Source organism: Hyla sarda, chromosome 4 (assembly GCF_029499605.1).
Source record: "Hyla sarda isolate aHylSar1 chromosome 4, aHylSar1.hap1, whole genome shotgun sequence".
In the NCBI taxonomy this organism is placed as follows: Eukaryota; Metazoa; Chordata; class Amphibia; order Anura; family Hylidae; genus Hyla; species Hyla sarda.
In genome coordinates, this window is record NC_079192.1 from 206,400,257 (window position 1) to 206,544,435 (window position 144,179).

The 144,179-nt window shown below is 43.3% G+C and overlaps 1 protein-coding gene across 4 annotated transcripts; it reads right to left on the minus strand.

Moving 5' to 3' along the window:
* Positions 1 to 3,913: 3,913 nt before the first annotated feature.
* Positions 3,914 to 96,530, minus strand: FAM107B (family with sequence similarity 107 member B). Of its 4 annotated transcripts, none has more exons than XM_056573372.1 (4): positions 96,511 to 96,530; positions 12,535 to 12,718; positions 12,127 to 12,277; positions 3,914 to 10,615 (listed from the first exon to the last, which is right to left on the minus strand). In XM_056573372.1, exons 2-4 carry the CDS (start codon positions 12,660 to 12,662, stop codon positions 10,499 to 10,501), a joined length of 396 nt encoding a protein of 131 aa, XP_056429347.1. In that variant the 5' UTR covers positions 12,663 to 12,718; positions 96,511 to 96,530; the 3' UTR covers positions 3,914 to 10,498. The 4 variants fall into 4 exon arrangements, with proteins under 4 accessions (XP_056429347.1, XP_056429344.1, XP_056429345.1 ...); XM_056573369.1 differs by lacking the exon at positions 96,511 to 96,530 and adding an exon at positions 54,352 to 54,490; XM_056573370.1 differs by lacking the exon at positions 96,511 to 96,530 and adding an exon at positions 37,805 to 37,930.
* Between the last annotated feature and the right edge of the window lie 47,649 nt (positions 96,531 to 144,179).

Genomic DNA, 144,179 nt, shown 5'->3' on the forward strand with positions numbered 1-144,179 from the left:
GTAACCAATTAGAGAATGACTGCATATTATACCTTTATATTTATAACACACTGTTTACAGGTAGTTTCTGAAGACATCTTTAAAATATATCCTAGAGGTCCCAAACCAGGAGCGCAGTTTCTGATTTTTGATTATCTGTCAAAGCTGAATGTGGCTAAAAAGAGGTGAAAAGGTTCTGTACCTCTGTTACGTTTTATCTTCACCACAAGATGGCAGTATTGTACTAGGATTATTAATCTACAGACTATGTATTATGCAGTGTTTCCCAGATGGAGACATTTTATCAAATTGCTCCTCATCACATTCATACATTTTTGATATATATTTTTTTTTTTGCGCTGGTAATCGATTTAGTTTACAGAGATTTAGTGCCACTGGGTATAGCTTTCAGTGGAGTAAAATCTGGACGTAAACAACAATGTTTCTGGTCATGGAGAGCTAACAAGGGTGAAGAAAACTAAGGTGGAGATTTATTTAGTAAAAGGCACCAGAATTGACAAATGAAAAAATATTTTAAAAAAATACTGTTTTCTTTTGTAAGGAAGTTTTTTGTAAGGCAGTTTGTTCAATAAATATTATTTACCACAAAAATGATTCCCCTAATTGTCTTTTGTACTGTCATGCATGTCGGGACTAGTCCCATTATGTCATCTTCCTCCATCTTTTAATATTCAGATTATCTGGTATCAGGCTTAGTTTTGAGAAATTGTTTGCTCATGCCAAGTTGTTAATATGCCTGGTGATGCCTTGAGTCTATAAAGGTAAGTACTGGCCTTAGATGCAGGATATAGTGGTTAGATAAGTCTCTGCTGTTTACACTTGTCCGGTTTGATTTTGTGTGTTACATTTATTTTTAGTGGTTTTCTGGTCCAGTAGTTCTGCGCTTTCTTCAGTAAGTGTTTTACAGTTGTATGCTTGTGGTTGTATTTAATCTGAGCCTTCCAGCAAAAATTACTATTTCCTAAAGGACTATTACTTCCATCAGTCATTGACCACTATGGCTAGTTTTGTTTGCTTCTGGCATTTGATGGGAGCCTGTGTGATTTCCTTATGTGATTGCTGATGGGTCTCACTATTGTGCTCATCTAGAAGTCCTGGGGTTTCTGAGTACTGGGAGCCATTGTTAGAGCTTTATGGGGGCTGCCATCTTGCCTGAATGGTCAGGGTAGGGTCATACGTAGAGTATATACAGTTTATTTTACCCTGCACAGTGGGAAATATGCTGCGTATTATCCTAAGCGCAGACATATAGAGATGCCTGGCAGCAACCTTGTGTGCAGTGAGGTTTGAAAACAGCCCCGCATGTCACAGTCACGTCAGCACGTTGGCCCTGCCTACAAACCTCACTCCAACACAAGGCTGCTGGCAGTAAGTAGCCCTGGGTGTCTGCTCATAGGAAAATAAGCAAATATTTCCTACCTTGCAGAGGATTTTGCGCAGTGTGAAATACGCTACGTGGCCCCTATTTGTAAACAGTATTTAGAGATGTGCAATACAGCAAGCTGCACGAACACAGACACAATACACAGGAGCTGTCCCATTGACATGAATGGGAAAGGTCACTGGACATACTTTGTGACCTTTGAAGAGGTGGAGTTTCATCTATTGTCTATTCTATGGGTGTCACCTTTTGCTGAAATGCTGTACAGATCACTTACCAGCTTGCCTCCTCCTTATCATTACAGATAGAACAGGAAATCTCAGCTTAGTTTTAGATAGTAAAATGGCAAATAAAAAAAAATGTATATGATCAACATAAAAACTTGATTTAAACAACAGGTCATTTTCTAATGACACATTCCCTTTAAAATCATATTACAAATTTACATTTCAAGTTGTCCAAATATGAGATATCCAGAACTCCAGGCATAGCTGAAACACAGCGGACCTCATTTACTAAGGCTTTTCCATGTAGATTTGTAGGGTTTTTGTGTTGCATGTGTCATGCACAAGAATTTGCAACAAACAAACCTTACTCTCCACTTTACTCAGAAAACCAGAAAAAGGAGTGTGTTCAACATTTTTGAAAAAAATAAAATAAAAAATTTACTAATGTTCCCACATAAAATGTGGTGGATTTGAGATCTGAAAATATCAGTGCACCTCCAATTTGTTATAAAATGCACCAAAATATTACAGACTTTGATGCATTTTTTTTTGACAATTTTATTATGTGTTTTAAACACTTTCTATTGCTCATATCACAAAGGGGAGTGGCTTAAAATGCGCTAAAAGTTAGATGTAGACTTTCTTTTGTGAAAAGTAAGCCAACCTCTACATAATATAGAGAAAAAATGGTATTCTCAGCTCACCACCCCTAGGACAGCATTCAGATTGATGTGTAGATATTCAGCAGGTCTGTAGATATCGGGAGCACGGAGGCAGCGGGCCGTATTCCGTATATGCACCGAGAGATGAAGAGAGGAAGGATCCAGCTCACCGATGAGTAATTAAAACTTAACTTTTACTGTTCCGGATTAAAACATGAAAATGAAAAAAGAGTGCGTTTAAAGCAAGTCGCCGACGCGTTTCGGACTCTACATGAGTCCTTAGTCATAATATACCGTATATACTCGTGTATAAACCAAGTTTTTCAGCACGATTTTTCGTGCTGAAAACGCCCCCCTCGGCCTATACTCGAGTGAACAAAATCATCATCATCCAGACCCACCCTTTTGTTTTCTACTCCCCTCCCTTCGGTGGAAAGGAAGGGTGAGCTGGTCCGGGCCGTCCATATTCGACTACCTATGCTGCAGGGACCGTACGGTGGGGAGGGTTAGTTGTTCCAGGCTGTCCATCTTCACCGGGAGGCCCTCTTTCTGCTCCGGACTGGCCCCGGACTAGTGACGTTGCCTTGACGATGAAGCGCAGGGACGTCACTGCGCGTCGTCATCAAGGCAACGTCACTAGTCTGGGGCCGGCCCGGTGAAGATGGACAGCCCGGAACGACTAACCCTCCCCACCGGACGGTCCCTGCAGCATAGGTGGTTGAATATGGACGGCCCGGACCAACTCACCCTTCCTTCCCACCGAGAAACTGGGGAGGGGAGTAGAAAACAAAAGGAGGATCTGGATGATGACGAAGGCCCGGCAGTAGTTTTCAACCTGCGGACCTCCAGATGTTTCAAAACTACAACTCCCAGCATGCCATGGTATGCTGCGAGTTGTAGTTTTGCAACATCTGGAGGTCCGCAGGTTGAAGACCACTGAGAAGGGATTGACAGGCGGTGATGATGACGGGGGAGTGTTAATGACGGGGGGGGGGATGATGTATTTCCCACCCTAGGCTTATAGTTGAGTCAATAACTTTTTTTTTTTTTTTCCTGGGTTTTTGGGGTGAAATTAGGGGCCTCTGCTTATATTCGGGACGGCTTATACTCGAGTATATACGGTAATATGTTGTATCAATTAATGTATAAACTGCTCTATGTACAATTTCATAACCTTAGAAGATCAGCAGTGTTGGATTTTTTTGTTGGATACAATAGCAAACAGTAAGTTACTTTTTCTTTATTAATTAAAGGCCCTTCTACATGCGCCTATCATTGGGAACAAGCATTCCTTTTTACATTTATTTACACAATAAAAGGGCCTTTAGTTGTTACCAACTTACCGTTCCCTATTGTATTGTAATATGTAATAGTAATTACATAATCGTCCCCTCAGCCAATCCCAGACGTGGGTCAGCACTGTGGCCATGGATTGGCTGAGAAGGCATTTTCTGTGTGTTGAGACAAGGAAAAGTGAGTGGAGATCAGTTGAAACAGCAGCAGCAGGATATCGGTGAAGTGAATGCATTCTTTTTATTTTTTTTTATTTTAAACCAGTCTTTACTTTTTTTTCTCCTGCTGAACAACCCCTTTAAATATACAAAAGACTAAAGAATTAAATACAGGAAACAAAAAAATGCATAGCACAGCATGTATGTAACTTTATTAAGCATAGATTTGGTTCTGAGATTTACAACCCTCATTTCATAACAATAAATCAATTATATTACAGCAAATATAAAATAGTAAAATGGAAAAACAAAATAGACTCCCTTTATATAAACGAGTAGAGTAGAAGATTCTTAGAATGCAATGGAAAATAGCTCACTATTCAAAAGGAAGAGGCATATACATATGCAAAAATGCAACCCAAAATAAAAAGAACACATTCGCCTCATGTCTGTGAATAAAAAAAATTGTTCAAAAACTGACCTGCTACCGTGGAAGTTCCACTTACGGTAAGGATTTACCAAAAAGAGATGTAACATAATATTCATTAGTAAATTAGTACTTTAAACCAAGAAACATGGGTCGAGCTATAGTAGCTAGTTCCCCTGAGACAGAAAACTTTATTTCAAAAGAAACATTTTTTTAATTTTTTTTTATTATTTTGTAAAAATAAAATCAATGAGTTTAAAACAATAAAATTATGGAGACAGGATGTGGTAAGATATTGATCCATGGCCATTAAAATGGTGGCACTGTTTTGTCTTACATATGGTAAAATAGAGAATCGTCAGAGCCCTAGTCAAATCCTTGGGTCATGTTTTGCCCCCTTAGGTCTGTGCACTAGGAGTAACATAGGAACAATTTTGCACAGAGTAGTTCTTTTAAATAGTTCTTAAATCATAATAAGGGTGCATTCCCACCTGGCATATTTTGCTGCGCATTTTCCTACCCATCGACTTCAATGGGAAAATAAAATATGCAGCAGCAAATACGCAGCAAAATACGCCAGGTGGGAACGTACCCAAAAACTGGATCTCCACCTCTATTTTCTAATAGTCTGATTAATAGATTATTGAAAAGAATGTGGTTTTATTACTGCATGGATAAATTGGTACATATCAATCTTATGGCCCTTGTACACATTAGGGAAAAGTCAGCTGAACCCATCAACTTCATAAGGACTAGTAGACTTCTACTATGTATGTAGCCTCCCGATAGAGGATACTGGGGAGAAAAGGATCGGGCATGCTGGATTTCAACTGCCTGACTCCTTACGTTCTTGGGGAGATAAGATGGGGTAAGATGAGTCTGGCAGCAGCTTACCTCCCCTATAAACGATCATGTGTATATGGTAAGTAGGAGAGATAGCTGTCAACCAAAAAACATTCAGTCGACAGCTACTGAAAGTGTATGGCCTCATGATATGTCATTTCAGACATATGCTGAAGACAGACTAGTTGCTTAAATCGTTTGCTTCTACAATTATAGTTAATGTATTCTATTAACACGAGCACATAGAAATTGCACCAGTTCTCCATGGTATTATTTTAACAACCTCAGTATTGAAAACTTTTTGTGCTTAACATGCTAATACATATACTTTTACTAAAACGTAGAAACCCTTTTAATGGGCACTGTGCTGAGAGAATAGAAGGCAGAATAGAAACCTGGCAGCAATTACACAATCCCAGCCTATGTATTCCGTTTTAATACATCAATTTACATAGGAAAAGTCTTGAAGTGGTAAAAGGCTCCTATAACATTTTCTCCTTTATATTTATGCCAAATATTGGTTGCATTTTTTTGGCTTAAACTTCGGGATACTTCTGTGGTGCAGATCAATTACAGATTACTAGATACCAAATGTTTAAAGTTTAGTTAATGCACATTTTGTGCCAAATAATGGGCATAAATTAAAGAAGTGTTTAGCAAACAGTGTGTCGCCACTTGTTGCCAAACTAGAACTCCCAGCATGTCCAGACAGCCAACGGCTGTTTGCGAAATACTGAGTTAAACAATATTCTGCCTCTACTAGGGGACCTTAGGTACTTTGAATACTGTTTAAGCATTGAACTCCATAATAACATAGTATGATGTAAACTCCTAATCTCTCATCGTAGTGACAGAATTTTATCATTTAAGAGGGGTATTCCAGGGAAAAACATAATGTAAAAACCAAAAAACACAGTTCTAGACACGTTTATCCCTATAATACCACCTAAATTCACTGGCAAACAAAACCCTGTATGTTCATACCTACTACATATGCTGCACATATTCTGGTAGTAAGTCAATGATAAAATCTGCAGCAGAAAATCCACAGCATATATATAGTGCGTGTGAAAAATACCCTAAGGGTAGGGTTATACCTGCAGTCACATGAGCGAGCTTCCTGCTGCGGTTGGATAGCTTTGTGTCTGCTCGTAGCGGTGGATTTCCCACTGTGTATTTGCTATGAGCAGACACTGTGTTTACAGTGGAAAATCCACTGCTACGAGCGGCCACACAGAGTTACCCGGCAGTGTCAGGGAGCTCACTCTTCTGACTGCTTCAGCACATCTGCAACGTGAAATACGCTGTGGATGCGCTTCGTGTGTCCCTACCCTAAAGGTTTATTGAAAAATACATCAGACCAGAATTATGGACCTACAGACACCATGGTGTTAGAAGGTAGACATTCACTTTAAAAGTATAATTCCACAAGAGTTTGACATCTTTACATAAGATCATTTAAGTATTTCCAGAAACTGTACCATCATCTCTAAGGATACAGGAGAAAAACAAATAAAGATATTCAGTCTTAGATCTAAACGTCCATAATAATTCACAGCTTTGCTTCCCTTTAGGAGTTTAAACATAAGATCTTAATAAAAAATAAAAATAAAAAAGCTCAAGAGTTAAGAATTCCAGTACACCATATGATGATATGTTGGACCATATCACTCATGACGTAGGGTACATTCACAATTGGTTGGATAAACAGACTTCATTTTAAGCCTAAGATTCCCTGCAAGGTATAATAAGGGGTAGGGAACATTCTACAGACACACAGCACTACCTCCTAATAACAAATACAGACCTCAGCAAACATACAAGAGAGGCAATGAAAAGAAGTCAAAGAATAAAGTATAAAATAAAAAGCAAATCTACAAAATAGAAAACTATTTCCTATGACCGTCCTCCAAATATCCAAATGGCACAGCAAGTAATGTGAAAATGTAGACTGCCTCTCTGAAATAAAGATGGACAATATACTTCCAAAATCTATGGCACATGAAGAGATGCGACGTTGGCTGCCCACTTCCCTATAAAAGCACATTATATGTAGATACCAGCAGCAAAACCAACCTTGTTCAAGTTTGCTAGGATTAAGTAAATAGGTAAAGATCCGAGCTACACTATGCTAAACATATATGGAGCCCCACAAAGAAAACAAGAAAACAAACAAACCTGATAGCGGCCATCCAAAATAACACGAATACAGCTAAATACATTGTATAAAAGGAAGGGGTATCAATGAAACAGATACAAGCCACAGATCACACAATGCGCAGTTCACTGGTGTTAAGATTTAAAGCTAGATACAAACAGCTGAGAAGGTCTTATCAACCCACATTGGCCCCTGTCAGTATATGGTGAGCCGCAAGAGTTCTGGCCATTCAGAATATCAGCAAGGCAGAAATGATTGTCTGTTCAAGGAAAGAAATGAATACCCAGAATGCATAGACATAGTAAGAATAGCAAATTGCCTTCAGATCGTTATTGGAAATCCAAAAAGATTAAAAGGGGTACTCCGGCGGAAACCCCCTTTTTTTTATATATTATTATAAATCAACTGGTGCCAGAAAGTTAAAACAGATTTGTAATCCTTCCAGTACTTATAGCTGCTGAATACTACAGGGGAAATGACCACAGTGCTCTTTGCTGACCTCTGCTGTCCATTTTAGGAACTGTCCAGAGCAGCATATGTTTGCTACGGGGATTTTCTCCTACTCTGGACAGTTCTTAAAATGGACAGAGGTGTCAGCAGAGAGCACTGTGTTCCAAAAAGAAAAAACATTTCCTCTGTAGTATTCAGCAGGTAATAAGTACCGGAAGGATTAAGATTTTTTTTTTTATAGAAGTAATTTACAAATCTGTTTAACTTTCTGGCACCAGCTGATTAAAAAAAAAAGTTTTCCACCCCTTCAAATGCTGCTGCGGACGGACAAACCAGTTTTTTGGTCCAAATTACATTCACATTTACGTAGGAGGATTTGTCAAACTTGTAGTTAGGTTACAATGCGACATTCCACAACTAGATGATGGAACAAAATGAGGAGAATGCTCCAGCTATTGTCATAAGTACATTTTGAAACAAAAAATGTGTTGCATCACTAAAAAATTCCCTGAAATGTAGTCTATTCCCCATGCTCAGTTTACACTGGAGATAAATGGGCATTTTGGGGAGATAAAATTATTGCTGAATAAATCCTATGTAAAAGGCTGCTTAAGAGGGTAACATACTAGTTACATAAGTGTATCTGTATCCACGCCATGGCAGCTCTGTAGTCCTATCATTTTCTTTTCCACGCAATCCCCGCAGCTCTGAAGTTTGGCTCTTTGAGGGTCAACATGACATATCCCCTCAGCTCAGGGGGCTCAGCTTGAGTAGGTAGGCTGCAATGAGGCCCCGGAACTAATCGTATGCGTTTCTTTCCCTACCATTCCGCAGAGCTGCAAGAATGGTAGGGAAAGAAACAGAACTACATTCATGGGTGAGGGATACACTAGGAATGGAATACATTTTTTTTAATTTTTTTATATTATTCACTTAAGCAACTTTTGACATGAAATTTACTAGGCAATAATTTTATTTCCCCAGAATACCCCTTTAAAGTTTGTTTCCATCTGGATTCTGTTGCAGGTAGTGTAGTGTGGGCTGCTATGCTATTCTACCTGACAGACCACAGAAACTGGAGAGTCTCTTCAAAAACAGAATCACCAGTCCAGGTTATGTGCAGTATTACAGCTCAGTTCCATTAAGGCGATTTGAAATCTTATACCACACACAACATGATGACAGATGTGGTACTGTTTTTGAAGAAATTAGCTCTTTCTATTCCTGGATAACCCCTTTAAAGGGCCATATTACACAAGTCGATTATTGCCTAAAAAAAAATATCCCCCTGTGTAATAGGGCCAGCAAATGCTCATTTTGATCAGTCAAAAAAATCATCAGTACAAACAATCCAGAGATCATTTGTATGCCCTTCCCCGCCTGATGCTCGAGCCATATGAAGGCTCTGTAAATGAGCACCGATCTACAAGATCCGCACTTATCTACTGTTTGGGGCGAGGCAATGAAATAGGGTCCCAAGTCAATAAGATCCATTACATAACAAATTCAACAAGGTTCCTTTAAAAAAGAAACCATGAAGCCAGTGTGACCAGGGCCCAACACAGCTCTTGCCTTTAAAAGGATCAGCTGAGAGGGTTTGATAGTAAAAGGCTTGCGCACATATTCTCTTTCTAACCTGAACTACGCGCATATGTTTTACATAGCCTGAAACAAACCCCACAAACTAACCACTAAGTGATAAAACCTGGTTGCATAAACTAATCCAAGTAGAGGAGGATGGCACCAGGATCAGGTGTGCCGTGCACGAAGATCAGGTAGATCCAATGGTAGAAAGAAAGAATCCCGGCACTGGCGTCTTAGATGCAGGTAAAGGTTTATTTACACATATGCACATTACAACGATTGAGAAAGGCTATTATTGCCGAAACGCGTCTTGTAACATTCATATGTGTAAATAAACCTTTACCTGCATCGAAGACGCCAGTGCCGGGATTCTTTCTTTTCATAAACTAAGACTGAGGTCAATTCTTTACAAATATGTTGTCTAGGGCAGCAGTCCACAACCCAGTCCTCGAGGCACACCAACATTCCAGGTTTTTCAGTAAATCCACAGGAATAGAACAGGAAAACCTTCTAATCCTGGACTGTTGGTAGGCCTTGAGGACTGGGTTTGGGACCTCTGATCTAAGTTCATAAAACAGAAAAGGTGCGGAAATAAAAACCTGGTGTTATAGAATGGCAGATAAATATTGCAAAGTTCAGCAGTACCATCATTTGGCCAACTAAAAAGGCATTTCTTAAAAACAGAAAAATCAAGAAAACGTGTGAAAAAAATAAAGTTTATTAAAAAAAATCACGAGGTCTTTTTTTCTTCAATGTAATGTTCAGAAGGTGAAAACGCGTCTCTCTATACACTGTAACATTAGTCATTCCCATTAACTTCAATCCTAATATATGAAACCAGTGTAGCAGATCTACCTCAATCTTATGAACACTTAAGGGTATGGGTGGGTAAAGGTGCAGGGATTTGTAACCTTATACCAGATTGCGCTCTGGTCTTTTTCTTAGCATAAAAAAATACATTTTAATTCAAGACAGTAAAATAACACATAACCCTGCAAAAAAGTAGCTTAAAAACATAAATGATGCAAAGCGTTCAGAGAACAGACCTATGTAAGGAGCTCTTTGCACGTCTAAACAAACCATTAATTTAACAGCTTTTTGAATTTAAAAAGGTCACTTTGTCAGCCGACAGCGCTGTATCCACGCTCTGCAATCAATAGTCTTTAGCAGTTATTGGAAGGTATTTCTGCTGTGTTGGGTCCCGAAAAATGTCAAGAATCAGAGTTCACTTTAAGAATATCAATTAAGGCAAGCCTCCGACAAAAACAGCCATCTTTAGTCCTGTAAAAACGCATTTCCCTTCAGGTCCCTGTATCTAAGAACTGTTGGCGCTGGAGACTTCTTGATTCATTTTACGAAGGTTTCCTTTCACTTTGAGAAACTCTGGCTTGTTTTCTTGTTCTTCCCCATTTTTTTGCTTTTCCATTTCCATCTGTGAGGAAAATTAAAAGATAAGAAATATTAGCATTCTAGCATCTGCAAACAAAAGATTATTTTAGGTAATCTGTCAAAGGTAGAAGGAGCAAGAAAACTGATCAGCATTTTTGTTCATGCAGATTAAGTATGGACCAGCACTACACTCCTGGTCAAATGGATCACATGGTTCAATCTTGGAACCAGCACATGTAAAGTATGCAAAAGTCCAACACAGTAGAATCCAAGTCCGGCACTGCTGCTAATTCTCACGTCCACTGGCTAGATGGGAACGGCTACACCTACGGGACATTGTATTCAATGACAGCACAGTACAGCGGGTAGATACAGAGGAGTGACCTCGCAGCAACAGACTGTTTCCTGCGCCCCAGGGGCGCAGGAAACAGTCTGTTGCTGCGAGGTCACTCCTCTGTATCTACCTGCTGTACTATGCTGTGCTGTCATTGCACAGGCACTGATTTACATTTGGATTTTCATTAATGTGGATGTTTTACACTTGCAGGATTACACTATTTACTATGTGGCTAGTCTGATCAGGAAAGTTCTGACCAACTTTTTCTTGGTTGGAATTTACACCCATATATCCACATGATGTGTGTGTGAATTAAATAATAAATAAGCCGGGTCCAGAGAACACGCCCCTTTTTTGGGCCGACCACAATCTCTTTGCCATGCCGCTTTTTCGGGTTTGTGGGTTCATTGCGGCGCATTGCCCCCAATTTTAGTGCGGACAGAATTTGTTGCGCTATGCACCACATTTTTGCTCCTACCCTGACAAAGGCAGGTCAGGTTCACAACAGTAAATAAGGGCCACAGTGTAACGACTAGTTTCTATTGTGGTGGAGCAGCACCAAAACTGAACACTAAGGGCTCAATCACATAACGGAAATTCAAGGCAGAATCCGCAATCCTAAATTACAGTTGATCACTAAAAGTTCCAACAGCGGGGAACTTTGCGATAAGTTTAATGCCATGGAAACCATCTAAAAAGTAAGGAACCCCTTTAAACTTAAAAGGGGTTATCCAGGAAAAAAGTTTTTAGTTTTTTTTTATATATATATCAACTGGCTCCAGAAAGTTAAACAGATTTGTAAATTACTTATATTATTTTTTTTAATCCTTTCAGTACTTATGAGCTTCTGAAGTTGAGTTGATCTTTTCCGTCTAAGTGCTCTCTGATGACATGTGTCTCGGGAACCGCCCAGTTTAGAAGAAAATCCCCATAGCAAACCTCTTCTAAACCGGGCAGTTCCCGAGACACGTGTCCTCAGAGAGCACTTAGACAGAAAAGGACAACTCAACTTCAGAAGCTCATAAGTACTGAAGGGATTGAGATTTTTTAATAGAAGTAATTTACAAATCTGTTTAACTTTCTGGAGCCAGTTAATATATATAAAAAAAATGATTTTTCCTGGATAACCCCTTTAACAGTTTGCTTACAATACGGCCAATAACCATAGCAACTTACTTTACCTGCAGTTGACCAAGGAACATTAATGCAATTCTTACCTCTTCCAATTTCTGATGCCGCTTCTGTAGTTCTACCTCAAAGTCTGTCTTTTTTTGTTCAGCTTCTGCCTTTTGCTGTTTGATAACTTGATCTCTTTTTCTTTTCTCCATCACTTTTTGCAGCTCAGGTTTGTTCTGTGGCGAGAGACCTCTAGAAATACATAAAACCGTATGAATAAGTACTATTAACTAACAAAGACGGTGCCATATTTAGTAACACGTTCTCTTTGGAGTTCTGCAGCCCCTGGTCTCTAGGGTTTATGTGCAAAATCCAAGTTCCATTGTAGTCCCTAATTTTAATGATAAATCCACAACCATGTCTATACATTGTATTTTTGTTGCTCCAAAACTGAAATTATGTGGATTTAGAGGGAATTTGAGGCATACCATCCATATTTCAGTCTTTACCTTTTCTGGTTCATTATTAATTCTCGGTGAAGATCCTGGTGGTTTCGGGACCCCTTCACAGGATTTACTAATTTATGGGGCTTTATTAGCTCTGGATTATCTGACTCAATGTAGTCTGGCTCAGCCATGATGCTTTTCACAATAGAGTACGTGTCTCCAAACTCCGAATGTGTCAGGTCGTGGCCTAAAAAAAAAACAAAAAAACAAAAGCATAGCCACATTAGACATTATTTGGGGAAAACAGTAGACAGCAAAAAAAAAAAAAAAAAGTTTTATTATTTCTCCTTTAACAATGTGACCCTTGACCGCCGGTCTGCCAGGGATAATAGTCCAACAATAGTTTTTTCATGAATATACCTTCTCTAGTAAAATGTAAAACACTTACAATAAAGAATTAACTCACAACAGGTGTTGGTCGACAACAGGTTAAAGTGAGTGTCCTTTCAGCCTTATACCTTTACCATGCAAGTAAATACAAACAATGGCCTATTATGTATACCGTATATACTCGAGTATAAGCAGAGTTTTTCAGCACGATTTTCCGTGCTGAAAACGCCACCCTCGGCTTATACTCGAGTGAACTCTCCGCCTGTCAATCCCTTCTCAGTGGTCTTCAACCTGTGGACCTCCAGATGTTGCAAAACTACAACTCCCAGCATGCCCGGACAGCCATCGGCTGTCCGGGCATGCTGGGAGTTGTAGTTTTGAAACATCTGGAGGTTCGCAGGTTGAAGACCACTGCCGGGCCTTCGTCATCATCCAGACCCCCCTTTAGTTTTCTACACAACTCCCCTCGGTGGGAAGGAAGGGTGAGCTGGTCCGGGCCATCTATGCTGCAGGGACCGTCCGGTGGGGAGGTTTAGTCGTTCCGCGCTGTCCATCTTCACCGGGGAGGCCCTCTTCTCTACTCCGGGCCCGGCCCTGGACTAGTGACGTTGCCTTGACGACGACGACGCACAGGGACTAACCCTCCCCACCGGACGGTCCCTGCAGCATAGATGGCCCGGACCAGCTCACCCTTCCTTCCCACCGAGGGGAGGTGAGTAGAAAACTAAAGGGGGGGGGGGGTCTGGATGATGACGAAGGCCCGGCAGTGGTCTTTTACCTTTTCTGGGTCATTATTAATTCTCGGTGAAGATCTTGGTGGTTTCGATGGCTATCCGGGCATGCTGGGAGTTGTAGTTTTGCAACATCTGGAGGTCCGCAGGTTGAGGACCACTGATTGAAGGGATTGACAGGCGGTGATGATGAAGGGGGAGGGGGGATGATGACGGGGTTCTGGATGATGACAGGGAGATGATGACCGGGGTATTAATGACTGGGGTCTGGATGATGAAATGGGGGGGGGGGGGATGATGTATTTCCCACCCTAGGCTTTTGGTCGAGTCAATAACTTTTACTGGGTTTTTGGGGTGAAATTAGGGGCCTCGGCTGATATTCGGGTCTGCTTATACTCTAGTATATACGGTAACTCATATTTAGGTGATACCCTACGTAGTGTGTCGGAGAAGTGGTTTGGATCAGGTTTCTCACCCTTGAACCACACCCTGAGATCACTATGCAATGTGTGGAGATTGTTGAAGCAGAAGTGAGGTTCCAAAGTGGGGATTGCTGTGACCTGTAGTACTACAATGCAGAATGTTATTGAGAGAATAAGTGTGTATGCACACACATGTGCTATATAAACTTCTTATAGACAGAGGGAGCCCTTTAATGTCAGTCTTGAATATTGTGCAGGGCATAAGGACATTATATATCACCGGTGAAGGTACCTGCCCGTCCTTTTTAATATATTGGCATAATGCCCTCAGTTGACATGTCTGACTGGCTTGAGTCTGAGTCCCTTTCATCACAGTAACTTCCTAGTTATACAATGTGTGTTTGGCTCCACACTGACTTATACAATTGCTGATGCTGTTGGTATCATGCTAAGGGAATCGTCCCCAACAACATTGGGATAAGAGTGACTCCATCCAGCTATTCATCATCTGAGTATTCTATGAAATTATATCTATTTTATGTATTTTAACACTGCAATTATGTTTTAATTTTACAACAATATAATATAATTAATGTATATGGATTCTATTTAATATCTTTGGATTTATGTACTGGAAAGTATTAACATGAATTACACAGCTTAAAAAAAAAATTAATTGATTAATTTCCCCCATAGTGAAAAATGAGTGCGGCCTGTGCATACATACATTTCTGCTAAGTCTCCTCTGCCACATCATCCCAGAAATTCCCTTTCCATTTAATAGTTTACAGGTGCTCCCCTTTGTACATAAAATAGGAACCCCCTTGATGCTTATATACATCACCACAGAGTATGCTTACAATGCTCTGGTCTATAGTACTCTGGGTACTCTAGTATAGCATTCTGGGTAACAGCATAGACATTTTTGTAAGCTACGATCCTTAGGTTACTTTCACACTGCCATTGTGACCCGCACGTAAGGCTCTTTTTTTGGGGTCTTTAACGGCCGTTATCTGGACGGGTCACAATGGGCACCGCTGGATCCTATTGATTATAATGGGGTCCATTGTTTTAGAGGAGTATAGCAGGAGAAAAAGATGGTGCATGCACTAATTTTTCTCCCGCTATACTCCCATCGTGTTACAACGGCCGGTGTACTGCCAGGATATAATGACAGAGTGAAAGTAGCCTTACAGTGATGGAATGTGGACGCTGGACGCCTGAATTGCTGCTCGGGACCCAGTTACTTATTAAACAGCCCAAGTACATGTCACCTTTTAAAGAATACAGCTTTCACCTTGACAGTTTCATTATTGCACAATAAGAAAGACGACCATGATATCAGTTATCCGAATCATCCAAGAAAAACATCGTATCATATATTCCAATAATAAAAAGGGGCCAAAGATATCTAATTGGGAAGCTCAAGGGGGATTTAAGGAAAGATTTAACTGGAGCACAGGAGAAGTTAGATCAGTGGGTAACCATATGATCACACATTGAGCTCCTAAAAGTACAGTACAGTACAGTATAGAATCCTGCTGGCTGTATGGTCAGAACAATGATACAGCTTTACACATAGTAACAATTTATTTTTTTATTTATTAAAACATGGAGGAGGAGAGTAAAAGAAGAGAGAATCCTAAAAAGATGTTGCAAAACTACAACTCTCAGCATGCCAGGGCAGCCAGTCCACAGTTTGGAGAGCACTGAACTAGGGTATTGCTTCTTTTTTTTCTAGGGTCGTCTGAGAAACAAATCAGATCGTGTAGGAAACTCCTCCACTGTCCTTGCACCGTTTTGACATGCTGGAAGAGGCTTTTTCTTTCCGAGGTAACCCTTTCCTTAGAATTCTACCTTGTCCTGTTATTATTACTATAAAACGTATAACTTATGAACAAACTGAAAAGCTAGCAGTAGACATTTTCCTTGACAAAGGGGCTTGGTTCAATGATTATTACTGTATCCAGCCATGTAGAAACACATTCTCGTGACAAGGGACATGGTAACGCCCAGTTGTCAAATAGCCCTGGGCTACTTTCTACATTACTACTGACAGAATTAACAGGTGAGAGCTGCAGTCCACAGTGTTGTACACCCCTCAATGAATGGCAGTGTACTGTAGCTCTATAGTTAAATCAGTTTGTTGTGTCACGTCTCTACATAGGGCAGTCGTCATTCGTACATTTCCAAGAGAATTAACAGAGCAATGTCCCAATTCATTGGGCAGGAGTTTATCATTGGTGCAGATTTCTGTGCAATACGCAAGTGTGTGACTTCCCAGATGCTGTGCTAATTGTATTTTGTTGCACATGAGATTTCCTTATTTGCACAAATGAGAGAAGGCCCTTTGGTAGTGTAAAAAACAATATGAAAAACACACATTCATTCCTATTCCAGCTGGTCACTGGAGTACATTTACACACAAATGATTTTTTGCTGATAAGCGATACATTTAGCGAACTAACCAGTGCGACTGCTAACCACGCCCCCTGGAAGCGCACAACAAGAAAAAATAAGATGCCAGTGCAGACAACATTAAACAGCTCAAAATTAGCACAAATCAATATGCAAAATAAAAACACTGCGCGTGCTATATTGAAGGTGCAAGCCAGTTGATAAATGTCCCACTAATGGGGAAGATTTATCAAGCTGTCTTATATTTAGATTCTCTTTGTTCTCCATAGCAACCAATCACAGCTCAGCTTTCATTTTACCAGAGCAATAAGTAAAATGAAAGTTGAGCTGTGATTGGTTGCTATGGGCAACAAAGAGAATCTTGCTATAAGACAGCTTGATACATCTTCCCCACAGTTCTAAGTAAAGATGCTCCAGAATTGTTATCTCACAAGCAAGACGTGTCGCCATCACCACCGTAAAGTTTCCTGCAGAGACCATGGTCATAAATAAATTCCGGGTCCAGGTGCTGCCACTTCCTGGGACCATCCGCATGCCTCCCAAGTATCCCACCCGCTTCTCTCCCCCTGCCGGTCCTTAATCCAACCACCGCCGCTGCCCCATTGCCTTCCCCATCCTCTGTTTTATAATTACCTGTTCCCGGGGTCTGCGCTACTTCTGGCTCCGGCGGCGTCCAGAGCTGTCACTGTGTGCACTGACAGTGATGTTGCATTAAGGACGTCACTCGTCATTGCGCAGCGCACAGCGTAACGCAGGACGCCACAGGAGCCAGAAGTAGCGCGGGCCACGGGAACAGGTAATTATAATACCGGGGATGGGGGAGGCAATGGGGCAGTGCGGTGCGGTGCATTATCGGATTATCGGCAAGGTAATTGCCGATACCGATAACGTCCAAAATCGTGAATATCGTCCGATAATATAGGTCGGTCCCTAGTGTATATATTGTTATGTGCCTTAAAATACTGTTGTCATGTGTTGTAACCAAGGAAGGTACCAGTGACCATGTGACCTATAGATTGACCTATGGGACCCCTCCGGAGTCTCCCCCATAAAAATCCTGGGAGGAGCGAGTTCAGTCTCTTGTGCAGTTCCCTACTGAGTGCAGCGTGGTCAAGTTCTGAGAGAGAGTGTCTGGTGTCCTGAGGAGGCCTGAAGCCTACCATGCAGCCACACTTACACAAATCCACTACCCCACAGGTGAATGTCAAAACCTGGTAAGCTACAAACGAGGTGAAGTCTGAAGTCAGCCTAGTCAAGATCAGTCTGTATCAAGTCAGAGTGAGCCTGCAGCAAATTGTCCAAATCCACTATAAGTCCCAGCGAGCCCTAGAGTGTCTGAAGTCACTGGTCACCTCCTTGGGCCTAACTGAGCTGTCAAGACTATTACAACTGTCTACCTTAGTAAAGCTGCCGTTGTTCCGTAACTTGACATCGGAGTCATTATTTTCCCCGTACCTATCCCAGGATCCAGCGGTATACCTTCGGGTGGTACAGAGGTTAAACCACACCCTGGAGTCACGAACACAATGTCATCTGCCCCTAAGGTAACAACATCTGCCCTCATCACACCCTCACCAGTGACAACTAGCACACACATATGGCAGAAATGTCATCATAGCAGCAGCAGATTTTTTCCAGTCTATGAATAATGTCTGTACAGGATACAAACCGGGACATTCAGCTCATACAATGGCAGACAGGGAAGCTAAAGGCCACAAGCAGACAGGAGGAGAAATCTGTAGAAGGGCGAGGGGCAGGAGGCTATCCTTTCTTTCCAGGCCCATGGCAGGCTGCCCATTGACCCACCAGAAGTCTGCCCAGTAGGTGCAGGTTCCCATTCCAAGCAACATGTTTATGCGGAATTTGAGTCAAATGACTTGATGCAACCACACTACAGCATTTTGTCCAACAGCTTAGGCCTGGTTCAAATTGCCGTTGGATTACACGTTTTGGAGTCCCCTCAGCAATTCAGTCAGAACCGGAGTTTCGCAGAGAGAAAAAAAATAGTGCACGCATTATTTTTTTTCTCTCTGCTAAACTACCGGATCCCCTACAGACCCCATTCAGAACAAGTGAATGAGGTCCGTCGGGATCCAGCAGTGTCTGTTGTGTTCCGAACCTGAACTGGATGGAAGACAACGTCAATATGAACCTAGCCTTAACATCACTGCTATACAGAATGAAAGTGTCGGGGTGTTAGAGTTGCCCTCATGTCCAGGTATTAGAATAATGCGATTTGTCACCTCGTCATCTTTTGAATACACAGAATGAGCATTGTACATTATGATGCTGGTCTTCTAGAAGCTTTAGTGCTTGTCTCAATGATCTATAGTGTGCTTTACTGAAAGATACAACTCATCATCCAATAAACTGGGGGTCTCCGAAATGAGATGTGGACTGCTCATGTACAGACAGGCATGTGTTTTCTGACAGGGAGTGCTATTGAAAAGTTTAATAGTTGGATTTTTACTTTCTGAAAACAAAGGAAAATCTAGACAGGAGGCTAGCTCATTGCAATGAATCAGTGATATGGAATGCTCATGGGCAATAGTAACACTTTGGAGCATTCTTCAGCCAACAGTGAGCCAGAAGGGAAGTTACACAATGACTAGGGAGAGGCTCCTCCAATTACTACAGGCAAATCAATTACAATAGTGATGACAGGGAGTGCGCAAAACAAAGGAAATTCAATGAAGAAAATAAATAACAAAAAGTACTGAGATCTTTTAAACTAAAAGTAAATAAATAAATTAAGCAGTCAATAACCAGACGTTGGCAATTATACAATAGGAAGTGATAATGCTATAATAGCTCAGGGAAAGGCCGCACAGAAACTTTGCTAAAAGAGCATTCTGCGACCACAGGAGAGCACCGGGCATTGTCTTGTAAGAGGTTTTCTAAACAGCACCAAGGTATCAGTGAGGAGTCTCATCAGTAGAAGTCACTGGGACACCCACCGATCATGGGAAGGGGGTCTAATGTCCTCCGCTTGAATGAATTTGTTAGATGTGTTTGCTGCTTCTCCATTCAACCCCATGACCCTGTTGATGATGGTGGAGTACAGCTATAGTAGTTAGGCCAATAAAGCTGAAGGGAGCAGCAGCATTAATCGCTGACCACTGCTTCATGCACGCGGCGAACACAGAATTCTAGATCCCATAATCCTAGAGGTGCCATTAGTCAGACCCCTCCACCAATCAGAAACATGCTGTGTATAGGCAATACGTAGTGCTAGGGCAGAGTCACACGGGGTGCATAGGCAGCGTATTTCACGCTCATAGAAATCTGCCGCTATGAGTGGACACACAGAGCTACCCAGCCGCAGCCGGAAGCCTGCACTGCAGTCTCTCTCTGCTTGCTGTCGGCACATCCGCAGCGGGAGATACACTACAGATGCGGCCCATATGACCCCACCCTTAGTTTAAATATGCTAACATAAGAAAAATTTATAAAGCCAGTAAGTGTGGCCTTAGGCTTAAAGTGTAACTTTCATTTCAGAAAAGTTTTGACTTGTCAGAGATAGGTAAAATGTTTTTTTTTTTTTGTGAGTGAGGAACTGGGTGCTGAGGCCCCCACCAATTGTTAGAACCAGCGAGGAGAAGCATGTGGCTGAGCTCATACAGATTTTCTATGGAGATAGCAAGCAGAAGCAACAACCAGCCGCATGCTTCTTCCTGCAATTTCACAAACATTTGTGACTTTTTCAACTGTACACCAGGTTTGCTGTAAATATGTTATGATTGTTTGGATTTTCAAAGTAAAATGTGTTAGAAATCTGGCTGCGCTCCCAAAAAATTTACATGAAGTGTACATTAAAGTTTGTTAAGGTTTTTGCTAATTTTGTGAAAGGAGCAAGCCTAAGTTGGTTAAAAATAAAGTGCTGAAATTATTAAATATGATGTAGGTTATTTTTGGTGCAAAATTATTTGTGGGAGGGGAAAAAAAATGAATGTACCCAGCAATATCACAGGAAGAGGAAACTCTTCTACAGTAACCAAGATGTTACCAAACAGATCAGTGTCCTAACTGAAAAAAGGAAATTGTAACCACAATGTGTTATATCTGTTAAAACAGCATAACAACTTCCCCATGAACTAGTACAGTTCAGGTATAGACACAGTATGAGAATGATAAACTCAATAATGGGGAAACTAGATAACACAATGTGGCTCTTTTTACACTACATTTTTTGCAGTGTCTGTCAGAGGCAATTTCACCATATAGCTACATGACCTCCATCGTGCACTGACTCCCATGATAAAGAGAATCCTGCATGCTATGAAGTAGAATTTGTTTTTAATGAAATATGTTGGTATGTGCAAATCCACCCAACACTTAAATGGAAACTCTGATGGACACTCTTTTGGCCTTCAGTGAGTGGTTGGGGTCTATGGATAAGCCTTACCAGTATAAAACAAGACAGTTTCGGTATATACAGCCATGGGAAAATGAAAAATTGTATATCCTCCTCCTATTCTATGGGGAGAATTTATCTAGCAGTGTACAAAATGTGAACACTTTGCACCAACCTCACTTCCACAACGATTTGTGACTTGTCTGTGTTTTTATGCTACTCTTACCATTTTATTGCTGGGCAGGATTAGTTAAGGGGGGCATGCCTCCTTTGGCCAGACATATTTACCATCAGCCAAAAGGATAGGGGATAAGAGGTTTGATGGCGGGGATCCCACAGCTGGGGACCCGCTGGGATCTCTGGGCCAGCAGCCACAACATCCGGAACATGGAATCTTTGAGCTTCTATGTTTGCAACCTCAAGCCACGCCCCCTCCATTCATATCTATGGGAGGGGGAATGACCGCTAGTACTTGGCCGACACACCTCCTCCCATAGACATGAATGGAGGGGGCGTGGCAGCTGTAGTTGCCAGTCATCTGGCATGGAGCGGATTTCGCTCTGTGAACCAGGCTGGAGATCGCGAGGGTCCTCAGCAGGGGGACCCCCGCAATCAGACATCTTATCCCCTATCCTTTGGATAAGGGCTACAATGTTTTTCATTGGAGTACATCTTAAAGGTCCTGGAATACTCTTTTTATACCCTTACTCTCTTCTTTCTATTATGAAATGTGATTTAATGTTGACTTAATCAAAATACCATCTTTATTCCAATATTTAATACTATTATTATAACTATACTTTCCATATTATTTTGCAGCTCTTCTTGTAACATGCCCTGTTTGTACACAAATAATATTTAGACAATCGGGGGGGAAAAAAAACGAAGTAAAGAAAATGAAATGTGTATTTTATTTGATGGATGTGTAAAATATTGCTTGCATATCCTTGTTGCTGCATATTTCTATATGTATGCATCCAAAGTGGAAAAACAAACAGCCAAACATTATGGTTGAAAATAAGAGAGTGTTGTAAAGCATGCAGATAGCAAAAAGTACAAAAGAAGTGCAAACCACTAGCGGGTGGAGAGGAAATAGGCAGGCTCTTCAGACATTCCACGGCATGAGATTTCTAACATACACAGGATAATACTGTTCATTACGATGTGTCATAAATAGCTTTATCTTGTATTGTTGTGGCCATTTCCAGTCCCTTGGCTCCGACTGTTGCAGCCACTCCCTGCAATACACACCCAGTTCAGTCATCCACTCCCGCAGTCTATAGAGGACCACTTGTACAGCATCATCTGGCTCTGTCGGCATAAGACACACATATATATCTGTTGCACAGAATGAGAAGAGACATAATCTCATAGGGGATAATTTATAATGTGCGACTTTTTCAGCTTGCACGCTTCGCTTTAATATCAGTTTTAAATTTCCACAAAATGTATCAATTATTGCGAGATGTATAACTAATCTGTGCATTTTAGTATACTGATTAATTGGAAATGAGTTATGCAAACATTAAGACTTTAAAAAAAGTTTTAGCATAAAATGTATGGCGAACCCCCAAAAATTTTTTAGAGAGGAAATTTTAATGAAAACCACAATTTTGCACATTTTGGAGGGTTTTGTTTTCACACTGTACCATTTACGGTAAAAATTACACGTGTTCTTTATTCTGTGGGTCAATATGATTAAAATGATACCCATGGCTAGATACTTTAATATTTTTGTGCCGCTTAAAAAAAATCTAAAATTTTTTGTACAAAATCAGTAATCTAAAATCGCCCTATTTTGACCACCTATAACTTTTTTATTTTTCCATATATAGGGCGGTATGAGGGCTCATTTTTTTGCCCCGTCATCTGTACTTTTTATCGATACCACATTTGCATATATAAAACTTTAATTTTTTTTCTTATAAAATGTGCCAAAAAAGCAGCATTTTTTGACTTTTTTTTTTTTTACGTTTACGCCGTTCACCGTACGGGATCATTAACATTATATTTTGATAGTTTGGACATTTACGCACGCGGCGATACCAAATATGTTTATTTTTTTTTAAATTGCGCTTTTTGGGGGTAAATTGGGAAAAACTGACAATTTTTCACTTTTTTTTACTTTTTATTTTTCCATATTTTTTTAAAATTTTTTTTTATTTTTTTTTACACTTTTTATGTCCCTATAGGGGACCATCTATAGCAATCAAATCAAATTTGATTGCTAATACTGTTCAGTGCTATGCATAGGACATAGCACTGATCAGTATTATGGTCTGGTCTGCTCCATTTCAGACCAGAGCAGGAGACGCCGGGAGACAGACGGAGGCAGGTAAGGGGACCTCCGTCCGCCATTACAGATAATTGGATCCCCGCAGCATCGCTGCGGGCAATCAGATCATCTAGTTTATCATGCGCTTTTCCGCAGATGCCGTGATCTGTACTGATCACAGCATCTGAGGGTTAATGGCGAACATCCGCGTGATCGCGGATGTCGGCCATTACCAGCGGGTCCCCGGCTGCTATCAGCAGCCGGAATCTGCCGTGTATGACGCAAGTACCGCCAAACCAGGACGTACATTTACGTCCGTGGTCGTTAATGGGTTAAAACATGCATTGCAGCGGATTCCCTTTAAAAGGTGTTATCCAGTGGGAGAAGGGGTTCGTTTTTTTTTTTTGTTTTTACAACTTTTCTCCACTTAAAAAGGGGTACAGTACTCCACTGGAAAACATGTTTTAATCAACTGGTGTCAGAACGTTAAACAGGTTTGTAAATTACTTCTATTTAAAAATTTTAATCCTTTCAATACTTATCAGCTGCTGTATACTACAGAGGTTCTTTTCTTTTTGAATGTCCTTTCTGTCTGACCAGAGTACTCTCTGCTGACACCTCTGTCCATGTCAGGAACTGTCCAGGGTAGCAGCAAATCCCCATAGAAAACCTATCCTGCTCCAGACAGTTCCTAAAATGGACAGAGGTGTCAGCAGAGAGCACTGTGGTCAGACAAAGGAAATTCAAAAAGAAAAAGAACTTCCTCTGTAGTATACAGCAGCTGATAAGTACTGAAAGGATTAAGATTTTTTAACAGAAGTGATTTACAAACCTGTTTAACTTTCTGGCACCAGTTGATTTAAAAAAAAAAAAAAGTTTTCCCAGGGGAGTTCCCCTTTAACAGCGTATAAAAACAAACTTTTACTTACCTCCAGTGGTGGCTCCGGTGTCCAGCTGTGCTCCTTTTCCTCTCATAAAAATTGTGACACCTAGGCTCAGAGTGACGCCCGGGCTCAGAGTGTCACACTGCTGCTTAGCAAATTACTGGCCGAGGTGGGACATAGCTGTAGCAAGTAATTGGCTAAACAGCAGCATAAAACTCTGGGCCCCGACGTCACTCTGGGCCTAGGAGTCACAATTTCTGACAGGAAGAGGACCGTAGCGGGACACCAGAGGCACTGCAGGTAAGTTAAACTTTGCTTTTTTATACGCTGTTAAGTTGTCAAAGTTGTTAAAAAGCAAACAAACATCATGCTGGATAACCCCTTTTCAACCACAACCCTTTTTAGGCCAAAGTCAAAAACAGAAAAAATTGAGCAGATTACACCAGAAAAACAGGCACATAAAACCGCAGGTTTAACTCATCTCAAATGCCAAAATGTTTGTCTAGGTCTTAAAGGACAACTGCAGCTTAATATACACTTATCCCCTATCTACAAGATAGGGGATAAGTGTTTGATCGCGGGGGGTCCGACCGCTGGGACCTCCCACGATCTCCTGTACGGGGCCGCGGCTGTGCCGCGGTCTCCCGTGCAGAGGGCGTGCCTGCCGCAGCATGACGTTGCGGCCGTCACGCCTCCTCCATGCATCTCTATGGGAGAGCGTTCGTGCCTCCCAGGCTCCCCCATAGAACTGTATGGGGACGAGACGTGACGTCACCGTCGACCTCTAGGTCGACGCTACGCGCCTTAGCGCTCACTATGAGCGCTAATGGCGGCGCCCTGTTAGGGAGATCTCGGGGGGTCCCAGCGATCAAACCCTTATCCCCTATCTTGTAGATAGTGTATATTGCACTGCAGTTGTCCTTTAAATCTTTACGGTTGGTAATAAAAAAAAAATGTTGTACATGTCATCCAGATAGATTAAGTATAAATTGTATTGGGTCTTAGTCCAGCATAGACTAATGCATTAAACAAGTCAGATTTGACTGACAGCTGGAGAGTGATGTGCACCCTCTACTGGGTTGTAAATTAGGATCAGGACTGAGACGCAATCTAAACTTTTGAGGTGTCCGGACGATATATCAAGTTTTTTGAATAACAGGAATGCTATAGAGGAAAAAAAAAAAACTTGTTGCAGACTATATTCAAATAACAATATTAACCCATTGAATCCCCACTACAGGGTGGCAATTGTTTTGTGGCATCCAACCAGAGCAGCCATTCAGAACAGTTCATAAGTTGTACGTTGTATAATGGAATAGGCATTACTGAGATATTCTTGGAATCAGTTGTCCAGGCTTTTGGATCCCCTATAGTGGCATCTTCTATACCCTAGTTTCTGTGGTTGCCATTAGTTTGTATTGTTCATAAGCCTGTAGGACATAAAAAGGGACTTTATCTGGGAACTTATACTAAATGTGCTGGAAACCATTTACACCTCAGACTATAACTAGTTAGTTTATGTAACCAAAATTGCCTACTGTGTCTATTATGTGCCTTTAGTAGCATGCTTTCTCTCAGATCTACTCCCTATAGATATCTGAGTTCAACTTTCTACAAATGTGCAATAAGTGTAATTGTTAACATATCTACCGACAATTGTACTAGGGTTGCTGACACATCATTTTTGGTGGATGCAGACATCCAGACTGTCCCAGTATACAAAATAGCAGGAAGATCTGAGGTTGGACTTTAAGTCTCAAGCTGTTTCCTACTCTGTCCTCTGCCCCTTTATAGAACGCATCTGAAAATACCATTGTCTCTCTCCATCCATGTGTATTCATGGGAGGATGAAATGTATGTGTGACCAATCCCAAGGCACCCATTACCCAACCCTACTCATACAAAAACAATTTGTTCTGAAACGGACCAAGTCAACAAGTACTCTGAGAAAAAACTACTCTCAAATATGATCCAAAACTCTAGCGACAGCATTTCATGGTTCACAGCTAATGTGCCATTTCCCTATGATTCTGGACTCTACTACTTTATCAAAGGTTAGATGTAAACCCTATAAGATAGATCATATACAAATGATACACTATACAATTCCTAATCTACAAGTGTAGGTTCTCTAAATCATGAGATAGATTTCCTAAAGTTTAAATTAAGGCTACACTAGAAAATATAAAATAAAGGGATACTCATATGGCAGCAGAACATTCAGACTGCAAAATATCTTTGATCTTTACAGACCCGGTATACTCCAATTGCCAAAGACTGTAGTTTAGGTCTATGCAGACCACATGGAAGACAGCTTCTACACTAGAGGAACTGACCTCCTACCCCATCCGACTTGAAAAGTTAGTTCAGATCCAAAGTCTCCAGAAGCCACTTGGATCGTATGCCAACAATGTGTGTACCACACGGGTGGGTTTACTATTTCCATGATTTACACACTTTATAAGGATAGTATACAGAAAATACAGCACATACTCAAATATTACATTCACTTCTATACAATTAGTATTTATCAATGACTTATTGGTTTTACTTGGCCCTTATAGATGCTTGGAATCCATCATTTTAATATGTTGCACAAATACTGTGCCTGGTTAATATTTTCTGCACTAGAAAAAAAGATCTAGACTAGACCTAAAAAATACAGTGCTACTATATCTAGTTATGATTTACAGCAATCGGAAAGTCCTGAACGGACAATTTCCCAAGGTCAGGGAAAATCAATATAGTGACATGATATAGAGACACCAGCCTCCTGCCAACAACTCAAATGAATAAGCGGTGTCAAGAATAATTAATACTGTGGCATAATAAGGACAAGAAGATGTAAAGAACAAGCGTAACTATCACCACAACAGCTGATATCCTCCATGTCTGAACTGATATGCCGTGTGGATACACATGCAATCTACATTATAGGCACACAGAGTTTAATACTACTAACTAGGGATCGACCGATATCGTTTTTTTTAGGGCCGATACCGATAATCGGTGGAGGTTAGGGCCGATAGCCGATAACTTATACCGATATTCCGGTATAAGTTATCGGCTATTTATCCCCCCGCGACACCGCTGCAGATCATTGATTTAAAGCGGGCGCTTTAAATCAATGAACTGCAGTGGCTTTTGCGGTGCCATAGACCGCCGCCGCCACCCGCCCTGCCTGTCCGGGGGTCCTGAGTCCTATCACCGCCACCCCCCACCATTGCACGGCTCCCCCTACCGCCGCACCGCTTCTCACCCCCCACCGCACCGCCCCAGCCCCATTGACTCCCCCATCCACGGTTTTATAATTACCTGTTCCCGGGGCCCGGGGTCCACTCTACATCTGGCTCCGGTGGCGTCCTCCTGAGCTGTCACTGTGCGCACTGACAGTGACGTCGCGTCACGTCACTCGTCATTACACACAGCGTAACGCAGGACGCAGCAGGAGCCAGAAGTAGCGTGGACCTCGAGCCCCGGGAACAGGTAATTATAAAACCGGGGATGGGGGAGGCAATGGGGCCGGGGTGGTGCGGTGGGTGGGGGGGGGGGCGGTCGCCGTGCGGTGGGGGCAGTGCGGCATTATCGGCAAGTTAATTGCCGATTCCGATAATGCCCAAAATTGTGATTATCGGCCGATAATATCGGCCAAACCGATGATCGTTCGATCCCTACTACTAACGGCATTATATTGCTTTAATTAACACTTTGTGTTATGATACTTAATGTTATTGGCTCTACAGCTGCGTGGATTAGTACAGCAGCATTCATTATTCCATATGCCAAATAAACAAAAAACACTCAAACCGAAGCCAAAATGACACTCGCCATTATGACGGCCTTCACTGCCTCAAGTGCCAGAATCAGAATGCACGGATCATGCAGTAGATCTCCACAGGGCGCAGCTATGAAAGTCAAGCCTGTCAATCAATCAAGGAGTTTTGTGGTGGTGTGGCCAGGGAAGGGCTGGATGTAAGTGGGAAGGTGTTCTGGCCCATGGCACTACAGGGCTTTGGGAACGCCTCCTTGACATTGCAGATGATATTATAAACAGAAATATTTTCGAGTTATACAGCACGACCATAAAAATAAAAAATGGAGTAGGATGGGTCCTACCATTGATGCCTACACAACACTCAGCATTCAGGAATGTGTTTAACAGCTAACAAATTTACCTGAAACATTTCGTGGAAAGAATTCAAAGTACCTGGATGAAGCACATGCAAACATAAGGAGAACCTGCAATTCCAAGAGCCACCACTCAACACATCACACCAGGGGAATTTATAATCCCCAGCACAAAGTGGCAAAATGACAATTTTTTCCACAAGCCTCATCTTTGCAAGAAAATAATGAAAAATATTACAATCTTTGAACCAAGATCAGTATTTTAGAAATAACCATTCGTGAAGCATTTTATATGAATGCAAAAACACCACAATTTCAAAAAAATTCTGCTTGCTCAGGTCCTAATTCTTATCCAGTCTAGTTTTACTGAAGTTACTTCCAATGGAGTAAATATTATCAAGGCTTGTTAACCTAAACTACAACTTCTACGTCTAAGAGCTAGAAATATGCCCAAATCAATAGTCACTCCTTAGCAGCGCTCAGCAGAAGTCAATACTGAGAAAATGACAGCTTATAGTCATTAGAAGTCTTTGCAGTCATTCCTAAGGGCATGGCCATGAATTGTATCATACAGTCATCTGTGAAAAATGTAAAAGAAAAAGTTTTCATGTTTTCGATTATGAGTTTTCTATAGACAACTGGCTACAGCAGGAATTTCCATGCCATATACTAAGAGGCTAATACAAGGGACAAGTAAAAAACAATCAAAATGACCAAAACCTGATCAGTTCAATAAAAGTTCAGACGAATTTTAACAAGCAAAAAACACTGCAGATTTAAATCCAGCCAACTCCTATGATCAATATCCTTCCCGTCTGTCACCGGGAAGCATTTCAAGGCAAATGGAAAAAGTTAGTCATGTCACAGAAATCTCGAAGACTCTGCTAAACTCTTACTCACAAAACTTACAGGAAACACTTTTGTAGATGAATCTCCTCTGAGTTATTTCAATTGTCGAACTTCAGAAGTTCAAGTGTATAAACTTCCCTTCATCTCTGCTGGTTATCGATTAATGATGTCACTGCAAAAGAGGTCTGTTAAGAATATCCCGAGTTCCCACATAAACATTAGCTATGCAGACCGCACACAATTCCTCCAGACACTTCAATTAGTTCCAGACACTGAACAGGATGGACAATGCGCTCTATGAAGAGCTTCAACATCGGAAATCTGGAGAACTCTCATATCGGGATGTATGGCACCAGCTTTGGAAATACCATTGTAGTTATCAGCTGTAGAGCCAACAACACTTCAAAGTTCAAGCGACAAACACATTCATCCCTTCCTAGGCTTAAATTTCATTCCCAGAAATATGCTGAAAGGGGTACTCTGCTGCTCAGCATTTGGAACAAACTGTTCCGAACGCTGTCATGCCCCCTCCCATAGACATGCATTGAGGGGGCGGGGCATGATGTCATAAGGGTGTGGGGCTATGACGTCAGAGAACCCTTTAACTAGATTAACCAGACAAGCAGCATATTGGCAATATATAACATCACTTGCCAACATATAACGTATATTCTTATTACTCTCCAGAATCTAGTGCTTATAACCTGTAATATTATTACACCGTTATTGAGTTCACCATGATCACTTCCTTTGGCAGGAGAGTTCCATAGTCTCACTGGAAAATGAAGCATTAAAAGGGTTATCTGCTGTTTTGCAAAAATGACTATCCTGCTAGAAAAAAAAAACTTCACCTAGCCCCCTGCAGCTCCTGTTTGCCTCCGTCCCATCCCAATGCAGGACCTTCAGGCTCAGCCAGTTACTGCAGCTGTGTCCTATCTCAGCCAGTGATTGGTTGAATGGGCAGGTCCTGCTCCAAGACCTGGTCTCAGAAGCAGGCAGAAGATTGGGGAATCGAACAGAGCCAAATGGGAGCTGTAGGGGACCAGAAGGATATTATTTTTTGAACAATGCTGGATAACCTCTTTACAATCAAGGATTTGTCTGCGTAATGTACAGAGGACATCCTTCATCCACAGCCCAAGCATTAGTTCGTGTGCTGCTGCACTATAGCCTGTCAGTTGCATCATACAAATCTTGTAGGGGAGAACACCCTGCTAAACATGCCACCAATAGTTTTCTAATCCTTCTAGAGGCATTCAGTGGCAGTCTAGAGGCATTCAGTGGCAGTCTAGAGGCATCCTTCTAGAGACATTCAGTGGCAGTCTAGAGGCATCCTTCTAGAGACATTCAGTGGCAGTCTAGAGGCATCCTTCTAGAGGCATTCAGTGGCAGTCTAGAGGCATCCTTCTAGAGGCATTCAGTGGCAGTCTAGAGGCATCCTTCTAGAGGCATTCAGTGGCAGTCTAGAGGCATCCTTCTAGAGGCATTCAGTGGCAGTCTAGAGGCATCCTTCTAGAGGCATTCAGTGGCAGTCTAGAGGCATCCTTCTAGAGACATTCAGTGGTACAGTATGGGCCCTTACATTTCTATATAAACCATATTATGGTTCCATACAACTCAGAGGTTACATAGGCCTTTAATACAGCAGTCTGAGGCCTAATAGAGAGCAGTCTCAGCAGTGAAACCTTACTTGTGTTACACATATGTATTGATACTATGTCCAGCTCACCTCCCCTGTGTTCCTTGCACAGATACAGCACAGCATACAGCATAGGAGCCACAATGTAACAAAAGGATAGGCGATGATCCAGCAATTCAGAAGAACATATGGCTTTATTGAATGTTTTCAGATAAAATCTTGCATCAACTTTACATCACAAATGCCATCTTGACACGTTTCGAGCGCATCTTCTGAATTGCTGGACACGTTTCGAGCGCATCTTCTGAATTGCTGGATCATCGCCTATCCTTCTGTTACAACTATGTACCTAAATGAAAGAGGGATTTGCATAAAAGCTGATAAGGTCTTGTCATTATCATGCTCAGCCCATACATTTGTGGTATATGTCGAAATGTCTGCAAAAAGGTGAGCCAACATATACCGCAGTGTAATCCCAACAAGCCCATTGAGTTTAAAGCACTGAATTTAAGTAATAGTGATTGCGTACATTCAGGAGATAGACTGAACATAATCACTACTAAATGAAATTCAATCCATGAAACCAAATTTTTAGAGGCCTTTGCAAAAATGAAAGTAGTAATGTGATTGGTTGCTATGAGTAACTGGTCACCTTTTGATAAATCTCCCCCTAATAAGCCCATTATCTATTGGCATATACTTTGGAGACATTCCAACTTACTGTACACCCAATATAAATGGCCAGAATGATGTGTACAAGCCCTTTTTGTAATATTTGTTACACAAAAATATATATCTCGACAAGGCATTTATAATCCACAACCATGCCTGCTACAGACAAGTGCTCCTCTAAGTGCTCTCGAAATAGAATGCCAGAGGGGTTTGCTATATTGATTGTTTTCAACAGCTTTTTGTCTTTTCCATTTTCTTGTATCTTGTGGCTGTGTCAATGGTGTAATCTACATGCACACTTTATTAAAGGTCCAGGCCGGCCATATAATTGCATCTAGGGCAAACAATTGATAAAACATACAGTGCATATGGTAAATGATAATAAACGCACATCTCCAACTATAGAAGGAAATACATTACAGAAGTTGAAAGACTACATAGGACCTCCTTATATAGCGATCCTTGTCACAGGATTTGTTCTCCGCAAGGCAACTCCTTTCTATATGTCCTACTATAGTATACAGGTATCATAGAGGGGCCCCTTGCTTGGCAGCCTCCTATGAGCACCAACGGTAAGTACCTGAAGGAGTGACACTTGCAGTAGAGGAAGAAGCGCAACTATGTAATATATTGTCACCCAATTATTTCAATTTGTGTTTTGTTTTTTTTCTCCCCTGCAGTAACACGCATAGCTTTCTTTCTAGGACAAGCCCTTCAGGATCTAAAGACCTCTTCCTGCTCCAGTATCATGACAAAATGGCATCCACAAAGACAAGGTTTGTCAAGTGTGAGGTAAAAGAACTCAAGTGGCCAGCACACAGCACTATCCTCAACACTAATGAACAAACCAGGGTTAAAACAGAATGATGTCAGTGACAAAGACCTTTTCATTCAACACTTTGTGGGAAGACCTGTGTGAAGTTGGCACTCCATGTTCACAAAAGCTGAATATGAATGCAGCACTGTTTGTGCCGCAGAAATGAGCGTTTGTGCCGGTTCAGTTCCTGAGTTATTGCGCGTTAGATTTTTATGAAGCCCCGCCCACTTTCCACCCCATGAAGTCAAAATTAAAAAACAAATACACCATTTGTTTGTACTGCGTTTGTGCTACAAAAATGAACGTTTGCGCCGCTTTGGTTTCCGAGATATTGTGCGCTTGATTTTCTGAAAAATCCCGCCCACTTTCCACCCCATGTTGTTAAATTTCAAAAACAAATACACCATTCATTAGTGCTGCGTTTGTGCCGCAGAAATGAGCATTTGTGCCGGTTCGGTTCCAGAGTTATTGCGCGTTAGATTTTTATGAAACCCCGCCCACTTTCCACCCCATGAAGTCAAAATTCCAAAACAAATACACCATTTGTTTGTGCTGCGTTTGTGCCGCAAAAATGAACGTTTGCGCCAGTTTGGTTTCCGAGATATTGTGCGCTTGATTTGCTGAAACCCCGCCCACTTTCCACCCCATGAAGTCAAAATTCCAAAACAAATACACCATTTGTTTGTGCTGCAAAAATGAACGTTTGTGCTGCTTCGGTTTCTGAGATATTGTGCACTCCACATGTGGGAACCCCGCCCACTTTCCACCCCATTTTGTCAAAATGTAAAAACAAATACACCATTCGTTAGTGCTGCGTTTGTGCTGGTTTGTGCCGCAGAAATGAGCGTTTGTGCCGGTTCGGTTCCAGAGATATTGCGTGTTAGATTTTATGAAGCCCCGCCCACTTTTCACCCCATGAAGTCAAGATTCTAAAACAAATACACCATTCGTTTGTGCTGCATAAATGAGCGTTTGCGCCGCTTTGGTTTCTGAGATCAGAGAAGTTAATTTAGCATTATGGGATTAACGTAGCAATATATGATTTATTACGATGTACACAGTTAATACTACATATTACTACAGAGGTGGAAATGTCTGTATGTGCGTCTGTATGATGTCATAGGAATGTCAGAGATGTCATAGGGACGTCATAGGGACGTCATAGGGACGTCATAGGGACGTCATAGGGACGAGCATTCTGTAAATGCAACGCGTTTTGCTGCGCATGCGCAGCGAAACACGTTGAAGAAGCTGCGCATGCGCAGCAAAACGCTTTGCATTTAATAAATCCCTTGATTTTATCCTGCTCCCTGACGGTTCCTTTCTGCACCGGACAAACTCCTGATTCTACGGTCTTTCACCCCCATTCAACAGCTGAGAGTGTCAACTAATGCTGCTCAGCCAATAACCTCCATTGTGTATAATAAAATGTACACAGAGTGGACATTAGCAATTACAGAATGCTCGTCCCTATGACATCCCTATGACATCTCTGACACTATGACATCCCTGACACTATGACATCCCTATGACGTCCCTATGGCATCTCTATGACATCCCTATGGCATCTCTATGACATCTGCACATACAGACATTTCCACCTCTGTAGTAATATGTAGTAATAACTGTGTGTATATCATAATAAATCATATATTGCTATGTTAATCCCATAATGCTAAATTTATTTCTCTGATCTCAGAGACCAAAGCGGCGCAAACGCTCATTTTTGCAGCACAAACAAGTTGTATATTTGTTTTTGAATTTTGACTACATGGGGTGGAAAGTGGGCGGGGTTTCAGCAAATCAAGTGCACAATATCTCGGAAACCAAACTGGCGCAAACGTTCATTTTTGCGGCACAAACAAATGGTGTATTTGTTTTGGAATTTTGACTTCATGGGGTGGAAAGTGGGCGGGGTTTCAGAAAAATCTAACGCGCAATAACTCAGGAACCGAACCGGCACAAATGCTCATTTCTGCGGCACAAACGCAGCAATAACGAATGGTGTATTTGTTTTTGAAATTTAACAACATGGGGTGGAAAGTGGGCGGGGTTTCAGCAAACCAAGCGCACAATATCTCGGAAACCAAAGGGGCGCAAACGTTCATTTTTGCAGCACAAACAAATGGTGTACTTGTTTTTTAATTTTGACTTCATGGGGTGGAAAGTGGGCGGGGCTTCATAAAAATCTAATGCGCAATAACTCAGGAACCGAACCAGCACAAATGCTCATTTCTGCGGCACAAACGCACCAATAACGAATGGTGTATTTGTTTTTGAAATTTAACATGGGGTGGAAAGTGGGTGGGGTTTCAGCAAATTAAGCGCACAATATCTCGGAAACCAAAGCGACGCAAAGGTTCATTTTTGCAGCACAAACAAATGGTGTATTTGTTTTTGAATTTTGACTTCATGGGGTGGAAAGTGGGCGGGGTTTCAGAAAATCAAGCGCACAATATCTCGGAAACCAAAGCGTCGCAAACGCTCATTTTTGCAGCACAAACAAATGGTGTATTTGTTTTTGAATTTTGACTTCATGGGGTGGAAAGTGGGTGGGGCTTCATAAAAATCTAACGCGCAATAACTCAGGAACCGAACCGGCACAAACGCTCATTTCTGAGGCACAAACCAGCACAAACGCAGCACAAACGAATGGTGCATTCATATTCAGCTTTTGCGAACATGGGGTGCCAACTTCACACAGGTTGTGGGAAGCCTTCACTGAAGAGTTAAAGGGGTACTCCTGTGGAAAACAATTTTTATTTTCATGTCAACTGGCTCCCAAAAGTTAAACAGATTTGTAAATTACTTCTATTAAAAATGTTTAATCCTTTTTCAATACTGCTGTATGCTCCACAGGAAGTTGAGAAGTTATTTTCATTCTGACCATAGTGCCCTCTGCTGACACCTCTGTCCATGTCAGGTATGCTATGGGAATTTGCTCCTACTCTGGACAGTTCGAGACACAGACAAAGGTGTCAGCAGAGAGCACTGTGGTCAGACAGAAAAGAACAACTCAACTTCCTCTGCAGCATACATCAGCTGATGAGTACTGGAAGGATTAAGATTTTTTTTTTTAACAGAAGTCATTTACAAATCTGTTTAAATTTCTGGAGCCATGACATGAAAAAAATTGTTTTCTACAAGAGTGCCACTTTAAGGCTGGTATATCCCCTTAGAAAACCTTAACGCCTATGGTGTTGTAATGGCATGTCCCACAAGCTTAAACACACATGATGAGCAGGTGCCTACATACATTTGGTCATATACTCTGTTGAAACATCTGAAATAAATGAATTCAGCCAACATGAAACTAACCTGAGACCCCCAGTATGGCGCCTGAATCTACCTGTGCAAACAAAGTTCAAACTTTGTTGTTCATAGTCATAGGCAACTTTGAAAACCAAGGCAAAACTGAATATTAACAGAACATCTATATAGGAGGTGTAGAGGTAACGTTACACCTGAGCCTTGGCGCCTGAGAATGCCCCTCTTCCACATAAGACATCGGAATTTTAAGTGGCACAAAAAAGAACCTGATACAAAGATTGTATTAGGCCCCAGGAGCTTCATGTTCATGGAAATATAACTCTAAATCAATATGCATTTTTAAAGTAGCATTACTTTCCATTTTCTATAAATGATATGATGCTCACCAATCCTTTATGGATATCCAATGGACAGAAAATCCAAATACACAGGCATGCGAGGTCAGCAAACCCCCCTGATGGATAGTTTTACATTACATTAAGACCTACTTTCTATTTTTACTACAATTTCTAAATAGAAAGGTTATCTTCTTTCATCCGAGCAATCCTTTACCGTAGTTGAGTGTATCGATTGTAAGTCATAAGCCTTACCTAGTACTGTACTCTCCGAAAATATAAATATTATACATTCAGTAGGTATCAACATGACAAACCAAAACTAAATGACTCCATAAAAGAAACATTCTGATTTACATGACGTTCACACACATAGGTCTTCGGACTTGTAAATAACCCAAATTACAATAGTTATAGTAGGGCTGGGCGGTATGACCAAATGTGTGTATCACGGTATTTTTTCAACTTTCGGAGGTTCCACGGTATATAAACGGTATTTCCTCCGCCTTCTCCCCCCCCCCCCCAAATTATCAGCGCTGCTCTGTTCTGCCCCCCCCCCCCCCAATTAATTATCAGCCCAGCGCTGTCCCCATCGGGGTAAATACTCACATGTCACCCGTTAAAGTTTATTTTGTTTATTTTTTGCAGCCCCGGCATAGGGATACCACACAGTATAGAGTAGTGGTCTTCAACCTGCCGACCTCCAGATGTTGCAAAACTACAACTCCCAGCATGCATGCTGAGAGTTGTAGTTTTGCAACATCTGGAGGTCAGCAGGTTGAAGACCACTGGTATAGAGTGTCAGCGCCGGCAACAAACATGAGGAAGAGGAGGGCAGCGCATGCGGGTGACATGTGAGTATTTACCCCGATGGGGACAGCGCTAGGCTGATAATTGGGGCGGGCAGAACAGCGCTCGCAGGTGACGTGATTAGTTCCCCGATGTGGGGACAGCGCAGCGCTGGGCTAATTCATTCATTCCCGATGGGGAGGGGCCAAACCGGTATTGCAGTATGGGTTAAAATTCATATTGTGCAGCACAAAAATGTGGGTATTCGGTATGAACCGGTATACCACCCAGCCCCAAGTTATAGTCACGCTATATCAGTGGTCTCCAACCTGCGGACCTCCAGATGTTGCAAAACTATAACTCCCAGCATGCCCGGACAGCCGTTGGCTGTCCGGGCATGCTGGGAGTTGTAGTTTTGCAACATCTGGAGGTTTGCAAGTTGAAGACCACTGTGCTATATTATGTATATGGTCATCTGCATATCACGGAAGGTTAATGTGACCTTGGCAATGCTTTTTTTTTTTTTTAATCACCTGGTGCCAGAAAGTTAAAGAGATTTGTAAATCACTTCTATAAAAAAAATTCTTAATCCTTCCAGTACTTTTTAGGGGCTGTATGCTAAAGAGAAATCCAAAAAAGAAATGCGTTTCCTCTGATGTCATGACCACAGTGCTCTCTGCTGACCTCTGCTGTCCATTTTAGGAACTGTCCAGAGAAGCATACGTTTGCTATGGGGGATTTTCTCCTGCTCTGGACAGTTCCTAAAATGGACAGCAGAGGTCAGCAGAGAGCACTGTGGTCGTGACATCAGAGGAAATGCATTTCTTTTTTGGATTTCTCTTTAGTATACAGCCCCTAAAAAGTACTGGAAGGATTAAGATTTTTTTAATAGAAGTAACTTACAAATCTGTTTAACTTTCTGGCACCAGTTGATTAAATTAAAAAAAGTTTTCCACGGAAGTACCCCTTTAAAGTGTGTCATCTAAAATTCAGTCCAGGACCATCTAAAAGAGAAAGACCATGACAACGAAAAAGATCTATGTAGTTATTCATTTAAATATATACAATATGATATTTACACAGTATGAAGTGAACTGCTGCTCAAGCAACACTTGCTCTTTAACATTTGGCAAGCCTTCTGTTTATATATAAATATCACAAGGTTGTCTTTTGAGGCTGGGTACACAGCCGCACTGTACATTACGTTTTTCGGTTCTATCATAGGAGCAACACCCGGCAGCAGTACCCAGCGAACCCTACTGACTTAAAATGGGGTCTGTTAAAGGAGTACTACGGCGTGCACTTTTTTCCTTTTATCCCGTCCGGGCTGCAAAATAAAAGAAAACACACTTTCTCTTACCTGCCCACGAGCCCCCGTAGCTCCGGTACAGGTGTTCGGTCCCCGGGCTGTATTCTTCTTACTTCCTGTTAGCCCGGCACGTCACACGGAGCTTCAGCCTATCACCGGCCGCAGTGATGTCCCGCCTCCGCTGGTGATAGGCTGAAGCTCCGTGTGACGTGCCGGGCTAACAGGAAGTAAGAAGAATACAGCCCGGGGACCGAACACCTGTACCGGAGTGTACCGGAGCTCCGGGGGCTCGTTGGCAGGTAAGAGAAAGTGTGTTTTCTTTTATTTTGCAGCCCATAGTACTCCTTTAATTTGTGTTGTAGCATCTGTTCTTTTCGTTGCTGTATGACATAGGGGGAGATTTATCAAAACCTGCCCAGAGGAAAAGATGCTGAGTTGCCCATAGCAACCAATCAGCTCGCTTCTTTCATTTTTCAGAGGCCTTGTCAAAAATGAAAGAAGCTATCTGATTGGTTGCTATGGGCAACTCAGCATCTTTTCCTCTGGGCAGGTTTTGATAAATCTCCCCCATAATAATCCGCAGTGGAGGATGTAATAGACAACGCACATGTGAACATATCCTGACCCGCACACAGTGCAAGCAAACGTCAAAAGAAACTTGTCAAGCAAGGACATGAGGGTTGTCACAAAAGTAATAAAACCCTAAACTGTGTTCAGGAAGATGATGACATTCTAGAAGCCTTCACTCAAGTCAAAGCAAAAGTGAAAGAAAACTATTCTGTGTACAGCTGTGCAATTTACCACGGGTATCACAAAAGAACGCAGACAGCAGATTGTTCACCCATTTACCATCCAAAATGCTTTTCACTCTGTCCAACTATGCTCAGAATGGCATGCTTGGGATCAGCATTAAACAAGGCCTCCGGTCAGGCTGGCGGCCAGGCACGGGTAGCATTTTCCAGTTTATATTACTAAAGGCAAATGCGAGAAATACACTGAAAGGGTTTAAATACAATAAACCCAAGTATAACAAAATAAACATGCCTGACCAAAAATCTATGGGAATCTCACCTAGGACAATTTGAAAGGACAACAAATTCCAATACTGTATAACACACACAGGTGGAGATTTTACTGCCGGATGTCCACAATTTGGAGACAACTGCTGTGGAGCAGGTACAGGTTGTATTGCATTATATATTATAGCTTTGGGGAATTATGTATTTATATTTAATTAAGACCTATGATTGTTGGGCCATAAGGGTTAGTGAAATATAGACTATTGATACAGGTGCCCTGGGAGGGGTTCCAGGGATTCCCCCGGATGTGGAATGGCCAATTTGGACCTTTTTAAATGTTTTTAATGTGTTTGTCTAAATAAGTAATGTTTTTTGGAACTATGCAATAAAGATTGGTATGTTTTTTTCATATAATTGGGTGTGCACTTTTTGGTGTATTCTTTTCTTTTGTTCAGCTTTCATATCTTAACGACCACTGATAAAATGAAAGCTGACCAGTGATTGGTTGTTACGGGAAATTCAGTGTTTTGGTTTTAGGATCTGTTCATCAAGAACAAAAGGCGGCGGCTGCTGCTGCTGCTACTACAGGGCAGGTTGTTGTTAATGGACGGTGGATAGTTACAGCCTTGTGGAAAGTAATAAACATACAAAATTACAAAAAATTTTAACCCTACAAATAATGAAACAAAAGGAAAGAGGAGCCTGTAAATAAGAGCATACAGTTATTGACCTCTTAAACCACAGTTCTCAACGTCAGAGCCTAGAAAGCTTTTCCCTACATATTTCTAGCAAACCAACGGTATATATTACAATGATCAGAGTCCAAACTGGGGAACATTTTTTTTAATAATAATTTTACTCCGCACAGTGTTAGGTTTCAGCTTTTGTGATCCCCACGGTGGCAAACAATCACTTCCAGAATGCCAAAGAAGAGTGAAGACATGGTCTACCCTACCGAAGAACATTGTTTGGTCAATAAAGGTGGCTAGCCTTCTCTGGCATACTGCTGTCAAGTGATGCAAGTATTCTACGTTTTATCTGTTGGGTTCAGACTCCCCATTACTGATGGCCACTGATTCTATAGTTAGCAAATATAAAACCTGGCCTCATGTTCAGCTCTATTTGGATTTGTTCGATGCTGGGCAATGTAGAAAGAATCTCCAACAACATGGAAAACATCAACAAGCGTGTTAATCGTAAGTCTATAGTGTTACATTCAGTGGATGATCAATGATTGTATTATATTCCAGATGAGCTGTAGGTTTTATTGCCTCCATATCCTTTAGAAGTATTTTTCTGTTAATGAATGTCAGGTATATATGCTTAAAAGGGGTACTCTGTCGAAAAACAGGGTCCCCAGCAGCAGGATCTCCAGCACGGCACCCCAGTCATCTGTGCAGGGAGCGAACTCCGCTCCGTGTCGGATGACTGGCGACTACAGCTGCGACGCCCCTCCATTCATATCCATTGGAGGAGACGTGACGGCTACGTTCTAGCCGTCACACCCTCTTCCATAGACATGAATGGAGGGGCGTGGTATGAAATCATGAACGCGGAAGCTCCAAGCTTCTGTGTTCCGGACGCCACTACTGGCCCGGAGATCGCAGGGACCCCTGCGATCAGATATCTTATCCCCTATCCATTGGAGTACTCCTTTAACAGAACTGAGCTGTGCTGTAATGCATACTGTCAGCTAGTCTGCTTTCAGATGGTTTCTAATTACGCAAGAGCTGAGAAAAAAAAAAGGTTAAAATAGCAAAAATGAAATAAAAACTATCAAAATTAGGAGAAAGTTAAAGATGGAGCTATACTGTAAGAACATAACAGTTCCCACCAGCCTAATGCTTCTATTATATTCACTCTCTGTCTTACTTAAGAAACCTGGACAACTTTACATAGCGATGCACATTTTGAGAAACTATTCCCAATATCTACTAATATATTCTTTGTGATAGAGGGTAAGCCATTTTAGGGGTCCCCTAACTCCCAAGCTTCGTGTTGGAAAGTAAGTATTTCTGGGAGCCTAAGAACAATTGTCTATTGAAGCTTATTAAGAACATTCACTGTTTTATTACTTCCTACAGGCGGTGTTTGTTTTCTGGCTTATCAGTTTGTATAATAGTAACAGAAGGATACTGTAATTCATTAATCTGCTTTTTGGCCTCCACTGTCTGTACAGGACTGAAATAGAAGCTAAACACATTTGGGCGACACAGAATTCATCATACATTGTAGTGCTCGGGATGAGTGATGCGGGAACCTTTATACACTGGGCTTTCAAAAATGCTAATCCTTCCAGCGATTGTAGCATCGACCACACAGGATTACACAATTCTAGAACTTCTCTCTGTGGGTCTTGGTTACCTATTAAAATTCGGGCAGCACAAAAGTTAACAATTACCCAATGTAACACAGAACAATACAGGGGTCATTTACCAGATACAGGATACATAAGAAATTAAAGGGGATTTACTGTTTTGTTATTATAATTGGGAAAGGAGTTTTAAAACTGGCACAAAGAAAAACTGGAGTAGCTGTCCATATTCCAAAACAATGGTGTATTTTTATTTTCCAATAGGGCCTCTAAAAATGAAAACTGGAATTCGACAAGTTCCCACAAGCAACAACTCCATATCGGTTACCTATGGGATACAGTGGCACTATGATTGGTAGCATTATTGTGTGCTCTGTGATTGGTTGTGTCATTTTTAGATTAAAGGGTTTTACTATGCCACATAATTGTGTTGTATGGGCTCTGACTAGGTTAAAAAAGTGAAAAAATAAAATAAATGATACTCACCTGCCCTAATCCCCCTGCTGCATGCGCCCAGGCAATCTTAGCTGAACAGCAGTTCCTGTTTTCATATCGGAATACGAGTAGCGTCTGCGCAGCCTATAACTGGCCATAGTGGTGACTCACCCTGACCAAGTAAGCATATGGCGCTGCTCTGCCAGGAGCGGGAACTAATGTGGCATCAGGGCAGGTATCTTTTTATTTCCATTGTTATTCCCCAGCCAGAGCCCATACTTCACAATTATGCAGTGTGGGACAATCCCTTAAATTAAAATGGTTATACAGGATTAAGGTAGTCATTTTTTAATCCTCCACAATCCTTTTAAACCCAAATGTTATATGAAGTAAGTACCTGATCGGGTGCAGGCACAGCAGATCAGAGCGCCCATGGCTACAGGCAGACACTGCAGTATTTGTTTCCAGTACGCCAGCATCACTTCTTTCCAAAAGCAAAACTTTTATAATGTTAGTCAACATTTTAGGCTTATGTGAAGTTTCCACTGTAGTGTTGGCATTTTGGACCCCGAACAAGCAACAGCCTGGAAATGCAATTTCTCACTTCGAGGGCCGGCTTAGATTTTATGAAAGAATAGGAACCTCGTAACAAATTTCCATATACTGACTGTACATATTATTTTTTACAATCTACTAAGCAGACTACAGCAACCTTTGACTTAGGCTGATTCTACACTACCAGTAGAAGTGTCTAGACATGCTGAAACATATAGGGAGAGATTTATCAAAACCTACGTAGAGGAATAGTGGTGCCGGTCCAATCAGATCGCTTCTTTCATTTTTAAAGAGGCCTGTGAAAAATGAAAAGTGATCTGACTGGTTGCCATGGGCAACTCCACCACTCTTCCTCTACACAGGTTTTGATAAATCTCCCCCAATAGTTCTCTAGCATCGTTGCCCAAAACATGCTAAATACAGCGCCATGCTATTGCCTGTGTGACTACAGACATGCTGTAAGGTAGCAATGAGACTATGTGCAAAAAGTGCCAAGGAATCACTTCCATCATATAATTACACTGCACAATACCAATACATTCTCTTACCTTCTGATTTACTAACTTTAACAGTCACAAATTATTATTAATATTTTTTTTAGGCACTGGAATGTTTTTTTCATAGGATTTGTTGCAGCAGATGTTGTCTATAGTCAAATATAAAACTCACTTTACATAAATTGTTGTGTTTTGGTTAGTGATGGTGTTGTGGAAATCTTTGGGTCAGAGTATAAAAAAAAAAAAAAAAAAAAAAAAAATGTAATATATATCCAGATGTTGCCAAACTCTAAATCCCAACATGCCTGGACAGCTGTTTGCAACATCTGGAGGTCCACAATTTGGAGACCACTGGGTGGGAACATATGGATGCTATTTAGCTGGACCCTAAAGATGTTCTCTGATTTAATTAAACTACAGCCTGCTATGTGTAAAATAATAGAAAAAAAACATACTCACCCTTCCTGGTCCAGCACCATTACTCCAGTACTACACGATGTCTGTGTTTACTTCTCCTGAGGACGCGCTCTCCCAATGATGTTCTGTACACACTGACACCAAATCACTGAGCCTGCAGTGGGTCATCAGGGGAAGGAAAAAGGGTGGACCAGAGCCCTGGTGCTGCACTATTTTATTATTTCACACAGGAAGGCGAATTAATTTAAAAAATCCCTTTAACGTGGCACTGTGGTTCTCAAAAAGTTCCCATAAGTGACAAACAATGCAGAGAAACATTTTTGCATAATGGTGAATGATAGATACTGTTATGGCGTTTGTCATAATAATTTTAAACATTGCAAACCCAGCTAAAATCTGAGGTGCCAGGAGATCCACAGTGATCAGCTGATCGATGAGCCAGCTCCATTCTGAAAAATGTACATACAGTCCATATACTGTACATACAGTAGACATTTTCCCTGGAACTCTAGTTTAGTGACATCTGCCATGACAAGAATACAAGGCGCAGTTTAGCATTGTAGGTAAGGAAGAATGTACAGCCCATCCCTGACCAAAACCACTAATGGAATGTATATTGTTTACTTACTACTAATATGACGTTAATAGGAAAAAAACATGAATAAGCAAACACACACCTACCCATTGTACTAAGGCCAAGTTCATAGCACTACATAAACTACTCAAGGAGTTTCAACCAATGTCACAGCTGCTAAAGTGTTAAAAGTCTTTAGAAAACCTGGCTAGAGACACAGTATTATGTAACGTAAGGTAGAATTAGTGACAATGGAGAGGACACTGGCTTGTAAGGCAGGTTCCACAACTGAACAATTATGTCTCTACTGTACGGCATCAGGAGGGGATTGATATTTGTTACAATGTACTTTCTTACATCACTGTAAGGAGAAATTCAACCACTTTTTATGCTGGACCCCTCCAGAAGCCATGGGCTGTGGTGGACTTTAGTCATCCATGTATTAAATGGATATCCATTAAAGCGGACCACAGATAAGCATTGGTCAAACCTCCCAGCTAATGTGTAGAACTGCCTCCCAACTACCCCTGACAGATGAGGTTGGGGGATGGGGAAAGCGGAATTTCAAGTGCCTGACCCTTTTGTTCTTGAGGAGATAAACTGCAACCAGAAGTGTCTGACAGCGGCGTACCTGTTGAGAATCCATGAACCTGAACCAAGTGTTTATGCGTACAGGGTAGGGCTGGGTGGTATACCGCTTCATACCGAATACCAACATTTCTGTGCTGCACGATATGAATTTTTCCCCATACTGCAATATCGGTTTGGCCCCTCCCCCTCGGGGTTGAATGAATTATCAGCCCAGCGCTGCTGCACTGTCCCCACATCGGGGAACTAATCATATGTGACCCACGAGCGCTGTTCTGCCCCCCCCTCCCCCCCAATAATTATAGTGCTGCGCTGTCCCCATCGGGGTACTACTCACATATGTCACCAACAAGCTCTGCCCTCCTCGTCCTCCTGTTTGTTGCGGCCGCCGGCGCTGACACTCTATACCAGTGGTCTTCAACCTCCAGATGTTGCAAAACTACTACTCCCAGCATGCCCGGACAGCCAACGGCATGCTGGGAGTTGTAGTTTTGCAACATCTGGAGGTCCGCAGATTGAAGACCACTGCTCTATACTGTATCCCTATGCCCAGGCTGCAAAAGGTAAAAAAAATAAACTTTAACTCACCTTCCCCGTTGGTCCGGACCTGCTTCCTAGGGAATGGAAAGTCGGAAAGCCGTCAGCCTATCACTGGCCGCAGCGATGTTCCGCCTTGGCCGGCGATAGGTTGAGCCCACTGTCATGTAAGAAGCCGGCTTCTTACATGACAGTAGGCTCAGCCTATCACCGGCCGAGGTGGAACATCACTGCGGCCGGTGATAGGCTGACGGCTGTCCAGCGTTCACGTCCCCAGGAAGAGCGTAAGGCCAACATAGGAACACGCATTAAAGTTTATTTTTGTTTACCTTTTGCAGCCCGGGCATAGGGATACAGTATAGTGTTAGCGCTAGTGGCCGCAACAAACAGGAGGATGAGGAGGGCAGCGCTTGCGGGTGATATGTGAGTATTTACCCCGATGGGGACAGCGCAGCGCTAATAATTATACTGTGGATCCGCCATAAGTTACAAAAATACCGTTGGATTTGTGTGTTCTTTTAGCGTCAGTTGCGGCAAAATTTGCGCAAAAATAAAAAAGCATGCAGTTCTTAAATTTATGACCACTGCATCCGCCACTTTAAAAAATGGTCTAGCAACACCAAAAGTTCAAACTTACTGATTTTAGAACTTAGAAAAAACGCAAATAGCGCAAAAAAAAAACAAAACTGCAATGTGCAAAACGTAGACCATAAAAAGCACAAGAACACAATGATAAATAACCCCCATTGTATTCATATCTCACTATAGCCACAGGATTATTCTGTAGGACTGATTTCTGATGATGCTTTCAAAAGGCTGGGTTAACTTCATGTTTTTGCCATACTGTTTTCAATCAGTTTTTCTAAAGAAAACCGTATGGCAAAAAAACGGATGGAACAGTATGGGAAAAAGTAAACCGCATGCGTTTTTAAACTGTATACTGTTTTTAAAAGTGCATACGGTTCCGTCCGTTTTTATAAAAAAAATAAAAAACATACGTTTTTGATGATTTTGTCCATTTTTAATGGGAGGGGTCTTGGGTGGGGACTTTAGGATGCAAATGCTCATGTGCAAAGTAAAAACCGTATACGGTTGCAGTACGGTTTTTAAACTGAAGACAAAAACGTGGTCAACCATGGTTTTGACTCCGGTTTAAAAACCGTACTGCAACCGCACAAGTTTTTTTTTTTTTTTTTTTTTTTTTTTTTTTTTTTTTTTTTTAACATGGACGTCAATGGGAAACGCACCTGTATACAGTTCCATATGGGAAACCGTATACGGTTTTTACTTTGCACATGCGCATTTGCATCTTAAAGTCCCCACCCAACACCCCTCCCATTAAAAATGGACAACATTTTTAAAAAAAGTGTTTTTATTTTATTTTTTTATAAAAACGGACGGAACTGTATGCACTTTTAAAAACAGTATACAGTTTAAAAACGCATATGGTTTATTTTTTCCATACGGTTTTCTTTAGAAAAACTGATTGAAAACAGTATGGCAAAAACGTGATGTGAACCCAGCCTTAGGCGGGCCTGCTATGCCACTAGTAGTATATGTATATGCACACAGTAATACAAGTAGTCAATCTGCGTCCTTACATAGAAGACTAGCAAAAAGCGTAGGTGTTCATAAATATAAGATTTTTTTGCACCATAGAAATATGTGAAACTCCAAGCCAAAAAATCTTTTAGGGGGAAATTTCTGATTGTTGGCTTTGGTAAGCAAGTTCTAAAGTAACTTTTTTTTGCTTTAGTTTTGTTTATGTGCTACATATTTATAATACTAACACAGGGAGTAGGGCTGGGCGGTATGAGCAAAAACGTGTATCACTGTATTTTTTTAAGTGATGGAGGTTTCACGGTATTTAACAGTATTCCCCCCCCCATGTGACCTGGGTGCCGCTTCTCTCCAAACACACCCCCCCCCTCACAATTATCAGCTGCGCTGTCCCCACATCATGTCACCCGAGTGAGCTCCTCTGCTCATCCTCTTATGAGTTGCGGGCCGCAGGCGCTAGAAATCTGTACTACAAATAAAGTTTCCCAGGCTGCGAAAATAAACAAAATAATCTTTAACCTGCCTACGTCCCCCCGTTGCTCTGCTACCGTCTTCACTGTCCTGCGCTGTGGTCCTCTTGCAGTTTCCTTGGGACGGGAAAGTCACCGAGCCAGCCTATCATCGGCCGGGGCAGGACATCGCTGCGGCCGGTGATAGGCTGAGTGCACTGTCATGTATGCTCCTTACATGACAGTGGGCTCAGCCTATAAGCGGCCGAGGCGGGACATCTCTGCAGCCAGTGATAGGCTAACGGCTCTGTGACGTTCCCATCCCAAGGACCGCAGCAGAGGGACCATGTCGGAAGGTAAGTTAAAGTTTGTTTTGTTTATTTTTGCAGCGTTATTTGTAGTACAGATTTCAAGCACCAGCGGGCCGCAAATCGGATGAGGATGAGGAGAGGAGCGCACGCGGGTGACATGATGTGGGAACAGATTATCTGCGCTGATAATTCAGGGGGAGGGGGTGGGTAAACAGAATAGCGCTCGCGGGTCAAATATGATTAGTTCCCCGATGTGGGGACAGCGCGCTGCGACGGATAATTCACTCATTCGAGAAAGGGAGCTGTGACTCCCGAAACACGTCTTGCATTAAGTTTTTTATTTTCTTTGATTTCTTTATGCTGTAAAAAATAAATTATTTACTTTATACCCTATACCCACGACTTGGGGTTACTTCCTTGGGAGCACCACCGCAGTTTTTTCCTGCTCTTCTGCCCTCTCAGTAGAAAGGCTGTGGATTTATTGGATGTTTTTTTTATCAATAATGGTTTTGGCTAGATCATTTTTGTTGTTTGTCTAGTTCCTTTTTTTTTTTGGGCGGTGTTGCGCCAAATATATCATATTGTCACAATCGACCATGATAAATGTCACGCAGATCAGCACAACCACATCCAGATCAGAGGAGCTTGTTTGTCTGCGTATTTGGTTTTATTTGTTTTAGTCTTAATTTTAAGGCAAATTTATGTCTAAAAGAAGGTCTGCAAAGAGAGTCTCCCTTACATTTGAGTAAAGGATTACCTAGCTGCAAGCCAGGAAAAAAAATAACTTTTTTCACCTTTCACTTTTTATTTTGTTATCACTTTGTTGGATATTCTTTTTATACTTAGGCACATGAGATTGTGAGATGTCGGCCATCACGAACAATCTTATTGTTTCTTACATCTTTAAAATTCCTTTTTTGTACCTTAAAAAATATATTTGTTTGTTTCATATGGACAACTGCTTTACTTTTCCTTTGCACGTTTTTTTTCTTTAATTTTTAACTTTTTATGTCTTTAACCCCTTCCCGCTATGGGACGTATGCATACATCCAAGCACCCAACATGTTCGCACGCTGGGATGTATGCATATGTCCTCGCGATCTCCTGCTATGCCGCGCGCAGCTCAGGAGATCGCCGGTGGGACCCGGCTGTCAATCAAAGCCTGGGACCCGCCGCAGCTGCTGGGACAGCAATCGCGCTAGTGTCAGCAGCATTAAACCCATAGATGCCATAATCAATCCTGATCACGGCATCTATGGTCTTGACAGTGGGAGGGAGCTGTTCACCAACGGTGGCGCCACGATACAATCGTGGGTCGCCGTTGTTCTGCCTGCTACGGAAGTCTGTGAGATCCAGCCAGAGGCAAGCAGCTGATCAGGTCATACTGTGCTGCAGTACAAAATGTATTGCAGCATAGTATAACCTGTAAAAAGTGAAACATTTTTATAAAAAAGGTTCTTCAATAAAAGTATGAAGTGTAAAAAAATAAAATAAAAAATTGCCCCTTTCCCAATAAAAGCCCTGTATTATCATCAAAAAACAAAACACAAATCATATACATAATAGGTATTCAAACTAGGAAGAGTAGAGGAGGCACCGGTGTTGCAGTTTCATAAAGTTTAATCCATCAGGTCAGTGATACAACCGTGGCATTTCTTTGTGTTTAGGTGTTGAACCCAATTTACACTACCACTCCCCGCCAGCAAAAGGTACGCGGCAGTGCCGTACTCATTATTACCCTACTTATGGACATAATAGGTATTGCCACGTCTATCATGATGTGTACTATAAAGTTATAATGTAAATTATCCTGCATGCTGAACGCCATAAACAAACAAAAAAGCGCAAAATTCACCAATTTTGGTACAAATAGCGGAATAAAAAAATATCAAAAGGTAGCATGTATCGCAAAAATGATACCAATAAAAATTACAGCTTGTCCCGCAAAAAAAAATTATAAATAAATAAAAGGCCTCACTCAATGGCTTTGGACAAAAAAATAAATAAATAAATAAATAAATAAAAGGTTATGGCTGTCGGAAAATGATAACACAAAAAGGGGAAAAAAAAGAACATAAAAAGCTATATAAAATAGGTATCGCTGTAACCGTACCCACCCACAGAATAGATACAAAGTAACTTTTACCGCACAGTGAACACCATTAAAAAAAAATACAAAATAAAAAAAACGCCAGAAATGTTTCAGTTTTTCCCCAATATTTTGGAGTTTTTCACAAAAAAAATGCTTCATGTGTCAACAAAAATGAACCACTTAAAATATAAAGTAAAATATGTCACGAAAGTGTAGTAGTAATCTTTTTTAGACCTGGTCAGGAGATGGTCTAGATTTGGGGGGGTTTTTTGCGTCAGTTGCGGCAAAATTTGCACAAAAATAAAAAACACGCAGTTCATAAATTTGTGACCACTGCATCCGTCACTTTAAAAAATGGTCTAGCAACAACAAAAGCTCAAATTGACGGATTTTAGAACTTTAAAAAAAAAGGGAAATAGCGCAAAAAAAACTGCAATGCGCAAAACGTACACCATAAAAAGCACAAGAACACAATGATAAATAACCCCCATTGTATTCATATCTCACTATAGCCACAGGATACACAGGATTATTCTGTAGGACTGATTTCTGAAGATGCTTCCATAGATACTAAGGCGGGCCTGCTATGCTGTGTCACCAGTAGGGTTCTATTGTGGCAAACACCACATGCATGCAGTTATTTCTTCAGATGTCAGGATGGTAATGACTGGCATCAATTGGCAGACTGAACAGAATGTTATAAAGGAAGAGTTACTAATGGTAAAACATAGTACATAGCTCCCCTCCAATAAATCACATCATATAAAAAGGCCACTGGCAGTACATTGGTTAGCTTTACAAGCAAAAGCCAGAAGAGGAATTAGGGCAGCAATTTTTGGGGAATATATCCTATTGCAATTATGGAGGTAAATGTAGCGACTTCGATAGTCAATTGCGATATAATATATGGCTTACACCCCCCCTTCCCCATGTGATGTTCATCCCCTTAATATGGTGCTGGGACGTGTGGAAAACATTAAAGAAAAAACCTGATGCCTACCAGGCCGCATTCCCTATTAGTCTGTCACAGATCCCGGTCACCTCTGGCCAGTCCCATCCAGGTGTCTTCTGTGCTTCCTGCAGCTGGTTACAGCACTGTCCCACTCAACCAATCACTGGCCGAGACAGAACAAGTGATTGGCTCAGCGGGAAGGTCCTGCAACCAGCTGCTTGTCTCTGAAGAAGGAAGCACAGAAAAGACACTGGGAAGGAGGAGGTAAGTATCAGTTTTTTTTTTTTTTTTTTAATGAACTGGAGCAAGAAAGTAACACAGATTTGTAAATTACTTCTATTAAAAAATCTTTACCCTTCCTGTACTTTTTAGCAGCTGTATGGTGCAGAGGAAATTCTTTTCATTTTTAATTTCTTTCATGTCTGACCACAGTGCTCTCTGCTGACACCTCTGCCCATAGCAGCATAGGTTTGCTATGGGAATTTTTTTGCTGCTCTGGACAGTTCCTGACACGGGCATCAGGTCTCAGCAGAGAGCACTGTGGACAAGACAAAAAAGAAATTAAAAAAGAAAATAATTTCCTCTGTAACATGCAGCTGCTAAAAAGTACTGGAAGGGTAAAGATCATTCAGCAGGCATCCTAGCACATCGCCGAGGGGGGTCCTAAGACCCCCCCCCCCCCCCATGTCGGCGATCACAGGAAATCGCATGTCAATTCAGACATGCGATTTTCTGCTATTCCGGGCTGATCGGGTCTCTGGTGACCCGATCGCCCGGAAAACAGGGATGATCGAAGCTGTCAGTGACAGCCCCGATCATCCTAAGGGATAGGAGAGAGGTTGCAGTGCTGCAGCCTCCTCCTATCCCCTGCCCTGCCATTAGTCAGCCAATGAGTGGTGACCATGGAACCCCCCCGCTCTGCCCACCCCTGGATGTCGCGCAGAATGGGAGGGAGGGGGGGGGGGGGAAGAGATGGCGTCCGGTACCTGCAAAGAAGATGTCGTGGGGACATCAGCGGAGATCAGCGGCACAGGTAGGAAGGCGACGGGGTGGAGCATGAAGTGAGGTGGCAGTAAAGCGATCTTTACTGCTGCATTCCTAGTGGTTGCCAAACTGCAACTCCCAGCATGCCCAGACAGCCCAAATCTGTCTGGGCATGCTGGGAGTTGTAGTTTTGCAATATCTGGAGGGTCACAGTTTGGAGACCACTATTACAGTGGTGCCCAAACGGTAGCCCTCCAGATGTTGCAAAATTACAACTCTCAACATGCCTAGACTGCCCAGGCAGTAACATCTGTCCCTTCAGATTTTGCAATTTTCATGAAAATTTAGAAAATTGCTGCTATACTTTGAAGCCCTCAAATTTTTTCAAAAAGTTAAAATATGTCCATTTTATGATGCCAACATACAGTGGACATATTGTATTAGTGAATCAATATAAAATGTATTTGGAATATCAATTTTCCTTACAAGTAGAGAGTTTCAAAGTTAGAAAAATGCTATATTTTTCAAAATTTTCATGAAATTTGGGGATTTTTGACCAAGAAAGGATGCAAGTAACAACGAAAATTTACCACTAACAAAGTAGAATATGTCACGAAAAAACATTCTCAGAATCAGTATAATCGGTAAAAGCATCCCAGAGTTATTAATGCTTAAAGTGACGGTGGTCAGAATTGCAAAAAAGGGCTGAGTCCTTAAGGTGAAAATGAGCTGCGTCCTTAAGGGGTTTATACAAAGTTTTATGTAAACGTTTACGTGTTTTGTAAACAAACTTGTACAACCGATACTGGTCAACAAGCAGCAAATGAAACTGGAGGTCCTAGAATGAGCAGGCTCTCTCTAAATACATCAAATTTATTCTATGATCAATTTTAGTTGGCATTCTATTATATTTTCCTATAGACAGGTCATAAATGTGTGAACTGTAAGGCTAGGTTCAGACTACGGAATTTCCGACAGAAGTTCAGTCGTAAAATTTCTGTCCGAAATTCCACTTGCTAAAATGTATAGTGTAGTAAATAGGTTTCCGTTCACAAATTCACACTTCGGAATTTGTGAAGCGGAAGATCCGCTTAGAAATTTCTGCCTTAAGAATGGTGTTGCTCTTTCTTCAGGCGGAAATCCACGCGGAACACATTGCAGTCTATTGGAGACTGCAGTGTCCGCGTGGTCCTAGCGCCGACTGATTCAGCCGGCGCTGGCCGCACTCAGAATCTCTGGGCGGAAATTTTCTGCCTGGAGATTCCGTAGTCTGAACCTAGCCTAAGGGTCAGACCCCTGGCACCTCCACAGCCGCATTATAGGGGCCGCGTTGCTCCTTCTGATCACACACTGACAGCTTAAAGGGGTATTCCAGGGAAAAACTTTTTTTATATATATATCAACTGGTTCCAGAAAGTTAAACAGATTTGTAAATTACTTCTATTAAAAAATCTTAATCCTTTCAGTACTTATGAGCTTCTGAAGTTAAGGTTGCTCTTTTCTGTCTAAGTAATCTCTGATGACACAAGTCTTGGGAAACGCCCAGTTTAGAAGCAAATTCCCATAGCAAACCTCTTCTAAACTGGGCGTTTCCCGAGACACGTGTCATCAGAGATTACATAGACAGAAAAGAGCAACCTAAACTTCAGAAGCTCATAAGTACTGAAAGGACTAAGATTTTTTAATAGAAGTAATTTACAAATCTGTTTAACTTTCTGGAACCAGTTGATATATATATAAAAAAATTTTTTCCTGGAATACCCCTTTAAGCCAGCACATTGGGATTGCTATATGACTGGCCTGGTAAAAAAAACTGTGGGTGGAGAAGAAAAAAAACGCTTTACGGGAAACCCATAGATTTTTTTTTTTTGCATACAAAATTTTGTGGTTGACAAGTAGCACTGTTTGGGGAACTTTCTTAGTAAGATGCACATTTCTGATGAAATCATTCGAGACCTTACATTGAAGGCTTCTTTGACACTACAAAATTCTCCGTTTTTAAACCTCCGTACGAAATTCCTTCTGCGAATCAGCTGAAAACATCAGTGACAAAATCCTATACGGCCGTAAGAAAATCCCATTATAGTCTCTGGGATTTTTCTAATAGCCGTTTTAACCCGTTATTAATAACGGACGTTATTTTGTGACGGAAGATAGTAACGGGAGAAATAGTTCATTAACTATTTCTTCCGTCACAAAATAACGGCCGCTATTAATAACGGGTTAAAATGGCTATTAGAAAAATCCCAGAGACTATAATGGGATCTTCTAACGGCCGTATAGGATTTTGTCACTGACGTTTTCAGCTGATTCGCAGAAGGAACGTCGTACGGAGGTTTAAAAACGGAGAGTTTTGTAGTGCGGAGGGGGCCTTACAGGAAAAGCGTACAGAAAATAACAAGACGCCTCGTGGTACGACACAATAGCAGCAACTGGTTGAGCTGTCATGTTCTGCCTGACAGTCACGAGTCTGCAGCATGGGGATGTCAGGGCAGCATGGGGATGTCAGGGCACAGGGCTGACATCGCCTTCGGCTTCGGCATCGCCTTCGGCTGTCCGGGCATGCTGGGAGTTGTAGTCTTGCAACAGCTGGAGGCACACTGGTTGGAAAACGCTGTTCTAGCACATTTATTCTATAATAGAAACAAAAGCAGTGGATCCTGAGTCTCGCCAATTGATCCAAATTTTGGAGACCAGATCCCATCACTTAAAGGAGCAATCCTTGTGTCTTGTTCATTGCCCCCTCCTTGGCTCCAGGCATGGCTGCCCATACCATGAATTGTCTTCTGCTTTATCAGATCTCAGGGCTCCCATCATTGCCTTTCCAGCTAGTTTGGGCTGATTCCCCCCCCCTGGGATGATGCAGAGGTGATCAGATGGCAGTGCCCCTCCCTCCCCCTGATAAGATCATTGTTTACACAGCACAAAGTTTCCTTGCATCACACAGTACCGCACGATTCCCTCTCCAATGTGTCCTCACACCTCTGTACACTAGATAACACTGGCCCACCACCATATGGTGAAGCATGCTTCCTGTGTAATCACATGCAGATGTAGCAGGGCTGAGTTTGTCATCTGGTTAGATCAGGGTGTTCTGCAGCTATTATCTGCCCCACTATACACATAATGCAGCAATATAGAGACAGAGAAGTTCAGCTCCGGAGGCATAAAGTGCAGCATGTCTGTAGGAACTCCCTCGTCATCATGACAATGTCCCCCTCCCTCCCCGATCGCATCAGTCTCACAATCAATCACTGATCCACTAGATCGATTGTCCCAGGCACAGATCTCAGGCTCCGATCACACACACATACCTCCCGTCCAGCTAACGCCCTGGGTCTCAGGATGGCTGGGAGGATGCTGTCACGCCGAGCTCCCCGGCAGCCCTGATGGAGCAGCTTCCCCCGGACACTTCTCTGCCCAGCTCCTTCACAATAACCTCCCGCAGCACAGAGCAACTCCAAGAGGAGAGTCCGCGACCCCGCCCCCGGCCACGCCCCTCTAGTCTCCAGGCCACGCCCCTCCGGTCAGCACTCTGTCTCCCTCAGCAGCGCCCAGGCTGTTGTCATTTCCCTCTCATCCGGCTGGAGAGGAGTGCGGTGCAGCAGACCTGCTCCCATACTGTGGAAAACACTATTTTCCATATCCATTAGGTATGAACTACCTAGGTCGGCGTTTCCCAACCAGGGTGCCTCCTGCTGTTGCAAAACTACAGCTCCCAGCATGCCCGGACAGCCAACAGAGACCAGTGCAAAGCAGCAGACATGCGTTTTTTCATATGCAGTTGTATGCCCACCTACCACTATACTGTGGAAAACACTTATGTCTAGATATATCAAATCTAGATTACCTAGGTCAGTGTTTCCCAACCAGAGTGCCTCCAGCTGTTGCATAACTACAATTCCTAGCATACCCTGAGAGCCAATGGAGATGAGTGCAGTGCAGCAGACCTGCGTTTTTTCACATGTCTGTTCTCCCCTACTCCCATTCTGTGGAAAACAGTTATTTCTAGATATATAAAATCTGGACTACCTAGGTCAGTTTTTCCCAACCAGGCTGCCTCCAGCTATTTTAAAACTACAACTCCCAGCATGCCCCAACGGAGATCAGTACAGTGCAGCAGACCTGCCTTTTTTTTCACATGCGTCTGTGTGCCCACCTACTCCCATACTGTGGGAAAAAACTGTTATTTTCCATATATATGTTAAGTATGAACAACCTAGGTGGATTTTCTCCAACCCAACCAGGGTTCCTCCAGCTGTTGCAAAACCTCAACTTCCAGTATACCCTGACAGCCAACGGAGATCAGTACAGTGCAGCAGACCTGCGTTTTTTCACATGCATCTGTGTGCCCACCTACCCCTATACTGTGGAAAACACTGTTATTTTCCAGATAGATTAAACCTGAACTATCTTGGTCGATGTTTCCCAACCAGGCTTCCTTAAGCTGTTGCATAACCACTAGAGATGAGCGAAGTTACAGTACAGTGGTCCCCCGACATACGATCATTTCAACATACGATGGCCTCTCAGAGGCCATTGCATGTTGAAGGCAGCATCAACATACGATGCTTTTGTATGTCAGGGCCATCGCATAAACGGCTATCCGGCAGCGCAGACTGCTTCAGCTGCCCCCGGATAGCCGTTTACGGAGCCCCGAGGACAGGTAGGAGACCATAACCGGACCACACGGGGCACCGTAAATGGCTATCCGGTGGCAGCTGAAACAGGGTGCCTCCAGCTGTTGCAAAACTACAATTCCTAACATGTCCTGAGAGCTCACGGAGATGAGTGCAGTGCAGCAGACCTGCGTTTTTTCACATGCGGCTATGTTCCCACCTACTCCCATACTGTGGAAACACTGTTAGGCTAAGTTTCTAGTTGTTTTTTTATTTATTTTTTTGTTTGGGGGGGGAATGCCAAGAAAAATGCCAATTTGCCACATTTTCGGCCAAGAAACGCTGTGGCCAGATGTTAGCTGTAAATCATTGAGAAATCGCAAAAATCTTATCGACTTGGCATTTTTCACTTTAGCGTTTTTTTAAATCCTTTTGGCATTTTTTCACTCTTTTTTGGCGGTTTTCAGCTCCTTGACGGTTTTCCAAAATCGCAGCATGTTGAGCCACTGTGGCGTTTTTCTCCCATAGAAGTCTATGGGAGTAGAGAAACGCCATGTGGGTTTTAACTTTGGCGATTTTTCAGGTGTTTTTTATTCTCTTTTGGACTTTAGCAATCCAAAGAAGTGATGGAGATACCGTTTTTAATAAAATTTCATAGGGTACCATTAAAAAAAAAATAATAAAAAAGATACAGTAGTGATGGAAAAAATTGTATTTGACGAAATGTATATTTTTTATAACAAAATATTTTTGTTCCATGATGGGAGTAGTAGTACCTGGGTACAGATCGCCCCGGGTTCCGTTGCGATCCTTCTGTATACCGTATATACTAAAGTATAAGCAGAGTTTTTAAGCACGATTTTTCGTGCTGAAAACACCCCCCTCGGCTTATATTCGAGTGAACTCTCCGCCCTCAATGGTCTTCAACCTGCGGACCTCCAGATGTTTCAAAACTACAACTCCCAGCAAGCCCGGGCAGCCATCGGCTGTCCGGGCTTGCTGGGAGTTGTAGTTTTGAAACCTCTGGAGGTCCGCAGGTTGAAGACCACTGCGGCCTTCGACATCATCCAGCCCCCCCCCCCCCCCCCCTCTCACCCCCTTTAGTTTTGTACTCACCTCCGCTCGGCGGGACGTTAGGGTGCGCTGGTTCCGTGCTGCAGGACTGCCCGGTGGGGAGGTCCTCCGTTGGGATAGTGGTTCCGGGCTGCCATCTTCACCGGGGGGGCCTCTTCTCCGCGCTTCGTGCCCGGCCCGGAATAGTCACGTCTTCTTGACGACGACTCAGAGGGATGTTCATTACCAACGTCCCTCTGCGTCGTCGTCAAGGCAACGCCTCTATTCCGGGCCCGAAGCGCGGAGAAGAGGTCCCCCAGTGAAGATGGCAGCCCGGAACCACTATCCCAACGGACGACCTCCCCACCGGACAGTCCTGTACACCGGAGTACAAAACTAAAGGGGGTGAGAGGGGGGGGGCTGGATGATGTCGAAGGCCGCAGTGGTCTTCAACCTGCGGACCTCCAGAGGTTTCAAAACTACAACTCCCAGCAAGCCCGGACAGCCGATGGCTGCCCGGGCTTGCTGGGAGTTGTAGTTTTGAAACATCTGGAGGTCCGCAGGTTGAAGACCACTGTATCAGACATTGACAAGCAGTTATGATGAAGGGGGGGGGGGGCTGATGACATGTGATGATGACAAGGGGATGATGAAGGGGGGGGGTGTGGGATTATGACAAGGGGATGATGAAGGGGGGGGGTGGGATTATGACAAGGGGATGATGAAGAGGGGGGGTGTGGGATTATTACAAGGGGATGATGAAGGGGGGGTGTGGGATGATGACAGGGGGATGATGAAGGGGGGGGGTGGGATGATGACAGGGGGATGATGACAAGGGGATGATGACAAGGGGATGATAAAGGGGGGGTGTGGGATGATGACAAGGGGATGATGACAGCCTGTGATGATGAAGGGGGGATGATGACAGGCGGTGATGATGACAGGCGGTGATGATGAAGGGGGGATGATGATGAGGGTGTTAATGACAGGGGTCTGGATGATGACAGGGGGGATGATGTATTTCCCACCCTAGGCTTATACTCGAGTCAATAACTTTTCCTGGGACTTTGGGGTGAAATTAGGGGCCTCGGCTTATATTCGGGTCGGCTTATACTCGAGTATATACGGTAATGTATAGATGCGGCCAGTCGCTCTTCTATGGTCCCCTGCACTGATGTATATATACACCTATTCATATTTCCCGAAGAGAGCTGTGATTGGCCAGATGGTTCCAGCCAATCACAACTCTGTGGAAAATGTAAATATTTGTATATAAACGTCAGTGCAGGGGACCATAGGAGAGCGGGCGGCCGCATCTATACATTATACAGGAGGATCACAGCGGGTGTCAGGAGAGACTTTCGCTGTGATCTTTCCTTAACTGCAGGTACTACAACTCCACATGGAACAGAGCGTGCTCCATGATGGGAGTAGTAGTACCTGCAGTTAAGGAAAGATCACAGCGGTAATCACTCCTGACACCCGATGCAATTCTATCTATTGCAGAGATGCGGAGCGGCTCTTTACAGTGCTCGCTCACATCTCTGCACTATACTCCGGCCAGTGATATGAAGAGAACATCACTCATTCATATTCTCCGCCCAGAGTTGTGATTGGCTGCCACCATCCGGCCAATCCCCACTCTGGGCGGAAAATATGAACGAATAATGTTCTATTTACATCACTGGCAGGAGTATAGTGCAGAGATGTGAGCGAGCGCTGTATAGAGCTGCTCCGCATCTCTGCTATATAATGGACGATCGCATAGGGCGATGTGTCTATTAGTACAGTCTGTTCCATGCTGGGAGTAGTAGTACTACCTGATGGAAAAAAAAAAGTGAAACACGCACACTTTATTTAAAATGAATTTAAATTTCGTTATAAAAAATATAAATTTAATTAAATAAATTTTTTCTATCACAACAAATTTTGGGTACCAAAAAAAAAAATAAAAATACGCCAAAGGGGCCAAAAATGCAATTTCCGCACAAATGAAAAAACGCCAGATGCAGGAAATTGCACTGCCGTTTTTTCAGGCATCTTTTCTTGCGTTTTTTTTTTTTTTTCAAACCAAAAAACGCAGGACAAAAAACCAAGTTGAAACTTAGCCTAACTGTCCATATGTAGTAAACCTGAACTACCTAGGTCAGTGTTTTCCAACCAAGGTGCCTCCAGCTGTAGCAAAAGGCCAACGGCTGTCCGGGCATGCTGGGAGTTGTAGTTTTGCAATAGCTGGAGGCACCTTGGTTAGGAAACACCGACCTAGGTAGTTCAGATTTTATATATCTGACAGAACAACCAGTTGCTGCTATAGTGTCGTACGATGATTTTCTTGTGAAATTTAAGGTCACAGGTGATTTCACTCAAATGTGCATGTTACTAAAATAGTTTGCTACTTGTCAACCATAACGTTTTGCAAAAGAGAATTTGTAGAAGTTGATGGAGTTCCTGTAAAGGGTTTTCCCCACGGTTTTTACAAGGCCAGTCATACAGCAAGCTGGGGTTGGGAAACACTGACCCAGCTGCATTCCCTGAGATCCCCGTATTTGGTTTACCTCCACTAATGTCTTATAAGCGTGTCCCCAATTTGAGGGACAAACTGGTCAAGGCCAATTGTTCCATTAAGATCCCTTCCGGACAACGGTATCTGACAGTTAAGAGCAAGGGATGTTTTCCCTGCTGTCACTGCATTAATTGCTCTAAAATGATTAAGGGACCCTCCTTCACACATCCAGGTACTGGTAAAGTGTATAATATCAAACATTATTTGACTTGTCAACAACATTGACTGAGGTACAGATGCTGGCACTGGTAAATATCGTAGTTAGTGGACAATAGGGTACTAGACTGATGCAGCGGTGGAACGGCAACTCCTGCAGTGATAGACTTCACCTGGTGCACAACCCATGCATAGAGATACGGCAATCTCAACATAGCAAAAGAAGGAAACACGAGGGCACTCACAGTACTTCGTTCACAGCAGGCTTCTTTATTCAGGTAGTGGTTGAACACATGTTCTGGCGGGGCGCCAGGAGCGAGCGTGTGGGACAATAGCTATTTCGTGGCGGGATCGGCACGAAATAGCTATCGTCCCACACGCTCGCTCCTGGCGTCCCGCCAGAACATGTGTTCAACCGCTACCTGAATAAAGAAGCCTGCTGTGAACGAAGTACCGTGAGTGCCCTCGTGTTTCCTTCTTTTACATTATTTGACTTGTACTTCTAGTTTTGATGTGTATATTCTTATTTGTCCGTGAAATCTGCCATATGTGGGCGAGACTACCAGTGAATTTTGTGTGTGGTTCAATTAACACCGCTACACGATACGCAAGGGCAGACTCGACCTTCCAGTACAAACACTTCATTGAGTGTGGTCACACTGAACGTGATCTGAGATTTGCAATTATCGATCATATACCGCCACCAAAAAGAGGCGGAGATCGCATTGCAGCTCTACATCGGTTTGAACTGCAGTGGATTTTCGAACTCCAGACACTCAAACCTCATGGTCTTAATGTTGAATTTCCTATTATGAATATTGCTTAAACTCTTGTATCTAGTCACATGCCAGACTCTGTAGATTGTCCATTCAGTTGTGCGAGATTTATGTTGTGTACTGTTAATATATTCACTATATTTTTTATGAGACGGTAAGACGGACCCCACATGAATTTTCATATCTTTATACTCGCTCAACTTTCACTGAGGATCAGCCGGAATTTTTGAGAAGTCTGTGCTCCATATTGTTGGGCATGGCATTTGGCAAATATTGTATTTATCAATTTCCCCCTCTTTTTTCTTTGGTTAAAGTTGCATGCAATTTAATGTGTGGGCATTTTTATGCACAGATTTCATCCAGCAGGTCACCATTGGCAACGGGTTGCTGTGAATGCTCCTGTGACACCTTTGCCTGGGGCACCCATTTATGGGCTGGTTGGTGCGCTCTAGTGGTCTCGCCCGGTGGGTATTACTACTGAGCCACCAGCCTGCTGTTCCCTGGGACATCTATCCCTAGGTTACGGCTACATATCCCTAGGGGGTTCCAGATAACTGTGTCTCTGGTGTGTATGTATTTTGTTATTCATGACCCACATATGTCACTGTTCATTTTTCCTGCTAAGCACTCATACTAATAATTCCTTTATGCCTGCAAAGGGTTTTAGCTGCCAGAACTATACAGAACCACCAGTGACCCCATTTTGGAAACTACACCTCCTAAAGTTCACACAATAAAGGAAAGAAATGGAGCAACACACCTGGATAACTTGCTGGTTAAGATTTATTCTTATTTCATAACCGACAGGTTACATCATCCCGACACCCCTACACCAAGCAGAGCTGGAGCGGCAGGAGCTAAACACCTGGACACAAAGGCATTTAGCTACTGCCGTTCCAGCTCTGCTTGGTGTAGGGGTGTCGGGATAGTGTAACCTGTCGGTTATAAAATAAGAATAAATCTTCACCAAGGAACCAAATATGGCCTAAGCGGGGGTATTTCCAAACACGTGCTGAGTAGCTAAATAAAATATAGGGTGCGTTTCTTTCAATATCAGAAGTGATGTACAAAAAATATGTCCCACAAATGATGCATTTGTGAAAAAAAGCATATTTAGAATTTTTAACACAGACTTTGTAATAATTCCTGCCCAAAAAACTATGGTTAAAATACTCACTGTACCCCCTAGAGAATGCCTTGAGGGGTCTAGTTTTTAAAATGGGGTCATTTGGTGGGGGGGGGGGGGGGGCTTCCTATATTCTATCACCTTCAAATTTTTGCAAACCTTGCATAGCACATAAAAGATGCACTTTTCACTTTTTTAAAATTTCAAGTTAAATTGTTAGGCTTCTAATTCATTTAAAATGTTAATTAAAAACAAAAGAAATGCTTTCAAAATAAATATGTAGACACAACAAACATGTAACAATTACACACCCTATGGTACAAAAACCTAAAAAGGAAATGTATATGTAAGGGGGTGCCCATGAATTAGCTACCCATAAATAATTAGGTGCCGTGCCTCATAAGAAGGTAAAGACAGTATGGCTATAAGAGTACCGTATATACTCGAGTATAAGCCGACCCGAGTATAAGCCGAGACCCCTAATTTCAACCCAAAATCCCAGGAAAAGTTATTGACTCGAGTATAAGCCTAGGGTGGGAAATACATCATCCCCCCCCTGTCATCATCCAGACCCGTCATTAACATCCTCATCATCATCACCGCCTGTCATCATCCAGACCCTCATCATCATCACCTGTCATCATCCCCTTGTCATCATCCCACACATCCCCCCTTCATCATCCCCTTGTCATCATCCCAACCCCCCTTCATCATCCCCTTGTCATCATCCCACACCCCCCCCTTCAACATCCCCTTGTCATCATCCCCACCCCCCTTCATCATCCCACACCTCCCCTTCATCATCCTCTTGTCATCATCCCACACCCCCCCCCTTCATCATCCTCTTCTCATCATCCGCCCTCAGTGGTCTTCAACCTGCGGACCTCCAGAGGTTTCAAAACTACAACTCCCAGCAAGCCCGGGCAGCCATCGGGTGTCCGGGCTTGCTGGGAGTTGTAGTTTTGAAACCTCCGGAGGTCCGCAAGTTGAAGACCACTGTGGCCTTCGACATCATCCAGCCCCCTCTCACCCCCCTTTAGTTCTGTACAGTACTCACCTCCGCTCGGCGCTGGTCCGGTGCTGCAGGGCTGTCCGGAGAGGAGGTGGTCCGGTGGGATAGTGGTTCCGGGCTGCTATCTTCACCGGGGGCGCCTCTTCTCCGCGCTTCCGGACGGAATAGAGGCGTTGCCTTGACAATGACGCAGAAGTACGTTGGCAATGAACGTACCTCTGCGTCGTTGTCAAGGCAACGTGACTATTCTGGGGCCGGGCCCGAAGCGCTTAGAAGAGGCCTCCCCGGTGAAGATAGCAGCCCGGAACCACTATCCCACCGGACCACCTCCTCTCCGGACAGTCCTGCAGCACCGGACCAGCGCCGAGCGGAGGTGAGTACTGTACAGAACTAAAGGGGGGTGAGAGGGGGCTGGATGATGTCGAAGGCCACAGTGGTCTTCAACCTGCGGACCTCCGGAGGTTTCAAAACTACAACTCCCAGCAAGCCCGGACAGCCGATGGCTGCCCGGGCTTGCTGGGAGTTGTAGTTTTGAAACCTCTGGAGGTCCGCAGGTTGAAGACCACTGCGGGTGGAGAGTTCACTCGAGTATAAGCCGAGGGGGGTGTTTTCAGCACGAAAAATCGTGCTGAAAAACTCGGCTTATACTCGAGTATGTACGGTAACCCAATTATGTGTAAAAAAAAAAACTATATATTATATAGACTCCAATTAATGATATACACAAAGAAAAACTGAGCTATTCACACAAAATTATATGCAAAAATAGACCAGCTTTATTGATACATAGTGTGACATACAATAAAATTATTAAAACAAGGAGGAATGCAACAACAAAAAGACGGCAGCCTGGGACAAAAATATATATATATATATATATATATATATATATATATATGCATGTGCTAAACAATTAATGGAAGACAGTGTGGGTGGTATAGGCATGAAAATAGGAATGTATGGTGAAAAGACTGTATTAAATCTAAGGGGCTATGCAGTCTGTATATTTTGCACATAAACTAATAAAGTGCAATACTGTAAGATGACTAAGACAGTTACGCATGTGCAACAAAATGACACACTGAATTTGTAAAGGCCGAAGCACAGTGCAATTGCAGATCGAGTGCTCGACTGCTAAAGTGCAATAAGCCACTTAAAAATTGATAGTAAATACCAACCATGCTGAAGTCTGAGAGCCAAAAGTCCCAGGATGCCGCCACCCCAACACATGTTTCAGTGTTTCAGCTTATTGCACTTTAGCAGTCGAGCACTCGATCTGCAATTGCACTTTGCTTCAGCCTTTACAAATTCAGTGTGTAATTTTGTTGCACATGCGTAATTGACTTAGTCATCTTACAGTATTGCACTTTATTAGTTTATGTGCATATTGACTGCATAGCCCCTTAGATTTGATAGTCTTTTCACCATACATTCCTATTTTCATATCCACACCACCCACACTGTCTTCCATTAATTGTTTAGCACATGCACATATATACATATATATATATATAGATATAGATATATCCCAGGCTGCCATCTTTTTGTTGTTGCATTCCTCCTTGTTTTAAAAACTTTATTGTATGTCACAATATGTATCAATAAAGCTTGTCAATTTTTGCATATCATTTTGTGTGAATAGCTCAGTTTTTCTTTGAGTTTATAGCTTTCAAAATAAAGTAGACATCTGAAAGTATAAGTTTCATAAACTATTTGGTCAGAAAGCATAAATATATGCAACCTACTAGTGTTAAAATATCAAAAAATATATATATATTTTTTAAACTTTCAGGATTTTTTGCATTGTAAGAAATAATGTACAAATGATATCAGCTTACTTTTACTATGTACATGAAGGACAACTTGTGACAAAAAAAACTTTGTCAGAATTATGGTGATTGGCTAGACGTTACCAGAGTTATTCTCTAATAAAGTCAGACATCCCCGATTTGAAAAAACAGGCCTGGTCTTTCAGGGGCGTACAGGTTTACTTGTATTGGTCCTTAACCCCTTAAGGACGCAGCCCATTTTTGCAAATCTGACATTCTGATCAATGTCACTTTATGCATTAATGACTGCTTTTACCTTTCATTCTGATTCTGACACAGTTTTTTCGTGACATATTCTACTTTAACATAGTGGTAAATTTTGGTCATTACTTGCATCCTTTCTTGGTGAAAAATCCTAAAATTTCATGAAAATTTAGAAAATTTGGCATTTTTCTAACTTTGAAACTCTCTGCTTAAATGGAAAATGAATATTGCTAATAAATTATATATTGATTCACAAATACAATATGTCTACTTTATGTTGACATCATAAAGTTCACATGTTTTTACTTTTTGAAGACATTACAGGGCTTCAAAGTAGAGCAGCAATTTTCAAAATTTGCACGAAAATTTCAAAATCTGAATTTTTCAGGGACCAGTTAAGTTTGATGTGGATTTGAGGTGCCTTTCTGTGAGAAATACCCTATAAATGACCACATTATAGAAACTACACCCCTTAAAGTATTCAAAATTACATTCAGTAAGTTTGGTAACCTTTTAGGTGTTTCGCAAGAATAGCAGCAAAGTAGAGGAGAAAAATCTAAATCTGTATTTAGTACACTAACATGTTCTTGTAGTCCCATTTTTTTCATTTTTAAAATGGGTATAAGGAGAAAAAGACCCCCAAAATTTGTAGCTCAATTTCTCTTGAGTATGGAAATATCTCATATGTTGACAGAAAGTGCTCTGCGGGCTCACAACATGGCTCAAGAGGGGAAGAGCAACTGTGGGATTTTTTTAAAATAAATTTAGCTGTCATGGTTTTTGGGGGCCATCTTGCATTTAGGAAGCCACCATGGTGCCAGAACCGCGAAAAAAAACAAACACATGGCATACTATTTTGGAAACTACACCCCTCAAGGAACATATCAAGGGGTATAGTGAGCCTGAACAGCTCACAGGTGTTTGACGACTTTGCGTCGAAGTTGGACGTGAAAATGGAAAATGTGATTTAGCAAAAGGCCCCCAAAATTTGTAGTGCAATTTTGCCTGAAAAAGAAAATAACCCATATGTGGATGTAAAGTGCTCTGTGGACGCACTGCAATGCTCAAAATAGAAGGAGCACCATTGGGCTTTTGGAGTGAAAAGTTTGTTGGAATTGAAGTCGGGGGCCATGTGCATTTACAAAGCCCCCATTGTGCAAGAACAGCAGTAACCCCACACATGTGACACCATATTATAAACTACACCTCTCAAGGAACGTAACAAGGGTTAAAGAGAGTACTTACACCTCACATGTTTTTTGAACAGTGGGCCGTAAGAGTAAATTAATTGATTTTTAAAACTGAATTGCTGGTATTAACCAAAATGTTTTTAGTTTCACAAGTAGTAAGAGAAAAAAAGCTCCACAAAATTTGTAGCCCAATTTCTCCAAAATAAGGAAATACCCCATATAAGGCGGTAAAGAATTATGCGGGTGTAAAACAGGGCTTAGGAGTGAGACAGCACTGATTAGATTTGAGGCCTAAAGTGGTGCTTTGCACTGCAATGGTTGAGGTTCTGACATAAAATCTAAAAAAAAAATCACAATTTTGAAACTACACCCCTCAAGGAAGGTAACAAGTGGTAAAGTGAGTATTTACGCCTCACAGGTTTTTTGAAAAGTGGGCCATAAATTGAAAAATTTTATTTATTTACACAAAAATGCTCGGGTTACCCAATTTTTTTTACATTTTCACACAAGGGGTAATTGGAGAAATTTGATTACAAATTTTGGAGGGCTTTTTCTCCTGACTATGGAAATACATCCACATATGGGGTAACGTGTTGGATGGGTGCACAACAAGGCTTAGAAATCATAGAGGTCTTTTTGCATTTGTGGCCTATGGCATATCAGTAGCTGACGGTACATACATTCAGAGGAAAATACAAAAATGAAACACCCACATGTGACACCATTACAGAAAGTAACCACCCTGAGGAATGGATATAGGGGTAAAGAGGACATTTTGAACGCACGGGTGTTTCCTTAATTCATTGTCCAGGAATGGATGAAGGGTAGTGTTAGGGACCGACCATGGGACAGGTAAAGTGAGCCCTAAACTGACCCTAAAACCATCTCTCCCTGCCTGCTTGCCCATCCACCCTAAACGGTGAATCTACAACTGGGCGCCGGTCCCTCCCTGAACTAAAGTGCTGGGGCCTAATAGAAACACACACTAATAAATAGTCGGTCACCAACCAGAAAACTAACAGGAGCATACAACCCTATAGTATATAAGTTCAGAGGGCACAGATCAGAGAGTAGAACAGAGGACACAATCAGCGGTCGTGAACAGAGGTCACCATAGATCTGTGGACATGAACAGAGGACTCTATAGATCAGCGGCCATGAACAGAAGACTCAAAGATAAGTGATCATGAACAGAACTCAAAAGATCTGAATAAAGAACTAAATAACAAATAGAGTTCAAAACACCAGACAGGAAAACGGATAAGTCAACAGACTATAGGAACAGACAGGAATATAGCAAAATTCCCCAGAACGTCCAATAGACACAAAGTCCCACTGGACCAGAAACAGGGATCAATAGCTAAACAGGAATTATTGCAATTCCCCAGATAACCTCCAGTAGAAACAGGAATGTCTTGATACTAGAACACAATCTCCCACAGTCCACCTTGGAGCACGGAGATATCTTGTACTCATTTTCAATTCCCCTGATTCCCCATGGACAGGTAACAGGGATATCTAGATACACAGGATATAATTATAGAACACACAGAGTCAACAGCATTGGGGGTTTGCAGTTGCCTCAAATGTGCAGCGCTCTCTCCCCACCTGAACGGGGTGTGCATTTGAGGTAACAGAATAGGGATGGCCACACACATCACATTCCCAGAATGATGATTCAGAGCATAGGGTTTGGGGTGGGCATCATTTTTACTTTCGGCTATACTCTGGGAATATAATTGGCATATCAGTATTAAAATTTCAATGTTCATACCCCCCCCCCCCCCCCCCCCGTCCCCCATAGTACACTTCATCCATTCCTGGAAAATAAATTTAGGGAACACCCGTCTGTTCCAAATCTCTACTTCACCCCTTTGTAATAGGCTCACACTTGGGTGTTCCTTTCTTGTATTTTCCTCTAAATGTATGTAACTGTTAGGTCCGTAAGAAACATCGGCCTCAAATGCGAAGAGTTCTCGCTCATGTGGGATTTTTTTAAAATAAATTTAGCTGTCATGGTTTTTGGGGGCCATCTTGCATTTAGGAAGCCACCATGGTGCCAGAACCGCAAAAACAAACAAACACATGGCATACTATTTTGGAAACTACACCCCTCAAGGAACATATCAAGGGGTATAGTGAGCCTGAACAGCTCACAGGTGTTTGACAACTTTGCGTCGAAGTTGGACGTGAAAATGGAAAATGTGATTTAGCAAAAGGCCCCCAAAATTTGTAGTGCAATTTTGCCTGAAAAAGAAAATAACCCATATGTGGATGTAAAGTGCTCTGTGGACGCACTGCAATGCTCAAAATAGAAGGAGCACCATTGGGCTTTTGGAGTGAAAAGTTTGTTGGAATTGAAGTCGGGGGCCATGTGCATTTACAAAGCCCCCATTGTGCAAGAACAGCAGTAACCCCACACATGTGACACCATATTATAAACTACACCTCTCAAGGAACGTAACAAGGGTTAAAGAGAGTACTTACACCTCACATGTTTTTTGAACAGTGGGCCGTAAAAGTAAATTAATTGATTTTTAAAACTGAATTGCTGGTATTAACCAAAATGTTTTTAGTTTCACAAGTAGTAAGAGAAAAAAAGCTCCACAAAATTTGTAGCCCAACTTCTCCAAAATAAGGAAATACCCCATATAAGGCGGTAAAGAATTATGCGGGTGTAAAACAGGGCTTAGGAGTGAGACAGCACTGATTAGATTTGAGGCCTAAAGTGGTGCTTTGCACTGCAATGGTTGAGGTTCTGACATAAAATCTAAAAAAAAATCACAATTTTGAAACTACACCCCTCAAGGAAGGTAACAAGTGGTAAAGTGAGTATTTACGCCTCACAGGTTTTTTGAAAAGTGGGCCATAAATTGAAAAATTTTATTTATTTACACAAAAATGCTCGGGTTACCCAATTTTTTTTACATTTTCACACAAGGGGTAATTGGAGAAATTTGATTACAAATTTTGGAGGGCTTTTTCTCCTGACTATGGAAATACATCCACATATGGCGTAACGTGTTGGATGGGTGCACAACAAGGCTTAGAAATCATAGAGGTCTTTTTGCATTTGTGGCCTATGGCATATCAGTAGCTGACGGTACATACATTCAGAGGAAAATACAAAAATGAGACACCCACATGTGACACCATTACAGAAAGTAACCACCCTGAGGAATGGATATAGGGGTAAAGAGGACATTTTGAACGCACGGGTGTTTCCTTAATTCATTGTCCAGGAATGGATGAAGGGTAGTGTTAGGGACCGACCATGGGACAGGTAAAGTGAGCCCTAAACTGACCCTAAAACCATCTCTCCCTGCCTGCTTGCCCATCCACCCTAAACGGTGAATCTACAACTGGGCGCCGGTCCCTCCCTGAACTAAAGTGCTGGGGCCTAATAAAAACACACACTAATAAATAGTCGGTCACCAACCAGAAAACTAACAGGAGCATACAACTCTATAGTATATAAGTTCAGAGGGCACAGATCAGAGAGTAGAACAGAGGACACAATCAGCGGTCGTGAACAGAGGTCACCATAGATCTGTGGACATGAACAGAGGACTCTATAGATCAGCGGCCATGAACAGAAGACTCAAAGATAAGTGATCATGAACAGAACTCAAAAGATCTGAATAAAGAACTAAATAACAAATAGAGTACAAAACACCAGACAGGAAAACGGATAAGGCAACAGACTATAGGAACAGACAGGAATATAGCAAAATTCCCCAGAACGTCCAATAGACACAAAGTCCCACTGGACCAGAAACAGGGATCAATAGCTAAACAGGAATTATTGCAATTCCCCAGATAACCTCCAGTAGAAACAGGAATGTCTTGATACTAGAACACAATCTCCCACAGTCCACCTTGGAGCACGGAGATATCTTGTACTCATTTTCAATTCCCCTGATTCCCCATGGACAGGTAACAGGGATATCTAGATACACAGGATATAATTATAGAACACAGTACACACTGAACAAGACAGGAATCGCAATCCCCCAGATAACCTCCAGTAGAAACAGGAATGTCTTGATACTAGAACACAATCTCCCAGAGTCCACCTTGGAGCACGGAGATATCTTGTACTAATTCTCAATTCCCCAGATTCTCGATGGAGCAGAAACAGGGATGCCTAACATAGGACACTGTTCACACTGGACACACAAACTGGACACCCCACTCCACTATAGGAATAGCCATTAATAATAATAATTCCAAATAGACTACTGACCAGCAGCACACACACCGCAGTTTGGTCAGGATGCTGGCCCAGTAGGAAAACAGAAATATAAAACACAGAACTTCACATAAACGGATACAAGAGAATACACAGTGTGAACAGACATCACAGAAAGGATATACAAATCCTAAAACTGACTAAATAAACAGCTTAAAATCTACTGCTAAAACATGGCAAAAACCAGAAAATACAAAGTGCATGCTAAAACAGATATAATAGATTAAAAGCTCAAATCAACCAGCCTCCATTAGCTGCATGGCAGAATATAATGATGTAATCACCAGCACAGAGTCTATGCTGGGCTGACTATAAATAGACACACCCGAAAGGCTATTGGCTAACAGAGGCCTGGGCTGAAAAGGCCAGAAACATTTAACAGTTCCCTGTCCAGGAAACAAAACTGTTCACACACAGCAAAACCATAGGCTGTGTGTGAACACAGACCAATATAGACATGACAGGTAGCTTTTGTAAACTGCAATTTTCAACCTATGCTCTGCTTCATCATTCTTGGAACAACTAACGTGACTCCTAATTGTCGCCTGGAAATATGACAGAGCTCATGAGCGAGAACTCTTCGCATTTGAGGCCGATGTTTCTTACGGACCTAACAGTTACATACATTCAGAGGAAAATACAAGAAAGGAACACCCAAGTGTGAGCCTATTACAAAGGGGTGAAGTAGAGATTTGGAACAGACGGGTGTTCCCTAAATGTATTTTCCAGGAATGGATGAAGTGTACTATGGGGGACGGGGGGGGGGGGGGGGGGTATGAACATTGAAATTTTAATACTGATATGCCAATTATATTCCCAGAGTATAGCCGAAAGTAAAAATGATGCCTACCCCAAACCCTATGCTCTGAATCATCATTCTGGGAATGTGATGTGTGTGGCCATCCCTATTCTGTTACCTCAAATGCACACCCCGTTCAGGTGGGGAGAGAGCGCTGCGCATTTGAGGCAACTGCAAACCCCCAATGCTGTTGACTCTGTGTCCCATGACCCTTTTTTTGGGGGGGGGGGGGGGGAATATTGGGGGTATTGGCAAAGAGCTCTTTTTTCAGGGGGGGGGATGTTTTGGTTTTAAATTTGGAAGAGAATGTACTCTGGACTGGTACATTGAGTCGAATTCTGGCGAATGAAAATCAGGTGAAAGGATAAAAAATTTAGAACTCCATGGAAGTGTGATACTCCCTGAAGCAGTTTTTAATGCAGAGGCCCAGATGTCCTTCCAAATCCCCCTCTTGCGACACACTGCAATTTTTCTGGAATTGTTCCTCACCTGGAAAGTGTTGGCCGGGGACGATCCAGGGGCCCACAGTTCCAGAGGTGCTCTGACCCGCTCTTTGGCGGTCACCAAAGATGAGGGCCTTTAGAACTTCCTCTTGAAACTGCAGGTATATCCCTGTGTTGCCAGCGTACTGGGACAGTACAAAAAAGTTATACATGTCAACCTGTACCATGTAGACCACAACATTTTTGTACCATACCCGTGTTTTCCACATGGCATTATATGGCTTGAGGACTTTATCAGAAAGATCAACTCCCCCCATATACCAATTGTAGTCAAGAATACAATCGGGCTTGAGGACAGGTCCCACGGTACCTCGCACAGGGACAGGGGTGCTGCCGTTCCCATGAATTGTGGTGAGCATAAGGACATCCCTCTTGTCTTAATACCTGACCAGCAACAGGTTTTCATGGGTAAGGGCACGGGACTCACCCCAGGGGATAGGAATTTGGAGGGGATAGGAAGGAAGGCCTCCGATTCTTCCAGACTGTCCCAAAAGCGAGCAAGGATCTGGCGGCAAGGTATGTGAAGAGAGGGATACTAGTATAAAAGTTATCCACTTAAAGGTGGTAAGCTTTATCTAGCAATGAGTGCAAAAGGCCCCAAACGATTTTCCCGCTAACACCCAGAGTGGGGGGACATTCTGGGGGTTCAATACAGGAATCTCGTTCCTCATACACCATAAACTTGCAAGTGTACCCTGAGGTACTCTCGCCAAATTTATACATCTTCACACCATGCCGCGCTCGCTTGGTTGGGATATATTGCCGGAAGCTCAGTCTCCCCTTAAAACTGATGAGAGACTCATCAATAGCGACCTACCTTCCAGAGACATAGGCCTCCCAAAATTTGGGGGGGGGGGGACATGCCGCATTATAAGCATAATACAAACATTTCCGAATGGCCTTCAACCAGGGACATGCCATGGCCATATTGTAGAGCGGAGTCTGGTAAAGGACATCCCCACTCCAATATTGCCTGACACTTGGTTTTATGACCTGGCCCATATGCAGCATGAGGCCCCAAAATGTCCTCATTTCAGCTGCATCGACTGGGAACCAGCCACTGGGCCTAGCCAAAAGTGAGCCCGAGTTTGCGGCGACGAACTGTTGGGCGTACAGGTAAGTCTGCTCAACCATCAGATTGACAAAGTCGTCACTGAAAAAAAAACTTAAGTAGTCCATTTCAGTGAACCCTACGGTCTCAATCTTGATTCCTGAGTCGCCAACAAACTCAGGAATCACGGGCTCGTGGTCCGCTGGCTCAGTCCAGACAAGTTCTCTGGTACGGGGAACCAGTGAACTTGGCTGTGGGGCTTGACTAGTATGAGCGCCAGGGGGACTCATACTAGCATGGGGCACAGAGTCAGGAGCAAAGGAGGTTTGTGGTCCCGCATGGTGGCGTCTCCACTGCCTTGGTTGCTCATCATCAGTACTAGAAATAAGGAAGTTGGGGTCTTACTTGTCTCCTGTGGCACTTTCAGTGTCGGAGGCAAGTATGGCATATGCCTTCTCTGCTGAAAACGCCATGTGGGCCATTTCCCTATGTGTGGAGAAAATTTTATTAGTGTATGTGCTGTGTGTGGAGTGGTGTGAGACTAACCTAACTAACTAATCCTGCCCCAACAGAAAAATATATAAACTAAAAAAAAAGAAAAAAATTTACTTCTAGCACAAAAAAAGCCCTGCGCACAAAAAAAGCCCTGCGCCCAAAAAAAGTGTGTACCTAATCAGTGGTGTGCGCACTGATTAGTGCTTGGTGGCGGCAGGGGGCGCAGAAGTCAGTGGGTTCCGGTCACTCAGCCCCACACAAAATACCCGAAAAATAAAATAAAAAATGCTTAACCCCGAAAAAATGCACCCGCCTGACAGCAGGCCGCACACAGAGGTACGATCCAGCCACACAGTACAGGCCTGCTACTGGTGGCACGGACCGCCTAATAAAAAATTTAAAAGCCTCTATAACCCAAAAAAGTGCCTTCACCACCAAAAAACGCTGATCGGTACTACGGGACTGATCAACGGCGGTCGGGCTTTAGCTAATGGTGGTGGACCGCTCTTTTAAAGCTAAGAGGGCCCGGCCACACGTTTTGCAAAAAAAGAAAAAAGGTCTGTGCCAAAGAAAGAAAAACGCTGGCAGCAGACCGCAGGCGGCCAGGGTCTCGCACCTGCGGACACCTACAGATGGTACACTGAAAAAAAAAAAGAAAATCTTTCTTTTTAACTCCTAACCTGTCCCAACCTAATCTATACTGTCCCTAGGTGCTTTCTGTGCAAAGGGGGCACTTTTTTCACCATGAGGGTGGAGATGGTAGCATGCAGCTCCGACCTGCACACAAGATCTCACAAGCAACGTGCTCCTTCACCTCCTTCCCCATACTTCTGTTATTGGTGCGGTCAATACGACCGCCCAATCACAGCTGTACTGAGGGGTGGCAGCACTGCCACCTCCCAGTACTGTATGGATGATGATTGGTGGTGTATGTTACACCACCGATCATCATCCTTATCCGGGTCATGGGGTCACACGTGACCCACATGACATGGCATCGCCGCAGATTGACGGTTTCTATTTACCAGTGAAACTCAGGACCCCCTCCGGCGATGAGCTGGGATGCCTGCTGAATGATTTCAGCAGGCATCCCGGTCTGGTCCCCACTCTGCAAGCGGGGGGGGGAACCGGAATTGCCAAAAATCACCGGTCTGAATTGACATGCGGGGGTCTTAGGACCCCCCTCGGCAATGTGCCGGGATGCCTGCTGAATGATTTCAGCAGGCATCCCGGTCTGGTTCCCGACCGGTTAGCGGCGAGGACCGGAATTCCCATGGGCGTACCTGTACACCCTACATCCTTAAGGACTCAGGATGCAGGACGTATACATACGTCCTGAAAAGGTTAAGGTGTTAAACAGCATGTTTATGTTGTGGAAATGCTGTGGTTTAGTTGTGGATTTTGTCCATTGACAACAATGGGAAAATGTTAATTCACAATAAGGGCAGGGTAACACGTGTCAAGATTTGCTGTGTATTTTCTGCAGCTGATTTTGCTAATCATTGACCACAATGGGTAGGAAAATACATAGCAGCAAATATGCAGAAATAAACGGCGCTAAATCTACCCTAAATCTGCCTTGTGGATTTTGCTGTCCTGCTCTGGACACTTCCTGAGGTGGAAGCAGAGAGCAATGTGGCCAGACTGGAAAGAATACACAACTTCCTCTGTAGTATACAGCAGTTGATAAGTACTGAAATATAAGTAATTTAAAAATCTGCTTAACTTTCTGGCATAAGTTGATTTGAAAAAATATTTTTCTCTGGAGTACCCCTTTAAACTGGTATCCCCATTTCTAAAGTAGCATTGCTATGCTGTGCCTGTAAACAGTATGAGCAATAACAAAGCTGCACTATGTGTTCGCTAATCCCATGCTTTCTCTCTGTAGATGTGTCATCCGGTGATAGAGGGAGAGAGAATCGGGTACACCATCGGGTAAACCTGTTTACAAATAGAAAGAGAGCAACACGAACAGCCAAGTGTGTACGCAGTGTATAGCAGAAGCAGGCAGCCCCTGGTATTCTCTCTCTATCTCTGAACAGTTCAATGTTCTATGTCTCTAGCATCAGGTACGGCATGGGGTAAACCTATTTAGACAAAGAACACAGGGAACAGTCAGGCACATACTGCCACTTTTCTACTACCCGCACACAGCTAACTGTATACAGGCACAGCATAGCAACCAGTTGAGTTGAAGTCTGTCCAAACGCTGCAAGTCCCAGTAAACTTCAAGGTCCCCTCTGTGTTAATGGCCACCTCTCTAGGATCCTGGCCTAGCTGTAAAGACTATTACCATCTGTCTACCTCAGTAAAGCTACCGTTAACCCTAACCTGGTCTTGGACTATTATTCCTGGCACATTCTAAAAAGTGATGTATACTTGACAAATAACTTATCAAAGGGCACCTACTCTGAAAAATCTGTTGGCCCCTAGTCAAATCAGACAGCATAGAGAGACCAAGAAGAATTTGGCTCTACCAGGAGGACGTTATCGATGCAATACTAAAATATGCTTATGCTGTGATGAAATCCATCATAAATTGACAAATTCCTTTGTAAACAAACAGGAGAAATTTTTATGATTAAACAAAGGCTCACATGCCAATCATCCTATGTCATCTACATGATAGAATGTAAATGTGGACTCCAATATGTGGGCAGGACCACAAAACCATTACACTGCCGGATGAACAAGCACAGACAGAACATCAAAAAGAAATGTCTCCTACATGGAGTCTCCCGGCATTGTACTGTACTCCATTCACTTGAAATAAATCCAATCAAAATTGTTACGCCTAGCGCTCCGGGTCCCCGCTCCTCCCCGGAGCGCTCACGGCGCCTTTCTCCCTGCAGCTCCCCGGTCAGCGCTGACCGGGAGCACTGCCCTGTCATGGCCGTTGGGGATGCGATTCGCACAGCGGGACGCGCCCGCTCGCGAATCGCATCCCAGGTCACTTACCCGTTCCCGTCTCCTGCGGTCATGTGCTGGCGCGCGCGGCTCGCTCTCTAGGGCGCGCGCGCGCCAGCTCCCTGAGACTTAAAGGGCCAGTGCACCAATGATTGGTGCCTGGCCCCAATTAGCTTAATTGGTTCCCATCTGTTTCCTGGCTATATCTAGTCTCCTCCCTTGCACTTCCTTGCCGGATCTTGTTGCCCTTGAGCCTAGTGAAAGCGTTTTTGTGTGTTTATACCCTGTGTACCAGAACTTTGCTATCTCCCCTGACTACGAACCTTGCCGCCTGCCCCCGACCTTCTGCTACGTCCGACTTTGCTTCTGCCTACTCCCTTGTACCTTGCCTATCTTCAGCAGCCAGAGAGGTGAGCCGTTGCTAGTGGATACGACCTGGTCACTACCGCCGCAGCAAGACCATCCCGCTTTGCGGCGGGCTCTGGTGAAAACCTGTAGTGTCTTAGAACCGGTCCACTAGCACGGTCCTCGCTATCCCTCTCTGGCACAGAGGATCCACTACCTGCCAGCCGGCATCGTGACAGTAGATCCGGCCATGGATCCCGCTGAAGTTCCTCTGCCTGTTGTCGCCGACCTCCCCACACTGGTCGCCCAGCAAGCCCGACAGATTGCCCAACAAGATCACCAGCTGTCGTACTTGACCACCATGACTCAGCAACTCCAGTCGCAGCTACAGCAGATTCAGTCTCAGCTACAGCAGCAGCAACCATCTCCTCCGCCAGCTCCTGCACCTCTTCCGCAGCGAGTGGCCACTCCTAGCCTCCGCCTGTCTTTGCCGGACAAATTTAATGGGGACTCTAAGTTTTGCCGTGGCTTTCTTTCCCAATGTTCCCTGCATCTGGAGATGATGTCGGATCAGTTTCCTACTGAAAGGTCTAAGGTGGCTTTCGTAGTCAGCCTTCTGTCTGGAAAAGCCCTGTCATGGGCCACACCGCTCTGGGACCGCGATGACCCCGTCACTGCCTCTGTACACTCCTTCTTCTCGGAAATTCGAAGTGTCTTTGAGGAACCTGCCCGAGCCTCTTCTGCTGAGACTGCCCTGCTGAACCTGGTCCAGGGTAATTCCTCCGTTGGCGAGTACGCCATACAATTCCGTACTCTTGCTTCTGAACTATCCTGGAATAATGAGGCTCTCTGCGCGACCTTTAAAAAAGGCCTATCCAGCAACATTAAGGATGTTCTGGCCGCACGAGAGACTCCTGCTAACCTGCATGAACTCATTCATCTAGCCACTCGCATTGACATGCGTTTTTCTGAGAGGCATCAAGAGCTCCGCCAGGAAAAGGACTTAGATCTCTGGACACCTCTCCCACAGTCTCCACTGCAATCTGCGCCTAGGCCTCCCGCCGAGGAGGCCATGCAAGTGGATCGGTCTCGCCTGACCCTGGAAGAGAGGAATCGCCGTAAGGAAGAGAATCTTTGTCTGTACTGTGCCAGTACTGAACATTTTTTGGTGGATTGCCCAATCCGTCCTCCACGTCTGGGAAACGCACGCTCGCACTCAGCTCTCGTGGGTGTGGCGTCTCTTGATGCCAAGTCGGCTTCTCCACGTCTCACGGTACCTGTTCGGATTTCCACTTCAGCCAGCTCTCCCCTCTCAGCCGTGGCCTGTCTGGACTCTGGAGCTTCTGGGAATTTTATTCGGGAGTCCTTTGTGAATAAATTCCATATTCCGGTGACCCGTCTTGTCAAGCCACTCCACATTTCCGCGGTCAACGGAGCCAGGTTGGACTGTACCATACGTTTCCGCACGGAGCCCCTTCTTATGAGCATCGGATCTCATCACGAGAGGATTGAACTTTTGGTCCTCCCCAATTTCACCTCGGAAATTCTCCTTGGACTTCCCTGGCTTCAACTTCATTCCCCAACCCTGGATTGGTCCACTGGGGAGATCAAGAGTTGGGGGTCCTCTTGTGCCAAGAACTGTCTAAAACCGGTTCCCAGTAACCCTTGCCGTAACTCTGTGGTTCCTCCTGTATCCGGTCCCCCTAAGGTCATTAAGGACTCTGCCTGCCACAGGAAATGCCCCTCCCCCCCTCCCAGTTCCATCAGGCAAGCTTCTGTGTCCCCTCATGGCCCTCGTCCTGGTGTCACACTGCCCCGTGCCAGGTCTCGCCCTCTGCCCTCTCTCCCCATTCCTACTCCTGCGGTTCTGCCTGCCGTTGAGGAATCCCTCCATCCTTTCCCGGTGTCCTCATCCCAGGGGAGGCAGTTACCCGATAAAGAGAAGGGGAGACCTAAGGGGGGGGGTACTGTTACGCCTAGCGCTCCGGGTCCCCGCTCCTCCCCGGAGCGCTCACGGCGCCTTTCTCCCTGCAGCTCCCCGGTCAGCGCTGACCGGGAGCACTGCCCTGTCATGGCCGTTGGGGATGCGATTCGCACAGCGGGACGCGCCCGCTCGCGAATCGCATCCCAGGTCACTTACCCGTTCCCGTCTCCTGCGGTCATGTGCTGGCGCGCGCGGCTCCGCTCTCTAGGGCGCGCGCGCGCCAGCTCCCTGAGACTTAAAGGGCCAGTGCACCAATGATTGGTGCCTGGCCCAATTAGCTTAATTGGTTCCCATCTGTTTCCTGGCTATATCTAGTCTCCTCCCTTGCACTTCCTTGCCGGATCTTGTTGCCCTTGAGCCTAGTGAAAGCGTTTTTGTGTGTTTATACCCTGTGTACCAGAACTTTGCTATCTCCCCTGACTACGAACCTTGCCGCCTGCCCCCGACCTTCTGCTACGTCCGACTTTGCTTCTGCCTACTCCCTTGTACCTCGCCTATCTTCAGCAGCCAGAGAGGTGAGCCGTTGCTAGTGGATACGACCTGGTCACTACCGCCGCAGCAAGACCATCCCGCTTTGCGGCGGGCTCTGGTGAAAACCTGTAGTGTCTTAGAACCGGTCCACTAGCACGGTCCTCGCTATCCCTCTCTGGCACAGAGGATCCACTACCTGCCAGCCGGCATCGTGACAAAAATCATCCCCATTGAACAAATAAAAGAAAACATTTCTAACTGTTTTAAAACCTTGAAGAAATGTGAAGTTTACTGGATTTAAAAATTATCCACAATTGTCCCCCGAGGTCTAAATGAAGTCACCGAAACCATAATATGAATAGAAGTCCACTTACCATTTACAAAAGTTCCAGGATACACTGAAGGTGGAGACAGTATGCTCCGCACATGAACAGAAAGAGAAAAAAACGGGTAGCACTTACTAACCAAGGCGCATGCGCGAATAGAATTGTCCGTACATTAGAAATAACCATAAGTGTACCAACAAATTCTGCTCACCATGTTTTGGGAAATTTGTATATTAACCCCAGCATCATTGTTCCAGGTATTTTCTGCAAGAAATGTAAGTGTATCTATAAATTATAATTTACCATTCCACAATCTGGTTGAACCGGAAGTGAATAGATTTGTGTTTTAAATTACCGCACTTACCTTTGTATTGTGTATGTGTGCCTGACGAAGAATCCAAGTGGGTTTGAATGTTAAGTTGCACAATTTAATAAATGTTTGAGCTTTTGTACCACGATTGCTCTACCAATTCTTTCTGAGGAATGGTGCTGAATTATCCACGATTTTTCTGGATCATCATTCCATGATCCGTCCAAACGATTGAAGATTATCATACCACTGGCCTGAAAGGCATCAGGTAACACCTGGAAGCTGCCACCTCTCCACCTCACAGTATCGCCAACAACCAAGCTAGTCTACAGGCAAACAAAGGTTTTGTGCTCTAAGCACAACACCATCTGGTAAGCGGGGTTGCTCAATATTTTGGGGGGTCCCTGAACTCTAACCCATTGCACTAGGAGTGCCCATTTTTTCTTTTTCTTTATTTCTCATGTGACTGCTGATGTTCTATAAGTTATTGGCATTTGCCAATGCACTTGTTAGTGTAAGAAACTTGTTGTCATGAACCTTGTTGTTAGAGGAGTATGCAAAGGTGAACCATGTGACATATTCAGCCAATGGGATCTCTCTAAATTGCTCCCCTTATATAGTGAGAGAAGGGTGGAGTCTGTCTGTGAGGTGATTCTGAAGGAGGCCTGAGGCCATGTCCAGCAACCACGAGTCTACTACCAGTTAACCCCAGTACCCAGGTGAAAGTAAAAGCCTTGCGGTAAGCACTACAGTACAGGAATCAATTCAAGTCAAGTTAGCCAAGTCCAAGTAATTACAGTCTAGCTTGGGCTTCATACAAGTCAAGTCAGTCATGTACAGCACAATTAACTATAAGTCCCAGCAAGCTTATAAGCTTCCCAAAGTTCACCCTGCATCTCCTTCATGCTAATCTGAGCTGTAACGGATTGTACCATCTTTCCAAACTCAGTAAAGCATACCAGTTATCCATAACCTTGAGTCGGAGTGATTAGCTGCCCCGTGCCTGGTACAGGAGAAGCTGGTCTACCTCGGGTGGCGTCTAGGTGAACCACGCCCTGGTGTCACGAAAAGGTTAATTACACACATTACCCTCACCCGACACCACATTGACATTCACCCTTTGTACACAGCTAACACTAAGTTCACAGGACTACAACCACCATCATAATATGGATGCTGATGTGGTAGCCCTTGGGGGGTATTGGTAGTTAAGGGGTTAATGTTAACCCTATAGTTCGTGACGCCAGGCTGAGGGCTAGTATGCTGAGATGATTCTCCGGCCTATCGCCGCCCTTCCCAGTAACGATAAGTGTATAAGAATAAAGACTGAATCTGATTGGTCCGAACATCTGTCATTCACTGTTACACAGTGTGAAGGGATTGACTACGTCACAAGGACCTGCTAAGGTCCTCAAGCAGAAATACCTTAGAGTTCTCCTAACCACATGACCCGCAGGTCCTGCTACGCTATGGACAGGTAATTAACTATATATGTAGGCATGGTTATAATATTTACATGCTTCCTAAGTAACTATGAGTGCAATAACGATCTGGACGAGAGGTGACCAGGGGTGAACTGGACAATGGGGACCCCGACGTCCTAGGGACTCTGGCTAAGGACACACACACACGCAGGTACCAGATAGGATACGGTACCGGGACACCACACTGAGTTCTATTCTCAAATACTCACTGCAAACTACTAGTAAAAGCATGTGCATTTATTGATGGCAACAGCTGAATCTTCAGTCCTCGATCTCAGTCTTCGAGCTCAGCTGAGGAGCTATAAGTATATGCAGCCCATCCTCAAATATGTATATATGGATGTGGTCCAAGAGATCTTAAGCCAGATCAATACTAATTGCCAAAACATTAAAGCTCAGGCCCAGAGCAGATGAAAAAATCCCATACAAAATAATTCAGCATGCTGCGCTATTTTACCCATTAAAAAATCAGAGCCCCAAGTTAACAGGGTCTGTCGGGCACCATCAGTATTATGTAATGCAGTGTTTTCCAAACAGTGTCTCTCCAGCTGTTGCAAAACTACAACTCCCAGCATGCTGTTTTGCAACAGCTGGAGGCGCCTTGGTTGGGAAACACTGACCTTGGAAGTCCAGATTTAATATATATGGAAAATAACAGTGTTTGGGTGGGAACACACTACATGCTGGCCCCCGTTAATCATATCTGTTGGCAACCCACCAAAAACGGGATGCCAACGTATACTGTTAACGGGAGCAGGGCACCCCATACACTTCTGCTGCCGAACTCCATTCGGAACATATGCACTATTTTAAAGGGGTACTCCATCCCTAGACGTCTTATCCCCTATCCAAATGTCTTATCGTGATGTCACGGCCCTGCCCCCTTGCTGTCATGCCCTGCCCCCTCAATGCAAGAGGGGGCATGGTGGCCACTCCCATAGACTTGCATTGAGGGGGTGGGACATAACATCATGAGGGGGTGGGGCTGTGACATCACAATACTTCGGCCCCTGTAACACCCATCATCAGGCACTAAGCGAAGTTTGCTCTGTGCAGCAGATGACAGGGGGTGCTGCAGGAGAGATTGCAGGGGTTCCAAGTGGCGAGACCACCATAATCAGACATCTTATCCCCTATCCAAATGGAGAGGGGATAAGATGTCTAGGGATGGAGTACCCCTTTAAGCACACTAATGACAGGGGCTGTTGCGCTTTTGAAATAGCGCACACGTCCCGAAAGGAGTGACTAGGTGACTCCTTTCGGCCATAGAATTGAATGGTGTCTGCTAACAGTATATGTCAGCATCCTGTCGGATGCCGATGGATACGAATAACGGGGGCCAAAACGTAGTGTATTCCTACCCTTTTCCACATTTATCAGAGCTTGCAGGATTAGAAATAGGAGTGGGTGGGTACATAGACACATGTAAAGAAACGCTGCTCTGCTGCATTGCACTGATCTCCGTTGGCTCTCCGGGCATGCTGGGAGTTGTAGTTTTGCAACAGCTGGAGACAAACTGTTTGCAAAACACTTATATAACAGATCCAGCACCACCATTTTTTTTCCAGTGTTTTGCTTCTATGACAAGAAAAATAGAAACAACACTGACATAAACTAAGCCTTACAATGCATTTGCTATCAGTTATCATGTGCCTTATTTAGGATACATACACAATAGCTTGGTTAAGATGTTTATATACTGACTGTCCAACACAATCCGCAGACAATAAATACCCAGTCATAGACCAGATTTATTCGGGATCAGAGGCTAATGGGTTTATTCATTGCATCTATGGACCCCATAAAGGACTAAAGGGGGTTACTTGGCTTTACACATAAAAACCTTGACAGTCTGTGAAGCACTTATTAGAATGTAAATGCACGGCACCATGCAGAACTCTATCTGTTTTTGCAACAGTACAAAAGACAACAGAGACGCTAGAGGGATGCTACATAAACTAGAGGTTATGGTCTATACATTTTCAGAGCTTTGCATATTTACGGAACAACAGAACCAGAATTTTCCTTTAAAAATGTAGAAATGCTGTGGAGGGGTTTCCACAGTCCAGTCCATGTTTGGCATGGTCAGGTATACAGAGTAGCCTGTGAGCTCCTCAGTTTCTACCATTCTGTCAGTACAAATCAAGTCACTGACAAAACGAAACCTGCAATTTCATTAACATTGATGGCTTCAAGCATCGGATGACCTACGGTGATGGGAATGTCATAGATGACAAGTATTGACCACAGGCCACAGGGCTGGGACCTCTCAAATGTTCAGCTATACATTATCTATACCATTGTCAGTACCTGGAGAATATTTTGCCAGGTATTACATTGCTGGATAAACAGTGACTGGAAGAGGAGCCACATGTATGGATAAGATTACTTACAATATATGTATGCGCTATTATTAGAAAAAAAGCTTTTCATATTAATATAGCGGTCTTGAATTTATGACATTGTCAGTACTGTATTACTTTGTTTTGAGCACATGGAAGAAGATTTGTTATGTCAGATGTAAATTAGTCTTGCACATCATGCACATAGAGTTACTTGTATGGTCTGGAATGTATCAGATTATATTATACTGTAGGCAATACACGACCTAACATTGAACCATGCACTGAGAGAAAATAATTGTAAATACTATGGGGGAGATTTATTAAAGGAGTACTCCAGAATGGAAAAATTGTCCTCCATACTGCCGGCAGTAAGAAAAGAAAGAGATACATACCTTCCTTTGCTCCCCTGGTGCCTCTGGCAACCCACTCCGGTCTCCGCCTCGATCTTCTTCCTGGTTGCCGATGGTCAGCGAGTCATACTGCGCTCAGCCAATCACCGGCCGCAGCGAAGTCCCGACTCGGCCGGCAATCGGCAACCAGGAAGAAGATCGCGGCGGAGACCAGAGTGGGTTACCAGAGGCATCGGGGAAGGGAAGGAAGGTATGTATCTCTTTATTTTTTTTACTGCCAGCAGTATGGAGGACAATTTTCCCATCCCGCAGTACTCCTTTAAAACCTGCGCAGAGGAAAATGGACCAGTTGCCCATAGCAACATATCAGATTGTTTCTTTTATTTTTCAGAGGTCTTTTTAAAAATAAAAGTAATGCAAACTGATTATACCATTTTCTAGTGATAAGTCATTAATGGGGCAGGTTTACTAAAATGGTGAAATTCTTATACTGTGAAATCTGACTGTCTAAGTTTTATAAAAGTGATCCAGGCTGTTTAAAAAGTCTGGTGTATCACTAGACATTTTGAGGCAGATTTATCAAAACCTGTGTAAAGGAAGAGTTGTGCAGTTGCCCATAGCAACCAGATTGCTTCTTTAATTTTTAAAGCCCTGTCAAAAATGAAAGAAGCAATCTGATTGGTTGCTATGGGCAACTGCACCACTCTTCCTCCACACAGTTTTTGATAAATCTCCCCCTTTTTATTTAACCTTACACCACCTATTAGTCGGCATAATGTGTGCCAGAATCTTGTGCCACTTTTCAGTGAAGCCATGTCCCCCTTACCAGGTCGTGCAGAAAAAGCGTATAATATACATAATTAATGTTGCTGCAAATTGTGCTAAAATTCTGGCACATTTGCAAAAGAAAATCTGCATCAATGAATTTAGTGAGAGAAGCAATGTTGGCCTAGCTATTAAAGTCCTCTTGTGATTTTCTTATATTGTCATTTCCAGACCACATCAATAGGCATCATTAACAATGCAATAAATCCAAGTGCTTGAGCATCAACGGAAATAAAATGTGCAGTTAATACTCATGCTGTCATTTTGTAATGTTATCAAAATTATCCATGTTACCAATGTATCAAAGATTTAGCAACAAAATATTAGTGACTATATATATATGTATATATATATATATATATATATATATATATATATATATATGTGTGAGTTAACCTATCCCAGTTATGCCTATTGTTTTAAATGGAGTGTTATAGATGGGAGGGGGGGGGGGGGGGTTCTCGACATTGCATTGAGGCCCAGGAACTATAAGTTACGTCTCTGATTATCAGATTGAGATGAATCAATTGGATCACTACTATTTCGTAAGCAGCCTGCTCCTCAATCGCAAATGATCAATATACAGCCCTATAGGTGCCATCTGCAGTCATATTCTATGGTTATGTTAATTTAGTAGAACTATAGATCACCACAGCTTTTAACTTCCCAGAAGAGATCTGGCCAATGTAAATTATTTTGAATTATCGATCCTGCGATAGTGCCAAGTTACAATTAAAGGAAGTGTACTGAAAATAAAATGACTCAGCTGCAATGTCTTCAGACAGACTATTATGTATTTCTGTATTTTCTGTATTTAGTAGCTAGATTTTCAATTAAACATCTGACTTCAGTAATATTTCAGTTATATCTGTTGACTCCCCTATAAACATTCATGAACCACACACTTATTTATAAGAGGTAAGTTAAATAAAATCATTACACTGCCAGACCCCTCTGATAATGGGACAAATGGTGTAGGAATAAATGATAGGGGTATGTTGATACCTGCCAGGGTATTGTAAATGATGTTTCCCTGAGGTATCACATCGAATTAGTGGTCCAGTGATCAGCTGATCTTTATAGGTCCAGCTTTGCTTACCCCAGGATATCAGCTGCTTCTAGGCACACTGGCCCAGATCCATCATTCTGCCTCATACAAAAAGTGTTCATTTTTAACGTAAATTTGTTTTCCCTTAGTCCTAACAGCAGCACAAGTGGGGTGTTCTGCCCCTGTGAAGCTGGCAGGATGGTGGAATTTTTCATTCCGCCCAAGTAATTAACTTTTAATTCCCCCCCCCCCCCTATAAAAGGCCTCCTCCCCTAGGCCATATTGCTTAATAACAAGTAAAATAAACAAACATTATGGGCGGGAAATTTGTGTGCTGCTGTTAGGACTAGGGGAAAACAAATTTACGTAAAAAATTAACGCTTCCCTTACGTCCTAACCAGCAGCACAAGTGGGGGCTTAGCAAGTAACAACACAAATAGCGAAGGACTATGGAAGAGTGGCACTTAGGATAGATTGCCCAAAGGCAAACTCTTCCGAACATTTGGCATTAACCCTGTAATAACTTATAAAGGTATTATGCGTGCCCCAGGAGGCAGCAGCACAAATTTGTTCTATAGGAACAGCTATTCTTTCGGCAAAAGAAGTAGAGACTGCCCTAGTGGAATGGGCAGTGACTAAGGCAGGAGGAGCTAACGCCTGGGCTACAAAAGCCTCCTGGATTGCCTCTTTAATCCAAATACTCAGAGAAGGCTTTAAGACCTTTCTTCTTCCCTGAAAAAGAAACAAGATCTTCTAAAATCTCCAGTTCTTGAAATATAAATTCTGAGGATTCTTGAAATGTCTAAAGTATGATCTGCAACTTCCTCGGGAGAGGATGGATTAGGACACAGAACTGGTAGGGATATGGCCTGATTGATGTTGGAGAAAGTTGGTACCTTAGGAACAAAGGTAGGTAAACATCTCAACAGGACTCTGTCCTGGAGAAAAAGGGTATAAGGTTCAAAAGCCAAAAGGACCTGAAGCTCACCAATTCTCTTGGCTGAGGTTATGGCCAATAAGAAGGTGACTTTAAAGGGAAAAATACCTAAAGTCGACTTTTTCCAGAGTTTCAAAAGGGGGAGAGCATAACCCCTTAAGAATGGTAGACAAATCCCATTAGGGATTGGGAATAGGTATGAGAACACTAGGCTTAAGTCTTACAGCTCCCCTGAGGAATCTTCTGATTAGGGGTTCTTGCGACAAAGATCTGCCTAAGGAGGCAGAGAGTGCTGAAACCTGAACCTTTAAAGTGGATGGGCTAAGACCCTTGTCAAGGCCATCCTGAAGAAAACGTAGTAGTGCAGAAAGAGGAGGATCTGAGGTTACTACCTCTTTTGTAGCACACCATTGAAGGAAAATCTGATTTATCCTGGAATAAACCTTGTTTGTTGACTCTGCTCTAGAGTGTGCAATGGTTCTCATGAACTCCGCAGGAAGCCCACTACCTAGTAGGGTCCTGTCAATCTCCAGGCTGTCAGATTGAGTCTCCTCAGATCTAGGCAGGAGCCTGTGTTGTGAGACACAAGGTTCTGCATGGGGGGAAGCCTCCAATAACACCCTTGACTAATCCTCATGAGCTGGGTGAACAAGGATCTCTTTGGCCAGTATGGTATGATGGAAATCACTGAGGTCTGGTCTTGTCTGACTTTCATCAATGCCTTCGGTATCATGGAAAGTGGAGGGAATATTTAAGCCAGCCTGAACTTCCATGGAATGGACAGAGCATCTATCGCCACAGGATTGTCCTCCTTGTAAAGAGATCTATCTCTGGCACACCCTACCTTAGAGTTATTTTCTTGAAGATATTGTCATTCAGGGACCAATTGCCTTGGACTGGAAGGCTGTAACTTAGACGATCTGCTACTATGTTGAGATCTCCTTTGATGTTGACTGCTGAAAGGTGGGTTAGATTGGTCTCTGCCCAACAGAGAATTAGTCCAGTCTCCTTGAGGAGCACTTGAGACATCATGCCACCCTGTCTGTTGATGTAAGACACCACAGTGGTGTTGTCTGATCAAACTCTTATTGCTTTCCCTAGAATAAGGGGTGCGAAGTGGTGGAGAGCTAGACAAACTGCTCTCATCTTTCTCATGTTGAAGGAGAGAAGTCTCTCCTGAGGGGTCCAAGTACCTTGAACAGGATTCTTGTACAGATGGGCTCCCCAGCCCAGAAGGGAGGTGTCCGTAGTCAATGTGATCCAACGAGGTTGAATCAAGGGCTTCCCATCTGTCAGATTCGTCCACCATCTGAGAGATACACGGACCTCGACCGACAGGGTGCACTTTTTGTCCAACCCCTTGGGGTTGAGGTTCCAGACAGCCAATACTTGATTTTGAAGCAGTTGAAGATACCATAGGGCCCAATGAACTGCCTCTGCAGACGCTGACATATGCCCCAACATCTTTATCAGGGTTCTGATGGAGACCTTGCGAGGAATCATCAGAAACTCGATGGCTCTTACGACCCATTCTCTTCTCTCCGGAGTTAGAGACCAAGTCATCTGAGAGGAGTTGAGAACAAAGCCCAGGAACTTCCTGGAGGTGGAAGGGATGATTTCAGACTTTTCCCAATTTATAATCCAGCCCAAGCGCTGGAGAAAATCTAGAGCCATATGAAGATGAGACTGTAGAACATCTAGAGTAGCGGCATCTAGAAGCCAGTCATCTAGGTAAGGAATGAGCTCTAGACCTTTTAGTCTGAGGGTGGAGACCACCGGAGCCATCACCTTTGTAAAGGTGTGGGGAGCAGAAGTAATGCCGAAGGGCCAAACAGCAAACTGGAGGTGCCTTACCATACCTTTTATGGTGACAGCAACCCTCAAGAACTTCCTTTGAGCAGGGAATATAGGGACATGAAGGCAGGCATCCTTCAAGTCAATGGTAACCATAAGATCTTGAGGGTCCAGGATTCTGATGACTTAACGAATGGTTTCAATTCTGAACCATGTTTTCTTTATGAACCGGTTTAGAAAGCGAAGATCTGTGATCATGCGCCAGTCGCCCGATGGTTTTCAGCACTAGGAAAATTGGGGAATACACCCCTGATCCTCTTTGATCGGGGGGGGGGGGGGGACTTCCTCCAAAGCGGGCTTTCCTATATACTGGAGGACAATTTTGGAAGTAATTTTGTTAAAACAAATTTCCTTGGAGGAGGGGAGATGAAATCTATTTTGTACCCCAACTGAATAACGTCCAGAACCCAAGGATCCTGGATTTCTTGCATCCAGGTTGACAGGAACAAACTTAAACAACCTCCGACCAGAGGGAGATTGGTAGATAACTTCTATACCTGGTGCTGGACCTTAGAGGAGAGTCATACCTCGGCTTTACGGTCTTTGCCATGACAGCGTAATCCACCACGCTTCTGATTGGACTGGCGTCTTTGGGATCTGGAAGGGCACTGGTACTCCCACCCCCCCCCCCCCCCTAGCTCTACCTTTGCCACGAAAGGACTGTACAGGTAGACAATTACCCTTCTTGTCGGCAAAACCCTCCATGATACAGTCAAACTCAGACCCAAAGAGCCAATTAGGATCAAAGGGCATTCAGCACAGATTAAATTTAGAAGTGTTATCCGCAACCCAGGGGCGTAACCATAAGGGGCGCCTGCTTGCAGAGGAGAGACCCATGGACTTGGCGGCAAGCTTAAGATGTTGTTGGGCGGATTGACACAAGAAGTACACCCCGAGGAGCAGGGTCTTGAAGCTTTCTAGGATATCCTCCCTAGCAACATTGTTTTCAATCTCAGACTGGATCCGGAGAACACGCTCCTTAACGAAGCTTGCAACCTCACTTAACGCTACGGCTACCGAGGCAGACGCTGAGGCCACAGAATAGTTGCACCTTAACAGGGAGTCCACCTTTCTATCAAGGGGGTCCTGGAGATTGCTGCCATCGTCAGCAGGAACTAAGACTCTCTTGGACAACCAGGAATCCAATTCAGCTTCAGACAGTGTGTACATCAACTTGAATCTCCGGGAAGAACTGCAGGCTTGTCCGGATGCTTCCACTCGGCCTTCATTAGTTTCCTAAGTATGTTATCCACTTTGAAAACCCAAGGTCCTCTAGAGGTGGATGTTGAGGCTTCCCCCTGATCAACATCCTGATCCCCTGATCAGATGGATCTAAGTAATCTCTGCGTCATTTCCACAGGAAAAAGAGGCTGAAAGATTACTTCTTCCACAGATTGCTCTGACTGATCTCCCACGGACATGGCGGAGTCTTCAACAACAGAAGGAGGACTGGACGAGGTTCTAGGCCTCTTGGTGGAAAGGAAATTCTTGACCTCGTTAATAGAGTTTCCCATGAATTCCTTCATCCAGACGAACATGTCATGGACCGTAGGCTCAGCCGGATTAGCAGGTGGAGGACATTCAGGACACCTATTGAATTCATAAGCGACAGGAAGCAGAGTACCGCAATCAGAGCAAGTCAGATGGCGTCTTTTAGAGGCGGACTTGCGACTTCCAGAATATGGATCGACGGAGGAGTAGACATTGTTCTGGAATTAAACAATAGGTTAGGATGAACTTAAACTGGGATAGTTGCAGCGCAACAGAAGAAAAAACTACTTATGAAAATAGATAGCGCTCTTTGCAGAAAACAGAAAATAGCAGGATACCACATTTAGTGTGTATGACTGGCTAGCTAGGCAGCAAGAGGCCTAATAGAGGCCAATAACCCCTATTTATAGGGGAAAGTGTGCCAATTTTTAAATAGGCTCCGCCCCCCGGAAGTGACCTAACTGGTCAGAGTTCAAAGTCTGAAAAAACTATTAAAACATAATGATTTATATATATATATATATATATATATATGTATATATATATATATATATATATATATATATATATATATGCCCCTTCCTATGTGAAGGAAGGGGCAGATACTACTAAATAAAATTTAAAATTTGCGCAAACGGGCGCTAAAGAAGAAAAATGCAGGACCAGAAGTCGTCAGATGACATACTTCTGGTCCGTGGCTCCGCACACAAAGCGGAAGCCAGACGCAAGAGAAGACGCTATGGCTCTGTCGCCCGGACGCAGAGCAGGTAAAGGCGGAACCGCCCAACACTAGGAGTAAGATAACTAAACTAAGCGGCGACCTAGTGCCGCACTGAGAGTGCCGACCCCGACACCAGCACGGCAACCCAAGCTGCCAGAGTCAGAGTCCCCAGTCCCACAGCCCAAACAGGCAGCGCGAGACACAGAGTCCCTGCAAAGCAGCAAAGCTGCAGAAAATATATAGAAATGAGAAAGAAAAAAAAATACAGAAGGGGGGGGGGGGGAAATGATTCCACGCAGGCTCTGATAAGAACCAGAGCCTGCACCGTCCTGCTGTCCGCACAGGACAGAAAAAAAAACAATATGGCCTAGGGGAGGAGGCCTTTTATAGGGGGGGGGGGCAATTAATAGTTAATTACCTGGGCGTAATTAAAAGTTCTACCATCCTACCAGCTTCACAGGGGCAGAACACCCCACTTGTGCTGCTGGTTAGGACGTAAGGGAACTGTCTGTTTTGCCCATAACTACCAATCACAGCTCAGCTTTCATATCTTAAAAAGCTCTGGTAAAATGAAAGCTTAGCTGCGATTGGTTGTTTTGGGCAAAACCAGACAGTTTGGTATCAGGTTGACTGATAAATGTGTGACACTATGGCGGTGCAGGGAAAATGTTGCATAGCATTGTCCATATACATAAATGCTTATCCTAGTAATAGATTAACTCACTGGGTACACTTGAACAAGGGCCCTCCTCTATGATAGCCATTTCCTTAATAGGGCACATGGATAGGAGTTGTCACTTTGTGGCAAAGTAGAGCAAGAAGTAACAATGTGACACCATTCTTTTAGTTTAGGACTTTTTTTATGCCTTTAATTGGGGCTAATGTTTGGAATAAATAGCCCCAGGTTTTATATCTTGGACCTCCATTAAGGACACGGCACGGCACGAGACATAGTCTGACATGGTTGCCATTGGGGTTGGTTGCATCAGATTTGCTGTGTTTTTCGATCTGGCACACCCACATCAGATGATCGCTGGACATATGTGAATGTGGCCTAACAATAGTATCACGAAGAAAGCTAAAATGATCTTTATAACACAAAAGAGCAATGTTTAGTTTATAGGTAGAAATAAACTCAATAAAAATGTGGTTGCATATTGACCTCACAAATTAAAGAACATACTATAAGGCTAAACTTCTCATGTAAACCATCAACTAAAACTGCTGTTATATGATGGGGTAATGAACTAACAGTAGCAAGGTTACGTTATGTCATGTTATGAAGCAAAAGTAAATAGTGCAGGGTAAACTGTAAAGTACAGCAAGATGCTGTGTAAATTTACTATGTGAAAGTCATGTTTCCCTACCACACACCCAATGCCAAGCACATGCGTGCAACAAGATAAAACAAGTTGTAAATTCTTCTTTTGTAGCTTATTGCTCTTTCAGAAAAATGTTGTCCTGCTGACTTGTTACACAGTGTTCCACCTACATACTGTATAGCATTTCTTCATGATATTAAGATTTAAATGTGTTTACAAAGTTGATGCACACTTATTGCTGACATATCAGCTGCACTTTTGGTGAGCGAGCAAAACATATTTTATATTCCTGACCTCTTTCATTCCTTTTAACTTAAAGGGTTATTTTGGTGCTCCAGGGGTACTCTGGTGTTCAGAACACTCGGAGCCGGAGGCTGTGATCGTGACATCACGACCACGCCCCCTCATAATGTCACGCCACACTTCCTCCCTTCATGTCTATGGGAGGGGGCATGTCGTCCGACACGCCCCCTCCCATAGACATGAATGGATGGGGCGTGGCCATGATGTCTCGAGCACTACCGTAGTAACCCGACATTTGTTTTGAATGCCGGATGCTGCCGGAGATCGCTAGGTGCCCCAGCAGTGGGACCACCATGATCAGACATCTTATCACCTATCCTTTGGATAGGGGATAAGATGTCTAACAGTGGAGTACCCCTTTAAAGGGGGGGTCACATCTGGACATCTCCTTTTCTGAATTTGGACTGACTAGGAGTCTACCACAGGTCTTCAGCTGAAACCTATGGCCATAAGACAGTTTTTTTTTTCATGGAAAGCCACAAAATGTTAACCTTACAAGCTCAGCAGCGCCACACACGCCTGTCTTATCACCTGTCATACAGCACTAAGCACTTGTCTATGCGGAACCCATTGGTCATGCTCCCTCCTCTTAGGACACATGCTTGATACAACACAGGAGCTTACTTGCACTATATACAGGCAATCGTCTATAAAATCAAGTCTGATTTCCTAATATGGGTATTTTGGGGTTGTAATCGTGACCTCATACTGAACACTGAAACCACTTTCTGGAACATAGCTTTAGTTACTGCAGGTTCTCTCTAGGAGAATTGTAAATTTATAGAAAGCAGCATTTATACATCTGGTTATTTGTCCACTCTGTAAGTGACTCATCTATGCTTGGAAAGATTCCAGCAAAATTTGTGCTATTTTACCGTAATTGTGCAATTGTATCATATTTACTGTCATTTTAAAATAGCCTACAAAAGCCTAAATGCAGAAACAAATGTGTGAAAAATGAAGTAAGGATTCTGATGCACCATGGACACTGCAGAACTTCTGTGGTGGAAATTCAAACTACCGACTCTGCTGAAAGAATGAACGAGATCATTCTTTTGATGGATCATCTCAGATATGCATTGCATTGCCGTCAATGGTGACGGTGCATGTCAAAGCGGTCCTAGCGCCAACTGAATCAGTCAGCACTGGAATGTTTATGGGATGTACACCCTAAATTTCTCTGGGCAGACATGCTTTATTGTGAATGCACCCCCATTTTCTAATAATAGCCTATGATGTGCTATAGAAGGCAAAAAACTAAACAAAAAATGAAGTTTTAGGTAGATCATAAAGTTTGCACAATTGTCCTATCACTACAGAACTTTAGTATATTGGGGGAATGAATAAAAGTGTGAAAAGTGTTTTGTGAACACGTATTATTTCATCTTTTCACAATTCACTGTTATATGAAACTCTGTCACATTTTTCAAAAATGAGGAATCTGCTTGTTAGAAACTCATTATCTTACATATTTCCATTGAGATATGTAAGCAGCTCTAGGCAACATATAATTTGGGCCTATACACCATTTAATAATAAATGCCTTTTTCATAAATAGTTAGTTATTTTTGGTGACATCATTCATTCTAAACTGCAAAAGACACCTAAATATGGGTTACAGCAATACTAATGGTTATTTTCACATACTGTATCTTCTTATTAATATATTTCTTGATTACTACTTGTGAGTCCATGTGAAGTGGAGGCCTCTATTAATCCACAATGTAGGCTCTGGTCACCTAAAGTTGTTATTTCAGGCATTGATTTAGTATATATATATATATATATATATATATATATACTGTATAATGTGTAATAATCATTACTGGAGCATTTAGTCCTGGTTTATATTGGTTGTATACTAAACAGTATACATTAGCACACCATTAGAGATCTGCACCACTGAGCAGATTTAGCAAGCACATGTACCGTATTTTTCGCCCTATAGGACGCACCGGCGTATAAGACGCACCCTATTTTTAGGTGCAAAATCTAAAAAATTTAAGATTTTGAACCCAATAGTGGTCTTCAACCTGCGGACCTCCAGATGTTGTAAAACTACAACTCCCAGCATGCCCGGACAGCCGTTGGCTGTCTGGGCATGCTGGGAGTTGTAGTTTTGCAACATCTGGAGGTCCGCAGATTGAAGACCACTGCATAGGAGGTAATACTCACGTGTCCCTGCCGCTCCGGACCCGTCACCGCTGCCCTGGATGTCGCTCCATCGCTGTCGCCGTGTCCCCTTCGCTCTGGAACGTCTCTGCTGCCGGCCGGGTATCCTCACTCTCCGTCGCCGTCCTCACGTCGTTACGAACGCCCACGCACGTACGCGACGACGTGATGGCGAGGAAGGAGAGCGCCGGCCATACAGGGGATCCCTGAACGGAGAAGACACCGAGGAGGCAGGTAAGGTCCCCCCCTCGGTGTCCTGTAAGCACTAACCCGGCTGTTCAGTTGGGCTGTTTGGGACCGCCGCGGTGAAATCGCGGCGGTCCTGAACAGCCCGACTGAACAGCCGGTTAATGTCACTTTCCCTTCAGACGCGGCAGTCAGCTTTGATCGCCGCGTCTGAAGGGTTAATACAGGGCATCACCGTGATTGGTGATGTCCTGTATTAGCCGCGGGTCCCGGCCGTTGATGGCCGCAGGGACCGCCGCGATAGGGGTGTATTCGCCGTATAAGACGCACCGACTTTTTCCCCCCAAGAAAAAGTGCGCCTTATAAGGAGAAAAATACGGTATTTTAAGGCCACATTGGGGGAAATTTATCAAGAGTGGTTTAGGTGAACGTCTATTTACCCCATTAATTTGTGTCATGGAAACTGTGTAACTGCACCAAATTTATAACATTGTGCAGCGCATGTGATAAATCTGGTGCAGATCACATTTCTTACTTTAGAACCCCACTTTGTATGGTACCCCTCGGTGACTTTTGGTGCAGCTTTTTATCCCGTGCTACAAAATAATGCTGTTTGCGGTTAGTTTTGAAAGCTAAGTCAGGGCTGGTATAGATTTATGCCTAAGTTTGCATAGTTGCGACGAAAGATGCGCCAAACTGAAAAGTCGCACCTCATAAATTCCTGACCACTGCATGATATCAACTTAAATTACAATTTGGTATGTTCTTTTTGAAAAACTTTCTAGAGCAAAAGTCGCAATGAAAAGTCTCTAAACAGCATCTGAGACAAACTGTGCGACATATGTAACCACAAAACCAGGGTAAAACCAATGATACATTTTCCCCATTGAGTATAATGGAGGAACATTTTTTGAGAAATTATTTTTGGGACTACCAACCTCTTAAAACTTTATATGTTTTGTAGCCTAAGCTGAAGCTGTTGAAAATACTGTAAAACGTAGACATATAAATATGACTTTGTAACCAGACGGTTACACAAACTTCCCTGTCTTGTGTCACTTCCCCTTTAAATTTAACACATTCAGCTTGAGCTTTTTTGGTTGATGTATAGACCTCGAAGAAGATCCCTCAAAACAGAGGACTATGTAAATGTAAAGACATTAAAAACATTAAAAAAGCAATGTTATAAAATGTTGCTTCTGTTTGAAGATCTAAAAGTAGAGTATCAAAAATAAAGAAAAGTTGTGTGCTGTTACTAAATGCTATGAAAATGTACTTTGAACCCTATACCACATCTCTGAATGAATAATCTTCTGATGATTGTAATTAGAGATGAGCGAACTTACAGTAAATTCGATTCATCACGAACTTCTCGGCTCGGCAGTTGATAACTTTTCCTGCACAAATTAGTTCAGCCTTCAGGTGCTCCAGTAGACTGGAAAAGGTGGATACAGTCCTAGGAAAGAGTCTCCTAGGACTGTATCCACCTTTTCCAGCCCACCGGAGCACCGGAAAGCTGAACTAATTTATGCAGGTAAAGTCATCAACTGCCGAGCCGAGAAGTTCGTGACAAATCGAATTTACTGTAAGTTCGCTCATCTCTAATTGTAATAAACAAAATTGGGATATCACACACAGCGATTCTGTCCGTGACACTGGTGGTAGGCACAGGTACAACAGTCTAACATAAAGGTTCCATATGACAGTAGCCTAGAGCTCAGCTTCCTGGACCCCTGTGAGTAGGACTTAAAGGGGTACTCCGGTGCTTAACATCTTATCCCCTATCAAAAGGACTTGCATTGAGGGTATGGGGCGTGATGTCACGAGGGGCGGAGCCGTGACATCACGATACTCCATCTATCTCCAATTCCCACTCAGGCTTACGCCCTCCTGGGACTAATTTCCCAAACTCGGGAACCCTAAATTTAAAATGTAACTTTTATTCAACCAATTTAAAAAGTAATTTGTGAGAAAAACAAAATTAATGTGGGTTAAAACCACAGGCATTGGTTCAGTATCGGGTTTAATTCATCATATTCCCGTTTAATTCAGGAGTGATCCCCCTATTTCTGAGGTATTCTCTGCTTTATAGGGTTACTTTTCCTTTTATTCCGCTCTCTTTATTGTTTACACTGTCCCAATGTTGCTGTTAAAAGTACATTGACACCCCCCGATGTTTCGATACTCACGATAGTCACGGTACTCCGTCCCCTGCACCCCCCGTCATCAGCCACAGAGCGATCCTCACTCTGTGCAGCTGAAAAAACGGGGGTGCTGCAGGAGAGATCACAGGGGTACCCAGCGGCAGGATCCCCACGATCTAACATCTTATCCCTATCCTTATGATAGGGGATAAGATGTTTAGCGCCAGAGTACCCCTTTAAAGTAAATCTGTCGGTATATATTTATGAAATGAGCTGGAGGCACCGTCTGATAGGTGACAGGACGGTGATATCAAACATACCTTTGTTAGTATTGATGGTTTAGCCACAATTTATAAAGTGATGATTTTCTCCCTGGGCTCTACTTTCAAAGAAGTAGGATTTGGAGACAGGGCTTGGCTGGCACCCTGCACTTCAATTAACAAGACATTGGGCTTGAGGGGGACACAGAAGGCCAGCAAAGCATATGGCCCCACCTCCTTGACACCAAAATCTGTGTGAATATACCTTTACAGCTTTTTCAAAATGAAGCCATACCCCTGTTGTATGAGGCCAGAATGTTGTGTAGCAGTTGCTTTTGAAGCTGACATAAACAAGATCTTGTACACCAAGGGGGAGATTTATCAAAACCTGTGCAGAGGAAGAGTGGTGCAGTTGCCCATAGCAACCAATCAGATTGCTTCTTTCATTTTCCACAGGCCTCTTTAGAGGCCTGTGGAAAATGAAAGAAGCAATCTGATTGGTTGCTATGGGCAACTGCACCACTCTTCCTCTGCACAGGTTTTGATAAATCTCCCCCCCCAAGAAGCTAAATTTGTGGAATTATGGAATTCACAGGATCAATAAACATGTAAATGATATGTAAATGATAAATAATGAAAGCAAAATATTTGAAATAGTTACGTTTACTTAGTATTGAGTATGAACACCAAACGCAGAAATACAAGCACTTCAATGACGTTGTCTGAGGAATGTTCTGCAGTGTTCAAATGCACTTGGGCAGGAAAATCATCAAGATTCGCTGCTGACAGCACCCTACCCTTTGATATTGCCAACCAATGACATCTTTGATGTGCTCAATAGAAGACAAGTCTAGAGACATTCTGGCCTCATACAACAGGGGTATGGCTTCAAAAAGCTGTAAAGGTATATTCACACAGATTTTGGTGTCAAGGAGGTGGGGCCATATGCTTTGCTGGCCTTCTGGACAAGCCATAGGGTTATGCAAATCAAGAAAGCAGCAGGTGTCATTTAAAGGGGTACTCCCTAGCGGTATTCCCGAGCGTGACTCAGGGTTAATTTTCGCTGCTAGAAGCGGTAACCCCGAGTCACGCTCGGGGTAGAATTGCAGAGTTGCTGTGCGGGCTGCACAGTATATCGCAAAAGCAATCGAATCGCGATTTTTGCTTTTTGCGATATAGCGATGCAGAAAATATGTGATTATCTGCTCGGGTCGTCTCCCGTAGCGGGGGCCGGCCAGAGCAGGTAAAGACATATACTAAAAGTCAGTGTTTCTCAACTAGGGGGCCTCCAGATGTTGCAAAACTACAACTCTCAGCATGCCCGGACAGCCAAAGGCTGTCCGGGCATGCTGAGAGCAGTAGTTTCACAACAGCTGGAGGCCCCCTGGTAGAAAAACACTGAGCTAAGTGTAAAAGTAAAAAGGAGGAAAATAAAAAAAACTTTTGCTCCCCTAATCCCGGTCCCTGCAGATGTCGTTCCCCTCCGTGCGCTCTGGTCCCTGCTCTCTTCACTATTCATCTTACAGGACCTTTCCCTTTTCAGCCAATCACAGGCCGCAGTGGTGTAAAGCCTGTGATTGGCTGAAGGGGAAAGGGCTTGTTCTGCAGCAAATACACTAGGTTTGAAATCTGCCCAGCAAATCTAGTGTATACTGCTGCAGAACAAGGGGGGATGAATGTGACAGAGGGGAGAATGTAACAAGGGGGGGGGGATGTGACAAGGGGGGGAACATGACATAGGGGGGAATGTGACAGAGGGGGGAATGTGACAAGGGGGGGTGATGTGACAGGGGGGAGGGGAATGTGACATGAAGGGGGGGATGTGACAAGGGGGGAGGAATGTGACAAGGGGGGGATGTGACAGGGGGGGGGAGTGGTATGTAACATGGAGGGGGGAGAATGTAACAAGGGGGGGGAGAATGTAACAAGGGGGGGTGACAGGGGGGGGAGAATGTAACAAGGGGGGGAGAATGTAACAAGGGGGGGATGTGACAGGGGGGGATGAATGTGACAGAGGGGGAGAATGTAACAAGGGGGGGGGATGAATGTGACAGGGGGGGATGAAAGTGACAGGGGGGGAAGAATGTGACAGGGGGGAAGAATGTGACAAGGGGGGGGGATGTGACAAGGGGGGGGATGTGACAAGGGGGGGGGATGTGACAAGGGGGGGGGGAATGTGACAAGGAGGGGGAGAATGTGACAAGGAGGGGGAGAATGTGATATGGGGGGGGGGGGGGAATGTGACAAGGGAGGGGGAATGTGACGGGGGGAGATGTGGAATTTCAATGCAAAAAATTCTACCTCTTTTGGTACAAATTTCCAGACAGAATCATACCGCCAGGGAGGTTAATTAGTTCTATTTAAAAATCTTAATCCTTCCAGTACTTATCAGCTGCTGTATAATACAGAGGAAGTTTATTTATTTTTGAATTTATTTTCTGTCTGATCACAGTGCTCTCTGCTGATACCTCTGTCCATGTCAGGAACTGTCCAGAGCAGAAACTATTCCCCATAGCAAACCTCTCCTGCTCTGGACAGTTCCTGACATGGACAGAGGTGTCAGCAGAGAGCACCGTGGACAGACAGAAAATAAATTCAAAAAGAAATAAACTTCCTCTGTATTATACAGCAGCTGGTAAGTACTGGAAGGATTACGATTTTTAAATAGAACTAATTTAAAAAAAATAAATAATGTTTTCCACCGGAGTACCCCATTAAATGACACCTGCTGCTTTCTTGATTTGCATAACCCTATGGCTTGTCCTTCTTTGGGTTGCAGTTTCAATCGTGAGGAGTATATGTATGCCTAACCTTCAAGTCATCATAAGGAGCTCAGAAATTTTAGATTCTAGCTAACCAAGAAACACAAAATAAATGTCACCTTCAATTGATCAAGTTTTGTAAAAGTTCCTAGGAATCTACAAGAAGACGAGGGTATTAACAATAGACCAAGTGTATGTCTATTTACATGTGCACAAAGAATAGTTGAATGTTAATTTTAGATAGAACCATTTGCATAAATTTTCCACATTTCGCACATGAGGTTATGTATTTTATATGCCCAAATGATTATTTAGGTCACGAGACAGGCACAATCTCCATATCCAATAAAGAGCAATTTGTAACTAGAAGAAGCATCAGATACAGTATGCTGGAAAGTATGAATGACCTCCCTTATGGCTCCAGATGTGTTTTTGGCAGCAATTTTTATTTCGGGTCATTTACATGCATTTTGCTGGTATTTTTTCAAGTCCAATAATGAAAACACCAGAAAAAATAATATGCATTTGAGGGAAATAAAAAAGGTAAAGGCCCATAAAATGATATGAAACAGTACAAACATATACTGTTCTACATATATTGTCCCGGATTTACTAAGAGTGGAATGGAGTTTTCTTTGTGGGTTTTAATTCCCTACAAGTATTTTTCCATTGTATTTACTAAGGTTTCCCTACATTTTGCACTTTTCCCTACATTTTGCCTTTTATTTTTTTAACAACTGCTATAAGCTGTGGGGTTTTCCAGAGCCCGAATCCTTTTTGTGAAAACTAGGGATGAGCGAATCGAATCTGACGAATCCAAATTCATTACGAATTTCCGGAAAAATTTGATTTGCAACGAATGCGAATATCGCCACAATTCGATCGCTACATTAAACTCCATTTAGTGCGGTCCAGGCTCCAGGGCATCTAAAATGGCATATCCACATGTGAGGATATGGGGGCAAGGAATCCTGGGAAGGCAGGAACAAGGGTCGGCAGGATGACCCTGAATCACATGCAGCATGCAGACTATCAGCAGCAAGCCACCCCTGTGATGTCCCAACCCTATATAATCAGGAGCCATCTTGCGGCCAGTCACATCAGCGTTCTATTGCAGAGAGAGAGAGAGAGAGAGAGAGAGAGAGGGACAGACAGCGCTGTGTGTTGCACAGAAAAGCATTTTAACAGCAGCGATTACCCTCCCAATCACATCAGCGTTCTATTACAGATAGAGAAGGACAGAGAGCAGTGTGTTGCACATAAAAGCATTTTTACAGCAGTGATTCACCTCAAGCCCAAATCCAGCCTAGAAGCACTGATAGGGAAGGGAGTGAGATTGAGAGAGAGAAAGTGCAATTTTGGGTGTAGTAGTACACAGTGACTGTGTGCTGCAGCACTGGTGTGTACTGCTGGTGTTGTACACAAATACAGTTTTAAGCATACTGGAGTGCATTGCCCTCCACTCATAAGTGCATACCACATACGTACCTCGAAGTGGTGTACTATTTTGTTCCTGTTAAAAGTCTTAAGGACCTAGATACTGTGAAAGGCCAGCCAAAAGTGTTGTAGACAAGTATCTTATGCTGCGGGTTCAGCCCCACTATTTAGTGAGGACAACCTACTAGACAGTTACAGGAGGACAGCCCCATCACCTGTAAGTGATGTTCAGCAGAGACCTCGTGCTAGGGCCGGTGCAAGACATTGCCCCTCAACCAATTTATTTAAAGTTTTATTCTTTTCTTAACCCTTAAATATACGTCCGTGGCCGGCTCCCGCGATATAACGCGGGGTCATTCGGTGACCGCGTGTCATATAGGGTCGGTCCCGGCATGTAATTGAAGCCGGGACCCGGGACTAATAGCTCGCGGCAGTGATTGCGGTGCCGCGTGCTATTAACCTTTTAGACGCGGCATTCAAAGTTGAACGCCGCGTCTAAAACAAAAGTAAAAGCTTCCCGGCTGCTCAGTGGGGCTGATCAGGACCACCGCAGTGAAACTGCGATGTCCCGATCAGCTAGAACGCGAGCGGAGGTTGCCTTACCTTCCTCTGGCACGTCCGATAGGCGATTGATTGCTCCAAGCCTGAGATTCGGGCTTGAGCAATCGATCGCCGATAGCACTGATCAATGCAAACGCTGCTGGCAATCAGTGTATGCAATGTTATAGCATATATAAGCACTCATGTGCTATATATATATAAGTACTCATGGATTTTTTTTTTTTTTTTTTTGCTTTCAAGGTGTAGCATAGACTATCAACAGAAATAATGTAGAGGTTCTTGTGTATGTCTTGTGCTTACATGTTTTAGCTGAAGTGGCAGGCATAAGATTGCAAACATACTGATTGCTAATGCACAACTGAAAAGATTTCCTAATGCTCCCTACATTTCCCATGAATCCTATGGCTGTGCAGAGAGAGGGGTGGTGTTTTATCACTGTACCTCTGCTGCTGGTTCTGGGGGTCACCAAGGTGAACTGCTTAGGCTTTTACGTAGGTTTAGGTCAGATTCCATTATTTGCAGTTTTGATGCATTTTTTTTTTCAAAGTGTGTTTTTAGAAAAGTATTGTCATGAAGGGTAAGTGACTTAACCTATAATCACAATTGACATGTTAGTTATATAAAGATTTGCAGTATTTAAGCTGTGTGCACACATTTCTACAGTGATTTGCACATTACGAAGTATAGGTGCAAAATTGAAAGCGTTATGATTTTTAGAAGGGGAGAGGAAAAAACAAAAGTGCAAAAATGAAAATTGGCCTGGTCCTTAAAGTTAAAATGGGCTTGGTCCCCAAGGGTTTAAACATGTACAGGCAGATGTATTAATAGTGTTAGGTTTACTTAGTATTTTATGCAAAACACCATACATTTCATGCATTTTTTTTTTTTTCAAACTTTTTTCTTCCCTGTGTAAAATATTATGGGAAAACGTCTGAAAAAAAAGCCATGTCAAGAGTATGCTGAGTTTTAAAATAAATGCTATAGACAAAAATGTGGCTGTTACGCCGAGCGCTCCGGGTTCCCGGTCCTCCCCGGAGCGCTCGCAGCGTTCTCCTGTTCGCAGCGCCCCGGTCAGACCCGCTGACCGGGAGCGCTGCGATAATGTCCCTAGCCGTGATGCGATCCGCGATGCGGGACGCGCCTGCTCGCGATTCGCATCCCGGCCCGCTTACCAGACTCGTTCCCCGTCTGTGCTGTCCCGGGAAAGAGACTCAAAAATCCCTCATACAGGCCTCATCCCGGATGAAGAAGCATGCTGACAAAAAAAGAAGAACTCCTCCTGTCTTTGTTCCTGGAGACAAAGTGTGGCTCTCCGCCAAGTATATCCGCTTCCGTGTCCCCAGTTATAAACTGGGATCACGTTATCTTGGACCCTTTAAAATCAAGTGCCAAATCAATCCTGTCTCCTACAAACTCCTTCTTCCCCCTTCTCTCCGTATTCCTAACGCTTTTCATGTCTCTCTCCTTAAACCGCTTATCCGTAACCGCTTCTCTCCCAAGGTTGTTGCTCCTACTCCTGTCTCCGGGTCCTCAGATGTCTTCTCGGTTAAAGAAATTCTCGCATCTAAGACGGTCAGAGGTAAAAAAAAAATTCTTGTAGATTGGGAGAATTGCGGCCCTGAGGAGAGCTCATGGGAACCTGAGGATAACATTCTCGACAAGGACCTAATTCACAAATTTTCAGGTTCCAAAAAGAGGGGGAGACCCAAGGGGGGGGGGGGGGTACTGTTATGCCGAGCGCTCAGGGTTCCCGCTCCTCCCCGGAGCGCTCGCAGCGTTCTCCTGTTCGCAGCGCCCCGGTCAGACCCGCTGATCGGGAGCGCTGCGATAATGTCCCTAGCCGTGATGCGATCTGCGATGCGGGACGCGCCCGCTCGCGATTCGCATCCCGGCCCGCTTACCAGACTCGTTCCCCGTCTGTGCTGTCCCGGCGCGCGGCCCCGCTCCCTAGGGCGCGCGCGCGCCGGCTCTCTAAGATTTAAAGGGCCAGTGCACCAATGATTGGTGCCTGGCCCAATCAGTCTGATTAGCTTCCACCTGTGCACCTGTCTATATAACCTCACTTCCCCTTCCCTTCCTGGCCGGATCTTGTTGCCATTGTGCCAGTGAAAGCGTTCCTTGTGTATCCCAAGCCAGTGTTGCCCCTGACTACGATCCTTGCTGCCTGCCCTGACCTTCTGCTACGTCCGACCTTGCTCTTGCCTAATCCCTTGTACCACGCCTATCTCAGCAGTCAGAGAGGTTGAGCCGTTGCCGGTGGATACGACCTGGTTGCTACCGCCGCTGCAAGACCATCCCACTTTGCGGCGGGCTCTGGTGAATACCAGTAGCAACTTAGAACCGGTCCGCCGGCACGGTCCACGCCAATCCCTCTCTGACACAGAGGATCCACCTCCAGCCTGCCGAATCCTGACAGTGGCATTGTTCTTCAGAATTATTTATGTGAAGCCTCCCTAAAACTTAGCTTAAAGGGGTTCTCCGCTGCCCTGCCTTTCGGAGCTCCGCTTGCAGCGTCCGGAAGTTTATTACTCCAAACGCTGTGTGCGGGCTTCCGTGTTCGCGGCCGCCCCCTCGTGACGTCATGCCCGCCCCCTCGTACCGTCACGCCCGCCCCCTCAACGAAAGTCTATGGGACGGGGGCGTGACTGCTGTCACGCCCCCTTTTTTTTGCGTTTTCTGCTTATTGCTTTATTTCTGAGCATTTTACCATGCTTCCAACATAACATGAACACCGATCATTGTATACGTCTAGGCTCTCATAGAAATACTAATTTACTATGTTGGTTTTAAGTAAATGTCGCAATGGAATGTTCTATCTCTAATAGGCTTCCTCAGATGCCAAGCCTTAGGCCTCATTTACCATTGTGTGATGTTCGCATTACATATGCTTTTAATGGGCATCATGATAAATAACCCCATTAATATTTTAACACAGGGTTTCTGCTATTTGGGGAACATGGGTTCAGCGAGGAAAAATCCCTGGAATGAAGTTCATTTTCCAGACAGTGTCCACGCTTGTTCTGGCAGGCAATGTGTCACAGCTGTGCAGCATAGGAAGACTAGTCCCTCTTGTCTTTAGAACATTTGCCAGAACAGATGACTAATTGATACAAGACCTCATGTGCGGCAGTTGTGGGACCCGGCCACAGCACAGATATCAGCGCTGGATGAATTTTACATTAGAGAATCTTGGGTTATTAATAGGAAAAGAACAGAGGAGAAGAAGGGAAGATTACATCTCCATGGTATTCAATTAGATTAGCACATAGCCACCATTATGGGTAATCATTTAAGCCTTGGCACTGGAGACAGCAACACCAATATAGAAAGTGTAATATTTCTCTGCTCCGCACATTAGACTTCAGCTTAAATCACAAAATGCATAAGTGCTGGCTCAAGGTCAAAGAGACCGAGACAATTGCCATAGAAGTCTGGGGTGTACTAACGGAAGTAACCTGCATATTACTTTCATCATTCTTTAATAATATAATGTAAATTGCACCATATATTCAGCTATATTTACCCTTTTTATTGTTACAGTTGTGCCCTGTTTTATTATGGGTTCTATGTAAACATTACAATATTATGCTTTAAAAATGTGAGGGGGGAAATGTAGCACAAAGCACAATATAAGCAGCGAATGTAAATACAGTATTAATGTGTCATTAAAATAAATAAAAAAAGGCATTCAGGTTCTTTAGAAATTCTATGGGCCAGTTCTGCAAAGAAGAGTTAAAAGGGAGAACAAGCGCTTAGCTGAGCATTTCTCCCCGTTAGTTTTCGCATCTCTACTATCATCGTATATTATTTTTATAATGACAGTAACAGTTTACATTTTGATTAGCAGGTGTTACATTTGTAGAGGTAACAGAGGTGATCAACAAAATATGACCAGGCTTTCTGAAATGAGAAATATATATGTATGTATATGTAGATCAATATATATAGGTTTATGCACATATATACACCTATATACCCAGTACACAAATATGGCCATAAAAAGGAGGTAAAAAAAAGTGTATAAAGTTATTATTTATTTACTTGAAATCTAACTTAGGAGGGCTACAGTGGGGCATGATGCTCTTCGGCTATATTAATATGGTGCAATGTCCGCACGGAAAATCTCTGTACGGACATTCCACTGACAGCGGAGCACTGGCAGAACATGTGTGCTATCAGCAGCCAGGGACCTGCCGGTAAAGGCGGACATCAACGATCGCGCTGATGTCCGTCATTAATCCCTCAGATGCCACGATCAATACAGATAACGGCATCTGCTGCAATGCAGTGTTTTAAATGGCTGTGGAAAGGCAGTGGGGATCAGATCAGCCAAGATGGCAGACAGATGGCAGTCCGCCATCTTGGCTGATCTGATCCACACAGCCTGTTGGTGAAAAAGCCTCTCCCCCAATAAATGTGAAAAAGCCCCTCCCCTCCAATAAAAATTTAAATCTACCCTTTTCCCGTTTTACTCTTAAAAGTGTAAAAAAAAAAATAAAACATATTTGGTATCACCGAGTGCATATATGTCCATATGTCAAAATATAATGCAAATTATCCTGTACGGTGAACGGCATAAATGTAAAAAAAGAAACTTCAAAATTGCTGCATTTTACATCACATTTAAAAAAAAGTTTTTTGAAAAATGCGATAAAATATTCACGTATATGCAAAAGTGGTAAAAAAAAAAAGAACAGATCACGGCGCAAAAAATAAGCCCTCATACAGCCATGGTCAAAATAGGGCAATTTTAAACATACTTATTTTGTGAAAGACGTTTGAGTTTTTTAAAAACCAGAACAATAAAAGAAAATATGCAAATATGAGTATCATTTTAATCATATTGACCCACAGAATAAAGTAAATATGTCATTTGTACCGTAAAGTGTACAGCGTGAAAACAAAACCCTCCAAAATTTGCTTAATTTCGATTATTTTCTTTTCAAGTTCCTCACACACACATAATATTTTTTTGGGGTTTGCCATACAATTTGTGGTAAAACGAGTGACATCATTACAAAGTACAATTGATCACGCAAAAAAAAAGCCCTTATATGGTTCTGTGGATGATAATATAAAATATTTATGGTGAGGAGGAAAAAATTAAAATGCAAAAATAAAATTGGCTGTGTCCTTGAGGCCAAAATGGACTGTGTTCTTAAGGGGTTAAAGCTTGACCAGAGGCATAGCTGTTTGGGGGCATAATTTGTAGTCATATAAAAATAACTGGACAATAAAGTAGCAGTTTCCTTAACCTTATGTCATGTCACTGTATGAAGGTTACAATGTAGTGATTGAAAAATGTTTACACATGGATTTGTTCTAATATTTGAGTAATGATTGTCCATCACATGAGCATCACACGGCCCCCACTGGCTTGCCTTCTTCTCCCAGTGACCTACACAATCTAATCTACATGATATAGAAGAAAACATGGTTTACCAGACCAGGTCACCTTCTTCCATTATTTTATGTTCCAGATCTGATGCTCACATGGCCATTGTAGGAACTTTCAACAGTGGATTAGGGTTAGCATGGTCTCCAATGGTCTCCAATGGATTGGGCTTAGCTGCAATGTGCTGTGTAAGTGGCTGCACAGCTATATACACAACAAGTTGTGATACTTTATGTTCTGACACCTTTCATTTATAGCCAGTTTTACCATTTTCAGAAATTTGCCTCAGTAGCTTCACTGGAGTTGAGATCAGATTGGCTAGTCTTCATTTCCAACATGCATCAAAGAGCCTTGGGCACCAATTACTCTGCTTCCAGTTTATGGGCTGTTCTTCCATAAACTACTCCTGGTAGGTACTTCACTGTATACTTTGGCACCCCACCAGATCTGCCATTTTGGAGATACGCTGCCCCAGTTATCTTGTCATTCTTGGCCCTTTTCTAAGTTGCTCAGATCCTTCCTTACAACCCATTGCAAAACGGTGTACTTGCTGTCTAATATATCCTACATTTTAAAATCTATACCGACTTATAGCTGTAGTGCAACGTGTAGATTTCAGTTTTTGGCACATGGGCAGCCAAAGGTGCACCAAAAGCATTTGGAATAGTTTGTCTGTTAATACATTTGGTGCTTCGTACACTAGAAATTATACCAAACCCCAGGGCCGTAGCCCGGGGTGAAACAACCCCTAATAAACATCCCCTAAAATATAACTTATTGATTACACGTGGATTGTCCATCACATGAGCATCACACGGCCCCCACTGGCTTGCCTTCTTCTCCCAGTGACCTACACAATCTAATCTACATGATATAGAAGAAAACATGGTTTACCAGACCAGGTCACCTTCTTCCATTATTTTATGTTCCAGATCTGATGCTCACATGGCCATTGTAGGAACTTTCAACAGTGGATTAGGGTTAGCATGGTCTCCAATGGTCTCCAATGGATTGGGCTTAGCTGCAATGTGCTGTGTAAGTGGCTGCACAGCTATATACACAACAAGTTGTGATACTTTATGTTCTGACACCTTTCATTTATAGCCAGTTTTACCATTTTCAGAAATTTGCCTCAGTAGCTTCACTGGAGTTGAGATCAGATTGGCTAGTCTTCATTTCCAACATGCATCAAAGAGCCTTGGGCACCAATTACTCTGCTTCCAGTTTATGGGCTGTTCTTCCATAAACTACTCCTGGTAGGTACTTCACTGTATACTTTGGCACCCCACCAGATCTGCCATTTTGGAGATACGCTGCCCCAGTTATCTTGTCATTCTTGGCCCTTTTCTAAGTTGCTCAGATCCTTCCTTACAACCCATTGCAAAACGGTGTACTTGCTGTCTAATATATCCTACATTTTAAAATCTATACCGACTTATAGCTGTAGTGCAACGTGTAGATTTCAGTTTTTGGCACATGGGCAGCCAAAGGTGCACCAAAAGCATTTGGAATAGTTTGTCTGTTAATACATTTGGTGCTTCGTACACTAGAAATTATACCAAACCCCAGGGCCGTAGCCCGGGGTGAAACAACCCCTAATAAACATCCCCTAAAATATAACTTATTGATTACACGTGGATTGTAGAAAACTCCCTAGCAACGTTGAAATGACCTCGATGGTGGAGACAGTATCAAATATTTTTGGTGTACAGGAATGTCCCTATCAGCACTTAGAAAGTACACCGCATTGCAGTATACCGTAATGATCTCTACCACTGAGTTACTTTAAGGCTACGTTTATACTTTAGTTTTATTTATTTATTTTTTTATTTTTTTAAACGCCAAGAAAATTGACAATTCTGCCGCATGGCGTTTTTTCGGCCAAAAAACGTTGCGGCCAGATGTTAGCTGTAAATCAATGAGAAATCGCTAAATTCTTTTTCCACATGGCGTTTTTTAGTTTGGCTTTTTTTAATCCTTTTCGCGTTTTTTTTCACTCTTTTTTGGCGTTTTTCAGCCAAACACACACTGTTCCATGATGGGAGTAGTAGTACCTTTACTAATACACAGATCGCCCAGGGTTCTGTTGCGATCCTCCAGTATAATGTATAGATGCGGCCGGCTGCTCTTCTATGGTCCCCTGCACTGCCATATATATACACCTATTCATATTTCTCGAAGAGAGCTGTGATTGGCCAGATGGTTCCAGCCAATTACAACTCTCTGTGAGAAATATGAATATGTGCATATATAGGTCAGTGCAGGGGACCACAGAAGAGCGGCCAGCCACATCAATACATACAGGAGGATCACAGCGGGTGTCAGGAGTGACATCCACTGTGCAGAGCGTGCCCCATGATGGGAGTAGTAGTACCTGCAGTTAAGGAAAGATCACAGCAGGTATCACTACTGACATCCGCTGTGATCAGGGGCGGACAAATGTGCAGCATGTTCAGGGCACTACACATGGGCCCTCAGGCACTGGCCAAGGGCCCCCTTGAGAGAGAGGTGCAGCTGGTGAGGATCCAGGACAGTTGTCCCGATACCCACTCAGACAAGTGCTATTTTTTTTCTTTTTACAATCCCTGTGCTGCTCCTGCTCCGGTATCATTAGGGAGACAGGCAGTAGCGCAGGGATGAAGGTATCTGATTCATGGCTCCGCCCCCAGCTCAGGAAGAGGACAGAGGCGGATTGCTGACAGGCCTCCCAGGAGCACAGCGGCTGTGAGGGGAAGTTATATCCCCTGTCGTGCCTCTCTTCTCACTAGCAGTATAACCTGGGGCTGGGGGGTAGCAGCCCAGTGGGGTCACTTCTCCTGCTCCGGTGTCCACACGTCACCTACAGGTCACATTACAAGAACAATTTTGGGGAAAAATTGCGGCAAAAATGGTGCGGATTTTACAGCGATTTAGAAAAATCGTGGTAAAACTGCGCCATTTGTGCCGCAATTTTTCAAATAATTGTTCTTGTAATGTGACCTGTAGGTGACCTGTGGCCCCCTGGGAAAGTGACCCCACTGGGGCCACAACATGTGGACACACTGCTTGTTTATTTATCATTAATCCATTAAGGCAGTGTTTCCCAACCAGGGAGCCTCCAGCTGTTGCAAAACTACAACTTCCGGACAGCTAAAGACTGTCCGGGCATGCTGGGAGTTGTAGTTTTGCAACAACTGGAGGCACACTGGTTGGTAAACACTGAGATAGATAGATTGACTGGGCTTAGATCAGTGTTTTCCTACCATGGGGCCTTCAGCTGTTGCAAAACTACAGTCCAGGCATGCTGGGAGTTGTAGTTTTGCAACAGCTGGAGACACCCTGGTTGGAAAACACTATCTATCTACCTATTGATCTATCCATCCCGCAGGGTGCCTCCAGCTGTTGCAAAACTACAACTCCCAGCATACCTCAACAGCCAAAGGCCCAGGAGTTGTAGTTTTTTAGTTTTGCAACATCTGGAGGCACCCTGGTTGGTAAAAAAAAATATCCATGTCCTATCTATCATCTATCTATCTATCTACTGTATCTATCTTATATCTATCTATCTCTATCTATCATCTATCTATCCATCTAATATCTTTCTATCTATCTATCTATCTCATATCCATCTTATGTCCATCTCATATCTATCTATCTATCTATCTCACATCTATCTATCTATCTATCTATCTATCTCATATCTATCTATCCATCCATCTCATATCTATCTATCTATCTCTCTATCTCATATCTATCTATCTTTCTATCTATATCCATCTCATATCTATCTATCTATCTATCTATCTATCTCATATCCATCTCATATCTATCTGTCTATCTATCTCATATCTATCTATCTATCTTTCTATCTATCTATATCCATCTCATATCTATTTATCTATCTAATATCTATCCATCTATCTCATATCTTTCTCATATCTATCTATCTTATATCTATCTATCTTATTTCTATCAATCTGATATCTATCACATATCTATCTATCTCATATCTAGCTATCTATATATCTATCTCATATCTATCTATCTCATATCTATCTCATATCTATCTATCTATCTCATATCTATCTCATATCTATCTATCTCATATCTATCTATCTATCTATCTCATATCTCATATTTATCTCCTACCTGAACAATTCATGTATGGGGGGGCCCAGGCACGTTCTTTCCACTGGGGCCCTATGCTGTCTGTGTCCGCCCCTGGCTGTGATCGTCCTATCTATTGCAGAGATGTGGAGAGGCTCTATACAGCCCTCACATCTCTGCTCTGTACTCCGGCCAGTGATGTGAATAGAACATCACTCATTCATATTTACCTCAGAGCTGTGATTGGCTGCAACCATCCGGCCAATCACCACTCTGGGTGGAAAATATGAATGAGTGATGTTCTATTCACATCACTGGCCGGAGTATAGTGCAGAGATGTGAGGGCTGTATAGAGCCGCCCCGCATCTCTGCTATATTATGGACGATCGCATCGGGTGTCAGCACTGACACCCGGGGCGATATGTCTATTAGTTCAGGTACTACTACTCCCATCATGGAACAGTCTGTTCCATGCTGGGAGTAGTAGTACTACCTAAAAAATGTCAAAAAAGAGAGGAAAAAAAGTGAAACACACACACACTTTATTAAAAATTATATTAAAAGTTATATAAAATATAAATTTCATTAAATACATTTTTTTCCATTACTACTGCATCCTTTTTTTTTTTTTTTTGGTACCCAACAAATTTGGGTTCCACAGAAAAAAAAACGCCAAAGGGGACAGAAATGCAATTTCCACACAAATGAAAAATCGCCAGACGCAGGAAAGTGCACTGGCGTTTTTTACGGCATTTTTTCTTGCGTTTTTTTTCAAACAAAAAAAACGCAGGACAAAAAACCAAGTAGAAACTTAGCCTAAAAGATGTCTGTCATGCCTTCCCCATGGGTGTACTTCCCCATCACGGTATACTGCAGTGCCATGTACTTTAAGTGCTGATAACAGGGAAGTTCTTATACACCAAAAATATTTGATACGTCTCTACCACCGAGGTCATTGTAACGTTGCTAGGAAGTTCATTTTACATTCTACTTGTAATCAGTAAAAGTTATATTTTAGGGGGAAAAAAAGTAAAAAGTATGTTAACTCTTCCACTCAAGGGCTGATCCTGCAGGACTTCTACTACTGGGAATGGCGCTCATTCTGTGGAAAAAGTGCGGGACCTCAGTTCCCATGCCTTCCTGCAGGACTTGTGCCCTGGTTGTTTCACTCCGGGCCACGGCCCTGGGGTTTGGTATAATTTCAGTTAGGGGCCCCTAGTTACCCTTTGGGTTATTTTGTTTTGGTTTGTACACTAGAATCAGTTGTAGTGTTCTATTTGTATTGATTTCCTTTACCATGCAGTGTGGTCAGAATACGATATATTTCTGCGTGATGGTAAAATGCCTTTACTGTAGTTATTTTATAGTTAAAGAGTGATCTCTGTGCTATGTCTTTTCCAAGGATGGACAGCAGATTGTGAAGCCATCCTTCCCCTCTCATCCGCATCCCTTCCCCACGCTGCAGTTGCTGGCAGACTCAATGTCCTGTCATAGCAACAGATGGCGATTCTTGGCACGGGTCCCTTCAATCCCATCTCTGGTCTTCGAGCCTTCTCTGCTACTATGACATCACCCGGGGAAAGGATAATCTGACTGGTCTGCACCAGATCAAGAATCGCAATCACAGTGACTAATGCTAACTAAGGCTCCACTTAGTCACCGCGTAGTGTGCGCTCTCTGAAGACATGTACTTGACTTGTTATCTGGGATGACGCCAATATCTCTCGGCTGATCAGCCCAATAAGCTGGGACTGAGGATCCACGTTTTCCTGTTATAATCATTTGTTCTCAATAACTGCTTCTCCACACCTTTGGGGCTCATTCACACTACAGAATCTCCGCATGCAGATTTTTATGGCATGGGAAGCGGGCGCCGGCAGAACAAGTTGTTCACTGGGCACTCGACTTGTTCTGCCAGGGCTAGGACCGCCTAGAAATGCCTAGTTTCCATAGACGGCAATGCAGAGTCTGGGAACCGGAATTTATGTGACGGCACATCCGCCATGGAATTCCTCCATACCCATTGAATTCAATGGTAGCAAAATCCGCTGCAGAATTTCTGCAGCAAATACGCTGGTAATCCATCCATGTGAACGTACCCTTAGGATGCGTCTTTTCAGTCTAGAGTAGTCTAGAAATGTGGACCTCCAGATGTTGCAAAACTTTAACTCCCAGCATGCTGAAAGTTGTAGCTAACAGTGGTCTACTACACTGGCAACTTCAGAAGAGAGATTTACTCTACATCTCATTGTATTGACGACTTTAACCCCTTCAGGACGGAGCCCATTTTGGCCTTAAGGACCGGGGCGTTTTTTGCACATCTGACCACTGTCACTTTAAACATTAATAACTCTGGAATGCTTTTAGTTATCATTCTGATTCCGAGATTGTTTTTTCGTGACATATTCTACTTTAACATAGTGGTAAAATTTTGTCGATACTTGCATCCTTTCTTGGTGAAAAATCCGTAAATTTGATGAAAAATTTGAAAATTTAGCATTTTTCTAACTTTGAAGCTCTCTGCTTGTAAGGAAAATGGATATTACGAATACATTTTTTTTTGTTCACATATACAATATGTCTACTTTATGTTTGCATCATAAAATTGACGTGTTTTTACTTTTGGAAGACACCAGAGGGCTTCAACGGTCAGCAGCAATTTTCCGATTTTTCACAAAATTTTCAAACTCAGTATTTTTCAGGGACCAGTTCAGGTTTGAAGTGGATTTGAAGGGTCTTCATATTAGAAATACCCCATAAATGACCACATTACAAAAACTACACCCCCCAAAGTATTCAAAATGACATTCAGTCAGCGTTTTAACCCTTTAGGTGTTTCACACGAATAGCAGCAAAGTGAAGGAGAAAATTCACAATCTTCATTTTTTACACTCACATGTTCTTGTAGACCCAATTTTTTAATTTTTACAAGGGGTAAAAGGACAAAATTTTTACTTGTATTTGTAGCCCAATTTCTCTCGAGTAAGCACATGCCTCATATGTCTATGTAAAGTGTTCGGCGGGCGCAGTAGAGGGCTCAGAAGGGAAGGAGCGACAAGGTGATTTTGGAGAGTACGTTTTTCTGAAATGGTTTTTGGGGGGCATGTTACATTTAGGAAGCCCTTATGGTGCCAGAACAGCAAAAAAAAAACACATGGCATACCATTTTGGAAACTAGACCCCTCGGGGAATGTAACATGTGATAAAGTGAACCTTAATACCCCACAGGTGTTTCACGACTTTTGCAAATGTAAAAAAAAAAAAAAAAAATTTTACCTAAAATGCTTGTTTTCCCAAAAAATTTTTATTTTTAAAAAGGGTAATAGCAGAAAATACCCCTATAAATTTGAAGCCCAATTTCTCCCGATTCAGAAAACACCCCATATGGGGGTGAAAAGTGCTCTGCTGGCGCACTACAGGTCTCAGAAGAGAAGGAGTCACATTTGGCTTTTTGAACGCAATTTTTTCTCTGGGGGCATGCCGCATTTAGGAAGCCCCTATGGTGCCAGGATAGCAAAAAAAAAAAAACACATGGCATACCATTTTGGAAACTAGACCCCTCGGGGAACGTAACAAGGGGTTAAGTGAACCTTTATACCCCACAGGTGTTTCACGACTTTTGCATATGTAAAAAAAAATTTTTTTTTACCTAAAATGCTTGTTTTCCCAAAAATTTTACATTTTTAAAAAGGGTAAAAGCAGAAAATACCCCCAAAAATTTGTAACACAATTTCTCCCGAGTACGGCGATACCCCATATGTGACCCTAAACTGTTGCCTTGAAATACGACAGGGCTCCAAAGTGAGAGTGCCATGCGCATTTGAGGCCTAAATTAGGGACTTGCATAGGGGTGGACATAGGGGTATTCTACGCCAGTGATTCCCAAACAGGGTGCCTCCAGCTGTTGCAAAACTCCCAGCATGCCTGGACAGTCAACGGCTGTCCGACAATACTGGGAGTTGTTTTGCAACAGCTGGAGGCTCCGTTCTGGAAACAGTGGCGTACCAGACGTTTTTCATTTTTATTGGGGAGGGGAGGGGGGCTGTGTAGGGGTATGTGTATATGTAGTGTTTTTTACTTTTTATTTTATTTTTTGTGGTAGTGTAGTGTAGTGTTTTTAGGGTACAGTCGCACGGGCGGGGGTTCACAGTAGTTTCTCGCTGGCAATTTGAGCTGCAGCAGAAAGTTTGCGGCAGCTCAAATTTGCAGCCAGATACTTACTGTAATCCTCTGCCCATGTGAGTGTACCCTGTACGTTCACATTGGGGGGGACATCCAGCTGTTGCATAACTACAACTCCCAGCATGCCCGTTGGCTGTCGGTGACTGCTGAGAGTTGCAGTTTTGCAACAACTGTAGGCACACTGGTTATGTATCACTGAGTTTGTGACCTAACTCAGTGTTTCACAACCAGTGTGCCTCCAGCTGTTGCAAAACTACAACTCCCAGCATGTACGGTGCATGGTGTACGGTGACTGCTGAGAGTTGTAGTTTGCAACAGCTGGAGGCACACCGGTCGTGAAACACTGAGTTAGGTAAAAAAAAACTCTGAGTTTCACAACCAGTGTGCCTTCAGCTGTTGCAAAACTACAACTCTCAGCAGTCACCGACAGCCAACGGGCATGCTGGGAGTTGTAGTTATGCAACCAGCAGATGCACCACTACAACTCCCAGCATGCACTTTAGCTGTTTGTGCAAGCTGGGAGTTGTAGTTAGACAACAGCTGAAGGTACACTTTTCCATAGAAAGAATGTGCCTCCAGCTGTTGCAAAACCATAAGTCCCAGCATGCCCATAAGGGAATGCTGGGAGTTGTGGTGGTCTGCCTCCTGCTGTTGCATAACTACAGCTCCCAGCATGCCCTTTTTGCATGCTGGGAGCTGTTGCTAAGCAACAGCAGGAGGCTGTCACTCACCTCCAACGATCCAGACGCTGCAGGTCAGTCCCGCCGCCGCAGCTGCTCCTGGGGCCCCGATCCCAACAGGGGCACCGGGGATCGGGGTCCCCAGCACCCGGGGTGCACGTCCCGCACCCGCTCACGTCCTCCAGAAGAGGGGCGGAGCGGGTGCGGGAGTGACACCCGCAGCAGGCGCCCTGATTGGTCGGCCGGTAATCCGGCCGACGAATCAGGGCGATCGTGAGGTGGCACCAGTGCCACCTCACCCCTGCAGGCTCTGGCTGTTCGGGGCCGTCAGAGACGGCCCCGAACAGCCCGTAATTCCGGGTCATCGGGTCACTGGAGACCCGATTGACCCGGAATCGCCGCAGATCGCTGGACTGAATTGTCCAGCGATCTGCGGCGATCGCCGACATAGGGGGGCATAATGACCCCCCTGGGCGATATGCCGGGATGCCTGCTGAACGATTTCAGCAGGCATCCGGCTCCGGTCCCCAACCGGCTAGCGGTGGGGGCCGGAATTCCCACGGGCGTATGGATACGCCCTCGGTCCTTAAGGACTCGGGATTCAGGGCGTATCCATACGCCCTATGTCCTGAAGAGGTTAAAGGGGTACTCCGTTGGAAAACACATTTTTTTAAATCAACTGGTGCTACAAAGTTAAACAGATTTGTAAATTACTTGTATTTAAAACGCTTAATCCTTCCAGTACTTATAGTTATTATCTTTCTGTTATGTACAGTTATTTTCTGTCTGACCACAGTGCTCTCTGCTGCCATCTCTGTCCATGTCAGGAACTGTCCAGAGCAGGAGAGGTTTGCTATGGGGATTTGATTGTACTCTGGACAGTTCCTGACATGGACAGAGGTGTCAGCAAAGAGCACTGTGGTCAGACAGAAAAGAATTCCAGAAAGAAATACAATCTCTTCTGTAGTATAAGCAGCTCATAAGTACTGGAAGGATTAATATTTTTAAATAGAAGTCATTTACAAATCGGTTTAACTTTCTGGCACCAGTTGATTAAAAAAAAAAAAAAATAATCACCGGAGTACCTCTAAGAAAATGATATAACTAAATACCACTGTCCGGAGAGAGAGAACACTCTGTTCCCTGCCCTGCCACCCAGAGCATCTCCTACAATGCAGATGGAGTGAATAACTCTGCCTGCATCATTCTGCCTTGGTCAGACCTGACCAAAAGAGGTTGGAGCAGCTATGCAATGCAGGGGCCGGGACAGGTGAGTATTATTAGGGGGGACTTCTGCCAGTGCATGATGGGAGTTGTAGTTTGCAACAGCTGGAGAGTCACAGGTTTGGAAACAATGTTCAAAAGCACAGTGATGCAGTTAAGAGGGCACATTTGCACATTATTAGGGGGTATAGTTTCACAGTTTATTATGAGGCATGGTGGCACAGTTCATTAGGGGGCATAGCAGCACAGTTCATTATAGGAGTCGTGACAGTTCATTAAAAGGGACAATAGCACTGTTTTACAGGGGACAGTGGCACAGGTTATTAGGGAGCATTGGCACCATTTATTAGGGGGCAGTGATATCGTTCATTGTTTTCAGGGGCACAGTGTTTGGCAGTTCGGCAGTAAGGGACACAGTGTGTTGCAGTATTATACTCACAGGACACAGTGTGTTGCAGTATTATACTCACAGGACACAGTGTGTTGCAGTATTATACTCATGGGCGCAGTGTATGACAGTAATATATTTAAGGGCACAGTGTGTGGCGGTGTTATACTTAGGGGACACAGTGTGAGGCAGTATTATACTCAAGGGACCCAATTTGTGGCAATATTATACTTCTGGGTGCAGTGTGTGGCAGTATTATATTCAGGAGCACAGTGTGCAGCAGTATTATATTCAGGTCGCCCTCCTCTGCACTGCTTGGTCGCCCTCCTCTGCACTGCTTGGTCGCCCTCCTCTGCACTGCTTGGTCGTCCTCCTCTGCACTGCTTGGTCGCCCTCCTCTGCACTGCTTGGTCGCCCTCCTCTGCACTGCTTGGTCACCCTCCTCTGCACTGCTTGGTCGTCCTCCTCTGCACTGCTTGGTCGCCCTCCTCTGCACTGCTTGGTCGCCCTCCTCTGCACTGCTTGGTCGCCCTCCTCTGCACTGCTTGGTCGCCCTCCTCTGCACTGCTTGGTCACCCTCCTCTGCACTGCTTGGTCCCCCTCCTCTGCACTGCTTGGTCGCCCTCCTCTGCACTTAGCCATGTCCTTCTTCTGCACAGGTTCCCAAATTTGTAACCAGCTCTCCATAATGATGTCCGAAAAGATGGATGCAGCTGAGTGTAATTAAAGTTACACTGCTAGAATGTAGAATATTGGATATAGATAATAAAAAATAAACATTTCCTATTATCTCTGTATATCTCAGTAATAACAATACATGTATGATGTGTAAAATAAGTATTATCAAATCTTATAAAATCTTATAAAATAAGATTTTAACCAAAGAAAATTTTCAACTGTCATAAAAATAATGCAAAATGACCTCTAATAGAACCTACTACTCTGGTTCAGAATGTTCTGATCTATACTGACTGCATACAGGATGCGTTTTCAGACACTATGGAGACAATGAAAGAATGTGGATAGATAAAGACAGAAAAGAAAATCATTCGCTGCTCATCTATAACAAATGTCCTCCATTATACATTTGATCAATGCCATCAATAATGCTATCATCCTATAAAGGGGAGATATTGACACATGCAGTTTCGGTGACGTGCATCACCTTAGATTTATTGGGATATTTTTTGCAGTCCTGCTGCTTTACAGTATATTACAAATCTGGTTCCCTAGGATATATTCTAAATCCCTGTTCACAGACGCTATTAATATAATTATAAATACAGCTGTACTATACATGTAATTGGGTACATTTATTATTATTACCGAGGGCTACTGTATGAGCAATGCTTTATAATATATTGATTTGGGTTTCTAATATGTACAAAGCCTAATATAAAAGGAAGTGTACAAGTAGTTACGGAAATTAAGCTTGGAACAATTTGTTTTAGACCTGACCGGAGCTTTGAACAGCAGTAGACCTAGGGTGACCTCCTTTCCTGGTGCAGCTCGGAGCTTTTATTTGCATGTTCGCAGCTGTGGCAGATTATCCAGCATCCTCCGGGCTGCACATGAACATTACCACAAGATCCTTTCCCACAAATCTATTTCACAGAGAGAGCGTTTTTGTCATTTTATCCATACAGCAAGCCTTTCTTTTATCTGGTCGAAATATACTGGAATGAGTAAATTTTTTTTTTTTTAAAGTAATAATACATTTAGCCCATAGAGTAATATATCACTCCTCATAAATACATTCTGAAATATTGTAACAATTACACAGATTTGCACAATATCAAAGCATTTAAAGGCCAAAATGAAGCCAACCCCCAATAATGATTCACTAAGGCTGTTTCCACTTTTTTTTTTTTTGGGGGGAGGAACGCTAAAAAAAAAAGCCAATTCTGCCGTATGATGTTTTTTCAGCCAAAAAACGCTGTAACCAGATGTTAGCTGTAAATCAATGAGAAATCGCAAAATTCTTTTTCCACTTAGCATTTTTCAGTTTGGCGTTTTTTCCCCCCCATTTTGGTGTTTTTTCACTCTTTTTTGGCATTTTTCAGCTCCTTGGTGGTTTTTCAAAGTCGCAGCATGTTGAGCCTATGGCGTTTTTCCCCTGAAATCATGGCGTTTTTCTCCCAAAGATGTTTATGGGAGTAAAAAAAATGCCAAGAGAAACGACATGTAGGTTTCAACTTTGGCATTTTTGACAGTGGTTTTTATTTTTTGGGGACTTTAGCAATCCAAAAAAGGGATGGAGATATCTTTTTTAATAAAATTGCATATGGTACAATGAAAAAACAATATTTAAAAAAATACAGTAGTGATTGAAAATTTTTTATTTAACGAAATGTATCTTTATTATAACAAAATTTTAATGAATTTTTAAACAGGTATCAATTTATGTGGCCAGGCAGGGCACTAAAAATGTAGCCCACAATAATAAAAATGTAGTGTGTGTCTTTATACCTTTTATTTTTTTTTACATTTTTTAGGTAGTACTACTACTCCCAGCATGGAACACACTGTTCCATGATGGGAGTAGTACCTGTACTAATTGACAGATCGCCCATGTCACTTCTGACACCCGTTGTGATCCTCCTCTATAATGTATAGATGCGGCCGACCACTCTTCTCTGCACTGCCATATTCATATTCATATTTCCCGCAGAGAGCTGTGATTGGCCAGATGGTTCCAGCCACTCACAACTCACTGTGGGAAATATGAATAGGTATATATATAGGTCAGTGCAGGGGACCATAAAAGAGCGCCTGCATCTATACATTATATAGGAGGATCACAGTGGGTGTCAGGAGTGAAACTCACTGCAATCTGTCTATTAATGCAGGTACTACCACATCCAGCATGGAGCAGAGTGTGCTCCATGTTGGGAGCAGTAGTACCTGCAGTTTAGGACAGATCACAGCAGATGTCACTCCGCCCACCGCTGCGATCATCTTTTATCCCTGAGATTCAGAGCAGCTTTCTCCTGCGCTCGCATCTCTGCTCTGTACTCTGGCCGGCCACTCACCATTCATATTTTCCGCTGAGAGCGGGGATTAACTGCCACCATCCAGCTAATCCCCTCTCTTGGTGGAATATATGAATGAGTGATGTGAATTTCTATTTACATCACTAGTCGGCCCAAAATATAGTGCATAGATGTGAGCGCTGTATAGAGGCGCTCCGCATCTCTGCTATATTATGGACGATCGCATCGGGTGTCAGGAGTGACACCCGGGGCGATCTGTCTATTAGTACAATAATTACTACTCTCATCATGGAACAGTGTGTTCCATGCTGGGAGTAGTAGTACTACCTAAAAAATATTTTGAAAAAGTGAAAAACACACACTCTGCATTTTTATTATTGTCGGCTACATTTTTGGTGCCCTGCCCGTCCACATAAATTGATCCCTGTTTAAAAATTTATTAAAATATCATTATAAAAAATATAAATTTTGTTAAATAAATTTTTTGTCATCCCTACTGCATCCTTTTTTTTTTTCTTCCCAAAAGGGCCAAAAAATGCAAAGTCCACTCAAATGCAAGAAATTGCATTGGCGGTTTTTCTGGCATTTTTTTCACACAAAAAAAACACAGGAAAGAAATAAAAGTTATTAGAATAATCCCTAAGAATGTCCATTCCAAATATTGAATACAAAAAGAGGAATAGATCATAAATGGAGGACATATATAAAGGAATGACCAAGTCTTCTAAAATCCTGAAAACAGTCTTAGGATGGGGTCACACACAACGCATCAGCAGCGTATTTGACACGGCAGAGGCACTGCCGGCAGTCACAGAGTTACTGGAAAGCAAGCTCACTGCAGTCCTGTGTGTCTGCTGGTAGTGGCAGATTTCCCACCAGCAGTCACGAGCTGACACACAGATACCCAGCTGCAGCAGGGAGCAAAGAGAGGTCACTTTCGAAATTCCATCCAGTGGCTCCTGTGATATTGCTTGACAAAAGTCCCGTTCTCAATTCAGTTACCTGCACGCAGGAGGGGGGGGCCCCGATGGCTGTCCGCCCCCTGCTTCTTTCTGCCTCCTGAAACAATCTGCCTCTATTAGTATATTAAAATTCTGCGCTGGGCTCTGAGGCAGGGGCGCAAGCGCAGTTAGTTTACAAGCAGCTCTCACATCCTAGTGGTGTGAGTTGGGCTCGGAGCACAGTGCTCACGTGATATGCGACTCAAGTAACTAGAGCGTGAGAGCTGTTTGTAAACTAACTGCGCTTGCGCTCCAGCCTCAGAGCGCAGCGCAGAATTTGAATATATTAATAGAGGCAGATTGTTTCAGGAGGCAGATAGAAACAGTGGGCGGACAGCCATCAGGACCCCACCTCCTGTATGCAGGTAACTGAATTGAAATTGGAATTTGGTAAGTGACCCCTTTTTGCACTCCTGGTCACCCACACTATAACCCTGTGTATTGGGTTTAGTGTGGGTGATCAGGGTGACAGTTTTCTTTTAATATTTATGTACCATTACTTTCCAGACACGCTGGCAAAATGCAATTGTTGAAGAATGGGATAAATGCTTTGTCATATTCTCTTCTTGCTAGAAATGGCCCCAGTCTTGGTTGATTGAACAAGCACCAAGAGTATACATCTCCTCTATGTTAATTCCTGGTAGAAATAATCTTTGAAATTTTTGTCAACATTTCTTTTCAGAAAGTTGTTTTAAGATTTAATCACCCCTTTTTCCCATTTTACTGATAAAAAATGTAATAAATAAACATATCTGGTATGGTTGCAAGAGTAAATGCGGTTAAAGGGTTACTCCGCTCCAAGGCATCCGGAACTCAATGTTCTGAACCCTGGGTGAGGGCTTCCGTGTTCACGCCCGCCCCCTCGTGATGTCACGCCCCGCCCCCTCAATGAATGTCTATGGGAAGGAGGCACGATGGGGAAGGGGCGTGATGTCACGAGGGGGCGGACGTGAACATGGAAGCCCAGCATTCGGAACATTGAGTTCTGGATGCCTGGGAGTGGAGTAACCCTTTAAAGACATCAATGTAATACCAAAGTGTTTATCATCACAAAAATGAGTGTATTATAGAAAATGTATTACCACAAAGCTCGCTTTGCCAAACTGCTGTAACGGCTGGATGTGTGAAAAGTTGCTGATTATGAATCTGTTATTTTTATCTTTGTCACATGAATTCCCCCGCAGTAAGCTTGCAGCTCTGGCACTCCATTCATTGTCTATGGGAACTGCTGAAGATACAGTATCTCACATAAGTGAGCAAATATTTGTAAATACTTTATTATATCCTTTCTAGTAACAACACTGAAGAAATGACACTCTGCTACAATGTAAAGCAGTGAGCACACAGCCAGTATAACAGTGTTTAACCCCTTAAGGACAAAGCCCATTTTATTTTTGCATTTTCGTTTTCTCCTCCTCCTGTGATTTCACAGACCTATATAATCGGCAGTCATCTTGCGGTCACTCACATCAGCGTTCTATTGCTGAGAGAGAGAGACACAGAGAGCAGTGTGTGTTTCACAGAAAAGCATTTTTACAGCAGCGATTCACCTCAAGCCCAAATCCAGCCTAGGAGCACTGATAGGGAAGGGAGAGAGATTGCGAGAGAAAGTGCAATTGTGGGTGTATTACAGCAGCGATTCACCTCAAGCCCAAATCGCGAGAAAGCGCAATTTTGGAAGTAGTGCACAGCGACTGTGGGCTGCAGCACTGGTGTGTACAACAATTGAAAAGCTACTGAAACTGAAAATACTGTTTTAAGTGTAGTGGAGCGTATTGTCTTCCCCTCATATATGCACTAAGTATGTCAGGCAGAGAAGTGCCAGGACATGCACAGAGTAGTGGCAGAGGCCTAAATTCATCAGGCACAGGCAGAGGTCGCAGCAGACTAGGGGCGAGTAGCAGCAGGAGTCGCAGTGAGAGGCCTGAGCTCCCGGTATCAGCTAGCGGTCGTGTCTCGAGCAGCAACCCATCTGCCGTCAGCGATTGGTTAACCTGGTCATCCACTTCATCACAAGTGACATTTGACACCCCCAGTCAACAGTCGGTGGGTTCCTCAGACACAACCCTCAGTTGGCATGGGCCACGAGCAGTCCCTGTCCTCCCATTGCCTCTGTCCTATGCTGTTCCCTCCCCCACAGAAGTATCTTATGCTGTGGGTTCAGCTCCACTATTTAGTGAGGATGATCTACTAGAGGACAGTCAGCAGCTACTGCCCAGCCAAGAAGTGGAGGAGACATCTGCCGCTTCCTCCGCTAGGCGGGCAAGTAGTGATGAGGAGAGTGGCGAAGGGAGGTGGTGTTGCGAGCATTCAGGCTCTTGAAGCAGACACTGTTGAGGAACCTGAGGAGGATATCAGTGACGTGCAGACAACTCTATGTTGATGAAGCCGATCGCACTTGGGGGCCAGGTGCAGAAGGGGCTTCATCATCATCAGGAGAAGAGGGTTGCAGGTTGCCCGTGAGGCAGCAGCTGAGCCAGCAAGGTGGTAGCATGGTTAGCAGTCAGCATGGTGGCAGAAGGGTAGACCACCTGCTTCAAAGCAGCCTACCTTCCCAGGAGGTAGTGAAACGTGTTCCTGGAGTCAGCGGCAGTAGCAGTTAATTAGTGCAGACTGTTGGTGGGAAAATCAGCTACTCGGCGGTGTGGCAGTTTGTCATCAAGCATCCAGAGGAGGCTAACATGGCCACATGCAAGATGTGTCGGCAGAAGGTGAAGCGTGGCCAGAGTCCCAATGTTGGCACCACGGCCCTGCGTCAACATATGTAGCATCACCATAAAGCGGTCTGGGAGAACCGTGGCTCCGATGTGGTGGCCCAGCCTGCTGTATCACCCAGTGGCATGCCACTCCCTGTTTCAGCCAGCCAAGCTCCACCACCTCCACCGAAGGGAGCTGTGTGTCATACCCATCTTCTGTCGCTCCAGATGTTCCTGCTCCACCTACTTCGAGTCAGTCGTTCCTCCAGCAATCCATCGGTGAAGCCATGTCCAAGAGACAACAGTATGCGCCCACTCTGAATGTGCTCCTGTCCAAGTTGCTGGTGCTGCAGTCCCTCCCTTTTCAAGTGGTGGACTCTGCACCTTTCAGAGAACTGATGGCTTGTGCCGAGCCGAGGTGGAGAGTCCAAAGCCGTCATTTCTTTGCGAAAAAGGCAGTACCAGCCCTGCACAATTTTGTGGAACAGAAGGTGGGCCAGTCCTTGAGCCTATCAGTGTGTACCAAAGTGCACGACAGCGCCGACGTCTGTAGCTGTAACTACGGTCAGGAAAAATACATGTCCTTTATGGCCCACTGGTTGAATGTGGTTCCTGCACAGTCACATCAGCAACTTGGACAGGTCATGCTGCTTCTTCCTACACGCTCTCAGGCCGCTGGTCCACCTCCTCATCTTCCACCATGTCCAGGGCCAGATTAAGAGCATCATGGGCCTGGTGCTGAAGATTGTGATGGGCCTTTTTATCAAAGTATATAAAAGTTCCCCTCACATATAATGCCCCATGTCCTGCCCCATCAGGGGGCATTATATGTGAGGGGCTCAGGACATGGGGCATTATATGTCAGGGGCACAGGACAGGGGGGCATTATAAGTAAGGGGCAAATGTCAGGGGGGCATTATAGGTGCATTATATGGGCACATGACAGGGGGGGCCCTGTCATGTGCCCTTCACATATAATGCCCCCTGACATGTGCCTCTCACAAATAATGCCCCCCCTGTCCTGTGCCCATCACATATAATACCCCCTGTCCTGTGCCCATCATATATAATGCCCCCCTGTCATGTACCCCTCATATATAATACCCCCTGTTCTGTGCCCCTCACATATAATGCCCCATGTCCTGTGCCCCTCATATATAATACCCCCTGCCCTGTGCCCCTCACATAATGCCCCCCTGTCCTGTGCCCCTCACATATAATGCCCCCTGTCCTGTGACCCTAACATATAATGTCCCCCTGTTATGTGCCCCTCACTTATAATTTGCCCTTTTCTGTGCATGCACACCGCCACCCCTCCCCCCAAGTTTTAATAATTCCCCTTTACCATACGGCGTCCGAGCACCTTCTCTCCAGCTGTCACATTTCTCACACGCTGCTCCTTTCTTGCAGTGTGAGAGCTGCGTGGAGGTGATCTCCGGGCCCCAGTGCAATGATGTGACTTCATCGCGCCAGCCTGCCGTGGATGGCGTCCCCGTGGCTCACACTGCAAGAATGCAGCAGCATGTGAGAAATGTGAGGGAATGGTGGAGCTGGACAGCTGACAGCTCCCGCGTCACCATGCTATAGTACAGGAGGGGCAACAATCTCAGGGGGCAATTGTCCCATTGCCCCCCCACTGGATCTGCCACTGGCAGCACGGAGGTGATAGAGCAGGGGTCTCAAACTCAAATCTGGGGGCCACTGGAGGTAGCAGCTGGGTGAGGCTGGTTCATATGCGCCCCTTACATACAATGCCCCCATCATGCGCCCCTTACATATAATGCCCCCATCATGCGCCCCTTACATATAATGCCCCCCATCATGCGCCCCTCATCATCCACCAGCAACACTCCCCACCAGAAGTAGCACCACCATCATCTACCAGCAACCCCCCCTTCCACCTACCCTGTGTGGTAATAGCATGAGCTTATGGATGATGGGGGTGCTACTTCTGGGGGGGAGCATTAGGCAGGCAGCAGTTTCCCCACATTAGGAAGGTAGCGGTTTACTCACATTAGGAAGGTAGCGGTTTCCCCACATTAGGTAGGTAGCATGTTCCCCACATTAGGTAGATAGCAGTTTCCCCAAATTAGGTGGATAGCAGGTTCCCCACAATAGGTAGTAGCAGGTTCCCCACATTAGGTAGTAGCAGGCTCCCCACATTAGGTAATAGCAGGTCCCCCACATTAGGTAGTAGCAGGTTCCCCACATTAGGTAGCATTGTCCCCCCACATATATACACACACCCACACATGCACACACATATACACACACACACATACACATATACACACACAGACACCCACACATGCACACACACATATAGACACACTTACCTATCCTGCGCTGCGCTTGTCCTCTCCGCCGGCGGCCTGATGAGTGATGTCACTGACGTCCTGCCGGGGTCTGCGGAGGGACGTCACATGCGCGACATCCCTCATCAGACTGGGGCCGGCCAACCGGAGACTGGGGAGGAGGGCAGGTTAAGGGAAGGGTAGTGAAGTCTTCTGGCATTTATCGCTGCTCGCCGGGCATCAGGCAATACAAATTTCACATACCGCAAACTTTCGTTCCGCGGGCCGCAAATGGCCTGCGGGCCGGGAGTTTTAGGCTTGATTGTCGCGGGCACCGGTCGGTCTGTGTGGGCCATTTGTGTGGGCCGCCGGGCCTATTTTAATGCAGGGGCCTGGAGCTGCCACTCCATCCGCCCCTGACCATGTCCTCAGCCTCCACTGCATGGACAAGTCTCAGTGCCCCTCCAGCATACCGTGTGTGCAGGGCACAGTGGTACAAACAGGAGGGGGACCTATGAGTGGAGGGTTAATTCAATATATATTTACAATTGATCGCTAAGCGATCACTAGGACCCTATATTTCCCACCCAATATAAAACTTAACGTGTATTGAGCCAAGATTAAAATAACCTCACACAGAAATCCGTATTCCATTATTGGCATGTCACTGCATGCTATCTGATAACAGTAATTCGATTGTGGCTGCAGTCCACAATCCGTAGGTGTGAGACAGATTAAAATCTAACACATACGTAGACAGCCCCCGGCACCAATAGGGAAGATAGAGGTATGAATGGGGTGATCTGACAGGCTGATGTTGTTGTCAATCAAGTAATGATGCATCTTGGACCATGTTGATTGGCCAGTGGGTTGACAACTATTGGCTGAAAAATAACCTGTATAGGATCGTGACCAATCAGATTCTATGTTTATACAGGAAGTGACATGTGTTGGTGATGTCAGAGATGGGAGGTTATATAAACCCTGGCAAGGCTTGTTTGCATGCCCCTTGCCTCTTAGCCCTTGATAAAGCCACAGCTTGTGGCAAAACGTCAGGCGGGCGGGCAATGTGTTAGATTTTAATCTGTCTCACACCTACGGATTGTGGACTGCAGCCACAATCGAATTACTGTTATCAGATAGCATGCAGTGACATGCCATTAATGGAATACGGATTTCTATGTGTGAGGTTATTTTAATCTTGGCTCAATAAACGTTAAGTTTTATATTGGGTGGGAAATATAGGGTCCTAGTGATCGCTTAGCGATCAATTGTAAATATACAGGGCACAGTGGTGTTACGCTGGTCTTCACATGGTTTGCCTTAGTGAATGGAGTCACAAAGGGGAGGAACTGCTAAAAGTAATTCATCAAGAAATCGAAGGGGAGAGGTGGGGTGGCAGGAGCAGCACCAGCTCCATCATCAGCAGCCTTAGTCTACAGTCACTGATGAGTAGCTTTCTTCACCCGCATAGAGAAGCAACTCATCAGCAGCAGGTAGACCTGGAGCAGGACCTGAACCAGCAGGTGGTGACATGACCCTGCCAACACACCTTGAAGATCCCCCGGACTTCTGGGCAGCCAAACTTGATTTGTGGCCGTAACTAGCAGAGTTTGCCCTGGAAAAGCTGTCCTGCCCGGACTGTAGTGTGCCATCAGAGTGGGTGTTTAGTGCGGCGGGCCATAGTTACCCCAAGGAGAACTCGGCTGTCCATGAAAAATGTGGAGAGACTGACCTTTGTGAAGATGAATCAGGCATGGATCAGCCAGGATTTCCACCCACCAATGCCTGATGCATCAGAGTAGATTTACCATGGTGCCACACCAACACTTCACAAATATGGATAGTGCAAAACACATTTAAGTTGCTGCTCCCCAATTACAGACATTCCTCTGCATCAGACCACAAGTATACAGGATATGCATTAGCTAAAACTTAAATCAAAATATATGTACCCACATTTTTTGGGAAATCAAACAAAAGGAAAGGTGTGCAAAAAACACCATGTGCCATCTACACCACCAAGTATTGATGTGATGCAAAGACCACTAAAACGTGGAAGGGAACAACGTATGGCCAATTGTAACCGGTGGGAGTAAAAACTTTACCTGTAAGGCCCTACTCTCGCATTATTAATTCTCTTCTTGGCAAGTGTTACTCACACTAAAAAGGGCGGCCCCACACAGGAACCTCTCCCTATTTCCACCTAGGATGAGTAATAATTGCCAACAAGGGAATTAATAATGCAAGAGTAGGGCCTTACAGGGGAAGTTTTTACCCCCACCAGTTGCAATGAACCATATGTTGTTCCCTTCTACCTTTTAGATGTCTTTGCATCACATCAATACTTGGTGGTGCAGGTGGCACATGGTGTTTTTTGCCCACCTTTCCTTTTGTTTGATTTCCAAAAGATTTTGGGTACATATATTTTATCCTAAGAATATTATTTAAACTAAATTTTTAGCTAATGCATATACTCAATACTTACTTGTGCACACTAACACTTACAAAAGAGACTGTTTTCTTCTGCCTACCTGTCTCATCTACTATTCTTATCCTGCCACCCGCCTGATGCACACATCTGATGCCAAGTTCTCCTTTTTTCAACCAGCTTCGTCCCCGGGTACTGGTATTGCCACCCACCACCCCACAATGTTACCGAGTCACTTTCAGGACTCCTGATGCTGCTGATGCCACCTCCAGGCTGGCTCATTTTGCCACCATATGTTCTCCTCATGCTGCTGCCAGGTCCAGGCTGTCTCATACTGCAACCATATGTTCTCCTCATGCTGATGCCAGCTCCAGGCTGTGTCATACTGCCACCATATGTTCTCCTCATGCTGATGCCAGCTCCAGGCTGTCTCATACTGTCACCATATGTTTTCCTCATGCTGATGCCAGCTCCAGGCTGTCTCATACTTCCACCATATGTTCTTCTCATGCTGCTGCCACCTCCAGGCTGTCTCATACTGACACCATATGTTCTCCTCATGCTGATGCCTGCTCCAGGCTGTCTCATACTTCCACCATATGTTCTTGTCATGCTGCTGCCACCTCCAGGCTGTCTCATACTGCCACCATATGTTCTCCTCAAGCTGCTGCCAACTCCAGGCTGTATCATTCAGCCACTATATGGTCTCCTCTTGCTTGTTACTGTACCGCCATGTGGTCTCCTTATGCTGCTGGCACATTAAATAAAACTTTAGGTTCATCTATTTGAAATCTTCAATTTAAATGTAAAAAAATATCTTTTCAATTGTGCGGCCCTAGGGTCTCATCAGGCTGTTGCCACATCCAGGCTGGGTCATGCAGGCATTATATGGTCTCCTCATGCTGCCGCCACCTCTACGCTGTGTCATTCAACCACTATATGGTCTCCTCATACTGATGCCACCGCCAGGCTCTGTCATTGTGCCGCTCTGCGATAGTGATTCTAATAGCGACACCTCTAATCTGCATGTCATACTGAATAACAGTATTATTTCACTAACCCAGAACACACCCTATGCATGTTACAGCAAGGCAAAGTGTTCTACACCCCTATTGAGGACCTCTGTAGCCCAGAAATAGCCGTTTTAATAGAGATTCGGCGCAAATAAATTCAGACCAAACCAAATTTTTCGGAAAATTTGGCGGATCGGCCAAATCAAGTTTTTCAAAAATGTACGCACGCAATGATACCAAATATGTTTATACATTTTTGGGGGTGAAATGGGAAAAGTGTCTGATTTGCAATTTTATTGGGGGAGGGGATTTTTCAATTTTTTTTCCTTTTTTTATTTATTTTTTAACCTTTTTTTTTTTACAATTATGTCGCCATAGGGGACTATTTCTTAACCCTTAAGGACATTTTTAGGTTTTAGTTTTTTTCCTCCTCGCCTTCTAAAAATCGCAACTCTTATATTTTCATCCACAAACTAGAATAAAGGCTTGTTTTTAGCACGACCAGTTGTCCTTTGTAATGACATAACTCATTTTACCATAAAATGTATGGCGCAACCAAAAAAATACTTTGTGTGTGGGGAAATTGTTAAGAAAACCGCAATTTAGCAGATTTTGGAAGGTTTCCTTTTCACGCTGTACAATTTACGGTGAAATAGACATTTTTTCTTTATTCTGTGTCAAAACAATTAAAATGATACCCATAATTACATACTTTTGTATTAATAAAAATCGCAAACTTTTTAACCAAATTAGTACGTTTAAAATCCCTCTATTTTGCTGACCTATAACTTTTTCATTTTTCCATATAAGCATCAGTATGAGGGCTCATTTTTTGCATCGTGATCTGTACTTTTTATTGATACCACATTTGCATTTATAAAACTTTTAATACATTTTTTATAATTTTTTTTAAATAAAATGTTATAAAAAGCCGCAATTTTGGATTTTTTTTTTACGTTCATACTGTTCACCATACAGGATAAATAACCTTATATTTTGATAGTTTGGATATTTATGCACGCGGCGATACCAAATATACAGTGTCCATTTTAGGACACCATCAGTCGTCAGACGTAACTCCGTCCTCCGTTAGGTTAAACGGCATCCCACCTCCTCCCTCGGACCAATCGCCGTCAGCCGCAACTCCGTCCTCCCTCATGTGAAACGGCATCCCGCCTCCTTCCTCACACCAATCGCCGTCCTCCTTCAGCCACAACTCCATCCTCCCTGATCTGAAACTCCGTCATCACAAAAACGCTGTCAAGTCTCAGACGCAACTTCCTGCCGCATAGCAGAGCCGACGCTGCACAGTATTGTATAGCAGAGTCGAAACTGTGAAACTTGCACGTGTGTACTACAGACACTACATGTGCTACAGAGTCTGTATAGTAGAGTCGACATTGAATAGTGTATACAGCAGAACCCGTATAGCAGAGAGCCGACACTGACTCGGCTCTGCTACACGGCAGGAAAGTTTTTCTTCTGAGGGATGAAAGAGTTTCGGATGAGAGACTTTAGGATGACAAAGGAGGGAGGAGGGAGTTGCGGCTGACGCCTGACGGAGATTGGCCCGAGGGAGGAGGCGGGACGCTGTTTCACCTGACAGAGGATGGAGTTACGTCTGACGACTGACGATGTCCTATAATGGACACCATACAGATATTTTTTTTTTACACTTTTTGGGGGTATAATGGAGAAAATGGGACAATTGACATTTTTATTGGGGAGGGGAATTTTAAAATTTTTGTTACTTTTCTTTTTACGTCTTGTTACTTTTATTTTTACACTTTAATAGTCCCCATAGGGCTAATCATTTGATTGCTAATTCTGTTCATTGCTATGCATAGGACATAGCACTGCTCAGTATTATCGGTGATCTTCTTCTCTGGTCTGCTTGATCTCAGACCAGAGCAGAGGGGACCCCTGGAGACGGATGGAGGCAGGTGAGGAGACCTCCGTCCGCCATTATGGATTATGGGATCCCGGCGGCAGCGCTGCAGGTGATCCGGTGATTGATTTAAGTGACTGCACTGCCGCAGATGCCGTGATCTGTATCTGCATCTTTTTAAGCCCCCATAGGAGACTTTTATATGCAATCATTGGATTGCATTTACTATATAATGCTATGCCTATGGCGTGGCATTATACAGTGTGATTGGCAATCCACTGATACAGCCTAGCTAGGCTGCATCATTGGATCGGTGGCAGGAGGCAGGTAAGGGAGCCTCCTCTGCTATTTTAGCTCACGGAAACCCACCATCACGTCGACAACGTGATCACGGGGGTTCATTGAGCTCCACTGAGCTACTGTCAACTTTCATTTTCAATTTTTCATTTTTGCCTTGTAACTCTAATGAGTAAATCGACATTAGGGAGGGGAAATGGCTAAATGGGCCCAATTTGGACATTTTCACTTAGCTGTGTACTCAAGGTTTAGACATTTACAGGCTGTCCACTCACTTATTTACATTGTAGCAGAGTGTCATTTCCTCAGTGTTGTCACAAAGTTATAATAAAATATTAACAAAAATGTAAGGGGTTTACTCACTTATGTGAGATACTGTAACTGAACACAGTGCTCAGCTATCTCCAGTAGCTGCCAGTAATAAACAGAGTGGTAGTGCACACATGTGACCGCCACTCCATTGCGATGGAAGACTTGGAACCCCTTCTAAAGATTGGGGGAGGGGCAGCAGTCAGACCATTGCATTTGTACACTTATCCCTTATCCTATGGATAGGGGATAAGTTCTAGGGTATGTTCACACTGCGAGTGAAATTCCGCGAGTGAAATTCCGCACAGTGAACGTTAGCATCTGTGTGAATGGGTCTTCCGCGAGACCCGTTCACATTGCGGAATTTAAGTGGCAGACACTTCTGCCGCTTAAATTGCTCCACGCAAAGAAAGAACATGTTCATGAAGTGCGAGCACTGCATAGCTGTCAATGGTGACGGTTCACTGTTGTACAGTCCTACCGCTGCCACTGGCTGCCAGGCTGAATTCAGCGAGTGGAGATTCAGCTACAAATCCGTAGGGTGAACATACCCTTAAAGCCTTAACACAACCTTTACATCTTTCAACTATTGATGTGTATAGTAAAAGGGTAACAATAATACCTTAAACTCAAATAAGTCCGCTGCCTTGTCAAACTTCAACCAATTGTTTAGTTCAGGTGTCTTTAGTTGTATACAATTATACAGAAATAAAATAGTCGTCATAGATCAATGGAAGTTACTCTTATACGTCACCACTGGCATAAACAGGGATTGTTCTTCAGCTGTTCTCAAACTTCAAGGTTCACATTCCTGGCAGCAAAATAAACATCAGAAAGTGCAGAGCGTTATCAGTTTCCGTTACTGTGTGTAAACAACCTTCCTGTTTCTCTTCTTGTGATATGTCATTCTTTTCCCGTAAGACAGTAAAAATAAAAACTCCTGGAATAACTGTTTGTGATCCTGTTTATAGAATGGAATTAAGATTAATTTTGAAGTTATACCTAAATGTATGCATTTTCCTCTTTCCGTGTCTTCTATTTTATTATGAAAATAACATGTAACCCCACAAATAAAAAGTGCAATGTAGTATATTACAATTCATTGAAATAAAAATGGCTGATGTGGTGCTTTTTTTTTTCTTTTTAAGAAAAAGTTTACCCTGCTTTTCTGTTCCTAGATAGAAAGAGGCAAACAGTGGCGCAGTTGCCCATAGTAACCTTTTTTTTTTTTTTAATTAAAGCTGAAATCTCCTCCACTGTTCCTCTGCATAAAGTCTGATACATCTTCCTGATTATCTCTGTGAGCTGTATATAAAGATATTGGGAACATATTGGGGGGTAAGGGAACAATTTTTCTCCACTTTTAATTTGTGTGGTGATAATGTGAACATGCCCCAAATATATTAGATGGTTGCATGCCATTGCCATGTGATAAATATGGTGCTAGTTTACATTGGGGGAGATTTATCTAAACCAGTGCAGAGAAAGCGTTGACCAGTTGCGCATAGCAACCAATCAGATTGCCTCACATTTTTTAAAAAGGCCTCTTAAGGCTAAGTTTCCACTTGGGTTTTTTTTTCTGGCAGTTTTTGGATATCTGCCACTGCAGTTTTTGAGCCAAAGCCAGAAATGTATTCAAAATGAATAGGACATATAAAGGAAGGACTTACACTTCTCCTCCCTTATGGATCCACTTCTGACTTTGGCTCAAAAACTGCAGTGGCAGATATCCAAAAACTGCCAGACCAAAAAAAAACAAGTGGAAACTTAGCCTAAAGGTAGGGTCACACATTGCGCATCACAAATTGCGCGTGCAGGTGCAGTTTACTCACAGACATTGCAGCCGATCCCTGAACTAGGCAGAGTAACTACACATGTATGCACGACTCGCAGATCCCTGTGTGTCTGCTCGTAACGGCGGATTGCTGCTACAAGCAGACAATGCAGGACACATGGGCACAGCAGGAGACACACTCTAGGGATGGTCATCTGTGCATCCGCAGTGTCAAATACGCTGTGGATGCGCTACGTGTCACCCTACCCTAAAAAAAAAATACATTCTGATTGGTTGGTATGGGTAACTGGGCAAGGTGTATTGTTTCTCATCAACAAGTTTTTAACCCAAAATGGGTGACTTTATAAATGTTGTCCACAGCCAGTTTTCTAAGCCAGATCTGTGCTGGTGTAGATTTGCACCACATTTGTGACAAAACAGGGTAAAACCAATTATGAATTCTCCCCAAAGTGAATTTTAGAAATGTTGAACTCATTTACATAATGTAATTGTCTACACAGATATATATTTGTTTTTCCTGCACCTAATACAGCCTCACAGCCGTTAAGCCAATGATAAGTAATACATTAATACTCTCAGCAGTACACAGGATAGAAGATTAGGAGAGATCATATGCATTTGGTTACCATTCAGGCTTGGGGTCAGCAGGGGTCTGTAGAGGAAAGTGTGAAATAATAGCTAAATTATTATTTCAAGCCCAATGGTTTTCAAAAGACAGAGACTGCATATAGTTTCATACTATCCACATGTTAAAGCTCCCAATTAAAACAAAAACAAAACTCAGAAAGAAAGCATGCAACAAATGTAAAAAAATAGAAAGGAAAAAAATAAAAAAGCCAAAAAAATTATTGTAGAAAACACTTTGAAAGTCATTGTTTTTGCAAGTGTTTAACATTTTTGAAAAAAATCTGCAGGTGTGAAGGATCTCGAATGAGCTGTCAGTCACTACAGTCCTAGAAGTGTTAGTGGGAGGCTTCTTTAATAAAGGCCAAGTGCCAGGGTATAGCAGGGAGTACGCTGAAGTCAGTTTACAGTTTCCAGCTGGTGTAAAATAAATGCAAGTCTAATTATAGGGCCTGACAATACACCTACGTCATTTTATGGAATAAATAAAAATAGTAAACCTTTTGAGAAAAAAACATTAAGGGTCTATTCACACGTACAGTATTCTGTGCAGGATTTGATGCGCAGGATTTTCTGCGGCAGATTTCAATGCAAACTGAATGGGTGAACACAGCTTATAATCCTGCGCATCAAATCCGCGCAGAATACTCTACGTGTGAATAGACCTTAAAGGGGTCTTTCAAAAAAATACACATCACCTCTTCAATTTACAGTATTCAGCTACGTCCGTAGACTTTGAATAGAGCAGCATTGCACATGCCTGACCACTGCTCTATTTCAACAGTGGACCCAGGACTGCTGTTCTTGTGATTGGTGAGAGTCCCTGGAGTGGGACCCCAACGGTCTTAGTTTGAATCATTATAATTTGTAGATGTGTATTTGTTCAAGTGTTACTACCAAATTGATGTCAGATACAAGCAGTTTGACTGTTAGGGTACGTTCACCGTACGGACTTGTACAGCAGAAATTAAAATGCCAAAAGAATGAGCATATTCATTCTTTCAGTGAAATACATTTTTTATTGAACTACTTTATTATGCACCAGATTAACCAAGTGTGCTATGCTATTGGCGTAGCATACTTTGCACACACCATGGTACCCTATGCTAATAGCATAGGGTGTGATGAGGCTAGCATAGCTTGCTACGCCAATAGGATATTGTGCTAAGCTGGTGTGTAATAAATCAGTTCTAAAAAATATTTTTGGCTAGGGGTGTGCTAAGTTATCTGTATATTAGTATATACAGATAACTGCAAAATTAGACAATGAAGAAGCAGCTGAATGTACTTCTTCAATGCGATAGCTCCAGGACTAATATTAAAGGAGTACTCCGGTGGAAAACTTTTTTTTTAATCAACTGGTGCCAGAAAGTTAAACAGTTTGTAAAATCTTAATCCTTCCAGTACTTATTAGCTGCTGAATACTGCAGAGGAAATTATTTTCTTTTTGGAAAACAGAGCTCTCTGCTGACATCAAGATCACAGTGCTCTCTGCTGACATCTCTGTCCATTTTAGGAACTGTCCAGAGTAGGAGAAAATCCCCATAGAAAACATATGCTGCTCTGGACAGTTCCAAAAATGGACAGAGATATCAGCAGAGAACACGGTGTTCCAAAAAGAAAATAATTTCCTCTGTAGTATTCAGCAGCTAATAAGTACTGGAAGGATTAAGAATTTTTAATAGAAGTAATTTACAAATCTGTCTAACTTTCTGCCACCAGTTGATAAAAAAAAATAAAAAAAAGTTTGCCACCGGAGTACCCCTTTAACCCCTTAAGGACACATGACGTTCTCATACATCTCCATTTCCGAGTCCTTAAGGACACATGATGTATGAGAACGTCATGTGTTTTACCGGCCCCCCGCAACCATCTGGAGCGGAGCTGGTGCCCGATGCCTGCTGAAATCGTTCAGCAGGCATCGGGGCATATCGCCCAGGGGGGTCATTATGACCCCCCATGTCGGCGATGGCCGCAGATCGCTGGACAATTCAGTCCAGCGATCTGCGGCGGATTCCGGGTCAATCGGGTCTCCAGTGATCCGGAATTATTGGCTGATCGGGGCCGTCAGAGACGGCCCCGAACAGCCAGAGCCAGCAGGGGTGAGGTGGCACTGGTGCCACCTCACGATCGCCCTGATTCGTCGGCCGGATTACCGGCCGACCAATCAGGGCGCCTGCTGCGGGTGTCACTCCCGCAACCCGCTCCGCCCCTCTTCCGGAGGACGTGAGCGGGTGCGGGACGTGCACCCCGGGTGCTGGGGACCCCGATCCCCGGCGCCCCTGTTGGGATCGGGGCCCCAGGAGCAGCGGCGGCGGCGACGACGAGGATCGTTGGAGGTGAGTGACAGCCTCCTGCTGTTGCTTAGCAACAGCTCCCAGCATGCAAAAAGGGCATGCTGGGAGCTGTAGTTATGCAACAGCAGGAGGCAGACCACCACAACTCCCAGCATTCCCTTATGGGCATGCTGGGACTTGTAGTTTTGCAACAGCTGGAGGCACATTCTTTCTATGGAAAAGTGTACCTTCAGCTGTTGTATAACTACAACTCCCAGCTTGCACAATCAGCTAAAGTGCATGCTGGGAGTTGTAGTGGTGCATCTGGTGGTTGCATAACTACAACTCCCAGCATGCCCGTTGGCTGTCGGTGACTGCTGAGAGTTGTAGTTTTGCAACAGCTGAAGGCACACTGAGTTAAGTAGCAAACCAGTGTGTCTCCAGCTGTTGCATAACTACAATCCCCAGCATCCCCAGCCAAAGTAGTATGCCTCCAGCTGTTGCATAACTACAACACCCAGCATGCCCTTCAGCTGTCCGTACATGCTGGGGGTTGTAGCTTTTGCAACAGCTGAAGGGACACTGGTTGCAAAACACTGAGTTTGTTACCAAACTCGGTGTTTCACAACCAGTGTGCCTCCAGCTGTTGCAAAACTACAACTCCCAGCATGCACTGATAGACCGTACATGCTGGGAGTTGTAGTTTTGCAACAGCTGGATGTCCCCCCCCCCCCCCAATGTGAATGTACAGGGTACACTCACATGGGCGGAGGATTACAGTAAGTATCCGGCTGCAAGTTTGAGGTGCGGCAAAATTTCTGCCGCAGCTCAAACTGTCAGCGAGAAACTACTGTGAACCCCCCGCCCGTGCGACTGTACCCTAAAAACACTACACTACACTAACACAAAATAAAATAAAAAGTAAAAAACACTACATATACACATACCCCTATACAACCCCCCTCCCCAATAAAAATGAAAAACGTCTGGTACGCCACTGTTTCCAAAACGGAGCCTCCAGCTGTTGCAAAACAACTACTCCCAGTATTGCCAGATAGCCGTTGACTGTCTAGGCATGCTGGGAGTTTTACAACAGCTGGAGGCACCCTGTTTGGGAATCACTGGCGTAGAATACCCCTATGTCCACCCCTATGCAAGTCCCTAATTTAGGCCTCAAATGCGCATGGCGCTCTCACTTTGGAGCCCTGTCGTATTTCAAGGCAACAGTTTAGGGCCACATATGGGGTATCGCCGTACTCGGGAGAAATTGCCTAACAAATTTTGGGGGGTATTTCCTTTTATTACCCTATTACCCTTTTAAAAAATGTAAAATTTTTGGGAAAACAAGCATTTTAGGTAAAAAAAATATATATTTTTTTACATATGCAAAAGTTGTGAAACACCTGTAGGGTATTAAGGTTCAAATTACCCCTTGTTACGTTCCCCGAGGGGTCTAGTTTCCAAAATGGTATGCCATGTGTTTTTTTTTTTGCTGTCCTGGCACCATAGGGGCTTCCTAAATGCGGCATGCCCCCAGAGCAAAATTCGCTTTCAAAAAGCCAAATGTGACTCCTTCTCTTCTGAGACCTGTAGTGCGCCAGCAGAGCACTTTTCAGCCCCATATGGGGTGTTTTCTGGATCGGGAGAAATTGGGCTTCAAATTTTGGGGGGTATTTTCTGCTATTACCCTTTTTAAAATTTTAAAAATTTTGGGAAACCAAGCATTTTAGGTAAAAAAAATATATATATTTTTACATATGCAAAAGTCGTGAAACACCTGTAGGGTATTAAGGTTCACATTACCCCTTGTTACGTTCCCCGAGGGGTCTAGTTTCCAAAATGGTATGTCATGTGTTTTTTTTTTTTTTTTGCTGTTCTGGCACCATAGGGGCTTCCTAAATGCGGCATGCCCCCAGAGCAAAATTTGCTTTCAAAAAGCCAAATGTGACTCCTTCTCTTCTGAGACCTGTAGTGCGCCAGCAGAGCCCTTTTCACCCCCATATGGGGTGTTTTCTGAATCGGGAGAAATTGGGCTTCAAATTTTGGGGGGTATTTTCCGCTATTACCCTTTTTAAAAATGTAAACATTTTGTGAAAACAAGCATTTTAGGTAAAAAATAATTTTTTTTTTACATATGCAAAAGTTGTGAAACACCTGTAGGGCATTAAGGTTCACGTTACCCCTTGTTACGTTCCCCGAGGGGTCTAGTTTCCAAAATGGTATGCCATGTGTTTTTTTTTTGCTGTTCTGGCACCATAGGGGCTTCCTAAATGCGGCATACCCCCAGAGCAAAATTTGCTTTCAAAAAGCCAAATGTGACTCCTTCTCTTCTGAGACCTGTAGTGCACCAGCAGAGCACTTTTCACCCCCATACGGGGTGTTTTCTGAATCGGGAGAAATTGAGATTCAAATTTTGGGGGGTATTTTCCGCTATTACCCTTTTTAAAAATGTAAACATTTTGGGAAAACAAGCATTTTAGGTAAAAAAAAAATTTTTTTTTACATATGCAAAAGTTGTGAAACACCTGTAGGGCATTAAGGTTCACGTTACCCCTTGTTACGTTCCCCGAGGGGTCTAGTTTCCAAAATGGTATGCCATGTGTTTTTTTTTTGCTGTTCTGGCACCATAGGGGCTTCCTAAATGCGGCATGCCCCCCAAAAACCATTTGTCGCTCCTTCCCTTCTGAGCCCTCTACTGCGCCCGCCGAACAATTAACATAGGCATATGAGGTATGTGCTTACTCGACAGAAATTGGGTTTCAAATACAAGTAAAAATTTTCTCCTTTTTACCCCTTGCAAAAATTCAAAAATTGGGTCTACAAGAACATGCGAGTGTAAAAAATGAAGATTTTGAATTTTCTCCTTCACATTGCTGCTATTCCTGTGAAACACCTAAAGGGTTAATACACTTACTGAATGTCATTTTGAATACTTTGGGGGGTGTAGTTTTTATAATGGGGTCTTTTATGGGGTATTTCTAATATGAAGACCCTTCAAATCCACTTCAAAACTGAACTGGTCCCTGAAAAATAGTGAGTTTGAAAATTTTGTGAAAACTTTCAAAATTGCTGCTGAACTTTGAAGCCCTCTGGTGTCTTCCACAAGTAAAAACTCATAAATTTTATGATGCAAACATAAAGTAGACATATTGTATATGTGAACCCAAAAATATATTTTGAATATCCATTTTCCTTACAAGCAGAGAGCTTCAAAGTTAGAAAAATGCAAAATTTTCATTTTTTTCATCAAATTTGGGGATTTTTCACCAAGAAAGGATGCAAGTTACCATAAAATTTTACCACTAAGTTAAAGTAGAATATGTCACGAAAAAACAATCTTGGAATCAGAATGATAACTAAAAGCATTCCAGAGTTATTAATGTTTAAAATGACAGTGGTCAGAATTGCAAAAAACGCTCCGGTCCTTAAGGTGTAAAATGGCCTGGTCCTTAAGGGGTTAAGGCTGGGAATGGACATGGACTGTGCATGTGTCAAAATATACTCTCCTGAGAACCAGCCCGTTCCAGCCTTGAAAAGAAGTCGGAGATTGTGCAAGCGAGGCCATCACTGCAGGATCACAGTAGGGGCCGTAACCCTTGGTAACAAGCAATCAGCAATGAAGAGAGCAATGTTTGGATTTGAGAAGAACAGGACATTTTTGACAACAGGACCTAATCAGTAAATTTTTGTTATTCTTTTATTTTGGGCTGATCCACATCAAGCTAATGTGATGGTAATACCCCTTTAAGACTGGACGTGATCTGGCAGGATAGAAGCTAAGAGCACTGGGTTTCTTTGGAGACCAGCTGATGTCAGAAGGACCAGAAACTAAGACATGTGCGGTCCAGTCAGTTTTGTGATGTTTTATTAATAATATATGAATTTTAGGTTCCGATTTAATATGGATTTTTGTGCTAGATGACATTGTCCATTTATTTTTAAATAAATTGTGTGATATTGGAGAGTTAGCCATGTCACTTTCTACCATGAATTAGGCAGGAAATAAGGGGATTTTAACAGCTTGTATCTTTTATATGCTACGCCCTAATTATAAAAAAAAAAAAGAAAAATCCCGAAATGCGTTCTTGGTGGGCCACATGTGTTAGAATAAACTTAGGATGCAAACTTTATTGGAGGACTGGAGATCCTTTATTTTTGCTGCAAAATTGGTTTGCCTGTGGTTGAGCATTCAAAGGAAGCACAGAACTCTTCTTAGACGATAACTTTATCATTTCCACTTTGTAATCCCTAAACGAATTACACATTTCATATAGGAGACAGATCCCTTTAGAAGAACTAAGGGAATGAATAGTCATTCTGCATTATCAGCTCCCTCCTACGTATAGGATGAGACAAGTCCTACAAATCAGTTGTCATACAGTTTCTAATGAGTCTGCTTATAATGAATCAAGTAACTCCTAGTCTGGGGTGGAGTGGAGAGATTTACTTTACACGTGTTTAATGTGTTCAACCAACTTTTCAAGATTGACGGTAATATAATCTTCCTTATTTAAGAATTTTTTTTCATATATAATCCGCTGGGATCCTTCTGAGGTTTATAGGCATATCTTAAAGTGATAGTGCCTAAATGTTAACATATTTATACTTTATCATGTTCCTCCAAGTGCTGACAATTTACGAATATTTATTAAACGTCCAGCCCTCTTAGAACAAAAGTAATATGTTCTTAGCTCTTAGGCTAAGTTTCCACTTGGGTTTTTTTTCTGGCAGTTTTTGGAAAACAGCCACTGCAGTTTTTGAGCCAAAGTCAGAAGTGGATCCATAAGGGAGAAGAAGTCCTTCCTTTATGGGTGCGTTCCCACCTAACGTATACACAGCGTATTTCACGCAGCACAAAATTTACGGCACAGTGGGAAATACGCTGCTCACTATACACACAGGGCTTTCTGTCGGCAGCCCTATGTGTGTAGTGAGTTTTTGAGGCAGGGCCCTGTGCCAGCATGACTGACCGCCTCCAAAACTCCCTGCACACATAGGGCTGCCGCCGGAAAGGCCTGTGTGTATAGTGAGCAAGGAATACGCAGCGTATTTCCCGCTGCTGCCATATATTTTTCGCAGCGTGTATACACCAAGTGGGAACATGCCCTTACAGTATATTGTACTCTGACAGCAATTCTACAATTCCCCATCTCTGGCAGAAGTAGTAATATGTTAAACCTGTGGCCTTTCATTAGGCCCCAGTATGCCATGCTTACTACATGCTATGTGGTTTGCCCATATCATGCACACTGATCATCACTAGTTCTACAGTGCCACCTGTTTTTTCCAGCACAGCCACATCCATGCATTTCATTACTGTAACTGGGTCACTTGATCGCCATTAAAACCATACTGCTTAATGTGTCAGTGAAAATGTTCAATCTTGGGTCAGTTGACTTCCAGTGAACTACAGGATGACATCATCAAATCGCACCAGCACATACTACCCTACGGCCAGGTTTGGCATATGTGCCACATACATGGAACATAGCCTAAGTTTTTAAAGTTTTCTTCATCCCTAGTTGAATGAATAACTGAAGGAAAGGAAATTATACAAATGTAATATCAGGATTATCACAAACTAAAAATGGAATACACAGCAAGCTCCCACGTTTCTATGGTCTCTTTGTTAGGTGGAGGTGATCTCAAAGTCATAGTGCCCCATGCCTAACATGCCTTGTTGTATTATGTCATATTGTACAATGTCCAAGATGACAACTAATTTGTTTTTAATGCAAATCTCACCACTGTTCTCATGAACTTAGAAAACAAAACTTCAGTATTAATACAGCCTCCTGTCATTAAATCATCTATCCAAGGGCATTATATGCTGGCATTGTAATGGATATAGTCTATAAATTCTGCTTACAGTAAACAATGTTTGCCCAAATGGAATCTGATGTTTACACCACCTGTATGATGATGAAATAGGAAAAAAATGTCTTAACAGAGAAATGTCATAAAATAATTTTAAAAAAAACATTATTTACCTGCTAAATCCTCGGTTAATGAGTGCCGCTGCTCCAGTGCTCCCAGTCACTGGCCTAATCGGTTTTATGCCGTACACTGTTGAAGACATAGATCGACTACAACAATGCTGGAAGTGTTGGGGAATAAAGGTGCGCGTATCTATAGATACATAAAGTATGACTTTTCTCAAAAGTATGCCATCACTTTTGTGCTCGCAAAATTGACAGCAAGATATGGTGGGCAAATACCTTTTGTAGGACAGGGACATTTCTTACAGCTTAGAATATTCACAGTGTTCATTAAGACAGCTACATAGAAAATAAATGCTGGTAAACTTAATGGCCTTGATTTACTATTGTAAGGGTATGTTCACACTACAGAGTGTGAACGGAATCTCTGCTCGCAGAATTCCACGAGAGGAGATTCAGCCTGGCAGCCAACGCCGGTGGTAGGATCGAGTGGCACTGCGCCGTCACCATTGATGGCTATGCAGTACTCGTGGACTTCGGCGCAAAGAATGTTCTCTCTTTGCGCGGAACAATTTCAGCGGTGGAATTGTCTGCCGCTGAAATTCTTCAGTGTGAACAGGTCTCGCGGAGACCCATTCACACTAATGTTAAATTCACACCGCGGAATTCCGCAGGAAATCCGTAGTGTGAACATACCCTTAACCTGACCTGTTTTGTCGGGTTGTGTGCAGAAATGTGGCACAGTGTGCCAGAATTTGGAAAAGGGGTGTGGTTTCACAACCTGACTTATTTACTATTGAATTCACAGAAAATCCTGTGAATCCTGTGAATTCCACCAAGAAAAAGCTGGTCAGAAAATGTTTCTGACTTGTAAATCTGTAAATAGAGTGGAATCCTGCAAGTCAGAAACAACATTCCACAGCTACAGTGGTGATCAAAAGTTTGGGTACCCCAGGTAAAAATTTGTATTAATGTGCATAAAGAAGCCAAGGAAAGATGGAAAAATCTCCAAAAAGCATCAAATTACAGATTAGACATTCTTAGAATATGTCAACAAAAGTTAGATTTTATTTCCATCATTTACACTTTCAAAACAACAGAAAACAAAAAAATGGTGTCAGCAAAAGTTTGGGCACCCTGCAGAATTTATAGCATGCACTGCCCCCTTTGCAAAGCTGAGACCTGCCAGTGTCATGGATTGTTTTCAATCATCATCTGGGAAGACCAGGTGATGTCAATCTCAAAGGTTTTAAATGCCCATACTCATCTGACCTTTCCCCAACAATCAGCACCATGGGTTCTTCTAAGCAGTTGTCTAGAAATCTGAAAAATAGTTGATGCTCACAAAGCTGGAGAAGGCTATAAGAAGATAGCAAAACGCTTTCAGATGTCAATATCATCTGTTCTGAATGTAATTAAGAAATGGCCATCAGGAACAGTGGAAGTTAAAGCAAGATC

Excerpts from the sequence above, each read along its gene's own strand:
- FAM107B (XM_056573372.1), bottom strand. The coding sequence starts at position 12,662 with ATGGCTGAGCCAGACTACATTGAGTCAGATAATCCAGAGCTAATAAAG. Across the intron at positions 12,278-12,534 it reads TTAATAATGAACCAGAAAAG|AGGTCTCTCGCCACAGAACA; the intron begins GTAAAGACTGAA and ends ATGTATTTCTAG. Across the intron at positions 10,616-12,126 it reads GGCATCAGAAATTGGAAGAG|ATGGAAATGGAAAAGCAAAA; the intron begins GTAAGAATTGCA and ends TTTTCCTCACAG.